The sequence below is a fragment of the Anguilla anguilla genome, chromosome 14 (genome assembly GCF_013347855.1).
Source record: "Anguilla anguilla isolate fAngAng1 chromosome 14, fAngAng1.pri, whole genome shotgun sequence".
NCBI lineage: Eukaryota > Metazoa > Chordata > Actinopteri > Anguilliformes > Anguillidae > Anguilla > Anguilla anguilla.
The window spans coordinates 8460549-8577807 of NC_049214.1; the positions used below are offsets into that span (position 1 = coordinate 8460549).

At 40.3% G+C, this 117259-nt stretch overlaps 1 protein-coding gene across 6 annotated transcripts; it reads right to left on the reverse strand.

Moving 5' to 3' along the window:
- Positions 1-40775: 40775 nt before the first annotated feature.
- arhgef28a (Rho guanine nucleotide exchange factor (GEF) 28a) lies at positions 40776-110682 on the reverse strand. Of its 6 annotated transcripts, none has more exons than XM_035391988.1 (37): positions 110398-110682; positions 103737-103780; positions 99592-99742; positions 98202-98498; positions 93044-93233; positions 90593-90776; positions 89922-89988; positions 86579-86625; positions 85322-85388; positions 69180-69304; positions 67863-68164; positions 67300-67504; positions 66787-66898; positions 66082-66162; positions 65272-65314; positions 63006-63107; positions 62015-62138; positions 61506-61641; positions 61066-61121; positions 60338-60395; positions 59171-59315; positions 58223-58344; positions 57874-58014; positions 57242-57492; positions 56971-57096; positions 56760-56877; positions 56089-56343; positions 55891-55967; positions 55236-55414; positions 54929-55020; positions 54524-54706; positions 54122-54262; positions 53403-53551; positions 51473-51520; positions 49795-50283; positions 47028-47331; positions 40776-43077 (listed from the first exon to the last, which is right to left on the reverse strand). In XM_035391988.1, exons 2-37 carry the CDS (start codon positions 103767-103769, stop codon positions 42896-42898), a joined length of 5382 nt encoding a protein of 1793 aa, XP_035247879.1. In that variant the 5' UTR covers positions 103770-103780; positions 110398-110682; the 3' UTR covers positions 40776-42895. The 6 variants fall into 6 exon arrangements, with proteins under 6 accessions (XP_035247879.1, XP_035247878.1, XP_035247881.1 ...); XM_035391987.1 differs by having other exon boundaries at positions 85322-85394; XM_035391990.1 differs by lacking the exon at positions 63006-63107 and having other exon boundaries at positions 85322-85394.
- Between the last annotated feature and the right edge of the window lie 6577 nt (positions 110683-117259).

The window sequence follows — 117259 nt, forward strand, 5'->3', positions numbered from 1 at the left end:
GACTGGTGCTTCAGTTATAAGAGTTATATACTCTCCATAACTTTACCTGTGCAAACAGTTACACTGGACTTTTTTACTTACTGTAGATGGAAGACGCGCAAGTTACTTGATCTTTGTGTTACTTATTCTGAGCATTGTATGTCATCAAAAGGAAATGGCCAACATTAGCTTTATATGACAAATAAAAAAAAGAAAAAATAACAAAGTTAAGTGTCTACTTTGAAAACATAGCTTGACATAAAAGAGGATTTTTGAAGCAAGAAAAATGAACCGCCTCAGTCAGTGCCTCGAAACAGTATTTTTGTCTTTTGGTATTATTATGATTAGATCAACTACATTATGTTAGTAAGGCGTGTCACAACCTAATTGCTTTTCCTGTGGGAAAAGCAGTTTGCATTCCCCGTTTAGAGCATGTCAACAAGTGCCAGTAATAAACCCAGTTCACAAGCAAACGTTCCCCTGTCGCTGTGCTTGTCCAAAACACCTGTTTAACACACAGCAGCATGTCAAACGGAATTCCCTACATTAGATCAACACGCTGAAGGACGAATCCATGAAATGTGGACAACATTGCTTTTCAAAGTGCATTTTTCCTCCAGGTGCGGAGATGAATGTACAAGCTTGGAGTAGCATTACAGATGAAGCAAAACATGTAAAATGTCAGTGCTATATATTTATGACCAGCAATATTTTGATTATCTGGCACAGAAACAATGTATCTTTTTTGGGGGGATCTTATGAAGGCATATATTATTTTTACAATTAATTTCTCACTGTGTGATTGGTGGCAGTTGATTGGCTCAATAAGAAGGAGAATTTTTTCTGTTGTCTGTTGCCCTTTTTCCCCATGCAGATTCCAAACCTAATTAGTAGTCAATTTCCTGCATGTCACAGCTTTGCATTTCTAGCCTATATTTTAGCCTAGCAACTATATCCAGAGCAAAAAATATACTTAGCTGCTGTTATGTGGCCCTTGCTAAAATTATAATAACCACAGGCCACCACTTTTTCTGTACCTGACCTTTCCATTTGCCAACTTTTAATGAGATTTTGCTCTTTTATATTTCCATTATTTCATTTTCATTAGTGTGAAAACCATTCAGAACCATCATTGTAGATCTATTCAGTCTCTTCCCAAGTCCAGCCTGCCTGACCAACCAATATTATGAATACTTGGAGTCAGGACCTGCTAGTTTCTTCTGATTGTCTTTTTACAGGGGAATCAGAGGAACATTGCTATGATCTCACCAAACCAGGTTAGAAATAGGTATTCGTTGTAAATACAGTGCAAACGTTGTGCCTCCAGCCCAGCTTTGGTTGCAGAAGATCCCATTACGTGTTTCAAGCAACAGCAGGTGCCTCTAATGAAGTGTGTGTCACACACTATTTTTACTGGATTAAGTGCAATTTGAGCTTTGCTGTTTTGCTACAGGACATTAGTTCTCTGACATATTGGGTGGTGACAGCTGTGTAAATTCAAACAAGCAGCCATGAATTTGACAGGGGGAGCAATGAATTTGTATCAACTCAGCCTCAGCCAAGTCTGAAAGCAAACTAGATATCGGGATGCATTTGAAGGAAAAGAAAATGGAAAACATCTGTTCCTGTTTTCATGCATACAGCCTTCCATATTTAACAATGAGCATAGGAATAGCAATTGCTGGGCAAATCATGGTGCTCTGCCTGCAACAGAGTGTAACTGTGTGCATAATGGTACTATTCTCCGGCTTAAATATCACATAACTCTTGGACAGTCATACCACGACAGTAAACTAAGCAAGCATGTACATTGAATATAATGAACTTATAAAATATAAAAGGTACATTGGAAGTGCCCACCAGAACCATACAAGCCTAGGAGGGATCAGGCTTTATTTTTGTGGATGTAGTCACACAAAATTGTTTCTGAATGTGTATTGGTGGAGAGAGCAGACCATGGTATTATTCATTCTTTAATTCCAAACTATCAGGGAGCTGCTTAGCAGGCAAAATCGCAAAAAAACGAAAACTAGTGCTAAAACATTTCTGCTTCATATTTACAGGCAAACTCCATCATTCATTCATGACACTTGAGGTGAGCCATAATTAGTTTTGGGATTATTTTCTATTAAAAATGTAAATTGCCACATTCTCGTTCTATATTATTCGCTAAAGCGCAAGAAAACAAACCAGAGGCATGACGTATTGGCTAGCCTGTGCAGGAGCTCAAAGATTAGAGAAGAATAGTTCAGTTTGTGCATACAAATATCTAGAGCTCTCTCTCTCAATCTTCTTACAAAAATAATCATCTGTGGAGAATGACCTGATGTGGTCAAGGCCACAGACATCCTGAGTTTGTTGCTTTTCCCAGCATTATGTTCCCACCAAGATTAGAGGGGGAATCGCCTATGTGTGAATGTTTTCACTACCATGAGAACTGTTTGCGTTTCTGTGGGTTTTTTTCCACCAGCTGGTCACTCATCTTAAGTGAGAAGATGCAAGTGTCTCACTTCCGAGTGGCAATGAAACCTTCTCTTAAACACTCGTAAAACATGAAAACGCTGCGGAAGATCTTTCACTACATCTAAACAAATCATTTTTAGATTTTTTCAGTGCTCCCAAAGCCCTGCTAAAATGACACACACCAGAACCCAAGGGTGGATGTTAGAGAGGAGCCCTGTTCTCCCTGACATATAGCATGCATCATTAGAGAGGTCACCGAAGCAGGATTTTAAATACTGTAACATCTGCTTTCACATTTTTGCCCAACCCCTGACTGCAACCCTGGCAGGGAAGAGCAGTCTCTTTGCATGTGAAGACTAGACCATTTCCTTTCTATCTGACATAAATCTGAACAGTGAAGGTGACATCATTCTCATTTGCATAGAACTCGTTCCTGCTACAGGTGCCCAGTCTGCCTTTGAGCCGAGAAGGTACCAGATGTCACCTCATTTAAATGCAATTTGTTTATAACCCTCCTATTGACGAATGATAATTTATAATCCCATTAAGAATCTCATTTCACCGTCGTGGATGCTAAGGTAGTAAATTACTTCAGAGGAGGGACCTATATAATCGAAATAACACGACCTGTTTAAAATTTTATCACAAAATTACCCGTCATCTGATTAAGAATTTAATGCCACGTATGCTTCGCAGAAGCAATGGAAGCTACTTCAGAAATTTTCCACCAACATTTTTTACGGAGAAAAATCATACCCCTACACATACAAAAAAATAAAAATAAATATAAAAAAAACTGTACAGGAATAGACTCCCCTTCTGCATCCACCATACGCTACACGTAGCATGAAGCTCACTGGATAATTAAGTATTGATTTCACCCCGCTCCTGTAGATAGGATGTTTCTCAACACAATGAGTCACTACCCCTACCAGACCTGCACATTGGATGTGGGAAACTGCAAATATACTGCACCCTCCCCTTCTTGTTCTGCAGTGCCTCAAAAACAAGTTTTAATCACAGGTCACAAGTATCATGGCTCCAAAATTAAATTCCACCTTCAGATGTTCTTTTTCCCCCAATTTGAGTAAAAGCTCATTTAAGTGTTGTACAGTCATTTAAAAACAGACAATAATGCAGACTGCTAATCTCCAACAAGGAAAATAAATGAATGTATCCTATTTAGAAATTCTCAACAATTAAATAAAAGAAACTGTGGCATGGGGACAAGACAGAAATAAAAATTAATAATTTATAATATTAATAAATAAATGAAAATTACTGTGGAGGATTATGCCTGTCCTAAAAAGTGTTCAAGAATAGTTACCATTTTATCTTGGGTATGTCATTTTCAGGCTTGTGTTTAAAAAAGCAGTTTAAGAAGGGGTTAAACCTGCATCCCAATGTTGCTATTGCAGTGGCTTTCTGATTCCCATGTCATTCTTTACAGAAACAAACCATTTGGCATCACTGCTGCCAACTCCGTGATATTCGTTTATTCTGTTCATTTACACTGTTTACTTTAATTCTCTCCAAACACTGAGGCAGCTGTGTTTGGGGTAGCGTCCATTGTGGGACACGCGGCTCTTCCAGTAAGCGATACTCAGCACACAGCTGTATATTGTACCACCATCCATCTTTCAGCTGCACTATTTCTCAGGTGCTTGCAATTAACCAAACTGCCAGTGATTATTTGTTCCCTTCTTTTTTCATTCTTGTTTTTATCCCTTGAACATACTGGTTTTCATTTGGACAATATTCATAATGCATTACGCTTCTACAGCTGTTTTATGCGGGAGACGTTCTTTTGTTTGGATGAGTATTATACATCCTCGAAACAGTATCCGCTGTAGGTGTCTATGACGATGATGGTTTACATACTGGCTTCGCAAATGTATACACATGCTATTTTCTGTACTGTCTGAGCTTTTAAGAATTGGAGTAAAATGGAAATTTATTCGCAAATGAAATTTTAACTGTATAGTTGGATTTAATGAGTGAACAGGATGTACATTAAACTAATGGGGCTGCCTCTCAAAGATAACATATTCATGTTTTGTAAGTAGGCCCTTGTCCAGTTCTCAGAAAGAAAAGAAAAGACATGAGACATAACTTCAGGATATGAGAACTAGTCTGTTTATGTTAAGTCTGAATGCAATACACACTGTCACAATTTTATGCTTTGCAAGAAGAACTTGGCTAAAAACATATTCCTTATCATAGAACCTTATGGATATACTGTACCAGAAAAAAATGTATAGCAAAGACTACACATCTTCCTTATTTTATTCTATTCTATTGAAAGAAAAAATATTTGAGGATTAATTTGAAAATGTATTATTTTATTGCTCTACTGAAAGATCAGTAATACAGAGTCTGAATCTGCTGTGTTGTAGAAGACAAGGAAAGCACAGAATCAATACCAAATGTTTTGTTTTCGGTGTGGTTCACTTAAAGTTATTAGCATCAGAGTTCTATTTTAAAACAAACTTAAATTAATTTATTTTATTCATTTTTGTTTTGTACCAGGAAAAGAGCAAATGATAATACAGGTTCATTTTTTTTTTTGCCACATATTAAATTAACCTGCAAAATAAATAACTTAATTAATACATTTTTAAATTAACAGAAATTGTTAGATGCTCATTCTCAAAATAATTATTGAAATTTAGCAGAGCAATGTGAAATTTTATTTAAACAGGATGAAATTGATAACTTTTTCATACATTACATTTGTCTCAGAAACCTCCACCAATCATTTCAATTCTCACTATAAACATTACTTGTATTCATACTATTCATACCAAAACATATTAAACAGGTACTTTTAAATTGTTGTGGTACTATCAAATGCATGTTTGTGTCTCTGTGAATGAGAGGTGAGAATATTCATAGTTATATTTGTAGAAAGGCATTTCATCATGTTCTGTGAAATTAATATTGAGAGGGAAAAAACATAAAACCTGTAGTCAAATAACCTATTTTTGATCATTTTAGATCGTGAAATTTTCAGGAATAGTAAATATATGTTTGCTTCTTCACTTGACACCCAATTACAATATTTGTTATTTATTTATCCAGACCGCTAAAATAATTAGGGAAATATAATTGTCCAGCATTCTACAGTTATCCAGAAGTAGAGGTCAGTCAGTGTATAGTCCAAGAACTAGACTTTCTTCATACTAACAGTGCATAACTCTGAGAAAACAAGTGCCTCTTCAGATTCTGCTCCATGTGAGTGATGTTTTGTCTTTTGGAAATACAAATGTTTTCCATTGTAACATACCTCTCCTGTTCATTGAAATTGCAACAAAGTAGTTCCATGTTTATTCTGTCATCTTATCTTAAAGCAGCTCTCTCCATTATCCTTTTTGTTATGCACACCAACGTTTAATAAATAGGACTTCATGTAGCTTCCACAAACCAAACAAACTGGCAACATGCATTTTACTTCAAAGTGTTTACAGCTGACTTGAACACAAGATAGATGCCGTACCCATACATGCCTTGGTTTATAACTATTGCTAAGCAACAAGATCATGTTTCCTCAATCCCCACAGTGTGAGCACACAGTAATCAGGTGATAACACAAAGGAGAGACAGGCCCACCCCAGAGAAGCCTTTGTTTTATGATGGCCTTGTTCAAAGATGGTCATGTTTTGTGGTGGATTGAACGTGATTATTACATGTGGAATATTCAGAGATTCCAGATGTTTGCCTATGGGAAAACTATTTTGGATCTGACTGAACATTTATTCAGGCAGTGTATTCAAACTGCCCACCATCAAACTTTTCATTGTTTTGAAGCTAATAAGCACAGCTACTGAGCTCATTCCTAGGGAGCCTTTTAACTGAGACATGCACATGCAAAGAAATATTGCCTAACTGAATAACGCTGGGACCAAATTAGTTGCAAAATGTAGCAATATATAGTTATAGACCTCTGTTCATTCAAGTTTTATAGAAAGTACATTGGTTTTGCTTAAAGCTACCACAATTAGAACATAAACAAACCATAAATGAATGGTGTGAATGTGTGAATTGAGCTGCTGTGGGCCAATTCACCCAGTGAGGCCCAATGAGGAGTCCAAAGCAGTGGGAAGCCAAAGTTAGACCTTTCTGACGGTCCGTAAAATGAACACTAGCAAAACAAAAACACCATTGCTGGCAAGAGGTCTGTTTTGGGGTTTTAAAAGTTGACACCTGACACCGGGTAGTGGTGGGAAGGAATGTCCTAATCAACACAGTTTTTTTCAGAGACAGTCGGGTTTCTTTTGATTCACGGTTGTTCACACACATGTGCCGGCTTTCTGGAGGAGGCATTTCTGCCTGCCCACTCACAATTATTGCAGTCCTGAGACTTCTATTCAACAGCATTCAGACAGCCAGACACTGAAGGTGGTGAGAGTGCTTCATCTTGAGTAACTTGAAAGGAGAATCGTGGAGGTCTAGCCAGTTTAAGGTGCCAGTACGAACGATAGTTTGGGTCCAGCCTGACTGCCTGACGACAATGCTGAACTTACTCAACATACAGACCATCTGAAAGAAAGGTACCCATGAGTCATTCTTCAATCAAATATTTTATATATTTTATACCAGTGACAGGAAAGCTATGCAGTCGGCTCACAGAGATACCTATCATGACGCCTACTTTTAGTGCCAGCTTTCTGTTACAGGATGGTCTGTGGCAGTATGATTACAATTTTTAAATTATATACGTAATTTACTGAAAAACAAAATCAAGGTCTTCTTAAAATATGAAATCAAACCACCACTTTTGCTATATTGAATCTTACCTTTGCATGTGAACCCCTGCCATGTTTTTCAGATGTATGAAATCAGCATACAGACTATGACAAAGATCCCTTCCTACATACTGTACATGTTGTTCACTGAACATTCCAGCTATAATATCAACATTGCTGCCTATAGCGAGATTCGGCTGGCAAATGCTGGTCATGTGACCAAAACTCATGCAGGCTATACATTCTCCTGGAGCGGATGTGAGGAGGAGGAAATCCGTAATGGGCGCGAAGCCTGGACAGTATATCAGTGCCATGCCAGGAAGTTGAACCACTTCCATCTGAGCTGGCTAAAGAAACTGCTGAGGATCAAATGGCAGGACAAGCAAATATACCAGCCTTCCCACTCAACTGATGAAGGTACATCTCAGATGGACAGGTTATGTAACCAGGATGCTGTACACAAGACTAGCCACGAAAGCCTCCTTTGGCAAGCTGGAGTGGTAAACATGTGCAAGGTGTTCCAAAAACATGCTACAAGAACACCCTGAAGGTCTCTCTAAAGAGCTTCGGTATGGACTTCAGAAGCTGAATCGCCCCCTTTGGAGAAACAAAATCCTGGTGGGTGTAATTATGTGTGAAACAAAGAGTATCCAGTGCCATGCGGAAGAGACAGCAGAGCAAAGAAAGATCTGTACCCGAGAGGCCCAGCCATGCCATAATCTGTCCAGTGTGCAACACAGAGTTCAATGCTCAGATCGGTCTGTTCAGCCATCTACGCACCCGCTGAAACCCTGACCTGACCCAGTGAGACATGCCATGGCCATTATCAAATGTGATGGACGAACAAGGAAGGAACCACCAGGCAACCAGCACATTCAGAAATGTGAATCTGTGGCTCTGTGATCCACTGCTCATGTCTGATTGACTGAGCCAATCTCCACATGTCTGGTTTGGCACAATCCTATAGAAATAAGTAGAGCTAGGTGATAAATCATATCAATGTTTTTTAAGTGTAACAACAATCATCGCCGCCATGCGGTATATCGGCTTCCGTATTTTTTCTTCAATCATACCTGATGCGGTAGTAAACATCCAAACTTTGGAAGCCACATGAAATGCTTCTGGTTAAAAAGCATCACCACTGATATCTATTGGGAGTTGGTAGGACAAGTCAATCAGCAGAAAGTTTGTACAGCTTCCATGTGATCATGTGATTTGTTTTTAGTCAATAGCATGCAAGCTACATGGCTTTGGTTGTTATTACGCTTAAAAAAAAAAAAACATTCGATAACCGTAAATATGGTTTATTGCCCAGCCCTACAAATAAGGGCTGAGCCAGGGGTAATCTTGGGTTTCAACGGTTTCTGATCCTGAGTAGTAATTGCAAATATCTCGCAGACGGTGCTTCAGGCAACACAGATGGCATGATCTCAGTGCACTTTCGGCTTAGGTTGAGGTTGTCATTAGCATGTGTTCAGCACACAATCCCGTCAGACTCCTCTCAGTACTGCCTGGCATGCTGCTCTCGGGTGCAGTAAATAAGCGTTCACTCCTCTCAGTCTGTTCCATACTGTATGATATTCCTGATGACTCATAGTGCTGATGTGTTTTCCACAGTATATTCACAGTGCAAAAGCGAAATGCCCTTGTCGGATAGAAAATTATAAAAAGTCCCCAGTTTTACTGGACCACAAAATGTATGCCACGAGTATACAATTATGAACACTGCAGCAGTGTTATCTTGATTGATGCTGTGTTCATTTTCATATCAGTGATGGATTATATTGTTCAAAACAAACCTTTAGTTTGTTCCAGTAATTAATCATTATTAAAGTATGTTAAATGGTTTGCCAATATATTGTAATGATTTAAACTTCCTTGTGCATGACAGATTACTTGTGAAGCTGTTAGCTGTATTTACATAATGGAGCAGTTAATCAAAATGCTGGAAAAAAGTCTTCTCTTGGTGAGAGTTGTTCAGCTGCTCATTTACTGTGGTTTATATGCCAGCAGATGTTATTGTATTAATGGGAAGCATGGAAGAAAACTGAAAAAAGGCAAAAGATTGCTGCGATTTTAAATCAGCTCTGACTTAATTAAACTCCAACAGGTAACAATGCATTGTATCAGAGGCAAATATATTCTAACAGATTTGATTTAACATCAAACATTTTGCTGTGCAGCACTGATATATACATATTTGCATAATGTACATATTGTTTTTGGTTCTGTATAAAATTTATGCACAGACTATTACATGCTGTAGGCGGCGTTCCGGGAGCTTTTGAGCATCTGAGGTCTTAGTCTACAGTATATCATTGCATTGTTGTTCATTGGGAAGTCCTACATGTCCCCCAAAGAAATACTATAGATTAGTACTTATTATACCTCGACTGTTTTCTAAAACATTACACATTCACGTAACTGCTCCGTAGCCAGATATGTAAAGGGGATGTTAATATTGAGGTAAAATATGAACTGTCTTTTCAGAAAACTGGAATGATACTAGACAGATATTGGACAAAAACAATTAGGGGTAAGAGAGAGAGGGAAAACTCAGGACGCTGGATAACATTCACATTCATTCCACAACTCAGTAGACAATCAAATCAGGGGATCTATAAGGAGCTATATGTGCACAACCAGCCAGTTATACACTAATCAAATAAGCATGCAGTATGTGACCAAGTTGAAAAGTGCTTCTGTGCTTTTAATTGTTTCTAAATTTAATTAAGCAATTTAATTAGTTCTGTGTCAATTAGTGAGTTGCTCCATGTCAGTTATCCTTGTCTGGGTGACCTTGTTCAATTGATGGTGCTGTAATTAGCTGGCCTGAGCATTATAAATATGTAGGCTGTGTTGAGAAAGGACGGCTTTCCTTGGGGAACTGCAGAGCTGGTACAGGAGAAGGGTAGCTGAGAGGGAAGGTGAGAGCATGGAAGACATAAATAATACATTTCAGAAGGGGGGAGATACAGTTACGTTGCCACACCACAGATATTGTCATTTTTTAAAAGAGAAAAGGTCTATGTCAGTGTATTCTGTGCTTTCTATGACCCCCTTTTCCTAGCATGTTGCTATAACTGTCTGTGAGTCTGACCCATATATCAGGCACAAGCTATGACTTATGATTCATGAAAATGCCTTAGCTCATTGGAAATGTATTAGCCTAATACACTGTGAAGATAAATCCCTTCTATTTAATATTCATACACTATAATAAAATAGGTTTAAAGCAATACGAGTGGCTCTGTATGCATTACTCGCATATTGATGTAAACTTACAGACTTAGTTCATCCTTGAAAATTTTTGGTTCTAACATAATTTCACACATTACATAACCAGTTTTTTTGTATGTACGTCTGTTGCTAAATGGACTGTAATATCTCCTATTATTTCTTTTCTCTCTGTCTCACTTGCTCTGTGTGGGTCTCTCTCGCTTTCTCATGAACATGCACATACTATTGTGCAATAGATGTCAACTTCAGGTTGGTTAAAGCATTAAAGGTATACTATGTAGAATTTTGCAGCCCATTTTGAAAAAGCTACCCAACCTCAGGCGTCTAGCTGCGTCAGGTAGACTAACTTGCTAAAAGTAACGTCACTTACAGGTCTAACAGAAAGCAGGCCGACTCCCTGTCACTTTTCTTCCCCTGGTGAACTTCAGCTGATGCCACCAAAGAAAAGTAATTCCAGTACTAAGTAATAAGCCCTGTTGGCTGGTCTTTTTGCTTTGCTGTATCTAGGCTTCTTAGCATCTGCCATTGCAGCACCCGACTAGCAACAAACACTTTGTTGGAATCTGATCCCAAACCACAGGCTCTGTAGCCATGCCCATAAATGTCTCAAACACATTTTAGAATAACAAATAGAGGTAAAAATCAGTCAATTACGGCCAATTACAACACACATACTCAAGGATACCAATGTAACAATTTGCTCGAGACAGTAGACAGATGATGAGCCTCGACTAGCTGAATGGTCTGTTCTCATCATCACACATTCTTTAAAAGTCAGGTGACCTTTAAACTGGCTCGGCATTTGCATTCAAGGCTGGCACTGGCTTAGCATTGATCATTACAGATAGCAGATCTGAGATTCACAGGTTGGTGTTTATTATATTTTCTATTGTAGTGGCTACTAGATTGCTGTTGCTTTGATCCATAACATATAAAAATTCTGAGGCTAACTCAACCCCTTTACACAAACTAAGGAGCTATTTCAATTGTACTTGTTAAAATTATTGTGTGAATCTGTCCATATATCATTCCATATAGTGTAACAGACTATGTAGTGGCTTATCACAGGGGACAGTTGAAAACTCATTCAGTCAAACCCACTAATAAGAGGAATTCATAATTTGACCTTGTATATTTACCTAACAAAGTTATTTGCAAAAACCTAGGCTCTGGCATTGGGACAACATTTGAGAAAAAATATTTGTTAGAACAGATTTTATGGGTTCAACAAGAAAAAAAAACACTAGCTTTTCTTATCAGTCATAGTTAGGCTGAAGTACAGACTGCGATGGCAAACACATCACTTGAACAAAGAAGAAAAAAAGGGTTTTGCAGGGAGACTGGAAACTATCAAATGTTAATGGGCTATGACTGTCAGGAAAGGATTTCACATTTGTTAACTGCCGTTCAAGTCTTTAAACAATAAACAACTTGGAGGATAGCATTCAGGATGTGGGGTCAGATCACAGAGGTGACATTTGACTTTGAAACGATCCCAGTGAGCTGAGTTCTGCCGGAAAGGAATTACCTCGCTATAATCAGTGAAATACGCATCAAATTGTATGCAATTCAGACTGTGCATGTCCGGATGTTTTTTTTTTTTAATGATATAGGCAGGGGTTCTTGCATTTTCTAGCAGTAAGAATTATGCTGTATTGCCTGGGGAAAAAAGGCTGTGCTGAATGGAAATCTGAAAAAAAATTAGATTGTTCATGGTTTACCTGTCGGGAGTTAACCCTGGTCCCACAATGTAAACATGCCACTCCATATCCACAAATGGTATTTTATTTTACATTTGTGATTATTTCTCACTGCTGTCCATTTGTCATTGAAATGCTTTTTGCAAGGCATACATGTAGTATTAACATTTGAGATCTATTCCCATCCAGTTTCCCATCCAGACCCTAACATGTCGGCTACATTTTGAGAATATGGCTACCTATATTTTACAGAAGAAAGTAAAATGCAGGTAGCCATATTGAAAGTCACCCTTTGAGCCAGAATATTTTACATGAAACTGCTCGTTTTCATTTGATACAATAAATAAATAACTCGATAAATAAATAAATAGGTGAGTGGCATTTATAATTATTATAATGAAACCTGAAATTATATGACAATTTTGCTTTTTTGCAAACTAATTTTCTAAAAACATTAACCTGTACACACACACACACGTACAAACACATGCGCGCACACACACAGACACACACACTCATACATACATACACACTCACACACACACCAACATACAAACATACATACATTACATATGTGGACACCCCTTAGTGTGTTAGTGGTTTTGGCTATTTTAGCCACACCATCTCCACTGACAAACTGCTCAGCTGCGAAGCGGTAGGCCACACAAGCTGACAGAATGGGACTGCCGACTGCCGAATCATGCTTCACTATCTGGCAGTCTGATGGACGAATCTGGGTTTGGCGGAATCCATAGTGCCAACTGTACTGGCCCAAATAGTGCCAACTGTAAAGTTTGGTGGAGGAGGAATAATGGTCTGGGGCTGTTTTTCATGGTTTTGGCTAGGCCCCTTAGCTCCAGTGAAGGGAAATATTAATGCTACAGCAATAACATTCTAGAGAATTGTGCACTTCCAACTTTGTGGTAACAGTTTGGGGAAGGCCATTTCCTGTTTCAGCATGACAATGCCCCCGCGCACAAAGCAAAGGTTCATTAAGAAATGGTTTGCTGAGTTTGGTGGGGAAGAACTTGACTAGCCTGCGCAGAGCCCTGACCTCTACCCCGTCAAACACCTTTGGGATGAATTGGAATGCAGACTACAAGCCAGGCCTTACATCCAACATCAGTGCCTAAACTCACTAATGCATATTCACACACACAAACACACACACACACAAAGAGAAAGCATACATTTCTTACTTGAGCATTTGGAAAAACCTTGAGATTTCATCATCTGAAAGAGTACACATGCATTTTCATCTGATTCAAACTGAGCAGGATGATGTGTGTACTTGTGAGCAGGTTGTGGGCTGCAGGGTCTATGACACAGCCTCAGCACTATTGTAATTTCTCGTTACCCATTGCTTGACATTTCTCCCACTCTGTCAGTGTGCACATAGCCCACAATCCATCATGGCCACAGGGGTCAGTAAGGCCAGGGATATGCTCCGGGTTCTTTAAATGACTGGTTCTCTGTGTCCACCGAGAATTGACTTTTATAATAAATGTATTTTCAATGAATGAGAAATCACTGTCAAAGATATGCACCTCACCTTGGCCTGCTGAGATGGAAAGGAGTGACTTTTTGATAAATAGGTGGTGGATTGTCCTATATCCATAAAGATATGACTGGGCTTGAAAATGTAACACCTGGTGTGCCAGTTTTAGATTGCTAAAAGACTACCATGGGGAAAAAAGTTAAATCACAGTGGATTGGTATCATATCTTTTGGAAACTTATTGTTGGATGAAAAGTACTTTTTTTCTGGTTTGCTCCAATAAGAAACTCAAAATGTTCTTTAACTATACCTGGGAGGCATCCATTGTTTCACCAGTCTAACCTGAGGAACTTGCTGTTATGACCTGGATTATATATTTGTTCAGCAGAATAGCCTACTGCATATTTTTCAGATTTTCAAAGCAAGATTTAAAAAAAAGACAGAGATAATACTGCACTTCTCTAGAATCACACTGAGAAAGGTGAGCAGGTGTATTGAGGAGGCATAGCTACCGAACCACAAGCTAAGTGAAACCTGTGCTACAACAGTCCTCCAGGGCAAATCACTCAGAGTCATTATCTGCCACTGTTCCATTGTGCTTTCAGTGCCTTCTTACAGGTGACGGTTTTATACGGATGGCTTGCCACCAGGTCATATTTTCTCTGAATCATTCCATTCATTTTCACTTTTCTCACTTCAAGTGACAGCACCAATGACAAAACAGCTCCACGGAAATTCAGAAACCTCCTTCCCATAATCGTCTTGTTCTCATCAACACTTGACCTCAGTGCAGGATATCAAACACTTTCATTGTGTCTGCACAACAGGTACTTCATGTCATAGAAGTCAAATAGCCAATTCACCATGATAGGCATGAAAAGCTCTGAATGTTTAATTTAGAGATAGATCAGTGGAAGTATTTGGAAATGTGTTATTATTTGCATAAAATGTTATTAGAAATTTTAGCATCATGTTTTTTATGGAATGTTAATAGAACAATTAGAACACTTAATAACACTTTATGCAACTATATTTATTACACAGCTTTGTTGAATGCTCAATTCAGGCATTATGTGGTCAAATATTTCTGCTATGAGTAACAGTCCACTTTGACTTAGAAATCTTTTCATTTCACTCTGTCTTTTGGCTATCGATATGGCGGTTCTTTTTACAGCTGTTCCAGTTAGTGTTATACCATAGACGTAAAGAAGAGTCCATTACTAGTCCTGACTTTCCTCTTACTGTAGCTTACTCCAATACCCCCGTTGGCCAAAACTCCCGAATAGGCCTATATTATCTATGAGAATACAATGAAAACTTTGTTTCACATTAATTTCAATTTATTTGAACTAAGTCAATATTTAGTGTGAAATTACTGATCGATTTAATTTGTAAGGTAATTAGCCGTGTAATAAGTGGGATGATCTACTCTGAGGTACTCAGCTATTGGGAAATAATGGCCTTCGTGGAGGCAACTCCTTCGCCTCCACGCCGGTCATAATTTCCTGACACACTTTTCTGTATTTCTGACTAGATATTGTTGCCATTATGTATCAATGTGGACTTTTTTTTGTACAAATCTTCTAGTAGGTAATTTTCTCATTGCATCCCTAAGGTTTTGTGGGTGTAGTTATTATTTTACTCCTTGGCACATCTATGCCTATATTTTTGATCTTGATTGTTCTTGATCTGTTTGTCAGTTGAAAGGAGTTTTTCTTCACAATTGAAAGTATTGTTTGGTCATTCCCTACAGTGGTGTTCTGTGGTCTACTAGGTTGTTTGCTATTGCCAAGCTCACCAGTGTGTTCTTGCTTTGTAACAATGTGCTAAACAATTGATTTTGACACACCCAATGTTTTGTCTTTTCCTCTGATCAGTTTTATTATGATAATTCCACCCCATGATGGCCTGCTTTACTGTATGAGAGTATGCCTAATTAGGCGGTGTCTGATTATTGTGGACAAAAGCTTGCAAAGCAATGTCTTTGAGAATGTGTATTTTTACAAAAACATTAAAGATCATTTGATCACTGCAGTGCACACTTATTTTGTCCTGAGTGCAGGTAAAGTAGAAAAAAATCCATATTATTCCAATACATCTGCATCACTTTCATAAGATCCATGGAATTAAGACAAATTGAGATGTTATCTCACTGGTGTATTCCTTTGCAAGTGCAGACCTGGGAAAGAAAGTATTATATACAGCATATCATGTAAAAGAAAATGGTTGATTTAAGACAATGGTGCGTAAATACTACCTCATTGTTTCGCACTGTGGTTTCAATAAAGAGCATGAATAGCAGGTTTGGTCCTGGTATGATTTAAGCTTCTGCCAATAATATAATTGGAACATAATTTATATAAACACAACATCAAAGGTAAAGCTGTGAATGAATTACGTTGAGCAATTGTTTATTTGGAGTAATACACTTTATCCAGTGTCTTAAAGGCTAACAGAAAAAGAAGGAACAATGGTTTTCTAGTTTTCCAGCAAGTCTTCAGAAAAGTTCTTTGTCTTATATTCCTCAAATGTTTGCATAGAATTTATTTAGAACTCACATTTCCAATGAGATCCCTCATCCTTTCAACATCCCCAGGGTTTGAAATGAACTCCATTAGTCACACCATGATTAAGCTGCACTTATGGGTGAAATTTCAATAAAATCCCAAATACTACATTAAAACCAACTTAACCAAGATTATTTGTGCTAGACATTTCTAAGCTCGTTTTCCTCAACTTAGAATTAAGTTGTCAGTACCAAGTGCAGTTTGAAAATTAAAGCCATAAATCTTTCATCTGTCTCAATGAAACTTCAAAGGGTCTGCAGACCTTGGCCGAAACTCCTAATTGCCACAATTATGCCAGTGGTGGAGCCCATCTTGGCTGGGGGTGGGGGGTGCTTGACCACAGGTCAGCATAGAGCCTTGTGTTACCTGCATGTCCTTCTGCTGAAAAAGACCTTTGTAAGGTTGATGACATATTTATCAAGAGATCTGCGTAAAGGTCCAGTGCACATTGGCTGGCTTAATCTCCAGGACCAGCCCAGACTGAAGGTGCCAGGTGAGGTCGTGTGGTGTGTAGAATAGAAGTTCAGTTAGATTCAGACATTGGGACCAGTGGTGTATTGTATAGGGCAGTTCACTGAAGTTTGCTTTTTATCAGACCCATAAAGTAAAACAGTCTGTTTACTGTGGGAGTAAGCAAGTGTGATAAAGAGACAGTGCACAGTTGCAAAACATCTAACAGGATTAGCATTATGTGCACCTTAGGCTGTCCATAATACAACGCAATCATGTTTTGTATTGTTGGAAAGCTGATGTCATGGTGAACAGGTTGGTGTCTTTGATGGTGGGGTGCCGACTAAAGATCTTGATACCCATGGATCAGCGTCCAGCCAGATACAGAGCTTTACCCAGTGTGATACTGTATGCTTGCGGAGGTAGTGTAAGCAGGATCATTGATCTGTACAGTTTTGTCATGATTGGGTCTTTAATTGATGACTTGGTGTTTTTTCTTTGACGTTTGAGTATATAAGGGGAAACTTGCAATGGTTTGGGAAGACTTGTCAACACGGTCTCCTGTGCATATGCATATAGCCATCCCACTACGCACACATTTTGCACCTTTGTATCCTGCCATTATTAACATACTGTAAAATAAACTGCATTCACTTTAACCTGACATTCCTCTTTTAATCTTACCACTGCACACCTGGCTGTTTTAAGGTCCTAACATACAGATAGAACTCAGGATATCTGCACCCCGCAGTCACTCGCCTATACACTAGTGTTGTAGAATTGCATTTATGCAGGGTACACAAGCCAAAGACATATCCGCGTCTACTAAGCGATCCGTATAGAGCCACACTACTGGCATGGACTGGTAAATGGACTGCATTTATATAGCGCTTTTGTCCAAAGCGCTTTACAATTGATGCCTCTCATTCGCCAGAGCAGTTAGGGGTTAGGTGTCTTGCTCAAGGACACTTTGACACGCCCAGGGTGGGGTTTGAACCAGCAACCCTCCGACTGCCAGACAATCGGTCTTACCTCCTGAGCTATGTCGCCCCCGACATATTAATCCTGTTTCAGTAGTACCAGGTAAGATTACACACGTTTCTTCGCCACTAAGATACTTCTGCTGTGTGTCGGGTGGGTTTCCTACAGTTGGTGACCTCGACAGGATAAGTTGTGGTTTCTTACTCGTGGTAACCTCAACGCTGTTTGGTGTATCTGAGGGCTTTCTTACAATTGTGATGACCTCAGACCGGAAAGTACACATCCAGTAAGCTATGATTATACATGGTGAGGGTCTTTGAGACGCACCGGCCTGAAGTCTATGACTAAAACTCACCAAAAAACTTGTGGTTATTAACTATTTTTTCACTATTTTTCAGCCAAGAGCAAGGCAGCCTGCCCTGTTTTTCCCCATTCACTTCTGCATTTCCAGTTGTAGTTTTCATATTCTGGTCTATAAAATATAGAAATTTTCAAAACTGGTCAGAGATGTGTTCAGGGACACGCAGAGAAGCATAGAAAATTGTTTTCTTTTATTTGTATTTGCGAGGTTATGCACCAGAGATTTCAAATAGAGCTTCATGTTGGCACATTACAGTTCCCACTGTGTTCTGGTAACACGGGCATGTGTTAGTTATTATTGTTATTTGATGTAGCTAATTTCACTATGGTTCTGGATGCGCTATTAGAATTTTGAAATAAACTTACAAGAGCCATTTGTTTTGTGGCCAGTCTGGGAACTATTGGAAAATAACATCTTTTCAATCTCGGTGAATGATTAAACAACTTTTGGCTGTATGCAGTAAATACACAGCGTGCACACTAAATGGATTAATAATGTCCAATTGCTCTTCACTCTGCAGCACATTTAAAATATCATATCACCTGCATTTTAATCAGACTGAATTAGGAACAGACTCGCACATTTTTAACAGCACAGTACTGACCTTATCTGGCTGTTTCATTAGCATTTGAAAAGCCATTACCAGACATTCAAATTAACTGGGGATCTCTCAATATGATTACATATGTATATTCTATTCTTTTTTTAAAAAATTTGATTAAATTGGACCATGAGCTGTATTGCATCCCATGGCTTACTTAAAAAAATAATCAGCACTGACTAAAAACATGGGAAAGACTCTAGATTTTAGATTTTTTTCTAATATTAGATGGAAGGATCGACTTTCGACTGCAGGTGTTTCGATACCATGGTTCGACACCATGGTTTGTGTCAGATTTACATCCTGGATTGCAAAGAAATAACTGAGCACAGCATGTAGAATGAATAATGTCAAACATCATGCGCATGTCCAAAAAGCATATGGTTTTCTTTATTTAGTTAAAAAAGATGTGTTTTTAGCATAATACAGACTTTTTCCTTTGCATTTCACTTAAGGGAGGTTGTTTTGTTTTTGCAATGCTGAACATATAATTTATAAATTACCCAAAACCTCTTGGCTATCCTCTACTTATCTGCTGTGTACCAGCTTTACAGGATACTCCAGCACAGTAATCTTTCAATGGAGGAAATGTAGAAATGTGGTTTTGATATGCAAACTTATCTCACATAATTCATCCCTGAAAGGCTGTGACCTCCAGGCTGACCGGGGAGATTTGAATTTCAGTTACTGTTGCGCTGGACCTCTGCGGCAAATACAGAAACAAGGAGCATTAATCCAGTGAGCCCCACCACACATTGCCTCCCTCAAGTTTCCATTACATGAAATGTTACAGGGGCGGGGCTTTATTGGAGATGGGATTCCATGGATCTCCTCCCCGCCGTGGGGAAATATGAATTATCCACAGTAAGTTACAGGAAACGGTGGAATTAAGGAGGCTCCAGGGTTCTGAAATACAAACAGAACCTGCCTGTTTTATTAGGGCTTGTGCTGTGTGGAGGAGGCCTTGATACTCTGCCGATCTGTGCCTTGTGCTGCTTTTACTTGTACCCTGCGAGGTCAGGTCCTAGCTTTCTGCCCAGACCACATGTGCACAGGAGAACAAGTACACATTCATTCCAAGCAAGAAAATACCACACAAACAGCTCATGGAAGGGAGAAGCTCCATATGAAATAGTATCAGGGCTGGGCTGAATTACTGGCCTGGCCTTTGCTGTTAGGTTGCTGTACATGTTATATATATATGTATATGTGTGTGTGTGTGCGTGCGTGCGTGCGTGGAAGCTTTCAAATATGTTCTTCATATGGATTAACTCGCTGGTATTATGGTTTTATCAGAGAATTCATTTCAAATTTAAGGTTTAAGCTTCAGGGAAACACTGTGTCTCTGTGTCTTGGGGAAGGCCTTAATATGCAAGACTGACTGTAATATTTATCAGCATGTTGACAGGAATAGCCCATCTGCTCACCTACAAGGAGTTCTGAGGTCATTGTGTATTTAAATCTAGGGCACAATGTCAGTGGAGATCCAAGGTTACATGACTAAGCAACATTAGAGAATAGAGATTAAGAAGGTGGCAAAGCAAAAGCACAATGAGGAAAAAATACAAATTTTGTTATTTAAATTAGATGCATTCTGTGCTTTATACAATATGTTGTTCTATTTCTGTTATTGTATGTTGTATGTATTGGTGATGTACAGGTTATGAGATGTATGACATTGTCTGTTCAGCAATGTGATATAACTCTGTACTGCCATGAATAGAGGTATTTTTTTAAATAGATATGAGAGTAGAGGATCTGGTCATTGAACAGATATGTATTTTCTGGTTAGGCACTGGGGTGGTATTTTAATTGAAATCTTGGACATGAGGATACCATTTCTCCACTTTACACATTCTGACCTTCGAGGCATCACTTGTGACCTGCACACACAAGTGTCTTAAACAAGTATTTAAATTTAGATGCTGCTTTGGATCAGCTTACAACTTGGAAATAGAGGGCATGATTTATTTTTTTATTTTTTATTTTTAAATTATATAAATGTTGGTATTATCTGGTATTAACAAGTGAATACATTTTAGATATTTCTAGACTGGAGTGGTATATCAACAATCAAAATGGAAATGTAATTATTGGTTTACTATTCACTGACTATCATCTGTTTCAAAAAGCCTCAGAGTTCATAGTTAATTAACTGGATAGCATTTGATGGATGAGCTGTGTTCTTACAGTACAAGCAAGCTTAAAAAGGTGCACATTGCATAGTATGAGAGGGTACAGGAAGGTTTACACTGGGGCTTTGATGAACACATATTCATTTATTTGATCTCACTTTATGTCTATGATCCTTTCCCATGTGAATGAGTTGCTCTGCTTTAGTTGACCTCAAAAAGACTGCTTTTAATATTTCCCTGTCATGTGAGTCACATGATATGGAAAGATGAGGAAGAAAATTGTTCTACTATGAAGGAGTTTCCAGTAAGACTACACACTTTTGTTTTCACAGCATAATGTTTTAGCCTCAGGGAAAGGGTTTGAGATTGTTTCCTCTTTTCAGTTAGCCACATAGTATTTATTTATTTCATTTTTTTTTGTTTTGTTTGTTTTGAGTGTACTAAAAGGCTATTGCCAAATAAATGCCAAATATTCATAAGAACAAATATAAATGAAATTGCATTTGTTAAAATGATGTTAATGCAAAAAACTTTAAAAAAACTTGGCTGGAATTCATGACTCCAGGGTACAAGTTGGATTGTCATCGACAGAAGTCAACCAAAAACAAATATAACTGATAGTAGCACTCTTAGTCTTTTTTATTTTCGTTTTAGAATTTGCATTACTATACAGTCCCATATCCCATGTTAGAGGATTGAGAAAGATGATGTACAGAATTGTTTCTAGATCATGTCCTTTTAAGTTTAGAAATATTTACATTTGTTTTGACATGTTATCCTGTTGCATCTTTTTGTTTCCTGTGTAACACGGTACGGTTCATTCTGAGTTTACAATTCTGCTTTTTGGTTCATCTCCCCGAGGCCTTCCTCCCAGCCTCCGTCAGCGAGATCCAAACATTCAAAATCCGAACATTCACCAAACACATCTGTACAGTGCAAATGCAATATGCTCTATGTGATCTAGGCCTTCTTTTAAGGAGGGCTTGAGGTGTATAACAGCAGGGCTAGCAATGCAAATAGGAGCTTGCATATCAATACCAAAAAGCAACTGCCAGGTAACAAAAAGGGTAAATCAAATATAACAGGAATTATTGCACCTTCAGCCATTGAATCCAGTGGATGCAGGACTACATATTAAGCATTCTGAAGGTGGTTTGCAATTAAAAACCTGAGAATGGAGTTTATGTTCTACTTTGTTTCCTTATTTCATAGCACTTAGGCCTAATTAATAAATTGCTACCCTCTCTGATGCATCTGATACATGTGTTACCATTCCCAATGCGTTCAGTAAATTAGGTTTTGTCACCTATGATCCAGTACCAGTGTAGCATCACCTATGATGCATAGGATACTCCTGAACCAAGATCCAAACTGCCAAGATCCAAACTGCTTGCACCTCTGAGCTCTGATAGCTTTATACCCGCGCCACACATTGGAGAACTGACAATTAGCTGTCCTCTTAGAGACGTAATGTGAATCAGTCAGCTGGGACATACATTACATTACAGGCATTTAGCAGACACTCTTATCCAATGCGACTTACACAACTTTTACATCACATTTACATTATATCATTGTGTATAACTGGGTGTATATACTGAAGCAATGCAGGTTTTGGTACAATGGCAGTGAATCGGGAATCAATTAGTCAATTCACAGAACCTCTTACTTTACAAGAAATCCCTATCCATGAATTCACAAAAAAATAATAAAACAGAGAAACCTTAAAAATCATGTGATTTAAATAGCCAAATCACTACATACTTGCTCACTGTATGTATTACAATGTATTACATTACAATGAGTTTACAATTCTGCTTGTATAATAATGGCAACATAAAGAGCGAAGGCAGAGAATGTTTGTCTTATATTACCTTGGTTACAACTACCCTTTGCAGTCAATTGCTTTTTACTGTAACACCATTTTGTTGTTTACTTTTTAAAGCTAGAGTCTATATCGGTTTAGGTACCTAACATGACCATTTTGTAGGAATAAATATATCTCATTTTGCACCCAATGCATTATTAATGTATTTTTATTGAGACAAAAAGTAGAATAGGTTCACCTTAGCCATGAATCAATTTAAAGCATGGTGAGCAAGGTGATGACATCCTTTATTCATATAGTTTTCCACAAGGCATATTGCATTAAACTAGTGAAGCAACCCATTCTTGTTGCATATGCACAGACAGTTTATTTATTTATTTATGTATGTATTTATTTATTTAAATACATACATACATACATAATAGTGGTTAATGTTTTAATACAGTGTGGAAATGCAGTTTTTCTGTGAAACCTGTAAGATTGCTTTGAGGCTTTGAGCATCCCATTTTGAAACTTGCTTCGATATGAATGGCACCATATCATTAATCTTAGCAGCTGCATTCTGTCCTTCACAAGGACGTGTTCCTGCAAATTACTAAAGATGAATCCTCAGAGGCAATTCTTCAGACAAAAGCATGATATGAGGAGCATCTGAATTACATGGTGGCACTAAAGTCCTTGATGATGACAGACTAGGACCATTTGCACTTTCCAGCCCTTAGTTTGGTCTTCCTCTGACTATCATAAGCATATCATAGAAATATAAAGCCAATCATCTACTTTGCATGTGAGCACACACATTTCATTTGAATTTGAAAGTTGAACACAATTACTGCTGATATTTGATCCTCTATAGTGTCACAGTATCTGCGGTTCTCTAATCTTGACCACCCTTTTATATTGATTCCCCTCCTTTTCTGATTAGGGTAAAGAGAGCAAAATGTGTTCTGAATGATGATTGACACACTATCTAGAGTGTTGAGAGTTTTGCAAATTTACACGCCGAGGCAAACTAACCACACTCAAGAAAGATACATGTCTGGCAATATAATGAACTGTTAACGGTCACACGTACTCAGAAAATTGTAAGTTTTATTTATAATACTTCTGGTGAGGTGTAAACAAGGAATGTGTGTAGTATAAATACAAAATTAGCTTCTGTACAGCATGTTCTGTACATCTTTATTTTGAGCAACTTAACATTAGCATGTGACCAGCATCTTCGAAGTGGCATAAGGCAGAACAAAAACTGTGTACTGCAGTGGTTTGCTCTGTGAAACTTGTGTGGAGATGATTCATGCATGGAATTAATGCTCACATGATACATAGTAGTACACAGATCAGGATAGCATCCACAAGTGTTTGAATTAACTTCTTCCACGTGTCCTGTAATTGTGTTTAATGATACATGCATTGAAACAGTAAATAACGAAGAGAATGACACAAAATGCATAAACGGATTCTATTCTGTGAAGCTTTGAGCAAAATGTGCTAAATATACAATTGTTTCTGCATGTTATATTTTACTTGGTAATTCTGCAGATATTTTCTCAACACGCAGCAGTGCATTTGCTTTAATGAATGTATTCTGAAATAATGAGGAGAAAAAAAAACTTTTTTATTGTACTTTCCATTTGAAGCTTAGCAAAGGTTTTGCTTATAATTTTTCATATATTGGTTCTGTTTGCTGTCTTCTCTTGGATAATTGTGTTACATTCATACATGTGAATAAAAGATGTGAAGGAATATGTATTTTTTCTGGCATTGTAAAACCCCCCTCATTCATCAAGTATTGGTACTAGAATAACCTGATATGTTTGTGGAAACAATTGGTAGCAGTACAATATGAGAGAATGTCCATGATCCCTTAGATCTAAAATGCATTTAACATTCTGTGACATTGGTCTTGTATCAATCGACATAATCCCATAAATGAAAGTGTTGCTGTTTTTCTTCATGAAAACTGTGGTGAGTTAATTTAGGTGATCATAAAATTGCAGTACAGTTGCTGTCAAAAACCTGTTATATATTTTTTTTTATTCATTTATATATTTATCTATATTATACCTCAAACTCCATTATGATGCCATTACCTAAGCGTGCAGCTGTATGACAGCAAGACAGAGAGGCAGCCCTGACATGCTGTGGTAACTGAGTACCACAAAATGCCATTTGGCACTCGAGTGAGACACTGCCCATCCACAAACACATGGTCAGTTTCACCACCACGCATTGGTCAAATTGACTGCGTTTTGAATTCTGCTTCGTACTTTACAAATAGCACATTGCTTCGTATTTTACAAATAGCATGTTCGGGGTTTGTTGATTGACAATCACTGTGGCAAACAGATGTAATTTTCTACTCATGGTTGCGTAGATTTCCATAATAGCTGGAGCATATTTAGAGTCTCACAATGGCCATTTGCTCTCATCAGCCCATCCATCAAACAGGTTATATATGACTCCCTAATGTTTTACTGAAACCCAAAGTCTGTCATCAAAATGGTGGGACAGACATGCAGGGAACTCTGAGGTATTGAGGGCCAATAGGATGAAAAGAATAGTATGTACGTGCGGTCCAAACTTGTCACTTGGGAGAACTTGCATCGTGACACGGGGAAGGATCCTGAAAAGAAACGCGGCGTTTCCCACAACACGAGTCACGCACGTCTGTGCGTCTCTCGTGCATGACCGGCGAGGTGATGGACGCGAGGCTCAATGGATCAGAGGCCTCGCTGCCCGCAATTGCAGGGGAGACGCCTCCGTTCTGTGCGAACCGGGAGACCGAAATAGACGGAGGAATACCAAAAAGGGAGAAGAGGAACAAAAGGCCGGGGGGGGGAGATCTGAGCGTGACACATGCACCTCCCCTGTATTCATTACCCATCGCCCCCGTGACCACAGGCCGACCGGTGCTCTTCAGACGCTCTAATGAATGACTGAGTGAGACATGGCTGTGAGCGACAATTACTGTGGCAGGCCTCTGCCTTCTCAATAGCCCGCAGGCAATCACAGAGGTCATCAATGGGAGAAGCCCGGGAACATCAATTAGATGAGAAAAAAGACCTGTCACTCCTGACGGCCTGCCTTCCCCCGCTGGTGCCGTGCCCATTATTCTATCATCAGAATTGCAGAGAGGCGTTATTTTTCCAAGGACGCGTATCCAGGTCAGGGGGAAGGAGTTCGGCGCTCTCGATGCTCGGCGGTGCCCTATGGGTGGGGCCCGCCCATGCGTGAGCCCCCCTCTCCCGCTGCTTTTTGACGCTCGTTTTGTCTGATCGGTGGCAAACGACCGAAACAAGCAAGCAGGTACAACGCCACGCGGCAGCACTCGAAACAATGAAATCGGCGCAAATGTGAAATGAATTTACAACTTGCTTCTTCGTTTTTCAGCAACCGTGTGAATTGCAGACAAAGTTCTCATCTTGTATCTCCATGTGGCACTCTCAACTATTCATCCTACTCGAAAGCAATTTTTATATCCTTAACTGGGTGATGGTTTCTCTCCTAAGTAAAATAAGCAGCCATTTCATGCTTTGATACCGCTTTTCCTCTGAAAGAAAAACTACATCTCAGATGAGGAGCCAACTGTTTTTAATGCTTGCAGTATCTCCATAATAAGAGCTTCAGAGTAGTGGTGTGAATGTACTGTTAAAATGAAGCATCTCACTACCATGTCCTGGCTTTCCCCTCTACTGTGCCATATGCATTCACTTAAATTGTACTAAAGTGTAGCTTTGCATATCCAAGTGGGCTTTCCCACTATTTAAAAAAGAGCATTATCTTGTCAGTGGTCTTCCATTTTAATCACAATGGTGGTCACTTCAAAGAGCTGGGTATTGTTCTTTTGAAAACAGCTCTTTGGGATTCCAGCGAAAAAGTGTTAATGTAAGAGAATTAAAGCATCAAAATCCCCCATGGAATTATAGAGCTATAATATCAATATCATTAAGTAATCTGAATAACAAAATAGCAATCAATTCATTACTGAGCTCTCAGTCATGACCCCTGAAATATGCATGCCTTGGTCATTTAAAAAATTACCATACGGTTTTTTAGTCAATACTTGCCCCAGGGAGTGGTGTGTTGAATTTTTCTTTTTAACAAATAGCACTCACATCCATAAAGAATAAAATAACACACCCACAACAATGAATATCTGTTTTGGGAAAAGCTTGAGCCAGCATTAAATCCAATGTAACAGTTCACAAAAGCTCCATCAAAGTTTTACTATAATTGTATTTGTATTGTAAATCCAGTCAATATTAAATGTTTTTCCATAAAATTCCACAATGAGAAACGTGACTAAATGCTTTATTTTGCACTGCTTGCTGTGAACCACTAATTCCTAGTTTCCACAGTTAAATCGGAAGTAATGTCATTCTCTCTACTGTCTTTAAACTTGCTCAGTGACTGCATAACACCAAAATAGTTTCATTCAAGCCACAACGGACGTAACAATATAAAATGATCTGCTAAGTATTTGTCAGTTAAATGATGTCAGACTGTCTGCCTCCTACTTCAAAATCTTTGAGCCAACAAAGGAAAAAAATGTATGCATCAAAGGGTTAGACACAAAGAAGTAAAACCAAATCCGGCTTCTAATGTGTGATCCTTAGTACGTTTGAAAAAGCTTGTTGATTAAGCAAAAAAAAAAAAGAAGAACCTAAAACAACCTCGGCTATTTCTTGTCCATGTGCCACCGCTGGTCCCAGCCCACATTAAGTGAGGGTAATTTGTTGGGTGGTAGCGTGAGTGTGAATCTGCTAAACCACCCCTGTTATGGTACAAAGCGGAGCGCAAAGCCGCTGGTGAGTCTGCGTGGAGAAGCCGGGCGAAGCAGAGACTGTTGTTCGGTGACAGGAGGCCGGTGGGGGCTCCAATTCCACAGCTCTTTAATTAGGAGCTAAGTTGGGCTGCAGAGTAATTGGCAGACAGTTTCTAAAATTTTCACTCTGCTGGCTACGGAGGTCTGTAATTAAAAAAGCAGCGGAGCGACAGGGGAGTCGTCGGTTAGGGCGGGCGACGGTGGGTGTCGGGGTCTGCGGGGTGCCGTGAGCGCGCCCTCTCCGCGCCCTGGCGCAGATATAACAAGGTCTGGCCGCCAAAATCAAACGAGGGGCCAACAAAGCTGGCCTTGCCCGTGACAGACCTTTTACATACCGGACTGGACTGAGACATTCTGCAAAGCACAGGCCAGGTCACGGAGGTTTCTGATTTACTGGAATAGTGAGAGAGACCATTAAACAATATATTTCTTTGAACAGCAATGCCTGGGTTGCTGGTTTGAAGTATAGTCCTGAAAAATTTTTTTTAGCTGCTCTGAGTAATGGCAGAATGCACTTAGAAAGAGCTGTCATTTCCCCCATAAGTAAAGTCTGCATACAGTATACATGCTGTATGACCCATGATCTTATCCATGATATTATTAGATTACATGTTAAAAGCTGATTTTTTTCCCCTTTCCGCTATTATATCTGTAGAGCATCCATACTCAAAATGAACCTATGAACAGCAAATTCACAAAACAATATATTCAAGAAAAATACATTTTTGATCAATTTTTGCAGCCACCTAACGCAATACCGTGTGTTTACCATTTGAAATGAGCACTGGCCTAGTTGGTCACTTAAAGGTAATGGCACAGGGTATTGTGTGTGTGTTTGGACCAAAGGTGTGTTTGGACCAAATCTGGACCTGTAGCCCAGCACAATGCAACACAGCACAAATGTGCCCCAATAGTATGAGTCATTCCTGCTGCCAGCTGATTCGCTCTATCCCCAGAGAGCAGCATCCTGGCCCTGCATGCTTGCACTGATGCTCCAGGCAACAGCCTTATTTAGTATCCTGCTTTATCACACACACACACACACATGCACGCACGAGCACACGCACGCATGTATGCACACGCATGCCTGCGTGCACATGCACATGCACACACACGCACCTACGCACACGCACACCCACGCACACGTGCACACACCTACCACACGCACACATGCACACATGCATGCACACATACACACACACACAAACACACATTCGATCCTATTTTATTTTTTTCTATTCTTTTCTATTCTGTACATAATTTATACAAGCCATGTTCCTATTGCAGTTTCCTATTAGGAATGAATGGTATGTTTCTTATCATTTCCTTTAAAATCAGGACCCTTAAATGTATTTCTGTGCTGGCAGATGGTACAGTATTTGACAAATATGAATAAAAGTGTTGGTAATCACGGAGCATGCCAAGAGCAAATGTTAAATCTAATATTAAAACCACATATTCGTCATGCATTTAAAATTGTGTTTTTGGGCAAGATCAAGGTCCTTACATGTCATTTGGATTTGGGGTATTAACACGTGCCACTGATCTCAATAAGGAAAGCTTAAAGATAACAGGCCAATCTGGGTCTGAGTCTCTGTCTCAGGCAAGGCACGGAACTGAGAGAATGGCCTCACTGACATTCAGCCATCTTGACTGACATGCCTGATCTCTACTGTCTTGTCCTTGTACTTCCATCTCTAATGAGGGCACACTCTGCCACTCTGCAAGGGCTTTGCAGTCCATCCAGGCATATTGGCAGGGCCAGGAGAGACGTTTGGGGTTAAACTGAAAACACATGGGGGACCATGCCTGTCAGATATTAAAAACACGTAGGGGGGCAGCGTGAACTATAGCAGGCCATTAGAGTTAAGCAAGCAGACATGCTTGGATCTGGACACATTGGACAGGCAGACATCATCTTCAATTGCTGTGAAGTTAGCCTTTCAGACAGGCACGCTGACCGCTGTGCTTTTAACTTAACCCCAAATGTCAACATCCACCCAACCAATGACTGAAACACAAACCTGCCAAAATTACACTCAAAGGGCCTGAGGCAACTCCTGTATCATTATAACTCTATTTGAAATTATCACTAAAGGCAGGAGGTGATGACACACATTTGTTTCTTCATTTGATATTTCTGTTGTACTAATATCAACAGAGGCAAATAATCATTTCCTAAATACTGTATCAGGTCAATTCAGTGTCCATCTCACAGACTCCATTTCCATCCTGGCCCAGCTGTCAGTTCTATGGGACAATACCAGGCTGCAAAGGGCATGTTCCCTTTGTCCCACCTGGCTCATGCAATGGTCCCTGGTAGTGTGCAGTCTCATTGGAGGAACAGCTCAGTAACCCACTGTTCTGTAAAAGGTCATTTCCTTCATACTGAAACCAAACCAAATAGTCCTTTTGTTCAGGTACTATAGCTTCTCTAAGACATCAGTGTAAATATTTTATGTTGGTGATGCGGGCTTATGATATCCATGTCATTATCTTGTGCAAGATGTTCCAAGATCCTGTCACAAGCTTCATCATCCTTTCATCGGTGTGTGCGTGTGTGTATGTGTGTGTGTGCGCGCGCATGGATGCGATTGTGTATTTGTGTGTGTGTGTGTGTGACTTTAAATGCTATGAGAGCTTTTCTTTCTATATAAAACAGCAGTGAATTGTGATTTGTTTACAAAAGATTGCTAAATAAATCTAATGCACTGGCTTCCCAATAGCATGTTCCCTTTAAGTAATCTGTTGGAAATCAATGCCACATTACTGAGCCATCTGTCTTTTTTCCTTGGCTCTCAGCAATGTTTGTGTAAAACTTGTATTGATCTGAACTTCTGATTAATGGAAATGTGCAGGTTATTCATTAGTTATGGCCTATTATGAATTAACTTGTGATTAATGCTGCAGTCTGCATAGATCTTTACAACTTATTAATAAAGAAGTAGGTGCTACAGTGGAATCTTACTCTGCATCTACTGATTAACAAATAAGATTTCTCCCTGAAAGCACCATCAGATTTGAATGTGCTGAAATCATTTGTTATTCTGGCCAAGGCAGGCATGAGTAGCAGGAAGAACTTCAGAGGGGCTCGCCCTAAGTATTTGATGTCTGCAGGGGCACTTCTCAGAAATGCTCAAATATTGACAGGAATTAAGCTGAGTGCAGCAGATATCTCAGGCTCAGATAACACAAGCACACCCCTCGGCATAAAGAGACATTAAGCCAGAGCAGGTTTATACTGTAGGTGTGAAACACTCGGCTGAATTTTAACCATGAGGATTTTATAATTCAAAGTTGGTGAAATAAGCAGCATGGGTTTTTTTTAAATCTTCAACACAGGTGCTTAAACCAGTCTAGCTTTACCAATTCAAAACATGCCAATCAAAAAAGTGAGACTGTGATTTATGACAGCATTTCAGCAGTGATCTATCTTAGGACGGAGCTCTTAAGACCTTCCCTCTCGGGGGAGGAAAAGGTGAGTTTTGGTAACTTGGGATTTGGGGGTGAGCTATGAAAAAATGTGCGTCATAACATAATTAAAACATAGTTTTAATCAAATATATTATACTCCTGTTGCAAATATCAGCTTCAAATTGCATCAGTTTTTTTTGTCACAAAAACACAAATAAAGTAAGTGAAAAACAAAAAGCCCAATTTTAAATGTGTAAAACTATGGATCCAAAATATGTGACTACCACACTGAATGCACAAGTTGGTCCTTTTTTTTTTTTTTCCTCCTCCAAGGCATTCACCTGCCCCCATTAGCTAGAAAGAAACCTTTTATTAAGAAATTGCCATTTCTGGGAGGGAGTTAGTGCCACAAATTGTAATGGGTTTACTATAATGGGTCTGCTGTAATGGTTCTACAGTAAATGATGCACACAGTCCTCCTTGGAGGGTGGTACTGGATGACCTTCAACAATGCATCAGTGTTCATTACTCACCATGGGTATGAGATCACCTGATAGAGAATCCGAGAGTGGGCGCTGCCCCATTACTGATATTGCACAATAATTATTTTATAGAACAACAGCAGGAAATGCATGACAGTCCGTTTAGTTTTATTGCATAGGTTCTTTATTTTCAGATCAAATCGAAACTTTTTTTGAGTATTCAAATCTAAAAAGCTCCGGACAGTAACACTGATTTGATCATTACAGAATCAGCAATATACTAGTTGCATTTAGAGCAATGTCATTCACCTGAAATGGACTGTGCTGGTATATTTTGTGTAATATTAGATTGAATTCTACAAAACACTCTATGTAGCTCAGTTTTGCAATTTGGAAAGCCACTCTCCTCAGTGAAAGCTTTATTCGAACCTGGCTTTGGTTCCCTTTGGAGCAGAATAATTCCTGTTATTTGAAAGTCACTATGAAGGCTGATTCTCCCGATGGCACGAGGAAGGAAGACCTGTCGTGTGATTAATCTCTTACTAATGGAACTGAGAGCTTTGTGAATCATTTCAAAGAACAGATCTCTGCAATGGAGAGAAACATGTCTCCAAATTAAAGAGGATGGATAAGGCCTTTGAAAAGGTTGGGTCTTGTAATTACTCTACAACCTGATCCTGGAGCTTTACTGAAGTAATGGAATGTGAGTAATTTTTAAATGACTTGCCTCGGTTTGGTAAAACAATAATGTCTGTAAAAGTGCCTGATTCACACATAATGTAGGCGCGCTGCTTTATAAAAAAATTTTAAAAAATCCTTAAAATATATAAAAGAAACAAATTAAGTTGTTAAATTACATTGGCCTTGTAAAACACAAATGTAAAAAAGAGGTGCTGTCTGTCAGTATGATTGAAGGCTGACAAACAGGTGAAGCTCTCACAGTACAGGCTGGATTATGTGTTGCTAAAGCAGCACCAGGGGGGACTGAAAAACAAAGGAAGGTTCTGCCGGGTTTTTTTTCCCAAACTCTTCTTTCTAAAAATAGCTGTTTTGGCCTTTAGGAAAATATTACCTGAAAAAAAAATGAATAAATGAATGTAAGGCTTATATAAGTCATGTGAAATTCAGAATATCATTAAGTGAGTCACATATAGCACATGAACAGAAGATGCTGGTGTTAATAATAACTGCCTTCTGGGGGAAATGCCCTTATTCATATACATGACCTGTTGATGTACAGTTTTGGCTCAGCGAGCATCTTATTGGAACAGTGGACTTTGTGAGGGTTGAATGTTAAATTGTGACATTCCATGAGGGTCACCTCACCTGAATATGAACCCTTGGTATTCTCACGCAAGCTGTCTGTGCACTGATGAAAAAACAGCAGTCATAAGACTTGACCTGTGATTTCAGCCTCGATGCTGCATTTTTGACATACCATTTGGAGATACCCGTATTTACCACATAGTTACCTCAGTTTTTCCAGGGAACTGGCCAAAAAAAATGAAAGTGTGCTTTCTCATCTTGCAAACTTGTGAAATAACCAGCACTATTGATCCTAATGTCTTTGGATTTTCCTCAGAAATATACAGGTGACAAAGCTAGCCATGAAACCATTTAAAACCTGTGATTTATTTGTGATTAATTTATGTAAGTAAAAAGGTGTGGGCCATACTTTTAACCAACAAACACATACTTCAATGTCATACCAAGAAGGACAGCAATGAGGAATGTGGCTCAGGACTTTTGAAACAAGTGCACTGTTTTTTCTTTGACTGCTTGTTTATGCTGTTAGTTTCATTCATTGCCAGGTGGGTTATCACTATAATGTGAATAAATTGGTTGCAAATGCCATTTTCATCTTATTCACACATGTAGCCTAATGGATATGCAGATCTCCCAAACATTACCATGCACACACACACGCACGCACACACACACACACACACACACACACTAAGAAAAATAACTTTTTAGGTTGAAATACAAAATATGTTGAATAAGATTGATAAGGTACTGTTAGCTGTACGTTGCTAAACAGTGGAAAAATTAACAGCTCTGCACGGCAGACTTGTTATGGCAGTCTTCATATGGCATACTATTGCAAAAAAACAGATTAATCTATTAAATAATTTAAAACAAAGGGTGGCTTTCATGAGTAACAAGACATGACCTCTGAACTGTAATTACCTGTTCCCTTTTCAATTACCCTTGGTTCCTAGCGACAAGGGGCACCATCCATTCCTAATTAGTGTCTCGGTACAAAATGCCACAAAGGATTTCTTAACTTTGCCCGTTGTTATGTCTTGAATATCCTTCTCTCTTAATTGGAGAGTGGTCAACAAAAAAAAAAGACTGTCAGGATTTGGAGGAAAATAGCTGGCCTCCTATTTGAGCTGGTGATGAGCTTAGCTGGATCCATGTAGTTAATGAGAGTGATGTGCAGGATGATTCCTGTCTCTAGGCTAGCTTTGCCTCCGACCTGCCTCTGTTCCAAGTTCACCATAGTTACCATTATAAAAAGAGCCTTGCAGAAGTGCTATGTTAACAAGCACATTTCCTCTATTGTTAACTATCATGCTATTGCCCTTGATGACAGATTAAAAGGACAATTTGGCCTACTTGATTAAATTCCACTCTGTCAACAGGACATCTGTGTCTCAAGGCTTTCCTTTCTTTGTCCTGCATGCAACATTGTTCAGTTCCCTGGAGCCAATCAGCACACATAAAGAAATGATGACAGGTGCACTGTATACTGTTTAGGAGTTCATTTATATACAGTGGAAAAATTGGAGTACAGTGGAAAGACAGTATTGTGCTTTCTTCTATTAATTTAATGATTCTATTGCTATGGCACTTTTTGTATCTTTTTTTATCTCAATCTAATCTCATGTAACCCTTCCTGCTTTCCTCCTTTCTTAATAAATGAGAAGCAGAAAAAGACAAAAAACTAGAGGAAAAAACTATTATACTTCTTTCAAAAGAATGGTAGTTATACAATTATTATCTTGCATTTCTGGGCTTGACCTTCAGTGAGTTTTATGTAACATTAAAACGGGTGGCTGCAAGGCTGCTTGGTTGGGACACAGGAACAGTCTTCAGCTGTTAACTTATGGTGAACATCAAGAAATGTGGCTTAAATATCAATTACAAAAAGACTGAGTGAGTTGAATAATTTAGAGCAGAAGTTGGCATGAAACCCAGAAGCATATATGACCCTCCTTGCCCACCTCTGCTTTAAAGGGCTGTATGTGTGTAGGTATAGGACTAATTCAGTGTACAGTAATACCTTGCTCAAGGACACAACAGCAGTGCCACACCTCTTGGGTTAAAGGCATATGACTCCTTAGCTAGTATGCCTGCCCTGTGTTTCTAGGGGGTAAAAAAATCAGTTGCAGAATATATAATTATCCATTTCTTTGACTAGAATATTAAAAAGTAAGAAGCTCTGACCACTCGCTATGCTACCCAAGATGCAATAGGCTCAGAATACAGAACTGTATTGTTTTAACCTCTTTGTTATAGGTCCTGGAGGTTCTGAGACACTCAATCAAAGATTATCTCTGACCTCCATATCTACACTAAAGCCTGGAGAGTTACCTCATTGCATACGTATGAGAGGAATACCACTCCTATCCTCTCTCTTTCTCAGTAAACATTCTAACAACCATTGGTATTCCAGTCATCTGGAACAGAGAGCAAGTAAACAATTAGACTGCCCGGGAACACCATACTATACTGTAGTTGAAACACTTGGAAGTCCTCAAACAGGGTTGTTACAAAATACAAATAAAAAAAACATATAGTGCTCAGGAAATCTGAATGATTTGAAAAAAAACGGAACAAAGAAAGCAGGTTCATGTGATCAGAATTTGGTCCACACAGATGCGGTTATGTGAGAAGTGCATGACGCCTCAGGTAACGCAACACCAAGCCTCATGCGTGTCGTCGAGTGTGGCTTGGTGGAGAAGAAGAAAGGTGGAGTGATTCATTTTTCATAGCCATATGGAAAGATATCCCGCCGCACACTCGGGTCAGTGGTGTGTTTCAGAAGGGGAATGGCTCAGGCACAATTCACAGGGCCCAGGTCACTAAGGATACTGGGATCACCTGACTAGCTGTGTAGAAGTGTGTGTGACTGCTCTGTTCTCCCTGTGCCAGTTAGAATTACCAATCTGAATGGAAAGACAATAGCTACGCCTTGTCTTAATGAGAAATGTATCATTAAGAAACCCACCTTAACCAAAGTGACAGTCTGTACCTGTTTCACGTCATAATCAATATAGTGTCTGAACAACTTGTGCAACATCGGCAATTTTGCTTCAGGCTAAGTATGAGTGTCTTCGCAGGTGTTATATATATCCAAGAGCTTCACCTGGGATTTAAACCTATTACCGTATTACTTGAGCAAATCTAGCTGGATGAACCTGATGTGATGTAGACGTAGGTGCTGTCAGCTCCTGTGTAGTGACAAAATGTTGTTAATATCAGCTGAGAACATGGGATCTTTGTGTTTCATAGGTTCAAATTCCTCAGAAAAATTACACTTGTCACTATTATTGGAATTTTTCTTTGAAGTCCTAATCTGACAGGCTGATATACCTCTCTGTCTCTTTCAATATTAAAGCTTCACCCAGTAATTTAATACATGATGTGTGAATTTTTAAAAAATCCCTTGGATCTCTTCTAATAGCTCTATATATTATTGATTGATAACGTTTGAGTTTGCACAATATTGTTTGGGTAGTGAAAACTTGACTCTGTTGTCTGAAGACAAAGCACAGAAACAATGTGTCCCTGGCTGTGAAACCAACAGAAGTAGACAAATCGCTGGGTGATTACAGTCATAATGCAGCACAATTTGAAGTGACTCAAATCAACATTTCAACATCTTAAGGCTTCCTCAGGTGATGTAAATGTGTTTGAAGTTATGGATTAGCCCTGGCTTTCAACATTTAGACACCTTGTCATCTCAACCAAAGTCGCATGCAGTACAACAATTTAATTTGAAAGGCTTTTCCATTATCTACTTCTGAAGCTTACTCTTCAATGCATCAGTATGGACAAGTTTGTACTTATACATTTGCATGACATGCAACAAAAGGTTACATTCTTACGAATGCTTTGTAGCGTGCAAGTGTTATATAAGGCTGCTACAGTAAATGCTACAAATAATTACAGTAATTATGTCTAGGTCCTTTAAAAAAATTTCTAGGTGCTTAACAGTTTTTGCACAGTCAGTTGAATTCTCTGCTAAACTTCTACAAAGTGGAATTTGTGATGATTATACATTGACCCCGCAGTGTCATTGCACACATAAAGAACCTCTGAAACGTTTATCTGATCAAAAGTAACATTTTTCTTTCTGTTATTTCAAGTAAAAAGATTCACTTCTCTTCCACTGTTTTCAACGAATCTCGAGGGCTCTTGTATCAAGACTCTCCCGTGGCTCTGAGGATCAGCCTCTGTTAGCTTCTGATGAGATCAGACCGCAGTGATTCGCTCGGTGACAGGACTATGCCGCTCCACCACACAACAGCTCTGTGGCTGAAGCCAAGCTCAAGCTTCGAGGTCCTCACAGTCCACTTCCACCCAAACAAGTCACGAAGGAGATTTGCCGAGATGCTCAAGATATTCCTGCGTGCCAGCTGACTCATATCAAAATGCTAAAAATGGCCTCTTACCTCGTACGCCTGAGCCTGACCTGAGCACTATGGATGAGGCATCCATATAACAAAGAGCAGTTGAAACCTTATTAACATAATTACACGATTTCATGTTTTAAAATATGATATTGATGAATTGTGTTATAATTTAAACCTTATCGTGCCTGTTAGAACAAAAACAAATGGGAACATTGATCAATACGGGAAATGTGTCAATTTCAAGGAAGTTGTAGACTAAAAGGTACATATTCATGTTAATAATGTATATTTCCTGGCATTGCACAAGATACATTCTAATATTCTGAGCACTGTGTATCTGGAAAATACCACAAATGAAAACAAAAATGAAGGCAGATTAATAATTTGATCCGTAGTCATCCCAAAACAGAATGCTTAAAATCAGTTCCCAGGTTTGAAGTAATATTTCATCAAATAGACCTAAAGAAGTGCCTATCCTTGTTTCAACAAATAGTGAGAAAAGTCACCAGGACAGGACACAGACTGTTTATAGGGTGCTGTTTGTGTCTCCTTTGCCCACGGTGAAAATTCACAAGTTCATCCAGTCATGCTTCATAACCATTCCTACTCTCAGGAAGCTAGATTCTGAAATATGTGAAATGCCTTTCATGAAAATCCAATGCTGCATGCTTGTTACACAAACATTTGTCATCCACAGGGGACAGAACACTGGGGCATTGGTACCTTGGAGGGAAAACAGTTTGTGGGAGAGGTTTCTGAAAAATTTCCATCCAGACTCTCTTTATATCATGTGTGAGTGTGAATGCGTGCGTGCGTGTGTGATATTTTATTTATTTTGCTAGAAAAATCCTACCCCTGCATTTCAGAATGACGAGGATCCAATAACTTTTGTACGCTGCTGACACTTCTAATACAAAGTGCTCTGATCCAGGAATATAAGTCCTGCCAGCCATAAACATCAATAAGCTTGATGTGTGTGTGTGTGTGTGTATATATATATATATATATATATATATATATATATATAGGTTTCTTGATTTTTTTGTGGCTGGTAGATGTTTCTTGGATGAATCAGTTGCTGTCATAAAAGCAAATTCATAATTAAACTCATTATTACTTTTGGTTATCTGTATCCTTTTACAGCTGTTTATTAAAGTCGAAAATTCATCAAGCAGCTAAAAATGTTGTATTGCATATCTTTGATATCAGATATTGCAGAGTAGTCACCATTGCATCATTCATTATCGTTGGAGGGCAAATTGCGCTCTGATTCTGAAGGAATTTAATGTTGAATATATCTACTCCCACACAGTGGCTTTCAAAGAAAAGTTTTTGATGGCTCACACTGCTTTAAAAAGCATGCGTTGGTGTGCAATCCTGTCAGAGCCAGACACTTCAAACTGTCAGAACGACCCCTGCAAGGGTATATCTACCGCTTGCAGCAGTTTCAACAAAAAAAAGGGCAACAATATGAACTCTACAATACCTTCCACAACTTTCATTGCTTGATGGCCAGGCTTTGTTTCTGCAACTTTTTTAAAGAATACCCATGCCTTAGCAATGCTGACGTGTGCTTGAGTGGGCTCCTTTCACAATGGCCTGGTTATAAACAGAGCAATGTGACATTGATTTTTCACATTGATTTCATCCTTACATATTTCATTTTATTTTCATCTTTACTGGGAGTGAAATGCAGGGATTTGGATGTGAATGGAGGGAGTGTAAATGCAGCAATATAGGAGCGAATGGAGGGTGAATGCATTAATCTGTATGTGAATGCAGGGAGTGCAAATGTTGGGATTTCGGTGTGAATGCAGGACACGTAAATTCAAGGATTGTGTTGTGCATAATCAGTGTACAGACAGGGTCTGCTATATTATGAAAAGCTGTATCATTTTTTGTACTCCAAAAAAAGAGTATATTTCCAGCAGAGACCTGCTAGGTAGTCTGTCCCTCTCCAGGGTTGTTACAATAGTACATGATGTTAAATTGCTACGCCTACTCCGATTCCCCTGGTGAACAATAGAGAGAATCTGTGTGTCTTTGTTCACAGAAATGCTCTGCTGATGAGATGCTGCAGTGCCTCCATTTGGTCTCAACAAATATACTCTTAAATTTAAAATCCAGTCATTATTAAAAAATTGCTTCTTCAATACATTGACAGTTGCAGAGCTGAAAGACATCAAGCAAACAGTTTGAAACCTTACATGGCTGCGAAGTCCATAATGAGCATGATCATAACATCTGCACCACATGTGGGAGGTTATGAACATTTAAAATGTACTTTATGTTTCCTGGCTTACAGAATAGCCCAAGATTTTCTAAATGCACATTATATCGAGAACATTAATTGTGGCCGCGTATTAGCATGCCCAGTGTATTTGCTCAGTTTAAAGGTCAAACATGCACATAATTAAGGGAGCTACAGTATCTATCTATGTGACACCGTGCAGCAGATTGACCTGAATAATTATGGGTGACAGAAAGGTTCCTAACGCTAAAAAGACAGCAAGAATGCTTCACTCCACAGTGTTAATGACACCATGAGACCTGGCACCAGCTATGTGACATTTTCCCTAAAAGATCCATTAGTATTCTGGGCTGTGCGTTGCACTGCCGAATATCTTCATTACAGTCACACAAAGTACACAGAAGCACACACTTCAACATCTGCTCCCATTTTTTTTTTCTCCTGTAATTCAAGGAATCCTGGGCAGTTGCCATGGTAACATCCAGTCCATTGTGTGCTTTTGCATCCTAAAAAAAGTCACTGTATCGCGCCGTTCCGCAGTGCTTTGATGCCGGCTATTCAGTTGATTTGTGACAATTCATTGAAACTTCATCCGGTGTGTCACTATTATTCTGTCAACCCGAGATAAAATCACGAGCAGGCTTTCCCTGCGATGACGCTGGCGAAGGGTGCAGCTTCGCAGGAACATAAGAACAGGCTTACACTTAAAGCCTGACTTTCAGTAGGGGGTAATGTGGCATTAAGATTGACTTGATGGATCCTCTGATGCTAGGGCCCTCTCGGTGCCCGTGTGAGGACGGAGAACAGGCAGCATTCAGGAGAGGCCGTGCACTTCAGAGACCCTCCAACGCTCACGCCGGAGCCATCGGTCTTTCTATTCCTCTCACTCAATCTCTGCTGAGCTCATCCCCACAAAGCGGGAAATGGTTTTCTATGAGGTGACCCAGCACAGGGCCTTCAAGCATTCTAAATAACAGCTCTGCAGCAGCACTGTACTCTGCATCTGCGCCTGATAAAATATTTAAAAGGCACCTAGGGTAGTTCTGGGAGAATATCAATTCCAGTGAAAGCGTTTGATACCCACAAAAAAGAAAAAAAAAGATGGATAAATCCACAGTAGGCTGGTGATTTGGTGTGTTCTCAGTGCCTGCAGCTAAACCTTTACCTTACACTTTCAAATTAATTAAGTATTTTCTAGAAAATCAGTTCCCATGTACAATTAGATGCATTTGTTTATAATTGTATTCTGAGTTGTTATTTAGTTTTTACTGTTAATATTCACACATGAATATTTTCACTGCTAATTGTTATTGCAACCTGAAGTGTGCTTTACTGTTGAAATCTCTCAGCTTTTTGGAGGGGTAAGGCATGAACTGGCACTGCAGTCAGCAAATGGTGGCCATAAACATAATGGGCTGCATTTTCACTGTGGGCAAAATGCCATTACAATTCATTAACAATGTAGGGAGTACTGTACCCTCTCACCATTGAAAACAACAGGAAATGAGGTCACCATGAGTGCTGAGCTTATATGGAACTGGTCATCCATCATCCAAGGTTATCAATATTTTATAAAAACCAGCAATCATAGAAACACACACACAGAGGACTGGAACGAAAGGTTCAATTAGCTTTATGGGGAGCTTACGATGTTGCACTTTTTTTACTGGGATATATAGTACAGGGCTTGAAATAATATATTCTGGCCAACCTGCCTCTGTACAAGATGGAATACAAAACAAGAACATTTTGACACATTCCATTTACACAAAAACTAAAGTGTCATAAATAAATAAAAACATAATTGAAAAACACAATAAACAACAGGATTATCACAAAATAAAGAAGAAATGTAGGTTTTCAATGTACTGCACAACACCAACTTGAAAAATACAGATGAGTATACACTATTCTGAGGGAAAATAACCATAGTACAATGCATATATTGTCCATATTTCTGTTACAGACATGAAAATTGTTATGTCGCACATATATACAACATTGCCATAAAATATCAATGCACGTGTCGCTGTGGACCTTTTTTAAAATATTTTTTAAATGGTATAACAATGCATGGTTATTGAACAAGGTTACTGAACAATGTGATTGGACAGCTTTCCCTGTCTCATTTCTTTTACACAAGATTATTTAGGCACTCATTTTTACAGATAGTTCTTTCGCAATAAAATATTGAATGGGATTCATTTTCTGCGCAGAGGGTAGATTTTCAAGGACACTGTAAGTGAATGAAGATGATGAATGTTCATGCTTCAAGAGAAACTCATTTGCATGCCACATGAATGCCACTGGAGAAACCCATACAGTTAAGGATAAAGATAGGATGAAGAGCAAGGCTGCATCATTCTTACCATTCTGAGTATTGAACCATCAGACCTGCGGTAGGTGTCCATATTTTGTATTGTATTTGTCATTTTGGCTCTGAAAATAGTGTGGTAAAACAAAGATTACAATACATTCAGAGAATCATCCAGCTCAAGCTGCAGCCTAAATTACTTAAAGTGCTTGGATGGTTCACAGAAATGCTGTATCTCCAGGCAGACAAACGACAATATGCAAACAAGGGTACAAACCACAGGAGCTGAAAAGTTTGTCTTTGCATTTAAGTTTGCATATCTAAGACCATATTTTCAAATGCTGTTGGTACACGCACATGTAAAATAGGTTTTCTACTGAAAAACAACTACTAAAATGGCAGACAATAGTTATGTTAGAATGAAATTACTGTAAAATTACTTGAAAAAGGATTTTAAAAAAGGGGACATTTCCTCAAAACCTGCGAAAGACTCTCCTCCACAAAACAGAATCTTAAGAATAAAACGGATTAATTTTTTTCTGACGCACTTTAGCAGACCGGGTAAGAACAAAGGACAAATGCTTCACCGCGAGACTGGCTGAGCTAATCATTCATTGCTAATGCCTTTCCTGGGTCCTGCCACTTTCGCAAACAGAGCTCATCTGATGTATGGCGCGGCACTGCTTTCTTTTTCCCAGGCCAGACGATCAGCCGGCGGAGCGACTCCAGCGACAGCGGCCCTTATCCTTTCCCAGGACGCCAGCGGTCCGATCGCCCGCGCCGCAGGACGCAGGCGGCGCGGGGCCCGCAAATTCAACGACCCGGTTCTGTCACGGGAGGCCCGAGGGCTCAGAGCCGCGGCGGAGCCTCCGGACCTCAAACACGCGGCGGGAGTCAGATGGGAGGGGGGCGAATGAGACGCTCGGCGGGCGATGGTGGCTAGAGATGGGACACGGGAACCCGCTCTGGCCCGCGAAATCGAGGAGCGCGGCGGATAGGACGGTGGGATGGCATGAACGCGGGGCTTTGGGACTCTGGGATCTGTGAGGGGCAGCTACTGCTGAGAGTTTCAGGGGACCTAAGGGTCTGATCTGAGCACAAAGGCACAACCGCTTGATTTTATCTCCAACACAACAGGACATAAAGGCAGCTCATTAACACAGTTACAGGAACAACAATATACAACCTAAGACCATCATATTCACCCAGAAATTACAGGACAACCAATATACAATTAATTACAAATACATATTCACTGCATATATATGCGTATACGCATACACATAATGTACATATATTTTTATAAACACACATAAGCAAATGCACAAAAATTCCATGGACAATTTCCACATTAAATCTTGAAGGAGGGACAGGTCAGTCCATGGTTAAGTTTTCTCTCCTCCCCAAATGGGATTCAGAGGTACACAATGTTCTCCTCTCCCCCTTCCTCCCCATTTTCTGTCTCCATGGAGATGTATGGCTGAGGGTGGAGGGGGCTTCCTACAGGAGACGTGGGGAACCCAAGATAACACCCTGCTCTGCTCATCGCTGGTCCCGAAGACCACTTCTCTGGGTTGTAGTTGTGCATGTTCACATCTGCATCAAATGACATCAATGACATCGTTAGCTTTTAAGAGAAAACCTGTATCAAAGACAAAATATGAATCCTAATCCAAATAGACTATATTGCACAAATTCTGGAATTAATGTCTACAGATGGGAATTTTTATGGGTCACAAATCTTGCTCAAGGGCACACAGGCAACATTGCACCTGGGATTTGATTTTGCATTTCTCCAGACAGAGGTCAAATGCCTTTAATAAATTCTGCTTAGCGTCTGTCTTATTTAAATAGGGAGTACAAAAGGGATCCCAAGAGGAGATCCATTAAATGGTCTCTGCTACGTTTATCCCCCAATATCAGTTACAAGATCATAGTGAATTAATCATTCTCCATGCATTCAGTAGGGAGGAAAGACTGTGTGAAAAAAAATCTGCATCTATTAATCACAGTTAATAATCACTATCATCCAATCTAAATCACAATTAGAATCAGTCAATATCAATATATCAGTTTCAACAAATTTCAATGATGAATCGGTATAAATTGTCATCAATCACAGTACATCGGTTTCATCATTATCAATAATTACAATCACTTTCAATCTCTGCTAATTGGTTTAAATCACTAATAATCACAACCAGTTATTATCAATAAAATCCACTGGGTAAAAATATTAAAGTGGCTAGTTGATGGTTTCAAATCAAAAATTATTTATTAACACAGAATTGGAGCATAAGCCATTTGGCATTCAGCCCTTTCCAGCGAGCAGCCAGGGTCATTAAAAATACTATCAAGCTTGGCTGCACATAAAAATTAAGTGTGTTATTTATAGCTTGTAATAAAAAAACATATTTCCATTAAAATTTAGCTGTCACTTTCAGTCCCAAATGGCTTCTTAGTACATAAACTAGTTTGCTTCGTACCTGGTGGGACTACTGATCTCTTTACTACGGTTGGTCTCTGAAGAGGGCACTGTGGTTTTCGTGCTGGATAATCGGCTCTAACAACATGGCTGTACCTCAAATAATGAGACAATTCTCCTCCTCTGTAAAGACTATTCTGTTCTCATGACAGTAGGTATTTTTCGCCACTGCCACAGGCAGTACTTCTGCATACATTGAAACACAAATGGATTTTTGGAATACTTCATAAACATATATTCTTTGCACATTGGTTGTCTGCTATTATAGTATTTCAGCATCATGTTTCAACTTGACAGTTTGGCAACAACTCAAAGCAATAGAATTCTAACAGGGCTGTCAGACTCTAATACCGAAGTCATAAAGCACCTGCGCAATGCATCGTCTTTGAAACCTACAACAGGCACTTTATTCTCAGAAAAGGGTGCAATGTCCTCGCATTCCTTGAATCCTAATTTGGCTTTTGGGTGAGGGCAGTCTGCAAGGGCCTGCGGGACAAACGACGGCTCCTGGAATCAAGAGTCCTCAGATTTCCTGGCATTGACCAACAGAGGACGTGAATAGGCGAGAGGGCCCCAGAGTCACCTGGGTAAAGAACTACACTGACCCCTGCCCATAACAGCCCCATATACAAGCCTGCCCTTCCAGTGACATTTCATTACCCGAGCGGGATGACCCCGACGTGCCCTGTCTCCGGCGGGAGGCCCCGTGACCGCGGGACGGGGGAAGAGGACAGGGCCTCGGGTCGGGACAGGTGCAGTGCAGCAGCCGGCCGTCGGCGATCTGGCCGTGAGCGGGCCCGCCGCAGCTCACCGGGAACGCATCTCCCGACTGATTAATTGCGCGGCACTTCATTAGCGTACCGCAGGGGCGGGCTGTTGCCTCGGCGGTGATAAACGATGGCGAGGCGGCAACGATGCCCCGCCCGTGCACCGGCACGGAATGTGCGGTGTCACAGGGGACGTAAACCCTGTCACCTGACCCTCGCGATTCCTTCCAGGTGTTTTCGCCGAGGTGAGGAGAAAGCACAGGGTTTAGACTGGGATGTTTTTACCGAATAAAGCACAGTTCTCATTTGATGTTGAACTGACCTTTTCTACCCTCCCAATAATTATACTGTAAAACACAATGGCAGCTCTGAAATGGATCTTGACCTTTATATATAGCTTCCTTTTTGCGCGTGATCTGGGTAAGTAACGTGTTAGCTCACATTCTCCTTGGATAACTTGCTTTGCTCCACAAGCTGCAAAAAAGATAACTGATAAGAGGTAAGCTAATGTCAATTTCACAGTTGCTGTGATTTCCATGTTAAAAATGGCTTCATTTAAAAAAGGAAAAAAAAACGTAACAAAACAAACTCTATCACTATAAAAAAAAAAATCTGGATTGCCTTTTTGCATGTGTAACAAAACCACCAAGTTATCCTTCCTGTATGGATGTAAAAATATCTCACAACCTTACTATTTTGGTTGTAGGACAGGAATAACCAGAAATTGTGATTAATTCCACTGTCAACTGCTGAGATCAAAGTGATTGTGAGCATGTGAGTCTGGCGGGTGAGAAGCTGCCCTGGGGTATACTCCTGCAAATGATGGCGAGCACCAACTGTTCTGCTGTACACAAAGCTTCCATCTTGTTACTGAACAATGCTGGTTTAGCTGCAGCCTGCGGGGCGTTCATACCATGAAAGGTTAACATTATTATCCCTTCATTTATTTGCTTAGTAGAGGCCCTTACACGGAGTGAATTATCTTTTTATAAAGCTGGGTATTTATGAGAGCAATTCAGGTTAAATATCACGCTCTGGGGTAGAACAGCAGCATGCCACCTGGTAACTGCAAACCCAAGCTCTCTGCACTCAACACCATGCTGTCACCCTTTCAATCACCAGCGGCAGTCACTCAATAGCAGGGGATGGCACCATCGGGAACCCGTACACGTTCTATTTATAAACAGTGTATCACAGGAACACCAAATCAATGCGAACAGATGAGCAGTGGATGGCAAGACAAAATTAGGGCAAAGACGATGTGTTCTTCAAAAAATCAAAAAAATTAATTGGAGCACCCAAGCAAAATCAAATTTAAATCTGAATACAACCCGAACCACCCTATAGCACAGTTTTGGAGGCACAGCGTATTCACTGTGGTCAGCAGTAAAACAATTAAAGCACACGGAACTAGGCGTTATTTTTACATTCGATACTGTATACCCAGCCTCCTCAGCGATAAAAGAGTTTGCGCTACGCGGATCGGTCAACATCCAGGCAACGGACACCGCCCTCGTTTACAGCGCGGGGCTAAATATTTACGCGACCCATCGCTTAATCTTCCCCGCAGTGACAAGTGGAGCTGTAAATGAGTTCGGTAGAGATTTTCCGATCAATCCCCCGATCGGCCCGGGTACGGCTCTCCGCCACGGGACTCGCGCGGAGCTGTCTGCTCCAGCGCTCAATAAATAAAGAGCGATTGATTCAGGGGAGAGAGAGGGAAGACCGCTGTTTTGTCTGGAGACACTGATTAACTAGGAAAGAAGGATGGACTCGCTCTCAAGCGGGAACCCCAGGCTGGGATCGGCCACTGTTTACATTTCTCCACGGTAGCACTACGCCTCTTTAACATCACGCCCGCTGCGGTCTGGAAGTGCTTTTTTAATGCGAGCGGCCTGAAGTAAGCCAACAATCACGCCAGTCTTGCGACTGGTAGCGTATATCTGTAATGCTGTAATCCAAACACGCAGTCTTCATGATGATTCAAGCACCGCTGATTCCTTTAATATTCACACCAGCCCACAGTAATGAATTTTCCATCATTTACAACGACACCTTGCTGGAATGACGTACAACTACGGTGTAATATCATAATCTGCGTGCCAAAAATATTTGACAGAAGGGTCTGGTGAGAGAGGAAGCTTGCGGTTTGAGTCTGCCAAGCACATTTAAAGCAATAATAGACTTCACCTCCCATCAGAGTAAGAAAGATTCTGTAGATTTTTCGCCTCCTGGCCACATCCAACCCTCTCCACCACTTCAACACCTCTGCCATAAGTAGTGTGTATTCTCACCATTGCTTACGGGCCCCCGATCATGCCTTCCCCGACTCTCGTCCACACTCTCCAAGGCGGTGTTCCCTGTCCTGCCGTGGTTTTGGGACAGGACGAGGTCGTGACAGGAGGCCCGCTCGTCCTGGGTGCAGCCCATGAGGGAGTTGAGGCTGTTGTGGGCGCTGGGCGTGTCAGGGTAGGCCGATGACCCAGAATTCGGATGCTGGCGAAGGTGACGGTTGTTTCGAGGCGTCTGGAGCGCCGCCTCGTTGATGAAGACCGAACCGTCCTCGTCAGAGGCACCGGATTGGCTGTGACTGGAGTCCTACAGATGAGAGCCCATGTGACCAAGTCAAGCCAACGTATCAATGGATAATGAAATGTTATCACTCCAAGAGATTATAATTACAATCCACAGTATATGCACACATTTTCAGTGTAATGCATATTTAAATATATTAGTATGCCTGTGTAAGTAAGCATGGAATACATGTAAAAGTATGAAATAATACTTCTCACATACACAAATATTTTCTAACTGTGGCTAATTTAGATTACATAATATTCCATATAGCAAAAAATAATGGGTTTTTCAAAACAGGCTACAGACAACCAGACAAAGCTCGTCATATTTCATCAAGTGGAATAAATTGAATAAAGTATTGTGTGCAGTAGAATAGACTGGAAAGCGTTACTTATTAACGAGGGTACAATATGTGAGACTTCTCGTGGAATACATATGAAAGAACAGCTAGTGAGCTGTGTGAAAGGAGCGAAATCTACCCGGTTGGGAATACTGCTTCTAAGTGCTCAGCCAAGCGCAGCCTGTTAATTGGGGTGGACAACACCGTCAGGACGTGTGACTCACGGCACGCTTTGTCTTTTCACCCCAACCCCCCCCCACCCCCCCCACACCACCCCCCCACTGCCTCCCCTGTGATTCTGTGCAGCGTTCACTGCGCTCATTTCCATGACAAAGGTTAGGATGTAAACAGCTAAATTAATTTACTCTGCAGCGGCAGGGCGTGGAATCCAATGATAATCTGTCCTAAATGCCAGGAAATGCGCAGTCAGCAGATATGCCAAGAAAAGCATAATCACATTAGCGTGTAACAGGGACGAGGAGCATCTGGGGACACCGCGCTTATGTTCCTGAACAACATATTCATCAGGAAATGTCTGAACAACACCCCCGCCGCACCACATAAATGCCACATAAAGCTCAAAGACTGTGTAGCCTGCCCAGGAAAAGTGTACCTCAATCCACCTCCATAAATTCACAAGTTTGGGGTTGCTCACAACTTCTATACCCTCTAAATGCCAAACCCCTTTGTCGAGAGGATCCATCGGTTCTCTTATTAGCCTACAAAAGGAAAACCTAATGCAGAACTTCTGAAGGAATGTGGGGAAAAAACTGCTGGATAAGGAACTGTTTCGCCTTTTAGGCTGGTTTCTGCTGAATAATACAGTCCTGTGTTTTCTCCCCACGCACTCCGAAAGACTTTGATGTGGTTTGATATGAATGATCAAAGTCTTTTCAAGGATATTGGCGAATTGACTCGGGTCTAAATTGGTGCTGCCGCAGTTATTTTGCCCGTGCTCTATTCCAGGTAGCTTAATTAATATCAATCACTGCCTTGTTTATTAAAGACTGAGAGGCTTGACATTAAGACTGATGATTTTTAAATTGCTCTCATTATCCTGCACCAAGTCAGAATTTCAATTAAGGCTCCTCCACTGTAAGTGCAGAGCACCCACTGGCACACTCGCTCTAACTGTGAGAATGAAGGAACTCTGAACTTGGCAGGGCACTTGTGTGGAGTAATTAAGCTTCGTTGAGAATGTTGAGTAGGTAGCAATATGGCACTGGGGTTAAGGCAATGGACTTAATGATCTGTTAAGGAACTGGACCAGAAAGCTCTATGGCAGAATCCCAAGTGGGGCACGCATACACTGCTATTTAACTTGGGCAAGCCTTCATGAATGTACAGTATAAACATGACAGCAGTCCAGTTGATACCTTGTCTGTAAGTGCCACATATGCACGTCCATGTCTGAACTGATGTTTTGATTCCTCTGTTAAACAAAGTGGGCTCCGTTCACAGCATTCCTCTCCGACACTTTTACTTCTTGTTATGAGAACACAAAGAAAGGGAAACTTCAGGCAGCTTTCTTGAGATTATTCCCCGGCTGTTTTGGCAACAGAGGAGGAGGACTGAATCAGGGAAAGTTCCACTTCAGTACCCGCATCCGGTGGGCTGGGAGGTGGGTGATTCCCAGATTACCCCCGGCACACTGTCTCCGTATGAAGATCACAGCTCGTGCTTCGGATCTTTTAGCGTTTTCATGTCTGTTTGATTTTATCTTGCCAGGTTATGCAGAAAATGCAGACAGGGATTATCTAAACGACATTAAAAGAGCTGGGTATACGACTGATGTTTAAGTGGATGTTCATAAATGTGATGCAGAGGTTGGGCATGATAGAGTGTTATTGCTCTGTCTGAGGTCCTGGATGTGCAGTCTGAGGTCCTGGGTGTGCAGTCTGAGGTTCTGGGTGTGCAGTCTGAGGTCCTGGATGTGCAGTCTGAGGTCCTGGGTGTGCAGTCTGATTCACTGGGTTTGCAGTCTGAGGTCCTGGGTGTGTAGTCTGATTCACTGGGTTTGCAGTCTGAGGTCCTGAGTGTGCAGTCTGAGGTCCTGGGTGTGCAGTCTGAGGTCCTGGGTGTGCAGTCTGTGGCCCTAGATGTGCACTCTGATATCCTGAGTGCTCAGGCTTGGTGATACGCACCTGGTGCTCGCTGGTGGGGATCACTATGACGGGCAGGCTCCTCTGGCGGGCGTGCCTCCAGCCGTGCAGCAGCCTGTGCTGGGCCTCCAGCCGCTCCCGCTCGCGCTCCACCAGGCGCTGGCCCTCGCGCAGCCGCTCCAGGCTCTGCTGGTACTCCCTCTGCTGGCCGTCCAGCTCCTGGCGCTCCTGCCGCAGGCGCAGCGCCTCCTGCTGGCACTCGTGCTCGCGGCGCTCCAGCCGGCTCTCCTGCTCCCCCTGCTGGCGCTGGCGGAGCTCGCGCTCCCTCTCCCAGCGCTGGCGCTCCTGCTGCAGGCGGCCCTGCAGCCGCAGCACGCCCGCCAGCTCCTCCCGCTGCTTCTCCAGGTTGCGCTGCTTCTCCTGCTCCTGCAGGACGTTGGTCCGGGGGCAGGGCGGGCGGGGCAACCGCTCGCTCTCCTGGAGGAGGAGCCTCTGCACCTCGAAGCAGCTGTCCTGGATGGTCACCACCGCCTGGGGAAGCACACACGTACGGTCAGAAGCAGTCGATGCTAACGGCTACCTGTGGATTTGCATATGTACCCTCTGCTCTACAGGATGCCCTTGTCCCTTCACACACAGATGACCCCGCCCTCTGACCCCTGTCAGACCCCCACAGTCTGCCTGCACAAGCTGCACATGAAGTGTCCTCCTCTGACTCTAAGTCTGTGCAGATTTAACGGGGGGCACTGTGGAGTGAAGATAAACAGCGGCTGACATCTTGTGTTTCGGAGCAGCTGACAGAGTGAGCTGCACCAGTAAGCACAAACACACAAACACAGCTAGGCATTCCAGAGTGGAAGGAAGCAGGAGCAAAGCACTCAACACCAGGCACCTCCTCCAGATGCTCATTTACATGGTTAGTGACTTGGTCCAATAGTCAACTGTTTACTTCTCAGATCTTAGGAAAAAAATTATATTAAATATATTCTAGAAAACTTAACTACTGGAGTGGATCCTCACATGGGTAATGAATTTCCCAAAGGCAAACAAGAAAAACCTTTCTGAGAAAAGCTGAACTTGGAAAACTAGATAGTAAGCAGCCATAACATGCAATGCACAAAGCTGGTTGAAGGCCGGCAAGACGGCCACATGGCTTCATCCAGGGTTGAAGATTAGAATGCAGAATCTCTGGACTCAGTGAGCGACAGGTATGTATACATGTATACTAACAAACACAGCATGGACTTCCCTGCATAGTCTTTCTCTGCTTACGTCTGTTTTTCTCCAGTACACACTCAAGTGTTATGAATAGTTCTTTTTCTTTCTTACACTTTTCACAGCGCAATCCATGGAGCTTTCAGGGTTAATGGTTCATTCTTCCATCAAAGGAGGTGTAAAATGATTGGGCGCTCCCACATCAAAACACACAAGCATACATACACACATACACATATTCTCATACAAACACACATGTACGCATTCAGAAAGAAACAGCGCATGCAACTCAAACCACGAACATTACCCAGGCTTAGGGGGAAAAAAAACCTCATGAGCCCCTGCTATAACAGCCAATCAAATACTACCAGTTACAATAGACTGGATCGTACATTTATTTACTGAGAATTAGTGGTAATCAATAAGCAGGATGCTAAATTACAATTATTAAATGCCAATTGGCTACATGAAAGATGGAAAAGGTGCAGTGCTGTTATTTTCTTACCTGCAGACTGTAGAGCAGCTGGGTCAGGCTCTGTACACTCTGTACCACCTGCAGTGGGAAATTACAAACCAGGTGAAAAATGAGGGCCCAGTATCCTTATGAAGAAACACTCAGGTTCCTATCTCCTTAAACATGGGACCTCCTGCGAGCTGCAAATTATATGGTATGGGCCTGAAGACAGAAGATCAATTGGCGTAGGAAATGTGTGTGTGTGTGTGTGTGTGTGTGTGTGTGTGTGTGTGAGTTTGAGAGAGAGAGACATCAAAGACTTATTTAATTGACCATACGCACATTAAATATTACATGGTAGCCCAAGGAGCACAATATTGAGGCTGGCTTCGGCAAGCCATAATTCCAAGCTTATGTCCATAAATCACCCTACTTTCTGTAATAGGATTGAGGACCTAAGTATAATGTTATCCAAAATATGGCACCTCATAGAGAATGTTTGACAGCTTCAATGCAGTGCATCGTGGAGATCATAGGTAGGGAGGGAATAGTGCCTCCTAATGGCACACACTGAAGTCCCTAGCAGTAACCTTCTCTTTCTGGGGCCTCCCATCCCAAGCACTCTCCTGGCTAATTTGGCTCCTATGACCTCCTAGTAGGCAAGTATTTTGTGGTACTACAGCTGTAGGCCTTACACAGAACTCTTTATTGATCGGGTTAATTAAATCATTTGTCTTCATCATGTCACACACAGGATTATCAAATAGGATTATCTATCCTATTATCCTCCTATCTGAAACTTATGATTGGATGCATTTGTTACACTCTTCTGCTCGTTCTTCAGTGTATCGTGAGTGCCCCCTTGTGGTTCACACTCAATTATCACATCGCATTACCAACAACACCTGATTTTTCATTCTTTTCTTTTTTGTCATACTTTCAGGCAACCATCGTACCTTCAGGTTCATTATATAACTGATATAATGAACAGAATGATAAATGACACTGACAAATACGAGCATCCTTTTAAAAATGGAACAGTATTCAAGACCCGAAAAGCACTCCTGGTTTGTTATCCCGACATGCATAATTTACTACTTTAAGCATGTGAGTGACTTTAATAGGCTCACATGAATAATTAATGTTTTCATCATCGTGTCCTTGGGGAATGGAGGAAAACATGAACTACACACATTCACTGGAAGACAGCGCAGCAAATTAGCTGTTGCTACAACTGAACCCAGGGAAGATCAACCGTAGGGCAGCAAGCACTTCTACCAGCGTTATCCTCAAAGCGGATGTCTTGGCCCACAAAACTGTATGTGTCGGTGTACTGATAAGTGTGCAGGCCAAGTGTAGTTAACAGTTGATGGGGTTTTTTCTCCTGACCCTTGGGGCAGTATTATTATGAATATATTCATATTTATATTATTCAGCGTGTTGTGATGGAAAAAAATGATCTTTCTACATCCTTCAATGAGAATATTTCCTAACAAAATACAGCTATACAGTATTGGCATATACAATAAATATAGTGTAAAAAACCACAATAGATAATCATAATCAAACAAACATGGTGAAATAGCCATCCTCAATAGCCAGCCAAAAATCAATAATAACAGATATATCATCAACGATAAAGCAATTTAAGAAATCATCTTGTTTGGGGCATTTGAGGTAGCCGGTTGAATTAATTAATGATTTGGATTGGATCTATGCATCTTTCTTTTGCTTTCATTTCACCAAAGTCTCTTCGAAAAGTGACTCATCTCTCAGATGAAATGATTCACCTCATAGATGTTCCCTCTTGATTGATCTTACGTTCACAGTAATAAATCTGCTATGATTAGTGCACCGCAAGAACATCAAATTGTCTAGAAATGCAGCAGCCAACAAGATTAAACAGTGAATTAAAAGAATGTATAAATTATCTTCAGGTATCTGTGATATAGAAAAAAACACAGTAAATTGTGCAACCTACTTTCAGGTTGAGACTGTTGGCATCCCCCTGCTTTAGCTGTGTGAGATACTGCAGAATCAGGGAGTCTGTTCCTAAGCACTCCCCTTCTCTCGTCTCGGAGTCTGATACCAGTGAAGTTGAGCTCGAACTATGGGTATCCAAGTAACTGGCTAAAAATGGGAAAGATTAAAGATTAAGGCTTTACTTTCTTGACACAGCTGATCTGCATTATAATCACTGAGACAATGGCAGAAGTTACAAGCTTGCAAGTTAATAAACTGAAATCTAGCCCTAATTAATCTTTAAAGAGCCTAAGAAGTGTGGTACCATTAAACCACATTTGAATAAATCTGGTTTGAAAATCCTGCACTAATTTGCATTGTGAAAACAACTATTTTAGAATTAGTTTGAAAAATAGTTATATACGTGGTTGAGTAATATGGGCTGTATTTTTCGTTCTAAATGATTAAATCATACACAATGAACAGTCAGCATAGTTTAATAGCACTTAGTGATCATTACAGATCAGAGCTAAATAAATAATAAAGTTACACAGTTCTTTTGTTATCTTGTTACCCATTAAAAGCTAAGGAAGTGTGGGTTGCAAATTAAACAAGGCATACACATTAGACAGAATGTCTTGCAATGCCCAAACATTTAGAATAGCATGAATGTCAGAAGGCAGGGGATGTCAGTAAAGACAAGGCTGAGTGAGGATGAGGAAGGGGCGGCTTGCTCACATTCAGTGGGGGATGCTGGGATGCTGCTGAAGCTGCTAGACTCTGCCAGATTGACAGGAGAACTGGGCTCCCAAAGGGTTTCCAGGGAAACGCAGGATGAGGGACAGGACTGTGAAGTCAGTGTGGCGGTGAGGTTCTCAGCTGGAAGCACACAGCACAGTGAGAATTCATTTCACAAATCCCAGTTCACAATGGGAAAGCCAGCAGATCAACTCCACTCCCCCTGTGCAATTGAATATAGAAAAATACGTGGGATGTTATTTGTTTGAGTATTCGCTTTAAGTCTTTGCTTCCCACAGGAAAGCGCCACTGAGCTCAGAGAGTTTGAGGCCGTATGTGGAGTCATTTTCTTTGGAGGGAGACAGGAAGTGGGACAGGAAGTCGCAGGAAGAGGCCGCTCACCCTCTCTGAGCGCAGCGGTGAGCAGAGCCATGGCCTGAGGAACCTCGTCCGGATTGGGCCTGACCAGGAGGCGGGGCTGTGCCACAGGCTCCTCCCTCGCACTCAGCCCTGCTAGCTCTGCATAAATCTTCAGCTTCTCTTCTAACCTAGCGCAGATCTGCTGGTCCTGCGAGTTTAGTGTCTCTGCAGAAAACAAACAAATACAATACAGAGGCAGTCCAAGTATTAACAGAGATCAACACAATGCACATTTTTTTACTCCACAAATCACTACAAGGTTATATGGCTTAGTTATTCCAAAGGATCATTGACACATGTTGGTACTGGTATGGCTGAGAGGAATGGTTGGCTGTAAGTGTATAAGGGAGGACATCTAAAGGGATGAACACAAACCCTCCCTCTCACCCTGTACTCTGTGGATCTTCTGGGCCCTGGCTTCAGCAGCCCGACACTCTTCCTCAGACTCACTAGCATTCTGCTCCTCTTCCTCAGGACAGCTGAGAAAGGAAGAGGTAGTTAGGGGTCTGGCGACAATTAAAGCACACTTGTACAACGACACACACAGACAGATTAACACATAAACAATCTCTCTGACACACACACGCACACACACACCTTCAGATGCACAGAAAATCCTTGGTTAATGTCTGATACATGTAAGGGACAGAATATGGAAATACTGTAGCACAATAATGTAATGTACACACTGTACCTCTCTACTGCCTCCCGGATCAGCCTCATCCAGTTGTTTCGCTCCTCCTTTGAGGCAGTGTGGACCTCGTACATCTCTGGGCCGGCCGCAGACGCACTTATCAGGAACATCCCTCGCTCCTCATTGGCCACCTCCCTGACTATCAGTTTTTGGAGGGAGATCACTGGGGGCTTCTGGTCCTGTCCAGTCCATTAACATTATTTAAATATTAAATATGAATTGGCCAACAGAAATTCAGCTCTATTCCTCTATTTAGCCCATTTTTTAAAAGAGTTAACCTGTAATGCAATTCAGGCATCACAGCCAATTTCATTATGATTTAAATTCTTCTAAATGAAATTATGCAAAGTTTGAATATGATAGGCAGCTTTGATCTGGTAGGTCAGCTTAATAAAACATTCCTTTTCTTAACTGAGACCATCAAAGATGCACAGGACATGAGCCAATTTAAATTACAGTTTGATCCCAACTTTCCAATTCCAATTCTTGTAACCTACAAAAACACTGCAAGATAGTAATCAGTGTTACAGGTATATATTGTCTATAAAGGCAATTAAAATTTTGTCAAGCTGTGTTGGAAAAACATTTATTCGTAACGGACATGGGCCTCCTGGTTATAGCTCCTCTTATTCTTTTGCATAACTTTTAGACCTACCACAGCAGCAAATACATATTTCTGGTCCTTTTCTTGCAGGAATATCAGCGCGTCTGTGAGGAGGAGCGCCAGGATATCTGTGGAAGAGGACAGCAACATTTCAATCAGGGTGAAAACGAAAAGTGCAAAGCAGCGAAAAAGCGAGATTCAGCGATGGAGCATCCAGTCAACCGTGGCTTCCAGCCACACGCAGCTGACCTTTGAGCCTCCCGGTGGCCGTCTTCCAGTACAGCAGCCCGTCGTGCTTGAGCGTCCTGGCCTGGCTCAGCAGGTCCTGCTTGCGGAAGGTGAGCCCGCTCTTCAGCTTGGCGAAGCTCTTGTTGTCCATGCGGTTGACCACGTCCAGCAGCTTTTGCTCCTTCTCGTACTCGTTGACCCTCAGGTCCACCGCGGCGATGGCGTCCCGGATCAGGAGCAGCGCTTGGGAGAGGTCTGCGTGCTCCTCTGTGCCTTCTGCTCACAAGAACATTGTGGCGACAGGTAACCAGGCTATCAGAACACAGCGGCAGTTTATCTAGTTAAAATAAATTATGACAGTAAAAAAATGGTGGGTCAAAAGGATTTCTACTGATCATCACCTGATGAGCCATTTGCCTGGTGTAGGAAATGGAATTCCAAAGGAAAATTCTTTGTTTATTGTGTAAGTAATTTAAGTAAGTTTTGTTAAACCTAAAGTGCTTTTCCACACAGAATGGACAAGCCATGTCAGTACCTCCAGCGCTTAGACATGAAAAACTTTACTAAAGGGCATTTCATTACTTTATCTTCTGAGAAAAAGTGGGTCTTTAAACCGCTCTGGTTATGAGAAACAGCTTTTCTTATGGAGATATTAAGCAAAACACTAGATGGCAATATAGAGCCAAACTGACCCTGTGAATATTGAATAATCCTCTCCACCAGAACTGGATACTTAGTGATGCGCTGTGTCACCAGCAAGATGCACTCTGGGATCTCTCTCCTCCGGACCAATGAGTTATTACTTTGTTGCTGGAGAAATATTAGCAGAGCAAACAAGCAAAATCAAAATGATTATTCAGTCATTGTAACCCTATTTTAAACTCGCAGGGGAAATGAACCTACTTTGATAAACACTTGGAACTTCTTGTTTTGCTGCTGGAGTTCTTTGAAGAAGTTCACGGCCTCCGTGTGGTGACTGCAGAACTCGCCATACACCTGCTTCATTCTTTCTGCATTGTCACATGAGAACTGAAACCAAAAACGAGAGATGTTACTGCTTCTGCACAGATCCAGCTGCTACAAATGCACCTTGCCAAGTGCAATTAAATGGGCCAGCAGATTATGGACTCTGTGCACCATAATATGGAAGCCTATTGGCAGGTGTTGCCCTCACTTGGTGCACAAGGATGTCCCCGATCCTGTCGATGAGGAAGTTCCTGTCGCTGCCCTCCTGAGTGCAGCTCTGCCGGCGTTCCTTCATGGCGCAGAAGAAGCTCTTGTGGAAGTCCAAGAGCTCGTCCAGGCAGGGAAAGATCTTGTCCACTGTGCTGTGATCGAGCTGCAGCTCTTCCTTCATGCCCTTACGGAAGATCTCCGCCATGATGGTTAGGGTCTGGATGTGATGCATCTCCGTCTGCATCAGCTCTGAGAAAGCCACACAGCAGGCAGCTCTGTTACAGTTACACTTATCACTCTTGCATCGCATCATGCTATTCTCTTCTAAACTAAGCCAGAACCCCTTAATCGACAAGAGAGCAGTTGCAATTTTGCTTCAGTAAAATATGAGAGGAAGAAGGTGATTCAGTCTGCACTGGGAGATTCAGTCTTCCCTGGGAGATTCAGTCTGCGCTGGGAGATTCAGTTTGCACTGGGAGATTCACTCTACACTGGGAGATTCAGTCTGTGCTGGGAGATTCAGTCTGCGCTAGGAGATTCAGTCTGCACAAGGGAGATCCAGTCTGCACTGGGAGATTCAGTCTACACTGGGATATTCAGTCTGCACTGGGAGGTGGCAGCAGGACTCACCATAGATCACATCCTGCCGCTTAATGACACTCTTCTCCAGCTTCTTGCAGAACTTGTGGTCCACAGCCATGCTCCAGGACTCGGCCTCATAGTCCAGCATATCTGCGTTTAGGTCGTTGCGTAGAGGGGCGTCCACTGTGTCTGAGGAGAGGCAGCCAATGCAACACAGGACTCACATCTAGTTCCTTGGACCTTTGTTACAGCAGCCACATTTAAAGAAACATGATTTCTACATGTATCGACACGTATGGCAGTGAGAACAAAAGCACTTAAAAGACAATATTTCCACTCTAAAATGGTGTAAATTCACATCATGGAGACATATCTTCAGACAGCTTTGTCCCATTACCTTCATTGATAGAGGAGTCGGTGGAGGGGGAGGACTCCATCACCTGGAGCAGCTCCTCAGATTGGGAGCGGTTCCTCCACACACTGGCCTCACCATCTCCCTCCAGACTCTCACTCATCCTCCTGGAGAGGAGACACACCATGGCCAGTCAATTCATGATATTCATGTTGGGGTGCAATATACTGTATGTGCAAATTCATACACTGATAAACAAGCATTTTCTTTAGACTCAGGGCATTCTACACAAAACTGGTTTCAGATGTTTAGAAAACATGTAATATTAGACAAGGGGAAACTGAATAAACAAAAAACATTTTTAAATTATTATTTGATTTCTTTAATGACTAAAGTTATCAAACATCCATATCACCCATGTAAAAAAGTAACTGCCCCATTACATAGTCAACCAAATTTAATTGATAATTAGATTCAGCTGATTGAACACAGCCAGGCTTGATTGCAAGCGGCCCAGTTGAAACTACACCTCACTCATACTGAACCCTTCCATCAGAGTGAAGTAGTCACCACAAATTTTCTACAAGCACACTATGCCACAGTTAAAGCAAATTCCAGAAGAGAAAAAAGTTGTTAAAATATTTCAGACTGGAAAGGGATATAAAGCCATTTCTAAGGCACTGGGACTCCATCGAACCACAGTGAGAGCCAACATCTCCAAATGGAGAACACTTGGAACAGTGGCGAATGTTCCAAGGCGGGGCTGGCATGCCAAAATTTCTCCAAGGGCGACAGCGACAACTCATCCAGGAAGTCACAAAAGATACCAAATGAACATGTATTCACGTATGTATGTGCTCGTGTATTCATATGTAACAGCTCTGAGTTTGAATATGCCCTATATGGAGTGTGATACCCCGCAGTGCCTTGGCTTTGGTGAATCTGAGACTTCCCCCTCAGTGGCCCTCTGCATGAGGAAAGACCCTGGCTCACCGCTCGGAGACCGCAGGCACGCTCTTGGACAGGACGTTTGGGAGGCACACCTGATCCCTCCTGTCCCGGCCAGTCATGACAGGAAGAGAGGCAGACGTGGGGATAGGGCAGGCTGTGGGACACTCCCACACAGTGCTACCTGTACCTGGAAGAGAAATGAGGACAGGTTCAATGCCCCACCCAGGACACGAACCCGTTCACCTCAAAGTCCCTTAACCGGCATAACCGGCTCTCAGACTAAACAATTATTTGAAATACTTTTACATTTTTCTTTCATGTGGATGTTTTGTTAGTAATATCCATCCATCCATCCAGGTCACTAATCCATCGCAGGGCAGCTTAAGCAACATGTTTTGTTGAGACATAAAAGCATCTCAAATTTGGTCCAGTTTGGTCCAGTTCTGTCTCCACCTTACACCATCACTTTCACTCATGGGCCACAAATAAAAATACTGGACTGAGTCAAATAAGTGACGAGCCAACTAGGATCAGCCCAGCTCTGTCGAACAACACAGACACGTAATATATACAGTATTTCTGGTTTTACCAGGTTTTAAGTGGAGGTGACTGGCAATATAATGCTGATAAGGAAGCACCCAGTACTATGGGGTTGAAATACTGTTTGTCTCAATGATGCAGGCAATCCAATGGCTTTTATGCCAAGTGTGTTTACTTTGTGCCAGAAATAATAGGAAACAGATGGCCAAAACAGACCGGATAAACTGAAATGTTGAATCAATTTATATTATAAGAAAGTTCAATTTAAGTTTTAGGGAAGCACATGTCAAGGATTAAGGAGAAGTGAATGGTTTTCATCTCAGAGAAGGGAAGGGACATGATCGTCCATATTGGGGAGTTGGCCTTATTACCATATACAGACCAGAAAACTCTCTTGCTCTTCTGCATGTTCCTTTGCTTTAAAAAATTGTGTTTCCTTATCATAAGTTTGTATTACTGGTTGTGTTTCCTCTCAGCAGCCATATGTGAATGAGTGAAATGTTTACAGGACTTGCATGTTTACAATGCAAATATTAATCACTGAGATCACACAATGCAAAAAGCACTTCCTCTTCCAGTCTCTCCCTCACTACAGTCCTTCAATGTTCATCTGCTCCATGGCGTGCTAAACATTAATGGAGCCAGAAAATCTTTAACTTTTGGACTCACTTTGTGGGAGGGAAGCTGCTCTGTTCTTTGTCACCACTGCATACTTGTCCTGATGTTTCTGTAAAAACCGTCTGGTAAGCATTGTGTAGACATGAAAAGCATACAATATGATTCACATGTATGTCAGCCCCATTTAACGACTTCAAGCAAAGATACAGTCCAACACACCTGGTGCTAATATATGTGCATTATTTGTTCATTTGCTTTGTCTATTTCATTTTGTATTGGAAATTCTAAACACTCGGATGAATCTATTTGCAAGATACCCAGTTACTTCTTTACTACTGTGAAATATTAATAAGAGAAAAGTCATGTTAATGATACACGGCAAGTGATTCATATCAAGGTTCTGCACATGAGGTCACATTGCAAGTCTACACAAAATAAATTTAGTGAAAAGACAGTTGGATCCACGATACATTTTTATATTAAAGCCATATTTTATTATAAAAAAGAATAATATCTCCAGATCTCAGTTCTGCTATTCATTGAGATGCCTAAACACAAAAACGTGTTTAGACATATATAAGCAAAACATCATTTTTCCACGTGGACAGTATATGTAAGCAGGGTTCAGTGACACCAGTGCACAACCCTCATGTTCAGTCTTTTATGATGTTATTTCAAACTCCGTTCTTGAAGAGGATTATATTTCCTTATGTTATGACCAGTTTACACATGTAGACTGTCGTTTCAGCCATCACAGTAGCATTTCAACTGCACGCTACCTTCATGCATGGTGTTGCAGAGTCTCGGCAGCCTTTATGGACGTTTATTGTGCAGTCTGGAAAGGAAGTGACATCACATCACATTAAACATCCGCAAACAGCTTGATAAAAGTATTTTAGGACAAAGCTGGTGTCTTTTTAAACTGCTCTTTTCTAATTTGTACAATAAATTAAATAGTACAATTTACACAACATACCCTATATATTTATGCTACTACTACTACTACTACTAATAATAATAATAATTATAATAATAATAATAATAATCATCATCGTCATCATCAATTTCATTTTTCAAGCCGTACAAAAAAATCTGATATATTGCCGGACTGAACTCTAAAGCTCTCTTCAGTATATTTGCAGTAATGGCACTAACACTCTGTTCATGTTCTAAAAAAGACAGACCCAGCAGACCAGAAGGCAATGAAGACAACACTCACTGGAGCACTGCAGAAGGTCCTTTGCCATCGCTGGCTTGTCACAGACTAAGCACAGTGTGAGGCTGGTGCCGGACCCGGCCGCAAAATGGTGTGCCTTCAGTGGCTTCTCCTTGCCTTCCTTGTCCTTCCCCTTGCCCTTGGAAAACCAGATCAGATACCGATGATCACACATGAGCACCATTACCATTTGATTCACATGAACATCAGAACTAGAGGTCTGTTTCACTCAGTTAAACGGTTTTTAAAGTCCACTGCTGAAGTATGCATGCTTCCAATCAGCTGACCATTAACAGGCTCACAGGAGTTAATGATTAGTGAACAAAATCTGCTTGCAAAGTAATTATTGTGTGTGATTTTTTTTGCCGTGCAAACATAGACCAAAGTATATTCAAGTTTAAATGTTTTTAAAAACTTGTCAAAAATTGAAATAATGCTAAGCAGAATGATCTAAAGAAGCACCACAACAAAGAATGGTTCAAGGGTATCCTAAGTGTGATCTCAGTCCTTACCTTGTTCTTGTTGCGAGTGCTTGACATCCGGCTCTTCAAGAAGCTGAAAGTACGACTCACTCTGTACTTCTCCGATTCTGCCTTCGACGGTATAATATACCTGTCCCACTCCTCTTCTTCGATTCTGTTTTCAGAAAAAATACAATGCTTAAAAACAAACCGCGCTCAGAATATCCCCTGGTGTGACTTTGGCTCTAGGATAAAACTGGTTTCTAGAAATCTTAATTTTTGCAACTGATATGTCTACTTTCAATGTTACTGTTACTTTGTGCCATCTCATAAACTCAATCATTTTATTCAGCAGAGCATAAGGACACACATTTTTAGGATAATGGTAATCTAATATTCCACACATAGTCCTTTCATTCCGAGTTTCATAAACCCACACTACATGTGAGCATTTTCTCAAGCATAATAGTTTGAGTATAAACGTGCAAGATCATCTTTGTCATTGCACTATTATGTCAACCCGGTTGCTGGTTAGTTCAGACTGTTAGTTTTTTTTTTTTGGTGGTTACAACCTTTGGACCATGGAGTAAAAGGGCAAGACAAGGCATACATTACATGCAAGACAGAGCAAATTTTTTGCTCAGCAAAAACCATAAAAATTCCAGCAGGCTACCACAATCCATTTCCTCTTTTCTAATTCATAATTCAAGAGAAAATTCGAGAGAAAATATTTTCATTATGCTCAATAGGGATCCAGCATCCTATATGATGCTAAGCTGTACTAGGATACTATGTACTAGGGGGTCTTCTAGTTACTAGAACTATGATGTGATGTGAGGCTAAGATAGTTAAGGCTTGTTATAGGTAGTTTGATGCGACTGGAGCTGGTAACTGAAGCTCCAGTATGGGCGAATTAGCACGGGTGAGGGAACGATAAGAGTGGTTACAGGGAAAAGGCTGGCAGGATGCAGTAATGGTTAATAGGTCATGCCAGGCTGGCCCTACGCGTGCTTGGCACAGGAGACAGGGTCTTCCCACATACTCTTTGAGGAACTCGGAGAGGGTGAGGTGTCGGAGAGAGTCTGCCAATGCCACGCTGCCCTCGTCCTCAGCTGACTGTGCCCTTTTGCGGAAACCTATCTCCCTACAGGAAACAACACAGTTCTCCCAATATGCCCGGGCCAGAGAGGGGAAACGCACAACGTCTTTGCATGCTTGGGCATCGGCTTCTGACGGCAGCGCTATTGCTGCTCCGGCTTTGAAGTCTGTTGTGTGCAAACAGTGTGTGTGTGAGCCAAGGCCACGTTTGTGTGATTACGTTTGGTCTCTGTGAAAATGGGAACGTTTACAAAGCAGTGGTTTCAGAGGTGGGGCTGAATGTGATCACTGTGCATAAGTCTATGAAATGAATACTGAACAACTCAGTCTAAAAAAACATTGTATCTGCCTACAAACACATTGCTCAATCCTACTAGAGAAATACAATGAAATGAAGTACAATTATGAAGCCAAAATAAGCCTCAATGCTCAATTAAACTCAACTCAATTAAACTAAAATGGAAATATGATTAGATGTAGACGAGTCAGCTATAGTATACCTAAAAAAAAAAACTAAGAATGTACAGTTGGGTACAATGACATTTATTTTAACCAGCACAAAAAAAAACATCAAAGAAACATGAGCTGGCTTTGACATTATAAATTAAACTGTATGTATTGCAATTTTTTTTGCAGTTATGAGCAGCAGCAGTAAAGTAATTATAAAATAATGAAATCTTCTTATCAAAATATAAGAATTTGCAGTTTTGTCCTGAGATGTGAAACTTAAGAACAGCACAGGAAATGAAGGTCTCCCTATTCCAAGAATACTTTGACTGGCTGCCAGTCCTATTGTGTGCATTCATCTTATTTCACATGAAGTATTTCATTAAAGTGCTGGAAACTGTGAATGTGTAAAATGTCACTGCGGTTAGTGACATGATCACTGACATATTGGTAAATTCAGTTAAGAGTTAAATATAAAGAGGTGTTAAAATGGTTAGTGCATCACTGTTCAACATTAATATTATGCTAACAAACAAAAAAATATATTTCAATATGCTTTCAACATGATGGTCTCAGTTTAATGAACATTTCTCATTAAAACTTAACCTTTTTTGCAATTGCTGGACTTGCCAAACAGTATCTATGAGAAAACAAGGCTAACACCTGTGTTTCATGAGGTAAAGTTTAGGACAGATACTGACAAAACCCAGACGAAAATAACACTTGCACCAATGATGAATTACAAAAACGAAAAGGACCGATGTGTAAGTGTGCGTGTCTCTCAACAATACACAACGTTATTTAATAACAACATTCAAGAGTATTATAAGCAGACGGAATTTTAATCATAATAAGATTTGGTTGTTGGCAGATAGCGAGTGCCACGTGTTAGCAGGGAGCTACGCGGCTCAACATTCACACACTACTCTGTGTGGAGCGCTAACGGTGCGAACCAAACTTATTCAGTAACTGAACAAAGGGAGAGGCGGAAAAAAACAAAACTAGACGGCTATCCCAAAAGCCCCGGCTGGAGAGAGAGAAAGACGGGAAAAGCGGGAGCACTGCGGTGTCATATAGGGGCCCCGCATTAGGCCAGTTTCTGTTTGCCACTCTTATCACCGAAAAAGGACAAACCCGTGATGCATTTTTGAAGTATGAACGGGGCTGAAGGTCAGTTCAGTCCCCTCCATGGGTGGCCACCGTGTCAACAGTAATTACAAATACCTCAGAAATGACCACTTTTATCTGCATAGTAAACCGGTCAGTGTTAAATCAACTTGGATAGAGTACTTAGTACCCTTCTTGCACTTAAACAAATACATTCGTTGCGTGGACTCCATTTTATTGTTTATCTGTGGCAAAATGCTCATCTCCTTCAGTCTCTCTTTAAGTGTGCAGAGAAAATGTACCGAAGCGTATACTTGCTTATTTGTTCTACATTTAATTTTGTTTTATTTTTTTATTTCAGTTACTACCAATTTAACTAGATCCAGATACCTACATTACATTATATAAAGAAAAAAATTCAAATAACAAAAAGTAATAGTATCAAAAAGCCTTAAGAGAAATGAATGTCAGTGACTATTGTAGTAGAGCAGAGTAGAACCATGATCTTTGTGAGCTTTCAAAGCACTACTCTCCCAAAGTAAACAGACATCCATTACGAATGGAGCAAACACAAAGCTAAATGTTTATGTAACATAGAAAAAGGACACTGCCATATTTTCTGAACCAGAGGGATGAGAATTAGCCTTTGTAAATACCTTTTCTCTTGCTGAGGCTCTGGTAAGCTGAAAGCACGCTGCTCTGCAGAAAGTAACATGGTAAACATAACATCAGTACAAATGCACATTGTTTTCAACTGGATCCCAATCAAAAGAAATCCCCATATGGCTATTATCACAATTCCAAAGTGTTAGTCTCGTTATATATAAACACATAACAGACATCAATCCAAGACCTATACATTGCGACAGCAATGCAAAATGCAAATGAAGCTGACACAGGAAGAATGCCGCTCGAACATGGGGAACAAAAAACTCAATTACACTTGCAGAGTATCCCAGGGGCAGAGAAGTGAAGAAAACAGATGCTCTCAACAGCCCAAAAAAGCCAAAATGTGAGAGGGAAAACGAACACAGGAACGATGACGTCTTTGGCCAGGACTGCAGGCGAAAGGACCACACCGCTGCCTTAAGGTACAAAATGCAAGGCTTGTTTCTCAGACTAGGCCCTGCTTCTCTGGATCAATTACCACAGACTGGCTTGCAAGGAAATCGATTAGTTGGGTCGAAAATTAGGATTGTGCATTTTGTACCCTTGTGACACTCCTCAGCATGACTCCCCCACCGACCCACCCACCCACCGGTGTTGCCAAAATGTCACCACAGAATGTTATGATGTCACCAGTGAGACAGACAAATTAGCACAACTGCTGGGCGGAGCCTTCCGCCTCAAGCGCAGCATAGCAAGCTTAGCCGGTTAGCGGTGGTATATTCCACAGTCAGCTGTGGCCTGAGCCGCATGCTGTTAACTGAGTGGCACGAGCGCTCGGTTGCGCGAGGTGTACTTACTAACTGGATTGAGCAGAGACAGCGATTTAGACAGAGAGAGAGCCTGAAGGAGGGAACGGCCGCTGCTGCTGAACACACCATCTACAGGGCAAGGACACGGCGCTCACTGTGACAGCACACTTTACTCCACAGCAGTCTCACTGGGCAAACGCCACAGTACCAAAGCTGTGCTCATGATTGTATATGTATAATATATATATATATATATACATATATATATGTGCTCATATATATATATATGTATATATATTATTTTTTTCTGCAATTATAATTTTGCAGAATATATATATATATATATGTATATACATATATATATAGCAATTTTCTGCAATTATAATTTTCTAATTATACATTAACACAAGAAATGCAATGACTACTCAATCATTTGGAGAGAGGTTGGTGTAACCTTCCTCTCTGCACTGATGAATGCTTTCTTCATCAGACATCAGACATACTGCATGTAAACCATTATGGAAAAAAAAAAAACATTCACTGACAGAACATGCTCAAGGTTTCTATGCCTACAGCATGCTCTGAAGAAAGTTAGTTATTTTCTCATGCAAACACAATTTTCAGAAAAAAAAAATTCAGCAAGCATTATCATGTTATAAGAGCTCAATGGCGCCCTGGCTGAAAGGCCATGAGTTGGAGAGTGAGGTGAGCTTGAGCCTTCCTGACATGAGGGTGACCGTCAGAGGCACCTACCTTCGTTGAGGTCCGCGATGGCTGCGTCGCGGGTGAAGCGGGGACGCACCAGGCTGATCTTGGGGGAGGAGTAGGAGTAGGAGCGCAGACGGACCGCAAAATCCCCCGAATCCTGAGGAGATGAGGTGTCATGAGTAACAAGCGCAAGACCTGGAGGATCTAGCAACACCACAGCATGGACTCCTAAAACTGAATAGAACTGATAAGCGTTCTACTGTTGACTGACAACACAGAAGCACAAGACCTTTCAGAAACTGTGAGGAATATTAAAAGCAGCAAAAACCACAAAAAAAAAACATCATCGTCGTTGATATCATCACCATCTTAAACCGGGTGGATATGACCAAATTTGCATAGAAAACAACAAAAAAGCAGTATGTTTGAGGGAAAACCTCAACAAATTGCAATGCCGCTCAGACCGGCTCGACCCAAAAAGTAACTTAAGTGGCTGCTAAGTAGCACTGGTAATACTGCATGTATGCGCACACACACGTATGACAGAGCATTGAGCACCTTCGCGGGGGGGTGGCTGTACGAGGATGAGGAGTGCGTGCGGCTGCAGCTGAGGTCAGGGGAGGTATCAAAGGAGTCCCTCTCATCTCCACTGCTGGCCTGCAGAACGCTCCCCGAATGGGGGGAGGTGGAGGGCTGGGAACAAGGCAACTTGTCCAAAAGATCCTCCTCTTCACTGTCCACCTCCAGAGCAACTAAGCTGGGGCTGTGGGGAGAACAAACCTCCGTACAGAACTTCACAGCATTATGGGAAATGCACACTCGGAAGGATTGTCAAAAGAATCAAATGACAAGTACAAAGTGTACAATATGAGTGAGCTAAGGGACAATAGTGTGTTGGAAGGAAGTTGGAACTGAATACATTTTCAAGCATGAGCGATGAGTGTGGATTTACATTATGAAAAGTGCATATACAATATACATACTCAACATTACAAGTATGTAAAAGGTTAGAGAAATAATATAAATGGAAAATAGAGTGAGTGAGTGAGTGAGAGACAGAGAGAGTCAGTGAGAGAGAGAGAGACAGAAAGAGAGAGAGAGTGCCGAGTTCAGCCTCTCACCTGAGTACGCTGGTCTCCCGTTGCGGGCTTGTGCCCCCGCTGGAGGTCCTAGCTCGAGGCGCGCGGTTGGCCCGCGCCAGTGCCAGCTCAGCGGGGAGGGGGGACGGCGCATGGGAGGGGTAGGCAGGGGGGGATCTCTCCGCTTGGGGGGGAGAGAGCCGAGTTCCGGATGCACACGCCTCCGAGGGACGGGGCGCCGGCTCGGGGGGGCTCCCCCTGCCGCTGTCCCACCCCTCGCTGTCCGTCAGCGTGCTGTCTCCCGTCACCCCTGCGATGCTGTACTTTATGTCCAGGTCGTTCACCTGCACCAGGAGGGAGAAGAGCACAGTGCCAGCACCACTCACTGGATCTCACTTAAGGGACCTGCTTACAGCTCGATTACTCCATGAGATAAGAAAGCCTGCTTCAGCTCTCATTCATGTTACACAGCAACAAAAAAAAAAGTTAACATTAACTTGTGATTGAAACTGGAGAGAACTAAAACAAAGACTGAGGCCTGAATTCAATAGCCTGGCGCAACACATGACGCATAGCGTTATTTTTCCCTCTGTGATATATCACCCACAAGTATATTATTTTTTTACGAATCAGTTCCAATTTAAATGTGTGACAGCCTTGTTTTCACTGTAGGTTCATATCATTTATTTTTCATTTGTCATGCTGCGTAGAAACATTTCATATCAGGGCTCTTGCCAGAAGTGTTTGAAGAATGAAGTCAGTGTAATTTCCTTAAGCTACAAACAATTTGTCCCTCTATCCTGACCTTGTGGACGGTGTGATATGGCATGACTGCCATATTGAAATCATGAAATCTTGGGCATTGGACATTCGAGGCAGATTCATAATTTCCATCCATTTAAAGAATATTTTTTCCAAGATAAATTTTATTGCTGTAATAGTTCATTTCTTGTGAAATTGGACAAGCTTGAAGATTGTGGGGGATGATATGTTCTATGATACATTACTTACAAAATATTCTCTGTGACTGGTGCAGAAAATGTGTACATGTTCTTGGAAGTGAATAACGGTTGAAATTTATTTTGCAAGCAGGTTTAATATACAAGTGAATGTACTATGCATTTAAAAAATAAGTTTTCCCCTACTCTTGGTTTTTTCCCCAATCTGGAAATTCCAGATTTCCAAACATCAAGATCTCATCAACAGCAGGTTCACTGCATCTTAAGAGACTACACTTCTCTGATGCACTGGCCAGTGAGCCAGAGCACACAGTACTACAGGAGGGAGTTAGCCTGCCCTTGAGATGCGCGCCTATGCCAGCCTAGCCGCCCAGGAGCCCTGTGGAGCCCAGCTGCTTACCTGATCCACCAGCATGCTGTTGGCGTAGACGTGGTCCTTCCCATTGATCATGGCAGACAGCCTCCCTGCAGCTGACCACGTGGACCTGGCTGAGGGCCTGCGGTCGGACGCGGACTGCCTTTTATCTACAGTAAGAAAGCACACATAAATAACAAGTTAACTTCATTTCCTGTGATATGTCACTGGTCGTTTTTCTTCACTATCCATTTCCGCAGAATCATAAATTCAATTATCAAGTGATTTTCTGCTTGTGGCTATGATCTGTATGTGTCTGAAATGTAATTTACAAAATGAAGGTTGACGTTATTCATGACTTTTAAGTTGTTCCAGTTCTTTCCTACAAAGGGTAGATAATACACCACACACCAAATACAGCACATCTGCCTGTACTATTTAGCTCACATCAGCGCAGACATCACAACATGAGTTTATACATCAGCTTACATAGTTTTCACTTGTGCTGCATAATTCTACAGCAGGCCAATACAGCATTTTTGTTAAATAAAACCCTTGCATCCACTCCAGTCATGCTTCATGATGTAAATATACATATTTCCATATCATATTTCCATACCATGTCTCCTCAGTTACGCACATGCATCAATAAAAAATGAAAACATGCGCAATAAACGGCCCACGGGTCTGATGTTGAATGTGGTAATGCAAATTTTTTTTTTGTTGTTGTTAAAAACAGACCCTGTTCCCTGTGTTGTGAAGCCAACAGTCTTACTTCTTTCATGCTCGACTGTAATAAATGAGCTACTATATCACTGTTTACTTTGCAAGGTACACATTAACTGATGAAAAAATACTTTTGAAAAACATTAAAAAGTAACAAAAAAAGTTGTCAAACAATTAAACAATACACACACTAAAGTCTGGTTGTTTCTGTTGTGAAGGTGAAGGTTTATGTGTATGTAATATTGTCATTGAATAGCAGCCAATATTTATCTTTCCCAGGGCTAATACTGATATAGAGCAGAGGCAAAAATACAATTAACATGAATGTCTAGGACAAGTTCCCATGATGCACTTCTATGTTTGTTTTTAAGTCAAACAAGAAAATTCCAAACGTGAGCTAAACATAGTTCCTAACAATACCCTTGGTTTCCCTTAAACTGCATAAATGCAATGCACAGTTCAAATGATGCAAATACTGCATACTGTTTGAGTATTACACTACATGACCAAAAGTATCTGGACACCCCTTGGTCTGGGGTCTTGGTCTGTTTTCCATAGTTTTGGCTCGGCCCCTTAGTTCCAGTCAAAGAAAATCTTAATGCTATAGCATACAATCACATTCTAGAAAATTCTGTGTTTCCCCAACAGTTTGGGTAAGGCCCTTTCCTAATTCAGCATGACAATGCCCCCGGACACACAGTAAGGTCCACATATAAATGGTTTTGTCGAGAACGGTGAGGAAGAAATTGTCTGGCCTGCACAGAGCCCTGACCTCAACCTCATCCAACACCTTTGGGATCAAATGGAAAGCCAACAGCAAGCCAGGCCTAATCACCCAATCAGTGCCTGACCTCACTAACACTCTTTTGGCTGAATGGAAGAAAATCCCTGCAGCAATGCTTTTTACATGCTTTTCACATCTAGTAAAACGTCTTCCCAGAAGAGTGGAGGCTGTTATAGCAGCAAAGGCTGGATAACTCCATATTAATGCCCGTAATTTTGGTTGAGATGTTGGATCTCAGGTGTCCACATACTTTTGGCCATGCAGAGTATGTCTAACCAGAAAATTTTTTTATTTTTTAAGTTTCATGAAAACCTTTACGTGCATACCAAACAAATAAAAAGATGTTTAACGAATGCATACATGTGTCTGTTCATAGAAAACATTATGAACACCTTACAGCACTACAATGTAAAATGAGTATACCGGAAGATATTAAAAATGGACTTTTATATGTTTAAGATGACCTCACTGTTGATTTTTGCCACACACATACTAAATTCCTATTGCTGTGCACAGCTGTGAAAACACTACCAAGATAATTGACTCATATGAAAAGGCAGGGATTGCCTGATCCTCTAAAGGAGAATATCATTTGAGCGCTCCGTTTGATGTCTCAACTAACCTCACTGCATGTGACGGCAAGGAGAATCATATTAATCCGAGCGGAATTTCCTCCAAACACACCCACACCAGACCACACTCAGACAATGAGGTCATCAATGGGGAAATCCCCCCTCACACATAGGCACACATTCTTCTGTCCTGAAAGAGCCTCATAGCATGCTTGCATAGTGACAACACACGCTTATTCAAGCATATGAACATGTAGAATGAGCACAAAAATATGAAAAGATGTATTCATCAAGGTTAATTATGATAAGCTAGCACTCCAGCATTCACTCTTAGGATATGAAAGACAGAGGCTGATTTCCTTCCAATTCCACAGCACCAGGATTGTATTAATCAAAGTTAAATACAAAACAGATTCCGTTAAAAAACTATAACCCAAGTGGATAAAGCAGCAGAGAGTATGTGCATTCAGTCAGTTAAGGTGTGAGACTGTCATATCCAGAAAGGTCAGAGGAGATTTAATAAATACACAATGGAGAGGCATGACAACATGACACAAAGCTACACAGAGGGTATTTCAACAATAACTCATCAGCCAGTGGAAAAATGCAGTGCAGACATACAGTGTCACAGACCCAACACGTTTTATTGCATTGTGTGATTAAAAGAAAACGTTTTGTGGCTCAGGAGGTCATTTGAAAAGCATAACAGAGCTCTATAAAAAAGGTAAAACTTGTCCCTGTAATGTGTTAAAACAAAACACGTGAATAAACCGAAACCTGTAATGCTAATTTGTTCCCCTAGCTCCAAGCCCATCGGTTTATGGACAGAGTTCCCATCACTCCGGAGGTCCCATCACTCCTGTGTTAAACGGGAGCTAGTAACGAAGAGAGGCTGGAATTTCGCACACGCTGAGCTCTCCCTCGGGCTGTGCGAGTTTCCGGATTGAATTAGCTCTCCGCGGCGGGGGGCTCTCTCTTCCGCAGGGGGGAGGATATTAGCAGCGCACAAGCACAGCCGAAATCGAGCCAACCAATTTGGAAGCGCACTGTTTGTCCCCTTCTGGGTCCTGCTCCAGCTATCAATAGGCGGCGGGGCGGAGTGAGCACTCTGGGGCCAGTCCGCTGATGTTTGTCCGGGCCTACAGGCGAGGGGTATCTCAAACCACGCAGATAAAAAAAGGACCAACAGCTGCTTACCACATGTACAGAACGCTACTCAGTTTTGAATTTCATAGCCACGGCAATAAGAGCTCTGCCCTGAGCTTGCAATAGTCTTCCTAGAAAAGGGGAACACAAGGTGGCAAGCTGCATTTTTGACTATCTCTGTGCTAGCATCTCTTTTGTACTGCGGTTCATCTGAATGGCTTTCCTTTTGCATGAAGCACATTGAACTGCTACAACAACAAAAAAAACAGCGCCTGCCTAATAGAAACTGGTACCTGTGACAGACTCAAGTAAATTCTGCCCAAATTTTTCAACATCATTGTGTCTGTAAATGAAAATTTACAGGAGCAGAATAGGGTGCAGAATTTATTTCCTGCATTTGTTCTTCTCTTTTCTGGTTCCTGAACCTTCCACAGGTCTGTACAATACCACAAATATATTATTCAAACAACTAAATTATATTAATGCAAATTCCAATATAGCTTAAAAATGGGCAGCAATGAATGCACATGCATGCATAAGCCTACAATTGGGAAAATTACAAATTTCAATCAACTCATTCAAATTCAAAGGAAAACCAATGTTCTTAATGTAGTGTCTCGAAGCTTGCCATCTCTAAAAGTGAATGTATGTGTTTTCTTGTCCAAAATATAAATTTATTTGCAAATACGTACAAATGTCTAATGGTCATGGGGATGAAGCTAATTGCATAAAGAAGTGACAACCCTAAAGTCACAGGACAGTTGCAAAACCAATTAAATGAAGATTACAACACCCAGAAGTATACTTGTGTTTGTCCACAAGACATATAAAAGGAATGACACTTCCCACAAAGATCAAACAACTGAAAAAATTACTAGATGAGGAAATACATAATTTTCACTGCCAGTAACATGCATATGCCACAAAAAGCATATGGCACTATACTAATGGCAACAATCAGACTGCAGGGTCTTTAAAAGGAATCTCTCCATTGCGTTCTGTGCCAGAGAATCACTCTGGGATCTGGAGGGATGATAAATCAGCTCTGATTGGTCTTTGCATATTTTATTCAGCTCGTCATTTTTCATATATTGAAACGTAAATCCTGCCTGCACAATTGCTTGATGAGATTTGTCTAATGACATATTCAGCATTTGACTCTGTTATGCCGTCCTTCTCAATCACTTCACCATCACGTCACTTCTCAATGATCACAAGACTTGTTTCATGGCATGTTTCATTTACACCCTGGAATATTATTCCGAGAAACGCACACCAGCGGAACTTTGGCCCCGATGAGTCGCCTTGCCCATTTTGTGCCATCATCAAGCCACGAACAGCTGCACCAAACCACTCAACTTTCCACTGTTTTGAGAACCCTTATAGAGCGCAATCCGTATTTAGAAACGGCCTCTCGGTGGAAACCAATCTACGGTCTTCCACGCCTCTCGTGAGCCAGTTTCACAAAGGGACACAAAGGCTCCACTCACAGCCAGGGTAATAGAACAAGGGCATTTAAAATGAAACAAACCCTCACATCAGCCTCGAGCACCGAGCTCCAGGAGCAGAGCTGCACTCCAAAGTTGGCATGCGCCAAGCTCCCACTGTTCCCCACAAAAGCTCAGTAAAAGAGAAATTTGAACAGTCCTTTTTTCTGTGGCTGATTTACAATTATGGGGAAGCTTTGAATACCCAGTGAATATACCCCCCAAAAGACAAATGAAAGCAGAAACCCCTTTAGGTTGGGTGGCCACTTCTGTCTAGTTGTATAGTCATGTCAGAAGCTCAGATTCATAAATGCCCATGGGATGGTAACAAAAGATTTTATACTTTACAATAAAGTACAATTGCACCTTGTACTGTGTACAGTTTAGCCCAAAATGATTCTCACTTTTCATTGGTGTTGCCATGGTCTCAAGTCTTAAAGAAGCCAAGCTGATGGCATGACAGTTTTAACAATGTAAAAAAAAATAATAATAATTCTTACTCCATTTACATAAATAATTCAATTTAGTTTTTTTCTGTCATGTAACGTGACTGGTATTCGGCATAATCCCACCAAAAGCCAAACAGAGTGGCAAAATCCTTTTTTATATTTTTTATTAGCTTTAAAAAATTGCCTGCTTGCTCGGATCAATTAAATGACGTTATTACATTTTAGCTCTCTGACACGTTGGAGTCTGTCTTCAAACTATGACCTCAGACTGTCTTGTTAAATATTGCTCCTGTCGAGCTGAGCTCTCTCTGTGTGGGTAACCTAGGACCTGAGGAGGGTGAGGAGGCCCATCTGTGACTCTTCATCTCTGTCAGAACAGGGGGTTCAGTCACAGAGCGAGGATACAGCCTCACCTACAACAGGCAGAAACCGCTTCCCCAGTCATAATCAGGCTAAGCGAAGAAGTCTCTAAAACACCATGTGGTAGATCCTTCCCTATGACCAAAAGGCAAAACAACCCACGAAAAATAAATAACTCCCAAGACAGGATTAAAAGAGCTTCATACTCCAGCCGGCTGCATAAAAGTACATCTATTTCAATGCGCCCTCTATGAGCAATAGAGATGAAGACTCTATTCATTCTTTGAGTTCAGTGAGAAGTATATCTGCCATTTCGCATGCAGCGTTAAAATAAAATTATTTACAGTACCTTAAATATCCATCGCCCATTTACTGTACAGAGATGCATATAAATGTAGAAACCCTCACAAGGACCAATAGCAGCAGATCCTAAGACTCAGGTCTACAGTCCCAATTCCTGCTCCTAAACCCATCTGATAATACTTCAATAGCTGTATCTGCAAAGTCAGAAAAATACAGTAATTCACAGCTGCATGATGATTAGCTCTGGGATGGTAACCCTAGATGATAAAATGTAAACTTGAGGATCAAGTTCATAAAACATTCTGTATATGTCTATCATATTCTTTCTATAAGCTTAGTCTTGCCTCAACTGCAATACATATTCCAGATGTGATAACTATCACTTGTTTCAACTGATACCAGATCACACCAAATGAACCATCTGAATTCATACCAAAACAATTAAAAATCACCATGCACAAGGCTATCCAGTTTCCTAACAGAAAATGTCATGAAATGAAGCAGCTTTAAAGAAGAATGTATGTTGCAGAAAAAAACGTGAACACTATTAAAGTTCAGTTGGTTACTGTAATCATCCATACAGCAGAACATCCAGATCACTGGCTTAATGCTGATGTCACAAACATGGCGGTAACTTGATTATATCCCATTTCAGGAGAAAACACAAAGCCTGAACTGCCTGAACCCCACAAGTCAGCAGCACCGCGATCCTGGAGAAATATGACATTCAGCAGAAAGTTCTACACGTCCTGCTGTTTTTTTCTCTGGACCTTGTGCCAATGATGAGAGTTGCATGTTGCAATCCTTTGGGACTTAACGATTCGTGAGTAGTCCCTAGTAAACACATCATTTTTTCTCTCCTGTGGCACAGAAACAGACTTACTGTGAAACTATGAAACCGCAGTGTTTAATGGGAAACATCTAGCAGGCACAAAACCCATCAGAAAATCAGGGAATGGCCGTAGAGATGACAAAAAGGTCATTTCTATCTTTTGTCTATTGTTCGTTTTAAATTTTCTTTGCAACACGCAAACATGGAAAAAGCAGCAAGTGTGCTCACAACATGAGGATTCCAACACATCCGTACAACAAGAAACAGTCCCAATCCCATAAAACACAGCCCTGATACAAGAGAAGCTGCCCTAAACCATATGGGATCCAAGAAAGATCTAAAGATTTAATACTGTTTATAAAGGTAGACAATAAAACATTATTGTTCGGCTAGTTTGTTACTGTAAATCTGATGAAAGCAATGGTGAGGTCCTGGAAGGGCAGTGATGTGCACTCTCTCCAGCGCACTGGACAAGCCATTACTCCTGTTATATTTCTCTAGAACTTTCTTATTGAATGCAGCTGTCATAAAAGTTTTTTTTAAAAGTCCCATGAATTAGACTGTATTAGATTGCTCATTCCTGTTTACCTTGTTTTGACGTCCTTGGACGGATCCGCATTCTGGGAAAGGAGGGCCAGGAATAGTTGAAGGGGGAATCCGAATCAGAATCCATGTCTGTTTCTGGTGCGTTTCAGAAAGGCAGTTCAACGGGAGGGGTGAACCCCAGCATGCCTCCAGAACAGAACGCTGCTTCTCCGGATGGCGTCCGATTCAGGGTCCAGTTCTCGTTTACACTCCCACAGCACTGAGCTCATGTTCCAGCACTGGCTGCACAGAGATCCGTAACTCTGACACGAGTGGGGGGGAGGGGGGGGGGATTCAAAGGTACACCAAAAAACAGGGACCGCCCCGCCAGACGACAGTCCTCAAATCCTCCCAGGAGACAAATAGGAGCTGAGACGAAGTGTCCTGAAGAATTCGGAAGGTCAGCCAAGGCCAATGAATCATTAACTCACCTTTTCCATTTCCATGCAAATGTGAGCCACAGGAGTTTAGCCAGTTCATAAGGTAGGGAACCAGCCCCTCACCCCAAAAAGGAAAGTCCCAGTAAACCAGCAGGGCAGAGGCTTCAGTCTTCAGGCTGACAGCAGCAGAGTCCCGCACCGCAGCGCTGGATACAGTGCGTGTGAGTGCTGTGACAGAGCTCCTGTTGTCTTTGGTTTCCCTCCCACCAAGCTACAGCCTACTTTTCCGTGCACAAACATTGACTGGAGAGACTCGCGGGCCAGGAGGAGAGCCACAGGTTTCTTTCCACAGTCTTTCCATCTTTACCCTCATGCTGTGACCCCTCCTCCCCCCGCCCCCGCCCTCAGCCCACACCGCACCGCAGGCAGCGAGCAGAGCTTGGCAGCTGAGAGAGCAAGATAACCCTCTCTACAAATGTCACTTGCGCCACTCACAGACCCACTCGCAGACTGCAGACACGAGAGACAGGAGAGAGAGAGAGAGAGAGAGAGAGAGAGAGAGATTTGTATTTGCTAACAGTACCAGTTCCTTTAGGGCGGGAGGCTGTCCTCCAGGAGTCGACAGTGTTGAATAAGTTCTGACTGTTTCCACTGGCTCTCAGATTAGTCAGCCTGCACTGATGAAGCTTACAAACTCCCCCAGTCAGCAGCGTAGGGGTCTGGCAGTTTTACAACCTCTGCTCTCGGTAACAACAGCCCCAGCGGCAGCTTTTACAAGTCCTCCATTCTTATACAGTCTCCCAGAACAACTCGCTAAGCAATTAGCATTCAGCATGGCCTTGGCAACCCCCTCCCCCCGCATCTTCTCGCCCGCACAAAACTCCTTTCTTCAAGTGCTCCATACGTGCTCACTGGAGAGCGAGACTGCAGAAAAAAGAGGTTCACTAAACTCACATTAAACTTCCCTCACGGCTTCCCCACAGCACTCCTACAGATGTTTGGGCCTTGGGGGTGCAAGGGGGTATGTGGCTAGAGTGGAAGGAGCAGAGAGTAGAGGAGGGGGAGCGCTGGGGTTGGCAAAAATTTTGTTTAAAAAAAAGGAGTGTCTCATCGTATGTGCCAGATTTTGGAAGACGAAGATATTTGAGCATCTTAACATTCCTGATTTCAGTTCAATTATGAGTCCTACAACTAAGGCTCAGAGTGGGAGATGGATCCTGCTGACACAGCAAATTTGTGTGCTGTAGTTACGCATAGTGAAGTTGAAGCATGTCAGCTATACATACATATAATCCTACTTAAACATGTGACTGGAAGACAATGCCCATTTTAAAGGTGGCTATGTTGTTCTGTTCAGTGGAGCAAAACTGTGTGCCATTTGAATTGAAACTGAAAAAAAACAAAACATCCTGTTAACCTTTATGTAGAAGCTCTGTTATTTAACAGAGCTTCAACACAAAACAGAACCTGAACTTATTCTCCTAATTGCAACATCATTTTTAAAGATCCAACTTTAATCTAAGCAACTAAGCAATATAGCAGGAGAATACTGAGCAAAAAAAATATTTATTTATTTTTCACATTTATATTCAGCAATACAAACACACAACTTCACATGTATGCATACTATCAACAAATGTAATTTACCTCCTCCTTAATACTTAACATCTATCAGTAAATAAGGGCATAATGGGCCCTATTTTGGTGACAGTGCAAGTGCGAACGTGCCTGGTCCCATGTGGAACTGCTAGCTGCGTCTCATGCAAATGGAATATTTTTCACTCGCTCCAGGTTTTGTAGTTTTGTGGTCTGCAATAAACCTGTTTGTGTCAACATGTGTTGGCCGGCACAATAGGGGGTGTGTCAATAGGAAAATTTGGCGCTGGGCAAGTTCGGTGCCGAATGTGTTCTCATTTAAACAGACCAGGTTTTACCTCAAACACTGGCACCTTGTATCATTTTGGTGGACGTATTGTATGGTGCCGCACATACGATTGCATCAACAGAAAACACAGAAGCAAGAAATAAAATAAAATTAAATTCCAGTTACCGTACAAATTACTGTACCAAAACTGAGTGGGACATGCCCAATTCACCCTTGCATTACTGTTAGGATTTTATTATTGTGCCTTTACTGCAAAAATAGGGTCCAGTGTGTTACTTGAGGAAAAGTGTAATGTTTCCTCAAACCAAAAGTACAACTAGTCCACACCTAACGCTCATTCTTTTTGCAATGGCATTACTTTATACTTTTGTTGAATAGCATTTGACAATTACTTGCTTGTAGTCATGCAATTCTTACAGTATTTAATAACATCAAGCCTATTTAGAGAGGCCTAGTTATATGTAACTACCTGGACATATATTTTCTCTGCTTTCAGTGAAAAGTTGGACTTAACTTTTCTTTTAGCTTAAATTTCATTTGTTTAGCTTTCATTTGAAAATTGAAATTGCCAAAATTGCCACCCCTCGTAAAACCCATACAAATACAGGCTGTGTTTAGCATACTCTGAAACGACGCAGAAGACATTCCCAATAGCCTAAGGGCACACCATCAAGGTCTTTACCTCTCACCAATTTTCAACTGCAATCCAAACAGTAAAACTACTCTTGGAGGATGGGAAACTAGGACTTCATCTTTGATCATTTCTTATTCTGTTTGTATAAATTTTAGTGTGGAAGTATGCAACTGCGTTTAATCTGAACAAGCAGCACAATAACGAGGCAAGATATAACACCGCATTCATTATATTGCTTGGAAAACTGGTAAATTGGTGTAATATAATGTCAAAGTAGACATATCTCACCAATGCTATGTATTCTGTGTTTTATTACAAATCTTTAATCAGTGTCTTTACACCTGTAGTGAACAGACAAACGGCAAACCCTAGAACTTCTCATTGCAGGAATACAATTTTGTATGAGTGTTCCTCATATGAACATAGAAAATAGCATCACTTACTTACACAAACCAACAATCCAATTACTGTACTTCACCTTGTCATAGTTCCACTCACAATGATAACATGCCAACAAGGGCTGTATTCATCACATCAAACAAGGAACCATATTAAATTCAATACAACCTACACAAATGAAAAAACCCTTCCCTTAACCAAAAGTGCTGAATTGTAAAATGTCTGCCATTACCACAGATGTCCCCCTGCCACCCCCAACCCCCCTTGTGTTTAGCCCATGGGAGATTCCCATCTGTCGGGCTCTCGTGAGGAGGACAGCACCAGGCAGGATGTAGAATGTCTCACCGAAGGTGGAGCAGGAGAAGGCTTCTCTCAGGCACACGACACATTCAGCACCTGCCTCAGAGCTTCGCGGCCAGGGCGCACGGCCCCCGCCGCCGCTCGCTGACGCTCACCCTGCTGACGCACGACTCCCACCGCGCAAATACTTTCCAGGAAGCGCACCGTCAGCAAGGAACCTCCGTAATTACGTGCAGCATTGGGAACAAAATATTGTGTTCATGTTCACAGCTCCTCTAAATTATGGAAATATTAAAGATACATTTGCAGCACTTTGGTGAACAGGCTAAATAAATGTGTTGCTAAGTAACCCTTTAGGTTTGTGAAAACGAAAAAGAGAAAGAGTTGCGACATTAAAGCCATCACACTAAGGTAGCGCACCCATAAAAAAAGCAAATAGGGTAGCTAAAGAGTTTTCTCAGTAATATTGTTATGCTGGCATGCAGTTTGCTCACTGATATGACTTGTGTCTAAAGGTCGAAGACAGCAGAAATGTAAACTATCAGACTTTTCTGTGAAGAGAATTTCTTTGCACAGAAAACCAAATAATATGTCACAAAGAGGCCATGCAGTACAGGGTATAAGCTTCCACTGCTTCTATAAACCCGCTTTCCTGCTGTGACGTGTGTCTTGTTTGAATTAAAGGTTCCCAGCATCGGAGTTAGCACCTTGGATCACCTAGCAACATCCCATTACTACCATGACATGTTATGCCTTAAGAGATTTCTTAATTCAATATGAGAAAACCATTCATACAGGCTGTACTGTACAAGGTAAAACTTGGAAAAACTGGACAGTACTCACTAAAATACTTATAGATTTTATAATATATACACATGAGTGTGTGAACCATGTATTGCTAAATCACTAAATAAATATCTAAGTGTTTTTTATGCTGTCTGTTTTTTCCCATTTATATGTCGTTTGTCCTACCATATATACTGCACATACATAATGGAAAGCAATATCCACATAAATACCACACTTAACATAAGAAAAGACAAACAATCCAGTTCAAGTTAGTTAGCTGTGAGGTGGACAGATCTAATTACAGTGTCAAACACTCTTCAGCACTAAACAATCTCAGGCAATAAAGCTCCATGTTCCTCCTTGTCCTCTGTAGGAACTACTCTACCTTGTTACCACAGTGTATGATTAGAACAAAACATTCCACATCTGCCAAAACTAGGCAGCTGGTGTCACTGACACCGGTGTTCCGCGAGGGGAAAATGACTTTCAAATACCCTGTGCAATAGTCTGCATTATGCAGCTCCATGTCTAGTAAGTTCTTTCACATCCAATCAAAACTTGAGGGAAAGCAGACAAATACAAAGAGGCTTAGATAACTTTTTGCACCAACAGATTTGCGATCTGAGCAGAAAAATATGATTATGAGGTCATATGCATCAGAGGAAAATAAAGAACTGGTAAAGATAGGTCGAGGATTGTCTTAAACAGGCCAGACTGAGTCCTCACCATGCAGTCTTGAAATTTCTGTCTGCCAAATAAAAAGAAATTAAACTCATTTTATGAGGAATGGGTTTCGCTAAACTACTGTAAGTGAATAATTAACCAAAAAATGTTCATTATGATTGTCTTTGTGACAGTAAAAAGCGCTATACAAATAAAATTAAAAATTGAATGTATCAATCGACCTCTAGTCCATAAAATTGATATTACCATCCACAAAGCAAACAGCAACTATAAAATGACCATAAGCTAGAGCCTACAATACTTCCTTCCTCAGCGAAAAAACAAGACTCTAATGTGCAGGATTAATTTTTACTGGGAATATCATAAAACAGTTCAAGAGCTTCATCATAATCTTGAAAATTATACTATACAACAGCACAGCCAAATATATGTAACTCTTTCTCTGTGAGAGTGTCTGGTGAATAGCTACACTGAAAAACTGCACCTTGGCTAGAGACTCAAGTTAAAGCACAGCTCTTGCTCTTTACTTATGAGATTCTGAACATTCTTTGGTTGTGTGAAAATAAAACGGAGCAAGCTGAAGAAGGTCTTTCCAGACTAAACGTGTGTACTCACACAATGAAAAAAAGGCAGGAGATATTGTCTTCAGTCACTCAAACTGGACGTTGTCATTCTGTGCACCATTATGCATAGGTGGGTCGAAAAACACTCACTTTAATAGATCCTCAGTGAAAGTCTACTTTCTGCCGCAACGGATGGATGTAGCTGAGCAGAACCCGAGCCTTAGTCGCACACAGCGTAAGGCTTATTAGTGTGATTTAATGCTGCGATGAAAATGGCTGTCATCATCATGTGTGAAATATGTTCCGAGACTACCCCACTCCCCCCACGGTAAAAACCACACAGCGTGGGAAGAGCTCTTCTTGGTTCATGTAATTACACACAAAGCTGACAGCATGCACTTTTTACATGATGTATACCAGCCCCTTTAATCACCACACTGCTTAAGTGCAAGCATTTCTGTGCACATGTAACTATAGCACAATTATCGTGTAATGGAAGAGCAGCAGCCACTTCTATGGGCACTGAGTTCTCCTTGAGTGTAGAATAAACTCAAGCAGTAGATTGCTTCTTAGCAATGAATATACTCCAATAGATATTTTTCTGTTGTGAGCCGACATTAAAATTGCTACCAGTAACATATTCACTAAGTGCAATAGAAGGTATACAGTAGCAGGAGATAACATACCTACGGCAAATGATGAAATTCAAATGAGAAAGTAGTTTGGAAAAGGGCTGCCATGCTGTCACAAAATAAACAATCATTAAAATAATATAACATATACTGCCCTGACAGCAAGTAAGATGCTATAATATACTGTAAACAGTTTTGTGTAAACATGGTCATCCAGGGCTCAGATAAAAATGGATCATCACACTCAAGTAAATCACCACAAGGCTGAATTACTAATGTCAGGTAAGGCCGCTTTCTCCAGTCTTCTAAAGCTTTCGGCATGACAGCTTTTTAAAATATTATATGCATAAATGCATTATGTGGCCGTAAGGCTAGCATTGTGCAGCATGTGCCTATGAGTGGCTACTCATTGTTTGGGGACAATAGAAGCCGAGTAACGTAAATGTTTGAGATACTTGTGAGCAATGGGCCAGTATTAAGCTCAAAGACTGAGAGACCTCCATAGCCAAACCGCAGGGTTATGTGTACCTTTTCCTCATAGCACGGGACACTCAGGGGACTGAGGGGAGACACCCTTGCTGATAAATGCCCTGTTTAATGGAGCGCTTCGCCATCCATCGCCTCTCAAAAAGAGGGATAGTTTTGGGATTTTAAGGCCTCTCACCAAAAAAGCTTGTCACCTTTTTTGACTGGATGCCTTTTGCTATTATATAGCACATTATACAATCTGTGACCCTCCTTCCCCCACCCCATCTCCCCCTTGGCCACTTATTAAGGTAATAACTGAACACATTCTGTAGACCAGATAAACATGCACAAACAAAACATGGACTATGGATTTCTGCAGGCAGATCTGAATGCATTATACAACACCACACTGTCCTACACTCTTCAAAACAGAAGTAGCAGTGTCCCAGTAGGGTTCTCAATCTCAAGCAACTAAGCCTACTAAATCAGTGCTGTAAAACTACTAAAGCTGCTAAATATAGATTTTGCAACCATTCACCCATATTATAGCCAGCAACATGGCTAAAACGTATGATACAAATAAAGTAAACACGGTCTACTATGAGAGATTTCGTTTCTTGACTTGATGTCTAATATCTTTTGGCACATGGAGAGGTGAGAAGGAGGGAGGGGAAGAAGGCAGCCTGTCAGGCATAAGGATGAGGACGGAGCAGAAGAATGGATTAGGTCAGAGATGGAGGGGTGAGAATGTCATAAAATATACATATATATATATAATGTATAAAAGTACCACTGTACTCTTGTCAGCTTCCCTAACCACTGGCTCACATTCTGTGGCCTTTTCTTGTATCATACAGTCCATTCATTTGCCAACCATGACCCACAAGCCATACCCCAAACCATAATAATGGCAATTATCCTGTCAGGCCATTTTCCCATCAACAATACCTGTGTGAACAGCCAGGGAGCAGCATTACCCCAAAAACACTCAGACACCATCTCAATGACTTTCTTCATCACATGTGCCAAAGATATTGATACTGGGTTTTTTTTTTGTTTTTTGTTTTTTTGTTTTTTTACTTTTTTTTCCAGAAAAAAATCAGTTAGTAACTAAGAATGAAACAAGCAAGAGCAGCCCATTTACAATTTACTGGGCGTACATAGTTGGCAAAATCCAAAAAGCTGTTTAAGTAATTAGAGTTAGGAGGTTGTGAAGTGTCAGAAAAGAAGCAGCATTATGAAGCAATTCATAAAGAGCAACATGGTGCCTCAGTGTCTGTTCAGAGATGTCTTGACTTGCCAGTGTGAAAGAGAACTGAACAGAGTTCCTCCTCCTGCTAAACTGGCACTGCAGCCAGGTCTGCCACAGAGCATTCAGCACGACCGAAAACACCAGCACTGCTAAAAAAAACCCTGTAATCCTCTTACACTACTTCAGTAATAACAATTTCATATAGCACAGCTCTAGTCTCCTGGCAGCAGCTTCCGCAAGAAAAGATGAGAAACTGCAAATCTACTTCAAACAGATCCTAATCAAATCATTCACATGAGTAAGCTGTCCAAGGTGCCATCTGTCCATCTATTAAGTGACTCGGAGATTGCACTTGGAGATAGTCCACTGCTTGTTGAAGACAGCTGTGGACCAATGTTAAAATTCAACCCAACGCCCTTGATTTCTCTTTCCATTTAATTAGGGATGGAAACACCACTCAATAAAAACAATAACACATTCTTTTTTTTCTGTATGAAAATATGTATAAGCTCTCTTATTATTATTATTATTATTATTATTATTAGGAGTAGTAGTAGTAGTAAATAATTACTATTATTATTAGTATTAGTAGCAGTAGTAGTATTATTAGTAGCAAATTATTATTATTATTATTATTATTATTATTATTATTATTATTATTATTATTATTATTGTATTAGTTGTAGTAGTAGTAGCAGTGGTAATAGTAGTAGTAAAAGTAGTAATAGCAGTAGCAGTAGTAGTAGTAGTAGCACTGTAAAAGCACATTTTATATCACAATGACAGATTATTATTACCCATCTTTCCCTAGGACCCCATGTCCCTGCCTACATCTGATTTTTGGAGTTGTAATTAAAAATCTCAAACCTGTGTGGTTGAAACATCCTTGTGATTGCAAAATAAAACACAAAAAGCAGCATGTAGGTGCGATTTTAGCATATTAAATACACATCTTACTGGAGTGAATTGATGCAGCTTCTTCCTCATCTTCTTTTAGGGAAAGCACAAGCTGTTCCTCAAAAACCTGAACCTGGGACAGAGATAGCATAGTCAGATGTGGTAACACAGGACAGCACACACACACCCTCTGACAAACACAAAGGCACACACACACACACACACACACGCACGCGCGCGCACACACACACACACACACACAGAAATACAGACACGCACGCACACACACACACACACACACACAATCAGCACCTCTTAAAGCAATACATGAGAGTGGTGTGAAGTAAGGCTGTTTAGTCCATTAGCACCCCGACCACCTGCTTCTCAGAAAACCACTTAGAAAGAACACAGTGCTCACCAGTTCAGCTGTCAACACAGGTTCCAATGAACAAGTTTAATGCTAATGACAGTACCTTCAGGTACCTACAGTACCTACAGTACCTATAAACGCTTGTGCTTTGATTTAAAATAATTTAACTAAGTAGTAAATAAAAAAAATAAAGAAATGGGAAAATAATAACAGAAGCAACACAATTAAAAGATGTATATGAAATAGGAGAATGGTAAGATTAATTCAAAAGCCAACCTAAATAAACTAGTAACTAACTAACTACACATCTGGAGTGTGTGCAGTCACTAATTACAAGAGAGGCTATTCGATTAAATAATTATTACTAAATGAAGCAGGAAAATTTAAATTTAAAATTTAATATTCAGATATGTCCATTGTAAGGCTTGTATATACTTTCAAATACTGAATCCACTAAAATAACTGAACTCTTCTCATGTTCTGTGGTGCATCTGATTCCTCAGTCAGAAGTCAGGTCCTTTTCACAAGTTTACTGGATGTGCTAACAACTTAACACCCAGAACGTCACCAGTCAGTATCGCTGGCACCATGTTCCAGGAACTCGCTTAGTCAGCTGAGTCATGAATTATTTAAGTTTCCGACAGGGCAGAAGGACACTGAGAAAATCAGAGGTTTGCCTGATTGAAGGTCTTGTTTTGGTGTATCGTATGTATATGTACCTTTGAATGTATGTGTACCTTTGACGAAAACTCTACCTGTATTAACGTCTACCATTTTTCTGTAACACATAGCTAAATGAAAAAGCAACTTTTTAAATCTTTACACATAGATACAGTTATCTGTGAATTAGCAGATTAGAACACACTATCGCCAAAGTCCCAAAGTCAAGTAAATATGACCTGCTCTGGGACAGATAATAACCAGCATTAATAGATGGTCATACTCACGCTATCTGCCAGCGCATGGTCCCCTCCGCAGAAGTCCGGGGAAAAGTCTGCCAGAAAACAGGAGTGAAACGGGATGTGTGAGCGCAGAAAAGCAGCCACTGATTCATTAGCACATTAGCACTGTCTGGCCTGACAGACGTGCACGTGTCACATGGCCAGGGCTGGCCCCGGCTCGTTACATGCAGCAGCGCTCCACTGCACCGCTTGGCTGCCTGCCGGCACCTTGCCCTTTGTGACCTCACAGCTAGGGCCCCACTCAGCACAAACGCTGGCGCCTCACTGGTGTTATAAACTGCTCGTTGGCACTGGAACAGCCAATCACCTTCACCAAAAAATGTTTCAAATATCACAAAAACATATATTAATGAAATAAATGGAAAAGGGTCTCCAAGTTTATGAACATATTAATTCATACTAATAATTAATATTAATTAAGCTGGAGCTGGATTCTGATTAACCACCTGCTCTTGAATACTGGCCACTGTAAATATCACCGGATATAACAAAAAGCTAGTTTACATCATGTAATTTCACAGAATAATATAATAATATTTCATGCCCCCGCGTGTGATATTACATATTAAGGGGTAATATATGACATTAACAAATACTAAACCAAGCAATATTTAATCAACATTTTCTACCATATGATGGCTTCAAAACAGCAATCAATGCCAATTTCCTTGAGTGTCCCAAACACAAAAAAAATTTGTTAAATCATTTTCTCCACAGTCCTGCATCTATTGACAGCTCAGAAGACACAGAAGACATGGTATCGACTTACTGCAGCCCCCAGCCACCCAGCTAATGGGACTGCAATCAAGCCGCCTGTCACTATGGTTACCTGCAACAGGAACTGGGATCCACAAAAGAGAGAGCGCCTAAATCTTTGTGTGGCCACCGCTGCAGAGATACTGTGGGTTGGCCCACCCAGGGGAAACTGAATGTGTTTTTCTCCCCCCGCATCGAGACGCCGAGGGGAAGCACCACTGAGATTTCACAATGGCCTGTTTGTGTCCCCTGCATAACGTAATAAACAAACCGATTCACTGTATTCCCCGCTCTGCCAGACCGAGGGAACCACCTTCGCATGCCACGGGGCCGTTCGCTAACGACCCATATTGGAAACGTATACGCAGAGAAAGGCGGGGAGCATTTCCAATCCAGCGGCCATTCATAGTGATTACAGCATCAGACATCACAATCTGGCTTTCACGAAGGAGAACACAGCAGAACTCTGGCATGACATTCAATGATTTGTATGCCACTTTCTGCCCAGTAAAAAAAAAAAAAAAAAAAAAAAAATTATGTTAAAAACGTTCGCAATTTTATGCTGGCAATCACAATTACTTCGGTTGTTAACTATGCCATCTCAGTTATATATACTGCAATATTAGTGCAACACTTTCAGTGAAGGATCGTATACATACGATCCACAAAAAGCATCAACATCTGTGCTTATGACAAATAATTTATAAGTTGGTCAAGCCTCACTTCTAAAATAGGTTTTAATCTCAAATGCGGCTTCCTAATAAAACTATATGATGATGAAATACTACGTAAACATCTATAAATACTTATGCCAATTGACATAAACTTAAAAAGGAATGTATCTAAAGTTCTGAACTGGTATGCTATGTGTGGCAGCATCATTTGCCAGGCGGGGCTTGTCATTTTTATGCAGGATAAACACAAAGATGTATCACTAAGAGTAACGAGTACTGAGATAATGAGATTTGTACACTCTCATTCCAGGAAAGCCGTCTAAACAGGTAATACAAATATGGGCACCCTTATGGACGTCTGCAAACCAGGAATTCACATAGTGCTAGAAGTTTATTGTTTTAGTGCCCAATGTTTTTTTTTTATCTGAATTTTTATAGGTTAAGTCACTGGTACGGCATGCCAAGCACAGACATAGACAGCACTTCAGCTCAGCTGTTTACACAAGGAATCATCCAGACAAATGAGGCAGGAAAACAGCTAGCAAAACATTCCAAAGACACTGCGCATCACGGTCCTTTCTGCCAGGCACCGTTTTAAAGCCTTCAGCCAAACCAAACAAGACGCGATTGCATTGTTTTATTGTAGTCTCTCATATTTTTATAATTCAATATTTGTGGAATGCTCAAAATGTATGCCTGGCTTTGCCAAAGGGATCTGGGAAAAAGAGGTTTGTGCCACTTTCCCTGCATCCAGCTCGAACCCCTCGAGATCAAAATCACAGCTCAGACCCGAGTTCCTGAAACCTGATAAGCTGTTATTCAAGCATAAACACTGAGTGCTGAAAAGCACAACATGAATACACAGGGACATATATTGCCCTCCTTGATGTCTGTTTATGCTTTCGGTTCTTCAAGTTTCAATCTTTGCCTTAAAGGAAAACTGTGCTTCTGTCAAACAACAGGAAAGAGAGAGACAGAGAGAGACTGCTCAGTCTGAACAGGTTGCTTTAGTAGCTCTTATATTTTACAGACCAAACCAGTGCTCTAGGAAACAGGATATGTGTCATAATTTTCAGCCATTCCAAAACACTGCAATAAACCGCAAAACACAACATGCCTCCCTGTCTGAATTTAAGGTAGCCTCTGATGTTCCAAACAGATAAGAGCTGACTTTACATCCACAGTGAACACATCAAACAGACCACTGACCTCAGGAAATACACATTGAGCCAATTTATTACACTCTCTGAAGAAAACACTTTGCTGCTCTACCACCTTGGCCAGCAGATGGAGACAGCATTAAATATTTCCAGTGATCTGATCACAAAAATATTTGACCAATCCTTTGTTTTATGAGAGCTCTTCTGATTTACATTAATTAAGATAAATGACAACTGCTTTTACACTATGCCATCAAACATACCCATAATATTCACTTGTTCACAATTGCTGCTGGATTAATATATGGACTAAAAACAGTTCAACGTATATTGTTATAAATGTTAGCAGGATACTAATAGAAAAATAAATTCTGAAATAAGTGGCAGTACTTAATGTATTTGGTATATGCAAATGCTGTGCATTTAACCTTACATTCTTTACATTACAATCCTTATATTTAACACTTTATATTTCAAAATATGGCCTGAGGAAAACCAGCTCGGCTGAACTACCTTCATTTTGGCTTGACTGACTGCAGGTACTACCATAGGGTATTGTGTTAATCTCATAAAAGGATATCACCATTCTACATCATGATTTGATGCATGATTTATTTTCAGCTCTGCATCTCTAGCTATAATTTTTAGTCTTTTTTTAATGAAAGGGAGAAGATGACATCAACATAAAGCATCTATCTCAGCCTAAAAACTTCAACAATAAACAGAAAAACAACAAACCTTTGTTTATTTCTTCTCCAATTACTTCATGTTCATCCCGCAATCCACTTATTTCATGGGATTTAATCTACAAGAAAGTTAAAAGCATAATGTATTAATGTCTAAATTAGAATGAAATATGTTAGTTCTGCCACTGACCACTGCTTTGGTCTAAGGAAAGTTAAATCAATTACAAATCAGCATTGGCAATAAGGATAGTTTTATTGGCACAGCTCAGTTTTACCCATAGATACAACAGGCACTTGAATGACAGCAAATAATAACTTTTATTATTCAATTTTCATATTTTATAGTGTTTTTTTTTGATGAACAGGCTACGTGTTGCAATGGTAAAAAGGCCAACTAATTGGTAAATCAAACGAGAGTCCAATAGAAGAAATTCCAATAACCCATTTTTGCAAATTAGCCTTGAATGTAGCAACATGATTAAAGATACTATTAGAGATCTAAAACTATTTGTTTCAATTGAAAAAAAATAAGGATACAAGCATGCAATCACAAGTGTGTTTTTCTGTAGCAATGGGGAGATTACATATCTGTGCATTGTGTTGCTATAAAACAACAACACAAGCCAAAGTTACTTAACTTTTAAACAACAGTGATTAATTATTAATAATCCATATTTTAAAAGGTTATATGAAGGCTTGTGTGCAGCTGGACCTTAGACTCACTTTCCTCAGTAGGTTATTATCCCTTAAGTACTTCCTTAAGAGCAGAATGTTGGCTTCCAGGTCCTTGTCCGAGGTCCGCTGGACTGCCAGGGTCCCTGAGTCATGGCAAAACCAGAACCTGTGGGAGCCGTCTGCCGAAATCTCCTCACCTCCGGCCTGGGGTGTGACCGGCGGGGCAGGTGGGCTGCACAAATAACCAAGAGACATTAAAAAAAAAAAAAAAAACTTTTTGTGTTCCGTCTGTGCTAATGCTAGTTTAAACAATGACATCCAATGTGACATCTCGAATCATAAATAAACATGGACATATCTTCTGATACCATTGAGACAAGCAAAAATTGTTCTTTGTTCTGCATTGATTATATTTGAAGCTGATTTATGAAGGCCTGAGTGTGACTGTTCTTTAAAATTTCCTTTGAAGGAACTGTGCTAGCCATGAGTACATGACCTCATCCTTTCAGTCTCATGATGTATTATGTTACGTCCAGACAAATTAAATCACCACATGCCACCTCCTTTGCTTGAAATTAGATTTTTTTATAGGAACAAATGCCACACAGACTGGCCAATATATTGTTGTGCAGGTACTGCAGTTCCATCTAATTCTATCTGTAACCCATACTTAGATATGTTGCGCTTTCTGTGACCTTGGTCACCATGGTTGCACAATGATGTCACACAGTTGCCTTAGAAATCTCAAGTCAAAAAAACGTTTGCAATGCCCCTTCAAAACACATGCAGTTTGATCACAAGAAAACATATTGCTCTGTTATTGCACATTTCACTGCAAACTTGCTAAGATCCAAACCATTTGTTCTATTTCAGCTGTGTTTAAAAGCTGTGGACTATTTTGAAGAGTTATTAGCTAAAGGCTTGCCTTAAAAATCACCAATCTACGACAGTACAGTATGTGTACTAACTCATCACCTGGAATGTCTGAACTCTTGCAAACGAGTGCATTGGTAGTAGAAAGAGATATAAAAACAAATAAGCAGGAAACATGACCTTCCAAATGACAAACATTTGATGGACACAGCCTTGCAACAGTGCAGAAATCATGTTTCTGACATTTTAGGTGTGTTTAAAGTGTCACCCTGCTATTGGCACTCAAAATACAGTACTTTGATTTGCTGTGAGAGAGTGCATTTTGGCTGTGAAGCAGCACACGCTTAATTATACAGTCCAATCAGTTTTTACACTGAATTGATGCAATGGACCATGTGACCATTGGTGAAATATTGAACTAAATGAAGCAAAAACCAGGAACTTTTACAGGACTCCAGGAGTATGGTGACCTAGCACTACAATAATAGCGTGGCTGGGTTTTTGTTCCGGCTGAATATAATGTTTCAGATGAAAACTCAATACCAACATAAATATCAAAATACCCATAATGCACGCAGTATCTGAATGTGCATTGGTTCAGAAACTGATGCTTTGCAGTGCAGCAGTTCTGAACAGTTTAGGATTCTAGACTAGAACAACCAATGCAGCAATATGCATTAGATCTAATTATATCTACACAGAAAACAGGGAAAGGGGCCTGTCTCCAAGCAACATAGACACTGGCATTTGTCAGTACCATTCAGCTTTAAGGTACAGATTTAGGCCTTTACAAATAACAAACAGATTATACAATTTAAGCTACAAATGCTAACAAAACTGTGTGAGTTTTGGTGGTGCTACTTCAAGTTGATGATAAAAAAAGATACTGAAAAGCTGTAGTGTGTGAAAAGGACTATCTCTATGATGCTTAACAGGGTCTAGCCAATAAATATTGATTTTATTTTTAAATAATTCTGTTACAGCCAGGCATCTGGCCATGAATCACCTGCTGTTCCTCTGAACTTTTGTAACTTATATTTCTCTGGGGTAATTATTGAAAATCTATACTGAAATGAGGAAGAGATGTCCTTTCATATTGCTTGCCTTACTTTTACCCTCCAGCAGAATATGAATCTTATGTCTTTATCAAATTTCAATTCAGATGTAATTTCATTCAAAATGATTTCCGCTAGAGGTCAAAGAAAAGTGAAAATATATGCTGCATTGTTGTGCTACTTTAAAATATCAAACGATGAACTGGGAACTATGCCACCAGAGGGAGCTTTGCATAGTGCATAGAAATTAGATTTTTACGAGCATTTATGAGCAGGATATTTTTTACGGGCTTTGGTTTTTAGGGACAAAAGGTCACAGCACATCAAACAAAGCTATCATTGATATAATGCACTTATTTCTCTCAGTCAGGCTGCCATAATCGGAAAACAATCAGATCGCGAGGCTGTTTCCTGGGAGATGTGAAACCGCACGGATGTTCTCCTGGGGAAACCTTTGGCGCGTATTGTTTAACCATGGGGAGACTGGTCGTGGCAGATGGTACTGTAAATATTGGACGATGGCAGTGTTCCATCTCCGTCCTGCAGCAGTGATGTCACGGCACAGACTCACTCAGCGAGCAGCTCCAGCAGGGCCGGTGTGTTGGACTCTCTGGCCAGCTGCAGGGGCGTTTCCCCCTCCTCGCTGGGCGGGGCCACGGCCTTCACGCCCTCCGGGTGACGCAGGAGGAGCTGGGAGAGCCGCGGCAGGCCCAGACGCTCAGTCAGGTGGAGGAGAGTCTCCCTGGGCCGGGCTGGGGACTCTGTACGTGCAGGACAGACATGGAGAGAGCGAGGGAGGGAGGGAGGGAGGGAGGGAGAGGCAGGAGAGGAATAAGAGCCAGCAAGAGAGAGAGAGAAAAGGAAAGAGAAAGATTTGTGATAATTATTTTAGTCTGTGAAAAGGTCAAGGGATTTACATGACATCGCTCTCCAGAAAATATCATACTGTTTTTGAGGGAATAAACATTGATCAGTGCTGCTTGAGATTCTTTAAATTGCTCTGGGACAAAACACATCAATGTCAGCTTCACATGAGCCTGTGCTTGCGAAGTCTGCAATAGACAACACTGGTAATGCGTGCTGATGAAAAGTAGAAAAGATGCTAAAAACAACATTTATAGCAGTTGAATGAGTTGTTATTTTCCTGTAATACAAACTTTGAATATGACACGTTTGGCATTTTGTGGTTGTGTGCTTCATGCTGCTTCCTTCTGTCTTATTGTGACATGCTTGCCAAAACACATTTGCCATGGCTCAAGAAGGGCCCTTTGCCCAATACAACACTTCAAGCACTCTAATATTTAAAATTTTTGGACATCTTTTTTACTAATTTTGTTCTTAAAGGAATAGCTCATTTCCTGGGGTTTTGACTGGTCCAGACACCATGTATGTGGAATGAAGGACATATTAGATGCTTACAGAAGTTTATGTTGACCCGCTGGATTTATAATGGCCTGTTTAGGGACATTTGAGGGAGTTTATGTATGGATTAAGAAAATATACTTCAAGTAACACGAAAGCAGCTTGTACAGCGATGTTGTGTTTTCAGAGGCTGTTCATGTGAACACATTCATTTTAAAGTGCTTATTCACATTTATAAACATAAATATAAGATTTTATATTGTGCTATCCTAACAGTGGACTCAGTTTTAAAAAAAAATAAACATTACATATTTTAAAAAAATTATATATAAGTATATATTTTTAAAAAAGAAGAAGTAAAAGATAACATTAAATGCAAAACAATTATAAAAGGCAATATAAAAAAAGGAAACAAATGTCATTGGCTTATTGTCACCCAATAAGCTGAGGACGTTCTTCATTGACTTTGTGAAGACTTTCATTATGACTTATACTTTTCTAATATGTGTCTCTGCAGGCACAATTCCTTGAGTGGTGTACTAGACGTACTAGTCCCTGGAGAGACAGAAGTATCACTACATAAATAAAACCGGTTTGTCCGGTGTTCCAAACAATTGTGCGTTGAAGGTCATGTTATTACAGGGTTTAGCACTGCAGTTGTGCTGTCTTTTGTTCATTATTGACAATTACTGTACCGCTCCAATTCGAGGTTTGTTTGATCACATTGATTATATTCACTGGATTCACACAGTTATTCACACATGATCAATTCTAATTTCGGAATCATGAAATTAAATAAATCTGAACCTAAGATAAATAAATTACATAAATCTGAACCCAAGCTAAATAAAGCAGATCCTTCAGACAAAAGCAGCCCACATTTCCGTCTCTTGAAATTACCACAAATTGTGAAAATAAATTCTAGAGTGAGAAATGAGTAGAAAACACGAAACAGCCATCCCCCTGCTAATTCAGACTGACTCACAATTGCACCAATTCTCAATGCCAAGCACAAATTAAGCTGCACAATTTACCACACACAATCTCTATTATGTAAGAACCTCTGGAAGAATGTCAGCCATTGCTAGCATTGTCTTTCCCCAGTGAGGCCAGCTCCTGCTGACAGTCATTCATACTGTATGCCTCCCAGCTTCAGCTGTTTAGAGGGGAACAGCTTTGTACATGCTACGTTTTTTTTTTAGCAGACACAAAAGGTTAAGAGGACAAAATAACACAACACAGCCATTCACGCTGTGTTACAGCAGAACACTGTGCTGCACTGAGATGGTTGCTTAAGAAAAGAACAGTAAACAGTACATGCCTTTTCAAATACGCCTGGGTTAGGTTAACAGAATAATATATTGTGATGAATAGAAACCAAAGTGCATGATGACCATGAGAACAAAGCCAGAAACTGGTCTTATGAGAGTCATAGGTCCAATGTCCAGGTGGAGATTCAGAGGGTTATACATTGAAATGGTTGGGAATAATCTACGTTTTAAGTTGTATGGCGCCATTTAAAAAGTTCTCTGGCTATTCTGTCCAAAAGTCCCCAGTGTTACTGTGCCAGTCAACCATCTCCTCTTGACTGACATAGTATGGAAGGTGATTCTTAACATTGAAAGCTAGTAGTAATTCAAGTGCAAGGGCAGCCAGAAGAGACATCTCAGATGTGTCTGATTCATAAAGAGCTGTCTGAGAATGATAGAATAAATAATCAAAAGACAACAATGGGACATTAATCCTCTTCATCTATTTTCAAATTAGGGTAGATGTGCTTAGTATAGCAGTGAAGATGGATAACTCATGCTGCACTAGAAATAAATCTGATTCAAAGTGACTAATTTTCATACAACTGCCGGATAAGTAAATGTGATGACATTTGCACAGGAAAATCAAACCCGTCAACAAACATATGCAAGAGTGGAAGTAATCATGACTGTTCATGCAGTAATTAAAACTAAAAAAATAAAATAAAATAAATTAAATAAATTAAGATGAACCGGCTTTACAATGTGATCCATTGAAAAAGTAGTGCAATACAATAAAACAAACTGAACCTGAAAATATGTCCTCATAACACAGTCACATGATAATCAGCTCATTGCTTCTGGGATTTTAACTCCCTTTAACAGGAAAGCTGGAAAGGTCAGTAACCAAACAACTATGAGAATACATCAAGGCTTTAAAGTTCTTTCTCCATGAATCTTTCACCAAATTATTGGCTCATTCTATTTTCCAAAAGAATGTGCACAAATAGCAGCTGGTGAATGTACGGCATTTTGCAGGCAATCACATTGGTGATTTACTATTTCTGAACTTTTACATTCATAGATTATACATAGATTACACCTTCTTGACACATGCAATGCCTGTTCTTAGGATAGCATCATTGAGAAGCCATTAAACATTTTAAATTCTGAAAATTCATCTCAATGGACTTTATTTAAAGCAAAAATAAAGATATCATCATTTGCCAGACAGTAACCATAAAGAGCAGGAAATATGGTTGTATGATCCCTAAAATTGAATTTCCCAACATCCTTGCAGAATTTAGTCAGACAGCTCCAATGAAACATTTGATTGTCATGCGAGTAGAAAACAGGCTATTATAATTACACTAAGAAGTGAATCAGATTTGCACTGTGCATTAAAAAGCAAAAGCACACTCACTTATTCAGCCTAGAAAATACCCTCAGGATACAGCACATCTGTTGCGGCCTTGACTGATCTTATCCTGCTCAGATTTTATCCTGTTCCAGCTTCTTCACTTCTTTTGCACAGACTTCTTTGATTGACCATCTTTTATGGCAATCAAAGAACAGAATAACAAACAAAATGATTGTGAATTGGCACTTTTTAAAAATGGAGAATAGTTTCCAAAATAATTCATAATCTCTCCTTTGAAAAATATACATGCTATTAGCCAAGGGCTTTTATACTGGTTACGTAGATTAGGCAGTCAGATGTGAGCTCTGTGATTATTGTTATTGCAGAGTGAAACATATGGGATCAAAAATAATGGAGCCATCAGCAAACCTCTCCAGTGCTAATCTTCTTCACACTAATGGCTGTAATTGCTCCACCTTTGAGAACACATTTTCTTTGATCCGTTGCACCTTGAGACCGTGTCTTCTGATGTTCTATTTTTTACCACGCCGCCCTGTTTTGATACTCCCTCCTCTTGGCATAGTCCAACGACCTACCATTTTCCACACACTCAGCACAGTGAACTCTAGGAAAATGTGGGACAGACTATGCAGACTATGCATACTGACTTATATACAAAGGCAACAGAGATGATTCATATCATCATTGCTGATGGAACTGTCCCAGTACCTATTTTTAAGTAAGGAATAGCTGGCCAGTAAGAAATTTTATGATTATGTCACATGCCTTCTATTTTTAAAACATGAGTCACACTATTTGGAATCATTCATGACAGAGGAGTTAGTAACAATAAAATAACCTATTATTAATGTAAAAATATTTAGACTGAAAAGCTGGGCAGTAAGATTTCTTTTTAAATACATTATATTGTATCTTTAGTTTTTTTTTTAAAGTCACTTTGTCTCAAATAATTAATCAAAGAGGAGTTGGTAATGGAATAAGGAATTATGTCAAGACAAGCAGAGACAATTGCCCCAAGAAATATGCACTAGGCATGCTTAACTGTAATCTATATGGCATGGACCAGGAAAAACATTCATCAAATGTTTTCTTAAGCGTGGATGTCAGAAACAATCACCGGAAACTTAATATGATTTGGCATAGCTTCAAAACAGAGCATAGGAAATTTCATGAAAGCAACCCATTTCATTCCAGCTAGAACAATGTACACTAATAAAAAGAGTCACTGACATTAAACACTGACATTAAGGTAACTGTCTTTCAAGCTTAATCTTGGAAACTCAGATCAACAACCAGAAAACAAGAACTTTGGGGGAAAACTTCACCAGTGGAAATGTGTGCTAATTAGGTCATTCCTTATATAGGAAGCAACGTCTGGATTGGTCACAGGAGCTCATCTTGATTTCTGTGACATGGGGAAGCTTGACCAATGGCATATAACATGGAAAGATCTACAGTCTACCATATGTACATGACCCAAGCCCATCTGTCTTAATTCTGAGTGTCCAAGATCCCATTTAAATAGTATCTTGTAGGGCTTAGTTTGACATTGAACCTTCAACTTTAAGAAGAAAAGATCATAAGAATGCTCACTGATGAGAGCAGGCCATTCAGCCTAGGCTCACCATATGCCTTTAAACTAGAGAGTATCCAGCACTCCATCAAGTCTGGACTTCAATTCCCTGTTAGTCTCTGTCGCCATGGCATTGGTGACCTTGACCAAACATTTCAAATACCTTCTCCTGATTGGCTTGCGGGGACATTCCATGCAGACAGACAGCCCAGGTTCGCCATTGCCTTTGTCACATTTTCATCCAGCTTCCTGCTGGTGGCTTCATCCTCCAGGCCGAATCTGCTGAAGATGTCCTGACAGCTGCTGGCTCGCGGGCACTGAGAATGGGAGATCAAGAGTTCTGCCAGCTCCTGAGCATCATCCTGGACATACTCAAGAGAGGATCTGCCAAGACAGGAGATGGGTCTGCCCGCAACGTAGAGGTAAGCAGTGACAGAGACCACCTCTGCGAGGTTATGACCTGGAGGTGAAAGATAGCAACAAGGGTTGGTCACACAGATATACTTAAAGTATGCTTTGTGTACTAACTATTAAAGTGAAAAGACACAACTTTACACAAGGAACACAGAATGAAAATAAATATGCACTCTGTCTTTTGCCAATCAATTATTCCAGTGGTAATTAAATATTGCACAGGAAACCTGCCAGAAACGTTTAATGCAACAGAACCATAAAGTCACTGTCCAGTTATGATGCAGAACACTGGGAAATCAAGTTGAGAGCTGCTAGTTGCAAAAGGGAAAATACAGGCATGGTATAACTAAACCGGTTACTGATTAAAAATTAAGGGCAAAAGCCGCACGCAACAATTGCACAATGATGGCTGGTTTTGACCCAGCTTCTCAGGAAGCAGCTCGTTTTATCTCCTGCCTTCGCTGACGTTAAGGGGGAGATTCAGCTTTCTCCCCACTCAGATGAAAAAAAAGCACCGCATTCTGTCAATCCCCTGCTGCTCTTCTCTCCCCTTTATTATTGAAATTATTTCTCTCCCAAACAGTAAGTCCCGAAGCATCTGTTCAAAGTATCGAATGAGCTGCCTGGGAGTTGTGTTACCCTCAGCAACACTACACGCCTCGGCCTTTCTCCGTTTCTCATATCGGATGGCACTCTGACTCGAGGAGAGACGGCGGGACCACGCCTGTTACACCTGTTAGACCCTGGATCCCGAAGCCTGCCTCTGTAAGACGTGGGGCCAACCAACGTTCATTCGAGATCAGAGTTTGAAACACAGGCAGAAAGCCAGATTTTGCTATGTTGTGCCAGTGAAGATGGACACCGTGTGGATTAAAATGAGTCACCATTATGAAGTTATCGAGCTAATGTAGATACAATGCAAAATCAAGACACAGGAAAACATCAGCATTGATTAATATAATTAACAATTAACTAGAAATAATTAATTCATGTATATATACCTCACATGTGCTAGAAAGTGCCATCATTTAGCACTAATTTAATAAAAATGGAACTAGAATGGATTCTGAGGTCATTTAAAGCAGAGGTACACAAGAGAAGCCTCTATTTGGCAGTCTGTGATACTGCATGGGACTCACCGGGGACAGTGAAGTGCAGGGTACGACCATCATCATCTCTCTGAGCCACAGCAATGTGGTCCAATGTGGACCCTTCCCATACCATGTAGAATTCAGCCTCCTCTGGACCAGGCTCAGGATTCTGCAATACCACACAGGCCTGCAGCTGCCCCTGGGACATGGACACACACAAGCATGCGTGTACACATACACACACACACACACACACACATGCACACAGGTACACACAGGGGAATGAGCAGGAGGCTAGTAAAGCAAGTAAAGCTGAAATACACCAGTACAAATAGATCAGGGAATCTACAAATTGATGCAATGACTCAAAAGCAAGGTGTGATACCGGGAAGGAACAGATGCTCACAATAACAGACAGCAGTTCAACTTGTCATTCTGACCCACAGTAAAATAACACACAATCTATCAGGCCTACAGTACCATAGCTATAATATTCAAGGACCAAGCAAAAGTTGTGTCCACGAGGTAATAACTGGTTTACATCATGAACTGAAAAACTATACATTTACAACAGAAAAAGCAAGTATACACATTTTAACAAACAGTTTTATCTTCATCTTTTTGATGTCTGCTGGTGCACTGCAATATTAGGGATTCTACACGAGTGTTGGTATAGAACAGTGATGGTAAGGGGACCTCACTAAAAGGCTTAATTGCTAGTTAGTGGGGCAACTGGACAAGACCAGGAAAGGTGTAGCTTATGCAGGAGGAAGAGGAGGTCTGTTCTGTTAGGCAATACACATAGGCCCACTTAATATCAGTCAACATGTTCTTCTGTTGCTTTTGGATGACCTTGTAATACGGATTATTCTTGGCATGTTTCTCCCTGAGGGTTTTAAAAAAGTGACATGCTTGTAAAAACAGGCCTGTGCCTGGATAAATGATAGATAATGATATCTGAGTACTACCGAGGAACACAGTTAAGGCAGTTACAGTAGCAGTAGAATAGACAGTAGAAGTAGTAGCTTTGGTAATAGGGAAAGAGGAACAAAGGTACATTAAATAATGGGGAAAATGGGGAACATGTAACAGCAGGCAGAAACAAAATACTCTTTTGGGAACGCAAAACCTCAGAAGCAATGCAATCCAATTTCCTGACTTTATACAAATCATCCACTGAAAAGGTTTACTAATATGTTAATGGGTATACGCTGCACAATGATTAAAGTTTTAGAAAATGTATTCAAAATACATGGCTGTGTCAGTGAACAAAACCAATGGAAAACTTAGAAAATAAATATCTTTTTTTTTGCAACAAAACCCACATCAGTACAACCTTGCAACCTTTCCCCATCGATGTGAAAAATAACAAAATATTATGAAAATTAGTTTACTGAAAAGAATGATTTCTTAAAACAAAGTAAAATAGATAATTACTGGTATATACTAAAGAACATCAGAAAAATAAGTTTGTTTGTCTTCGCATTTATTCACACAACTTTCCTTTTTTGACATTTTAAAAAAGCTTCCTGAACATCTGGTTCTTCCAAACCTTTGACAAACTATGTTGGAAAAATTCTCCAGGAAGACCTTTCATGTGGGATCAACATGTCACTCTCCCATCTTCCCCTTCAGCCGTTTCTCAGGATTCTGAATGAGCGGCTGTGATTCTCTCCCGTCTGCAAGGGGCCCCAACAATGGGTGTTTAGTTTCTTACCATAATTAGTCTGCAGAGGCTGCTAAAAAACTGAGAAGGGCGGGCATAAACTGCAGCCGGAATTCTAGCCCGACATGAAAGAAAATCATTCGCACCGTCCCAAAGTGGCTGAGGCCGGGCGAAAGACATGTAATTGGCCGTGCATTATGTCACAGGCACAGTGGGAAGACAGGAGATGTGCTCTTGTTATTCGCAGTCCTGGTTTATCTTGGCTGTGACCTCTGAACGACCCCAAAGACAACCAACAAAATACTGGAACGGTGTCAAGTATGGCAACAATACTTTAAAAAACAGGGTTAACCTACAGAGAAGAAGACTTTAGTGCTGCGTTTACCATCATTTCAACACTTATGGCCTATCCACTAAACGGGAAACAGGTTCATTTTAAAAAGTATTTTTCTGGCTCTGAAGGTGACCAAGAATGTGAATCAGAAGTTGGCAAAGTGTGAATGCTGATGTGGCAAGTGGTGATTTGTAAAAATCTAACCTGAAAGACTGAGGACCATATTTAATCAAATCACTTTCAACAAAACGAATCGAATGTGCTTATTACTATAGCATTCCCATTAAGTGTTCTTTTTCATTTAATTTCTAATACAATATTGTAATTTTTTACAATAAAAGAAGATACTGAAATGTGAAAGTAATTACTGATGTTTAACACTGATGTTTTTTTTGAAAAACAGTTTTTATAACTATACACATTCCAAATCCTACATTTACATATCTTGCCAAACACAGCCAAGCTCTAACAGGAGTGGGTTTGGTTGAGGACAGAACTGAGATACCGTACATTGGTTCAGAAGGGCATGCGCCAAGTAGTTAACTGCATACTACTGCACACCCATGACATTTCCTGCATTGTCCATACTCTGAGAGTTTGCCATTACCAAGTTTCTTTGGTAAGGTGTGGTCCATATAAGGATAGTACAATACAGCAAACTGACATGTACTGCAGTCACTCCAAATGGCTTTCTTCTCTGTTACAATAGCCTATATCACAATTTGTTCCTTCATGTGAATTGGCTTGCGACAGGTCCTTTATTCAGAGACATATTTTAATCGACGGAATGATCAGCCAAGGATATATTAATGTTGTTCTGAGCCTTAGCAAAGATATCAAACATTCAAAGAACGTAAGAACTAATGTCCAGTTAAAATATCAACGCTTCCTGCCCGATATAAAAAATGTGAATGTGAGCTAAATGGCGTATTCTCCCTTCTGAATTTGCCTGCAAGTGCTTACAGAATAATTTTTCCTCATTCCGGGCAACCACTGTTTATCCTCTCAACTGACAAACCATTTTCTAACACAGCATTATGCGGACAGTATTATGCAGCTTTCAAAAGGGTACTCACTGTTTCATAACAAAAGACCATTTGAATTGTGAATAGAAAAATTAATATTCATTAGAATATTCCCATTAAATTAAAATAATGCTGGAGAAAGCAGTATTGTAATGCACTCACACAATCTGCTCCAAATAAAAGCTACAAAATTATGTTGATGAATACAGCGAAGAGGACTACGGCTGTGTCGCTTCTGATACTTTAGTCAGCATTCAACCAAACCTCAGACTGCTCAGATCTGCCCTGTCTTTGACTTACTCCGTTCCCTCAGAAGAAGGCCTGAGGCCTCAGCATTCTTTTCATTTTATCTACTAACCGGCATGCAGTCTGTAAGTCACCAGGTGATGACTTACTGCCGGCCAACGGTAGCGCATTAGCCAAACATTCCGGATGAGCGCTGCGCTGACGGGCAGGGAGCTCTTGTGCTCAGATCAGACTGTTCTCGGGGCAGTTCCTGAGCGGAAGCCAAACACTCCCGCTTCGCAGACACATGTGGACAGTCCAGACATCGCACATGCTCAGAACCCGAATGCTAGCCAGAATCTTCCACACAGGATGCGCCTCCTATTATTCAGCAGTGACAATTCACAATGGACATTTAAAATTCATTCTTGGCACTGAAGCCCGTGCTCTCCTCATAATAGGTGTTGGATTTGTCCAAAGTGTCCATGCTTTTTCCTCACATGCACTTTTCAGTACATGCAGAAATGTAAGAAACAGTAGAAGTAGCTAAACAAAAATATTGTTGCGCTTAGAAGACTTCATCGAGCATCACATCTGAAGTAACTTTCGTGAGGACTGGAGCATTGTTAATGTTGAACATTTATCCAAGTCACTCAATCTCAGTTACCTCAACTAGTTACACAGTAATAGAAGGAGACTGAACACATGAGAAACATAGCCAGACCTGAATATATCTTTTTTTGTATTAACCAGAACAATGAAAATGTATTGATACTGAAGTACATTTTCATTCACATCGTAATTTGAATCTTAATCTTAATCTTAAATCTTAATGTCCCTAGGTACATACAGAATGACACAGACCCTTGAGACTCTGGTTTCACCTGTTACTAAATGATGCCATCATCCTGAGTCACAAGGATGGGGGGGAGGCGCTACTTACATATAGAGGCGCTTCTCGTCTGCTCAGCTCCATTCCCTCAGCATCTGCAGAGACACATTTACACTTTCACAACAGAATCACACCTAGTTAGACTGTCTACACAACAGGAGTGGACACTAATCTATACAAGGTAATGGAAACTGTTATGTTTTGTCAGAGTAACTGGCGTATGGTCAGTATTTATTCACATAAAACAGCATAACAAAATTGCTGGGCTGAAATAACCCATAAGCAGCTATAAAAAAAATCTTATCAACAAACCATCTGCCCACAGGCCTTCACACAGTAAGCAGAACACATCAGTCTCCTCTCTGAGTGGTAAAAATTAGGAAATAGCTCAATACATTAAAAAAAATAGCAGCTGATGGGGGTGGTACAAGTTCTCACTATGTATAATAATAATTTTCTTATATATAGTATAAATACTTGAATACTTTTTCCATATTTTAATTATTTTCTTGCACATTTTCCTATACTTTTTAATAGTTACCTACCTACAGCTACTGACCTACCTACAGCTACTGATTATAATGAATCGCAAAAATAATAATTTATATTATTGTTTTCATGAGAAAAACCATTTCAATTCTCAGCCCTACTCTCTGTAGCACAAAGAAACAGGAAAATTGCATAACCAGCAAGGTTCATATTTCTTTCATTGTCATTACACTGCCACTTGCCTTTTTTCCATATACTTGCAAAACCAATACTTCATGATTCATTAAAACTACATTAACCACGCCTAGCAGCCAAGGAGTTCAATGGCACAACAAAGACAGCAACAATGCCAGTGTCCTCACGCAACTTGTGTAAAGAGAAACTTACAACACAAAAACCGAACAGTAATACTGGGCTGTGTCCAGTAAACAGAGGCATAAAGGATGAAACATTCATGAGAAAATGACCTCAAACATCAAAGTCTGTTCTCATTTTCCTGTCTTTGTACGTTATATATTTCCTATCTAATGGACAGGCGCTTTATTTATCACCAGGGCAATAAAAATGGATGCCCAGGTTACACTTTACAGCATTGTGTACCCGGAAGAAGCAGATGTGGACACGACCCTGTTATCTGCATGTAAATAGCCATGCGCCATCAGTTCCCTCTTTGAGTCTAGTTCTCCTGGAGCTTATTAGCTGTTACTGCTGGCGTGTTCACAAGGGGAACCAGGAGGTTATTTAATCTAGGGGTTTCTGCTGTGACTTGCACTTTACAAAATATGGCTACAGTACACGGCCTACATTATCAGTACATTATCAGTTACCTCATTGTTTCACTCTTAACTACTTAACTCTCTGAACTATTAATAGCTTGTTTCCATCTAAAGCTAGTCTTACAACTCAAAGTTAAACTGAACTGAAAGTATTAATTTCTTAGTTGATATATTTAGTGGTAGTTGCAGCTGTACATAACTATAAATAAGTTTTTACCTTTAGTATTATATAATTAGAATTTCATTCAGAATGCAAATTAATCATTTCAATGCAACTCTTTCCATTGTTATTTTGTGTTAATGGCTGTTACTTATTTCAGTGTATGTCAGTGTCTGTGTGTGTGTCAGTATTTCTGTGCGTCCTCTACCCTTTGGCCATTTGTTTTCATCTTCGTAAATGTCTTGCTCCAAGTTACTACATGTGATAACACTCACAGTCACGTCATTCTGTTATCATCTGCAAAGAGTAAATTGATAATCCTTCAAACGTTAAGTGCACTGCAAGTAAACACAATGTTACAGACTTACAGACTGAAATAGGTCATTCAATGTACATACAAACTGCATTTTCTTTGCAAGTCTGTCTAGATTGCTGAAGTATATACATATTGCACAATCACAGCATTCTACCTTCAAATATGGCCACAATCAAGACTACTCCACACTCAGTTACATTGACTGGGTTGCACAAGCCCTGGTCTAAACCATTTTAGTGTGCTACAAGGAGAAAACTGACGTATCAAGGAAAACAATTTGTCTGCGTTTGTCTGCAAACACAGCCACCACTGCTGGCCATCAGTACAGACAGCCTGCCTGTCCAGCAGTACTGTGCTCACTTCCTGAGCAGGCCTCAGTGAACGTCTTCACCACCACATACAGGGCCAAGGTGACCCTAAGGAGGGACCCGGTCTCTACTCTACACCATAGATGTGTTTCAGGCTTAGTCTCTCCTTGGTTGCTGCTAAAACCAATAAAGCATGTATGGGCTGGAAATGTTTTAGGTTTAGGCCTTGCTCTCTTTCCACATCACATAACGAGCAGACAGACTAAGAAGGAAAAAGAAAACAAAGTGTAGTACACAATTTAAATTACATACATACAGTTGCATCACATGACTTAATCAGAGGGAACTTGGAGATTCTATTGAATTAATTCTCAGCCCATCACAATCTGGGCCAATATACCATGATGAACTAATGTCCAATTCAGCAATATTCAGTGTCCCTGAAAAGATTATTTTTCACACCACAGTCAACAAAAAAAAAAAAAAAAAAAAAACATTAATTTTTCTCATGGCATTATCTACCTGTAGTATTGCATATAATTGATTAATTGCTTTGTACCCATTCAACTGTCTTAAGAACAGATGAATACAGGAACCAAAGACAGTCAAATGGCAGAAATTCCCAATTTAATTGGAGTGCACAGGCATGGTACAAAATGAACTGCAATGCAGTTATTATCTGGTATGCCATTAATGCAGTCATAATAAGAAGGATAAGTATTTGTCGCATATCCTGTTAAGATGCTGTTTTAGTGTGTTGGGAATCATCCAGACCATTCCAGTACGTACTGCCAATGGTCAGCAGGCCCGCAAGGTAACTCATAACTGTTTGTAACATAGCTGGTAAAGTATCTGATATTCAGCCATAATGACTACGACAGGCACTCCATCGCTAGTCACAATACTGTTTTTGCCAGGCTGTGTTATGCATGCTATTGCTATGTATAATTATCTCATATGTACTGTATACTCTGTTCAGACATTTCATATGTATAAGGTTTTTGTGCAAGGCTGAATATGTATTGTTTGCAGGGCTCCTCTGCAAAAGAGATCTCTGGTCTCAGTAGGACACCCTGCTTAAATAAAGGTTAAATAATACATTTTTAAAAATACAGCAACAGATTTAACAGTTACCTTTGTGCGAACACTGTGAACTGATAAAAAACAATGATTGCATTGCTTTGATCATGATATAATTTGTGATAATTCATCTGCAGGAACAGGCTTCAGGCAAAAATCCATCCACCGCTGATCCAATCTTTTAACTCGTATGCTAGAATCGTGCAAGGGAACTTCTCTCACGCTTTAGAACAGGACGCATAACATTCCATTACCCTTATTCACCATTTACTTCTATGGCTTTGTTAAGCAGGAAACATCACGTTATGCCACTAGGGTATGCAGCACAGTAGCCCCCAAATGAATTCTGGGTAGATCCATCAAAATGTCTGCAGCCCTTTTACAAAAAATCCTTAAACTTAAAAAATAATGTGTGTGTGTGTGACTTTTTCTGGATAAGACCATCTGCTAAATTCTGTAATGTAATGAAGCTGAGCATGCTGAAATGAAATGCATGTCTTCAGTGGTGTTGTTCCAATGCATTTCCGTACACTAGCATACATCGTCTGCGGGTGACCGGATGTTTTATGAGTGACCATACTGAATGAAGACCTGAGTAATACTGGTTAAAATATCATTATTTGCAAGAAAGGCTCTGTTTTAAAATTGCTAATGAAGAGTGATTTGACAGTTTCAGCCCTCGCTGCTGAAGATGAGGATCCCAGAAAGCTTAAATGTATTTGAGTCCTGTCTGAAAAAGAATAAGGAAAAGTAATCTGAAGTAACAATATCCCTGAAACAGGAGGCTATTTTCTACCATGCATTGTGCAGCAATGCGAAGATGTTTGCCTCTTTTACAAAGATTTGTTGTGTCCAATACATCTCTTCTATTTACAATAAAAATGTACAACAAAAATACAGTTAAATGCCAAAATTCTAGGACAGTGACACACTTTTTGCTTTTTCAGCTCTGTACTCCAGCACATAGAAAGTGAAATTAAACAAAGAATATGAGGTTAAATTGCAGACTGTCAGCTTTAATTTCAGGCTATTTGCTTCCATATTGGGTGTTCCGTGCAGGAATCACCATCCTTTTAATACATAGTCCCCACCCCCACTTTAAGGGAGCAAAAGTAGCTTTTTTAGACAAATTAGCATAATCTGAAATAAAGTAATCATACTTAGTACTTGGTTGCAAATCCTTTGCATTTGATGACTACCTGAAGTCTGCAACTCATAGACATTTACCAGATGCTGAGCATCGTCCCTGGTGATTCTCTGCCAGGCCTGTACAGTGGCCATCTTCAGTTCCTGTTTGTTTAAGGGGCATTTTGCCTTCAGTCTTGTCTTCAGCAAGTGAAATGCATGTTCAGTAGGATTCAGGATGAAAAATGGACTTGGCTAGTCAAGAGAATTTCACTTCTTGGCCCTGTAAAAGTCCTTGGTTGCTTCTGCAGTATGTTTGGGGTCATTCTCCAGCTGCAAATGAAGTGCCATCCAATGAGTTTTGAAGCATTTGGTTGAATATGAGCAGATATTTCTGTATGCTTTAGAATTCATCCTGCTGCTGCCATCAGCAGTCATCATCACTGAACACAAATGAGCCAGTTCCAGTGGCAGCCAAAGATGCTTAGTATACCTCCACCATGTTTCACAAAGTGGGAGCTATGGATCATGAGCAGTCCCTTTCATTATACACTTTCCACTTTCTATCACTTTGGTACAGGTTAATACTCACGTCATTTGTCCATAAGACTTTGTTCCAGAGTCCTACAGTTCTTAATGTACTTTTTAGAAAACTCTAACCTGGCTGTCCTGTTCTTGAGGTTTACCAGTGGTTTGCATCTTGCAGTGAACCCTCTGAGGTTATGCTGGTGTGAACTTCTCTTTATGGTAGTCTTTGCCTTCATCTGGAGAATGTTTTGATCTGTTCAGTTGAAAAGGTGTTTTTCTTCACAAATTAAAATATTCTTTGGTCATCCATTACAGTGTTCTTCCATACCAGGTTGTTTGCTATTGCTGAGCCCACCAGTGTGTTCTTGCTTCCTAACAGTGTATCAATCAGTTGATTGTGACCAATGCACTGGCATATGTCTCTGATCAATTTATTCTGATTTTTTTGTCCTCATGTTGAGAGACAACAGCAATAAACTCACAATGCATTTCCAAATGAGATGTAATATTTCTTTGTTCATGCTAACTATTGCAATCGGAATCCTGTGTTTCTCTACAAAGAGCCACTGTGTGTGTTGCATGGAACAATGCAAATGAATGGTGACCCATAATGCCCTCCTCCTCCTCCAAGTCTGAAATTATTTTGGAAAATAATAAAATAAGCTCTTATTCAGTGCTTTCAATGCAACCTACTTCATAAATCAGAATGTAGTAACTCTGAATCCTTCCATTTTAAACAATGATTTGCATTTACAAGTAAGGGTTGTAAAAACCTTGATAGACAAGCTCAACTACATTTATATTTACTGAGACTCAAACAAACACAAATATTATATGAAACGTGTATTACATTTAAACCCATGTAAATTTAACATTAACACATATTTATTCACACAAGATCTGATACAATATTTTAAGCAACTAGCTAAAAGAAACAGCTTAACATTATTTCACTGTCGGCCTTTGCAAATTAACATAGCCTGCTACACTACAGTTTAATCGGTACCAATGATGCATTCCCAGCATCCCTTATGCTGAACTGTGCGGCCTCAGATTGCTTTTCCGATGCCCTTGTAACTGTCTACATCTGCCTGCTCTGTATTAAACTCAACATCACCACAGCTTGCACATTCTCTACAGTTTTCTGTGACAGGTTTTCTCTGAAACCAGACATGAATATACGGTTCACTTGCTTTCATTTAAATTGTATGCTCTGTTATTCAGATTTTTAACAAAAAAATGACACTACCTAGTGTATTTATTCATACATTTAAGTGAGGCTCATGTCCGTTAGTTACCTACGTGTTAACAACTGTGATGAGTAATAAGACCTGATTCGCGTGTATTGGCTAAACACAAACACACATTTCAAGGAAAATCATTTCGTGGTTAAATGCATCCCTGTTTCAACACAACAGATAGCCTATAATAACAGACTTGATTGCTCTAATGAACGTAGGGAACAACGCACTACAAAGTGATACACAACTGTTTATATCATGTTATATGATTCACTTAGTCAGTTGCAAAACCGTCTGAAAAATTACTTCTAAACACTTTCCGAACGATAAACTAGACAACAAAATTAAACATTTCCCAGATCTTTAATTAACCCCATTTTGGAAAAGAAATAAACGCTGCTGCGGTTTGTATCTTAAAGCTGAACAATGCTTCGCACTGTAGGTACAGCTGCCAATGATAAAAGTTGTTCTTGTTTTCCCAGTATGGATTTGAACTCGCACAGATTGCCACCAACAGTGATATCGGCATTGCTATCAATAAAGGACTGTGAAGCATGCACGTAAACAGTTAGCTAAATCATCTCGAGTTTCCTCTTACAAACAGGTACAAACAACAATAATTTCGTAAAAAGACAAATAAATGTCAGCTAGCTGCAATTGCATTCGTTTACAGTGAAATTGCACCTTACCTCAATCCGCGCGTCAGCATAACCTGTGCGAATTAACTCTCAAAATAAGACTTCAGTATTCCCACATCCTTGTAACTTTTCCAGTTGACGAACGTTAAGGTAAAACGGCAAAACAGAAAAAGGTCATGTGAATGTACGCCTATTCCGCAAATTAAGAGTAGAAGAGCAGCCTGGAAAGCCAGATCTCGGGTCTCCAGCGAGCACCGGTACTACAGTGTGGCAGGGCTCGCCGGCTTTCTCGCTTATTTTACTGTGCGGGGTGGTAGCCAGCCTCCCTCCTCGGGCTCTAGGCAGGTCACACGGAAAGACGTGCAATAACAGCGTCACGTGTTCATAGACGCAACCTGGCTGACAGCGCAACTGTAGTCTGTTTAACCCGTTGACTTCGACAGGTGCATGTTACAAAAAATGAGAGGAAACCCACATAACATTACGAGCTCATAGACTAAGGTGCAGAGGACGACACAGCCATATGGGAGCAACAATATATTTTGATCTTTTTTTACTTCAGCTGTTAAGGTATTTGTTGGGACATATATGTAAACCCATATACCCTTTTCCCCTAAACTGTTTGTCTGGTAGCCTACTTGAAGCCTTGGATAAGATTGGATACAAATATACATTTGAGGAGAAAAGAAGTGTTCTATACTGGTGTGGTGTTTCCAAGTTAATCACAAGCTGAGTTGTTCTTTAACAATGTCCTCACTGTTGTTATAGGCTACTTCAGAACAAAAGAAATCTCCCTCTTCCAACATGGAAGTTGTCAGCAGAAATTCTAAACAAAAACAAACCACTTAAGTTATCTGGCATCTGTTTATCCTTGTCCAACCCGTGAGAATGCTCACTTGCAGAGTGTGAGTTAATGTGCTTTTTTTTGTCTTTGGTAAAGAAAATTCTACCAATGAAACACTTCCAATGATCATAGACATTCTATATGAACTTATTTCATTTATTTCTATGGCCAGGGTACAATGTTAAATCTGCATATATCTGCACATTTAATACACTTCTTTGCCATTGACAGTGTCCTTTTCAGGGTTCCTCCCTATTAGAATAATATCTAAACAAACCTGACAGAAACGTAGGGCAGAGGGCAGCCAAGGTCAAAGCATTTATGTGGAGGAGCTAGGGAGCTACGTGAATAAATGATTAATAAATGACAAATATAATAAGGATATTCTTATCAGAGTGGTAAATTGCTGATACTGAAACCATGACAGAAATAGGGGAGAGTGGAGACTGTTTTGGTATTTGGCTCAATTCTGAAAATATTAGGTTAATCTTTTTTTTTTTTTTTTTTTTAATACAAACAGCCTACATCACTTGGCTATGATTACATACCTCAATGAAATTTCCAGGACATACCATTCACTAGCAATCTGACCAAAAGTACTGGGAGTGAAAAATTGCATTTTACCCTGTGGGTGGGATAAAAACTAACTTGGCACACCTAACTTTAAAAGTTAACACACACTGAGGTAATTCAATAAAATTCCATGTTATATGATACAAACAGTTTTTGAATTTTGTTTTTACATTTATATGTATTTCTGTGCCTACCCATATCAGTGAAAATCTATCACAAGACTGTACATTATTCTCCAGTTCCCGCCTTCGTGTCTTTTCAATCCAAACGGAACCCTATTGGTTTTGTTCTGATTTGTATTATTTTTATGTCCTAAAAGTGTTTGCACAGCATCAGTGTACATCGTAGAGAAACAAAATTTGGCAGGTAGGGTTGCATTCCCTCCTGCTACTCAGGAAAGAAAATTTACTCATACTGGCCAGATGGTGGCACTATAGAAAGAATCTTCAAATTAGTTTTTTGGGCTATAACTTTTGAACTGTTTGGCCTATCATCTAAATTTCTTTCCTCAGATTCCCTGGCTGATAAACAAATTAGCCTAAAGAACCCATAGTCTACTATATTGGATTTTTTGTAATTTTGAAATTTGTGGGACACCTTTAAAAACGGACTATTTGACATGCCAATATGGAGCTTGAAACTATTTGTTTATTTCCTGTTCACATTCATACCAATGCAATGTCAAAATGAAACATATTTACCACAAACAGGATCAAAGTCAAATGAACTTACTATGTTCCCCTAATGTAGCCAGAGCTTCCCAGTCCAGAGGCTACTTCTGCTACTGCTATTATGCAATTGTTTTAATATGAATTATATCTTTATCAGTCTCAGCATAGAATGTTTTTTCTTTTGGTTATTTGATAGGAATGTTCATACTAGGCCTTCTTGAAAATTGGTTAGAAGGGACTTTTGACACCATTACATGCAGAACAAAACTAATAGTTCTTAGATATTCATACATCTGTTAGACACCTCATGTTAGAAACCATAATTTCCACCATTTCATTTTTTTTCACTGATCACTTCTAGCTCCTTCCTGCTCCATTTGCTCCCGTTGCTGTTTTCAAACCATTTCTACTTAAACTCATGAGGGCACGCTACATTTCTCCCTATTTTGAAATCAAGTTTATTCTTATTTCATTCTCTCTGACATTTCGTATTTATTGTTTTCTTTTGTTTGTTTGTTTGTTTTACAAATTCATAGTCTTTTTGCCTTTGATTATTTCACATTTTCATAGGCCTTGATGAAAAAACCATTGTCAAATCTTGAACTTCATTGCTCACCTTGATTGTAGTAATTCTCTTTGACTACCTGTATCTGTTACACACTCTTTGGCAGGTGCTTTCTTTATAACCTTCTCTTTTGTATTGGTTCCTGTTATGGAAATTCCTTCAAAACTTCTTGTTCTTTGTTACCTTCCAAGGATTTGTAATATGGTCGCCCCACCCATCTTGGTTGTGGTTGTTGTTGTGTGAGTACATGTGTATTTGTAATTAGTTATATCAAGAACTGACAAGAGGGCGGAGAGGGAAAGCCTTTCAACAAGTGGAAGCCTGTGCCGTGGAAAGCGTGCACTTCCTCAAGATACATGTAGGAAAGCAGCTGCTCTGGCAGGAGTCCTCCACACTCCCTAAGACTTGTTCTCCAAAGCCATCAAATCGCTTTCAGCTTAATCAGTTGCATGCATACGCCAAAAGATTACACCAGTTACTGGATATTGTGCTCCTGTTGAATACATTGAATTGTTGAATAAGTTGAATAAGATTACTCTACAAAATGTCCACTCATTACTGTCAATGACGATTAGTCACACACCCAGATTGCTCAAGGTATTTCCTGCGTTCATCAATCTTAAATACATTGCCATCACAAAGAGGGAACTTATTAAGTGGTTAAAGAGTTTTGTATGATTAGAATTATATCATAATCTTTGGTATAATTAGCATTTTAAACTGACTGCAGCTGACCAACTCAGTTACGTTTGAGTAATTATAGTATAGCTCTGTACATATTTTCAACACATGGTTACATTACTAGCTTAACAGATGCCCTTATGCAAAGCAAATTAGATTGTTCCATTAAGTGTACAACCCATGTATACACCCAAAAATGTGCTGAAGCATATTAGTACTTGCTCAAGGATACAACAGCAATGTTTTTCCATGGAGCCAAACTTCTGCTTACAGGGGTAACTCTTATCAGCAAAACACGCTGCCAACTCATTGTACCAAGAGTAAGGAAATCCCATACAAGTGTAAAAAAAGGTGCAAAAGTCATTTTAAACTGTGATACCAGAATAAAACAGCAAGACAAGCCACACTAGCCTAGCATCACTTTCAGCTCTCATGAAGTGTTTGACATTTAAAATGTCTCCTCACAAGTCTGAGTACCATGAGTGTTTGTAATAAATGTAACTTACAGAAAAAGCATTCATATGACACAGAGAAAATCACTTGTCTCACTAAGCATTCTCACAATACTCACATCAAAGGGCAACTTTGTTTACATTGTACATATGACCTTCTACATGAGCTGCCTTCTTTTTAGAGTACCTTAGTTACTGCTCCACATAGATGTTCTGTGTGCTGGAAAAAATAAATAAGTAAATAATCATGTGCTAACTACTCATGTTGAAAGAACTAGCACATGAAGCAACTAGTCAGTCAAATAATGACTACCGATCTTGAATATAAACAGGCCTGTTCCCTGTGTTGTTTCTACTGGGCTGAGAACGCTGTAGTGTGGATCAGAAATTTAATATTTTAGGGTAGTGTACAGGGTGGATTAAATATTTAGCATTTGTTATAAATTACATTTTATGAATTGTGTTACTTCACCATTGTAGCAACCACTGAGCTCCCAGTTGTATGTAAGCATAGAAACACTGAAAATGCTACTCCGGTGTATTAAGTGGTTCTGTAACATACTAGTACATACAAAATGGCATCCATGACAAGCTAATTATAACCGATGTATAAATATTTCAGAATACTGTATATGTTGGTAGTAACATTAATTGCTTACTGCTCTCACCCCCACACAAGGTCAAATATCCAGAGCAATCCACAGCAAGACAGGAAGCAACAGAATGGCCAAATTACATGTCCACCCTTCCTGCTCCTTTGAGTGAGCCAATTCATGTGCCAAGCAGGACTTCAAGGATGTTGGGTGGATGGCAAATATATCCAAATGCTTGTAAAGCTTTAACATGTTGCACATAACATGTTCTGTTGTCTCAGAACTCAAAACCATGACACATTTCAGTAATTAGCTTAATCAAGTTTGTGAAGTAACAGTGGTTCATATTATTTAAAAAACAAACAAACAAACAAACAAACAAACAAACAAACAAACAAACAAATAAATAAATAAATAAATAAATAAATAAATAAATAAATAAATAAATAAATAGATAAATTCCCTTGTAAGGTCACTCAATCAGGTAATGAATTTAAAGTAAAGGTTCAACCATGAAAGCCAAGCTTCCAAAATAACACAGGGATAATGTTGTAGAAAGGCACAGCACATGAGGGAATAAAACATTGCAGTCATTGTGTGCGACTTTTAGTTAAACTGGTTAGGGAAAGGGCAACAATTCTGAAATAGGCAATCAAGCCAGGATTATTTTAGTTTAATAAAAACATGTTGTGTAGGCCCCTACCCCCATTGATTACTTGTAATTGCCAAATAGTTAGAAGTCATATTGTTGCCAGTGGAGCCATGACAAGTTTACAGTTATAAAAGTAAACTATGGTAATTATTTGAACAATGTAGCTATGCAACACAACCACATTCAGCAACTAAGTAATTAGCAAACACCTTACATCTAAATAATGCATTAATCTGGGGCTGGGCTTCTGCTCACAGATCAGTATTATGATACACTCACAGATGTCCCACAGGAGAACTGTCATGTGCTGCATGTTGTGCTGTGGACTGCTGTGTCGTTTCCTCAGCGCGGCTGTGGGTACTTCCATGGGCCTCCATTCCATGCACAGCAGCATTGTGACCGTTTAACTGACTGTATAATATCATATGCAAATGTACATGGTTGAATACAATGTTTTAAAACAACCATATCTCAGGCCATGATACAATATATAAAAGAGTGAGAATACTTCAGGGTGTTACATGTAGGGAACATAACCAGCTGCACATAATTTATTGTGAGAGGATGGAACTGCACTCACTGATACTGTACATACATATCATGCCGTTATTTCTATAATTATTTGTATCTGTAACATATTGATTATACAGCTATCTACAAACTACAGTATGCAAATATGGAAATCTAGGAAAGTGCTGTAAAGTTTAATTCAGGAGACACCACTGAGTGAGGGTAAATAGTGATAATAAAATCACAGTCATTAAATAACTATTTAATGTGGTGGCGAGTAAACACTTATTTATTCAGGTCATATTTTTTTAGAATGATTTTAGTGTCATGATAATATGTTAATATAATATTAGACAAGTCCACCTCAGATGTGGTTACACTGCCCCCTTGTGTTTTTCACTTTACAGCTGCATGAAATAGAACAGAGCCAAACCGAGCAGAAAAGCAATCCTGAGAGGAAAACAAACAATTCTCATTCATTTTCATGAGAAACAAAAAGATAATTGCCTGAATATACCCTTCATATGTGTATTGAAATATGAATCTTCCACGAAACATGATGACAGCAAGAAAAACCGGTCTGGTTAGTGCACAATAAGCACTCCAATCCAAAAGGAAGAGCTACTGTTAATGCTATTGTTCTGGTAACAGTCAGAGAAATAAGGAATTGCTGCAGTCCATCCTTAGAACCTGGCCTCAGCCCATTCCGTGGTCAAGTTCAGCTATACTTTACTGTACTGGCCTGTGTTGTTTTGTGCTAAGCACTCTAGTGCCACATGTCTAATGCTCTGTTATGTTTGTTTTTCAGTATTGTACAAACATTCATACAGTTTCATCCTTACTTATTTCTATCTCTGTAAAAATCAACAAAAATGCAACAGTTTACACATTTTTTCAAGAGTGGAATTCTACTGTTTAGCCCCTGCATATCCATTACAAAAGACCTGGGAGCTTAGTGACTCATAACTGAAGCCTGTTGAGGATTTATGAGATATTTTGGAATGATACATGAGACACATTGCCATGTATATTTATGGGAACAAACTCGTGAGAATTTCAAAATGCATTCTTCATGAAGATACACAGAATAAATCTCTCTATTCTAAATTATAAATCAACAAAACCCACAACCACCATGTGCTTCCACTAAGAACTTCCCGTCCAGCATTAACCAGTGGAGGAGAAACCAAAGCCAAAATGAATGTAGCATTACAGATTATTATACAAAAGGCTTTGCGTAAAAATATAGCGCATGGCAACCCCACGGCTATACTTATGCCTTACCAGGATTCCATCAACATCTGTCCCTAACTTCAACAGTTTGAAGAATTAAAATAATCACCTAAATGAACTTGCATCACTGTTTTCTGCT

Bases quoted from the DNA above. Each gene is read 5' to 3' on its own strand.
- arhgef28a (XM_035391987.1), bottom strand. From the start codon at position 103,769: ATGGAGCTGAGCAGACGAGAAGCGCCTCTATAT. The intron at 65,315-66,081 runs GTAAGTACACCT...TACTTTCTGCAG, and splicing joins GTCTCTGCTCAATCCAGTTA to AGCAGCGTGCTTTCAGCTTA. The intron at 53,552-54,121 runs GTGAGCAAGCCG...TCCCATTTTTAG, and splicing joins CCCAGCATCCCCCACTGAAT to CCAGTTACTTGGATACCCAT.